The sequence below is a fragment of the Bubalus kerabau genome, chromosome 3 (assembly GCF_029407905.1).
Source record: "Bubalus kerabau isolate K-KA32 ecotype Philippines breed swamp buffalo chromosome 3, PCC_UOA_SB_1v2, whole genome shotgun sequence".
In the NCBI taxonomy this organism is placed as follows: domain Eukaryota; kingdom Metazoa; phylum Chordata; class Mammalia; order Artiodactyla; family Bovidae; genus Bubalus; species Bubalus kerabau.
In genome coordinates this window covers 23,990,695-24,113,154 of record NC_073626.1, presented here as the reverse complement: position 1 = coordinate 24,113,154, position 122,460 = coordinate 23,990,695, and the positions used below count along the sequence as shown (strand labels likewise).

The 122,460-nt window shown below is 45.5% G+C and overlaps 4 pseudogenes; all 4 read right to left on the bottom strand.

Moving 5' to 3' along the window:
- Positions 1 to 8,887: 8,887 nt before the first annotated feature.
- LOC129645685 (BOLA class I histocompatibility antigen, alpha chain BL3-7-like) lies at positions 8,888 to 13,250 on the bottom strand (annotated as a pseudogene).
- Positions 13,251 to 32,406: 19,156 nt separating this feature from the next.
- On the bottom strand, positions 32,407 to 37,326 carry LOC129645684 (BOLA class I histocompatibility antigen, alpha chain BL3-7-like; annotated as a pseudogene).
- A 19,734-nt stretch (positions 37,327 to 57,060) lies between these two features.
- Positions 57,061 to 104,537, bottom strand: LOC129647194 (BOLA class I histocompatibility antigen, alpha chain BL3-7-like; annotated as a pseudogene).
- LOC129647193 (BOLA class I histocompatibility antigen, alpha chain BL3-7-like) lies at positions 98,132 to 109,599 on the bottom strand (annotated as a pseudogene).
- Positions 109,600 to 122,460: the final 12,861 nt, after the last annotated feature.

Sequence of the window (122,460 nt, the reverse complement as noted above, 5' to 3'; positions counted from 1 at the left end):
TTTTTTCTCCTCTTCTTACCAACTCTATTAATTTATGTTTACTCTTAGAATATTATAGGGTTGCAAAGTAAGGAATAAAGGCAACATTTAATTGAGTAATTGAATATTAGATTCTCTAGATATAGTCTAAGTATAAATGATACGAAAAGAGTGAGTGAGTGAAAGTCACTCAGTCGTGTCCAACTCTTTGAGACCCCATGGACTATATAGTCCATGGAATTCTCCAGGCCAGAATACTGGAGTGGGTAGCTGTTCCCTTCTCCAAGGGATCTTCCCAACCCAGGGATCAAACCCAGGTCTCCCACATTGCAGGCAGATTCTTTACCAGCTGAGCCACAAAGGAAGCCCACCAAAACATTCTATAATATAAAATTAAGTGTGGTAAGTACAAAGCCCACTTTCTCAACCACTCACAGAAAGCTATCTAAAATACAGACTCCTTTGCTCATCTCTATCCTGAAGTATAGAATTTGGAGGGGGGAGTAAAAGAATTGAGTATATTCAATTTTAATAAGCAGTTAGGCTTTTTTCAACTTTGAAATAAAGTAGTATTAAAAAATTTTTTTAATGGAGGATAATTGCTTTACAATGTTGTGTTGGTTTCTGCTGTACAACAAGGTGAATCAGCCATAAGTATATAGATATATCCCTCCCTCTTGAGCCTCCCTCCCACCCAAAGTAGTGTAAAATTCCTAAAGGGCACTTTTGCAAATCATCTCTACAGTTTAAGTGTGCTTGTATTTTGATGCAGAAATAACTAAGTTCCTGGGACTCTTCTGGCTTCCCAATGGTTAAGACCCTGTTTCCAATGCAGGGGACATGGGTTCAACCCCTGGCTGAGGAACTAAGATCCTACATACCAAATGATGCGGCCAGAAAAAAAGCAAAAAGGAGAAGTAACTAAATTCCTGAAAAGGATTTATCCTAAGAAGATAATCATACATGTTGCAAAAACATTAATATGTGTTTAACGATGTTTCCTGAATTGTGGTTTATACAAGCAAAAGAGTGGAACTTATCTAAATGCTGTAGTCAATATAATGATGGTGTGCTCAGTCGTGTTCGACTCTTTGTGACCCCATGGACTGTAGCCTGCCGGTCTTCTTTGCCCATGGGATTTCTTACGCAAGAACACTGGAGTGGGTTGCCACTTCCTCCTCCAGGGAAGATCTTCTTTACCCAGGGATCAAACCCAGGTCTCCCACATTGCAGGTGGATTCTTTACTGTCTGAGCTGCCAGGGCAGCCCGTTATAACAGTGGTAACTGTGGATAAAGGAACACTTACTATGTCTCAGGCAATAAGGCCATGTGATTTACATGGTCAAATTTTATCCTCAAAGCAAACCCATGAAGCACCCAATTTGTGATCATTTTGTACTGAGAGAGTTTAAGGAGGTGGTGGAGTTGGGGTTGGGATTGAACCCAGGATATCTTCCCTCAGAGACCTTTGTGACCTATTTTCCATTAGTTCCCTGTCCATCAGGTAGCAGGCATGACTCTGCACCCCGTGCTAGTGAACTGTTGCAGTGTTCCAGAATGTTCTATGATAAGAGGCTGCTAGGTTCAGAAGTCAGGAGGACATCAAGTGGCAGTGTGGCCTAACTGCCTGAGCCACACTAAAGTCCATCATCCAGGATATGTTTTGAGGCCTCCAGTGGGTCAGGATCTGCTAGTTCCTGGAAACAGAAGGAAGAGCAAGGGTAAGACCCTGGTGATATGGTGCTTTAACTGTCATAAGGGAAATGAACATTCAGCAGAAATCATAAAAGAAGATAATCAAGAGACCTAATGGATTCCATATGACTATAATCAATAATATATAAAAGATGCAAAAAAGATATGGCATATGAAAAAAGACCAGAATTACATACTATTGTATACAGAGAAGAAAGCACTCTTAGAAATTAGAAATATGATCACAGAAATAAATAATTCAATAGAAGAATTAGAAAATTAAGGTGTACTTCCATTTAGTGCTACAAAATGGAGAAGAAATGGCAAGAAGGAAAGAAGAACCATAAGAGTTCTGGGTTATCAGCAAGGGATTCCAACACATCAAGAACATAAGTTTCAAAATGAATGGAAAGTAGCAAATGTTTTTAAAATTTCAAGAAAGTTTCTCAGAGTTTGACAGACAAAAGTTTATACTTTGAATGGTCCCAACCAAGTTCTCGGCACAGAAGATGAAACCAGATCCACACAAAGATATATCACAGGTGAAATTTTGGTGAAAAGGGTGCAAAAGAAGAGACCTTGAGCACTTCCCTGGTGGCACAATGGATAAGAATCCACCTGCCAATGCAGGGGACGCAGGTGTGAGCCCTAGTCTGGGAAGATTTCATATGGCCAGAGCAACTAAGCCCAGGCACCACAACTACTGAGCCTGTGTGTCGCAACTACACAGCCCACTCGCCCTTATGCTCACCCCGACTACTGAGCCCTCAAGCCTAGAACCTGTGCTCCACAACAAGAGGAGCCGCCTCCCGCTCGGTGCAACTAGAGAAAGCCCTTGGACAGCGACGACGATCCAGTGCAACCAAAGATAGTAAATAAAATTTTTTTAAAAAGAAGAGACTTTGAAAACTTCAAGAGGCAAAAAAAAATCTGCTCTGGAGAAGCTAGAAAATGCTGAAGCAATGCTTTTTAAATTCTGAGGGAAATTATTTCCAACACAGAATTCTATATCAAGTCACTATGTAAGTGCTAGTGGCCTGAAGACATTTTTAGATATTTGTGTGTGTGTGTGTGTGCTAGTCACTCAGTTGTGTCCAACTCTTTGAGACCCCACGGACTGTAGCCCACCAGATCCTCTGACCATGGAATTCTCCAGGCAAGAATACTGGAGTGAGTTGGCATGCTCTTCTCCAGGGGATTTTTTTTTTAGATATTTAGTTTCAGTATTTTACTTTACATGTTCCCTTTCTCAGGATACTAACTAGATGGAGTAAAGGGAAAGTGTTTGAGAAAACCAAAGACAGGAACATGTGAGATCCAGGCAACAGGGCAAGCCAGTAGGAAAGAGAGGCAGAGGTCAGTCTGGGATGAGGTGAAGGAGATTCCGAATGTCAGCCATGCCCAGGTGAGCAGGGAACCTGTCCCCGTGTGGCAGCACCGAGGGCCGTGGGAAAGTCTGTGCAAAGAGACGAAGTTGGTAGAATATCTGATGTGCTTGAATATATTCATAAGGACTTAGGCTGTGGAGGAAATTTGGGATCTCATAATCAACACAACAGAAACTAAGCAAATGAAGGAATAAGACATTTATTAACTCCAGAACAATGTTTTTAAAAATTCAAGGAAGAAAAATTATCACAGTCTACTAAATGCTTAGCTGTGAGTAGCATTTGTTTATACGGTCATAATAATGTAGACACTGAACACTGAGCTAATAAAAATTATAAAACAACTATTTGAAGGATTGTGGTATGTTAAAGAGAGCTAACTCACTAAAAGGATACACATACAAAAACAAAGAAGGAGTATTATGAATGTGCTATTGGTATTGCTTATACCAATGTGCTTATTGTTATAAGCACAATAAGAGGAACGGACACAAAGTTAAAGAGGTTGGCTCTGGGATCAGATATGGGACATATGGAAGATTGGGAGGCTTCCCTGGTGGCTTAGATGGCAAAGAATCTGCATTAAATGCGGGAAACCTGGGTTCATTCTCTGGGTCAGGAAGATCCTCTGAGAAGGGAATGGCTACCCACTCCAGTATTCTTGCCTGGAGAGTTCCATGGACAGAAGCTGCAATCCATGGGGTTGCAAAGAGTTGAATACGACTGAGTGACTTTCACTCACTCAATTATTTCCATTAACAGGCCTTGTAGTGGTATTTATTTTTCAAGATATGTGCATATATGTATCTGATAAAAATAAAAGACAGCACAGTAGGTGAGAGCATGGACTCAAGTATTGTTCTATAAGGAAAGTCATAGAAATGGGGCACTGGTTGGAGGGGGATATGGCATCAAGTGGTGGATTTTAATGGGACCATTTTGTTTTCATTTATTTGGTTTCATTTTGTTTGTTCTAATGAGAGGTATTAATATTACAGCACATTTGTATGCAAGAATGAGTGATACAGTAGAGACCAGGAAATTGATTATTGGGGGAAGCAGGGGCCCAATCTTATGCTCAAGCTGAGAGGTGACCTTAGGTATGTGCAGGACCATCCGTCATCACTGGTTGGAAGGCAGAGATACAGACACAGAGCTTGGGGGCACTGAGATCTGTGCCCATCAACTTAGAGCTTTGGCACCTGGGCAGCATCAGTTTATATAATAAACTAGAAGAAAATACAACAGAATATTTCCAAGTGTGAAGGCTACAGCTATTTTTATTATCATTTATTTTCATCATTTTATAAATTTTCTATAGTGAACATACTTTATCATATATTAATGGCACCCCACTCCAGTACTCTTGCCTGGAAAATCCCATGGGTGGAGGAGCCTGGTAGGCTGCAGTCCACAGGGTGGCTCAGAGTCAGACACGACTGAGCAACTTGACTTTCACTTTTCACTTTCATGCATTGGAGAAGGAAATGACAACCCACTCCAGTGTTCTTGCCCGGAGAATCCCAGGGACGGGGAAGCCTGGTTGGCTGACGTCTATGGGGTCGCATTGAGTCGGACACGACTGAAGTGACTTAGCAGCAGCAGCAGCATAGAATATCTGTATACATTATAATCAGAATTTTAAAAACTTGGTTTAAAGTTTGAAGGAAGACAGATGGGTAGAAAATGTCAGGAACTTGGGGCGAAGAGCTGGAAGTGTAGGACTGCCATGTTTGGACTCTGGTGCAATAAACTTACAGAGCTGTTTCTCCATTTCCAGGACACTGTTCTCTATGAAGGGCAAGCAGGATCCTTCCCTTCTTTGGGAGGCTAAGTCATTTATTACTATCTTGTCAACTCGTTGATGCTTTTAAGATGGTTTTTGAGTTTAACATGGTATTTTTGCCTCTTTTCAGTGGAAGGATTTGTCCGTATACTATAGCCCATCTTTTCTAGAAACGGAAAATGGAAGTTCCGTGAAAAGATCTTTGGGGAGTTTCTGGTTTCAGTTCTACACATAAGCAGCTTGGAAATCACCTTTCTGTCCTTAAGACAAGTAAAAACCTGAATGAGCTGAAAAATTACCAGTTCTTCTAGAATTCATAAAAGAGAGGAAACAGGGCAAACCACTGCCCCCAACATGAAAAAAAAAATTCTCAGAAGTTCCTCAAAGCAAAATTTGAGTTTACTACACACTGGAAACTATTCACATAGCATTTACATTGTATTTACAAACATTTCCATAGCAGTTACAGGTACTGTATTACAGGGATTAGAAGTAACCTAGAGATGATTTAAAGTACACAGGAAGAAGTGTGTCGGTTGACATCATTTAAAAGGGACTTGAGCATCCACAGACTTTGGTATCTTTGAGGGGCCCTGAAATTAATCCCCTGTGGGTGCTAAGGGACAATGTAGATCAACTGAATAGAATAAGGGGCCTAGAAATAGACCCACATAAATATTGTCAACTGACCTTTGACAAAAGGCAATGCAATGGAGGAAAGATAACCTCTTTAATAAATGGTGCTGGAACAACTGGACATCTATATGAAAAAACATCAGTCTCACACAGACTTTACACCCTTCACAGAAATTAACTCAAAATGGAGTATAGACCTAAATGTAAAATGTTAAACTATACAACACCCAGAAGGTGATATAGGAGAGAACCTTGATGAATTCTGGGTATGGTAATGACTTTTTAGATACAACACCAAAGGCACAATCCATGAAAGAAATAATTGATAAGCTGGACTTTAATTAAAGTGAAAGTGAAGTCGCTCAGTTGTGTCTGACTCTTTGCAACCCCATGGACTGTAGCCTATCAGACTCCTCCCTCCATGGGATTTTCCAGGCAAGAGTGCTGGAGTGGATTGCCATTTCCTTCTCCAGGGGATCTTCCCGACCCAGCAATCCAACCCGGGTCTCCCGCATTGCAGGCAGATGCTTTACCGTCTGAGCCACCAGATACCCTGGATAATTATACACCAGATAATTAAAGTCTTCTACAAATGTGAGCGAGGATGTGGAGAGAAAGGAACTCCTATGCACTGTTGGTGGGAATATAAAATTAGAGCAGCCATTATGGAAAGCAGTATGGAGATCTCTCAAAAAATTAAAAATGGAACTACCACATGATCTAGCAATTCTACTTCTGGATGTTTATCTGAAGAAAATGAAAACACTAACTCAAAAAGAGACGTGGCAGCCATGGCGATGGAGAACACGGGATGTCCGTAACCCCGGGTGGGGCGACTGGGTGAAGGAACCCCTGAGTATGAGGCTGGACCACAAGTTTTGCCAGCTGAGCAAGACCAAGGCTAGAGCACAGAGGAGCGAGCAGCTGCAGGAGGAGGCCGCCGTCTGCCACCAGCTAGGGGAACTCCTGGTGGGATGGCTGTGGCCAGGCTCTGGCCTCCATCCTGCGGGCCTGTCCCTCGCTCAGCACTGTGTACCTCCAAGCCTGTGACTTTGGCCGCAGCTTTTCCCTGAACCACCAGGCGGCCCAGAGCAGCACCTTCCAAGATGCCCAGTGCCTAAAGACACTGGCTCTGTCCAACAATGGCCTGGGCGCCACTGCCCTAGCCCAGGCCCTGAGCAGTCTGCCGGCCCACAGCCTCCTGCATCTGAAGCTAAGCACTGTGGCTGCTAGTGAGAGTGACCCAGGCCTCATGGACCCTGGTCAGCTACTTGATCCAGAAAGGCTGCGCCTGGGGTACCTGAACCTGTCGGCAAACCACCTGGGCAACGTGGCCTGAAGAGCTCTGAACAGATGTCTCCGTCTCTGCTCCTCACTGGTCTCACTCACCTGTCTGCCCACCCTGAGATCAGTTGAACTGGCCTGGAGAAGCTCCTGGCTGCCCTCCGGGATTGGTCCCGAGGCCTCAGCTTCCTCCACCCGTCAGGCTGTGTTGTCCAGGCCCTTGAGCCTGGGCATCTGGAACAAGATTATGGTGCAGCAGCTGTCTCTGCTGAAGACTGTGATGCCCTCCTGCCAGCTGGGCCCCAAAGGGTACACCCTGGACTGAGCCCCAAGTTCTTCTTCAGGTGCCTCTGACTGGCCAGCACCATGCCCTGCCCGCCCCACCCAGTCAAGCCTCTACTAAAGGAAACCCTTCTGCCTGCACCTCCCTCCGCTGCTGCTATCTGGAAGGCAAGTGGGAGGCAGAACGCAAGGTTGTAAAGCCTAGAGCCCTCCTGGAAGTGAGGATGTTACTGAGACAGGTTCATCTGCCCAGTTAGCAGCGAGCCAAAACTGCAACATGCCAAGGTTGGCAGCAGAGAAAGGATTTAGTCACAATGCAGCCAAGTGAGGTGACAGGAGGACAGATTGAATGTTTTCTTCCCCAAAGGCCAGGGGCTTGCGATATTTCCAGGACAAAGAAGCAGGCCAGGGGAATTCCCTGGGGTCCAGTGAGTAGGATTCAGCACTTTCACTGCTAAGGGCCCCGAGTTCAATCCCTGGTGGGGGAAATAACATCCTACAAGCCAAATGCCTGTCTCCTCCTCCCCCACCCCATCCCCCAAGCAGGGTGGTCTTAGGCGTGGGAAAAGGACATTGGAGGCAAGAAAAAGGTGAGGTAATCTGCTCTTCAGAGCTGCATCTGAATTACTTGCTTCTTCAGGGGACCCATGTTAAAACATGGTGGCGCATGACGCGGGAAGGGGGCTCTGTTGTCAAAAGGTCAATCATCAGACACCTGTGCAGGGCCAGTTTTAGTATGAAACATGGAAATTTTTGTGTCAACAATTAAAGGCAGCTTGATAAGTGGAGAGAAAAGAGATGTCCACCCCCATGTGCACGGAAGTATTGCTTACCACAATAGTCAAGATATAGAAACAGCCTAAGTGCCCATCAATGATTGAACGGATATGAAAATGTAAGAGGAATATTAGTCTGCCATATAAAATAATGGAATCTTGCCCTTTGTATCATGTCTAATGTACAATGGTGGGACGGGCATAACCTTCATACACTTTAAAAAAAAATTATCTATTTATTTTTGGTAGTGCCGGGTCTTCGTTGCTGTGCAAAGGCTTTCTCTAGTAGTGGAGCGGGGGCTTCTCCCTGTGGTGGCTTCTCTTGTTGCAGAGCACAGGCTCTAGAGCATGTGGGCTCCAGTAGTTGTGGCCAGTGGGCTCGGTTGCTCCGCGGCACGTGGGATCTTCTGCTAACAGGGATTGAACCATGTTCCCTGCATTGGCAGGCAGATTTTTAACCAGTGGACCACCAGGGAAGCCCCAAACACATTTAAAAGAGGAGAAATGGGAGGCACAAAGAGTCACTGGTCCATAGCAATGTTCGAATACAGCAAAAACCAAAATGAAGTTTGTCATTCTTTTTCCATCTCTCATTCCCAACCTCCACCCCTACTAACTGTACCCTCTTTCCATGTTAGGGGAATCCCAGACTTTAAGTGCCCTGGTAGAAGGCAGAGACTACCTCCCTCCATATAAGAGGAAAACTTGCTTCCCCAACATTCTTGCAGGTGGACACAGCATAAGTCCACAGTTAGGTGACCACATACTGACTCTGGTTCAGGGTGTGGTGACATAAGGTGAAACAGTGAAGAATGCATTTGGCAAAGGTGGCATGAATGCCAGTAATGACACCCATTTGCCAAGAGAAGTAATGAAAGCAGTCCCAGCCTGGTACGGGGTCAGTGGTGTGAGTTGTGACATCTGTGCTCAGCTGGGGCCAGTGTGTCCGATGTGGGACCCCACCTAGGAGGATTGTGGATTCTGTTCCTGGCTGTGTAGCTTCAAGCTTATTCTGTGGCTTTTCCTGAAATGAAATGAGTACACATACACACAATTCTCATTTATGTAACAGAAAAATTTGTATTCCATTGTTTACACTAAGGAATGAGTGAGAAATCCATTTAGGTATTAGTTTCAAACAGCAGGATTCATTGATTTTCATTATTTTGAGCTGATAACACTTCTTCAGTCTTCCACCTGGCTATGTACCTCAGGGTAGAGAAACCAATATGCATCTCTAGCCCTTTTCTTCCCAGGAAAATACAACTGTTGGTGTGGATTTAAGACTCCTCCCCAATCCGAGTGCTCTCTGATCACTGACCTCAGTTGTTCCCAATCTGGCTGAGCTCCGGGATTGCCTGTGAGTCCCTGTGATCACAGGTTCCGTTAGGACAAGTTTCTACTGAGGGGAAAAGGACAAAGAAACAGAGAAGATGACCCATCCAACCAGTGACCACTCTGAAGCCCACAAAGGACTCAGAACTCACTGGAGAGGGCTCATACCTCCTCGTATCCTTCTCTGGTCCCACTGACATCAGACTCAGCACAGCAAACATGTAGATGCTGGAAGATTCTCAGTGCTTCCGTTTGTTTTCCTGTCTCAAACCTTAAGAATTTTTTTCTTTATTAACCCATCAACCCTCATGACATGAATTAGAAAAAACAAATTCACATCCAGATTCTTATTTTCAGTATTTCTTAGAATAACATTAAGTTAAGACAAAGGTAGAAAGGGCCCAGCCCCGCCTCTGCTGAAACAGAGGAGTCCAACAGGGAGGAGAACACAGGTCAGGGTGGGGAGGGGGCGCAGTGGGCAGGGGTCACCCATCTCCCCATCTGCTCACGTTATGCTAATAGGAGCACAGATGCATTCAGATGCAGCTGCAGAAAGAGGGGTCAGGGGATCTGATGTCACAAAGCAGGACCGAGCATCACTCAGTCCCCACAAGGCAGCTGTCTCACATTGTTAGAGAAAAGAATCAGGAACCAGTTCAGGTCAGTCATGTAAGGGCTGACATTCTCCACAGCCCCCCACATGCCCACGTGTCCCACTCAAAGATCCCTGCCGCCCAATGTGTCCCCTCTGCCCCAATCCCCCTTCCAATCTAGATTCTCCATGGTCTCACCTTTAGGAACTGTGAGAGACACATCAGAGCCCTGGTCACTGTCACTGCCTGGGGGAGAACAAGACCAGGACGTGGTCAGAACCCACAGGAGAGAAACTAGAGAAGGCACTTTGAGGAGGGTGAGTCCCCATGGCCTCCTGTCTGCACCCTCACAAGAGTCTCAGGAATCATCCCCTCCATACTTACTTGCAGCCTGGGTGTAGGTCCGTCCTTTTTCACCTGTGAGAAGAAAGTATCACGTGAGAGACCAGGGAGAAGGCTGAGTCATGAGACCCTACAGGAACCCCTAGTCCTGGACCCCAGAGAACTTTCTGCAACTGTGGTCAAAACTCATGCTAGGATCAGAAACACAGAGAAGGGAGATGTGTAAGGACAGGGCCACCTGCCCTCCTGGAGGTCTGTCCTCAGCAAGGACCTCCCTCTGACCTTCAAGTGCTGGAAACCTGGTCCCCAACTGGAATTAGGAAGGTGAAAATTTTCTCTTTCATTTTCATACATGCTTTAGAAAAGCAAAATGTTAGAATCAGCTCCAGACGCCACATGTGTGTGGAGGGTACTTTCCAGTAACCAGGCAGGTAAACTTCTACCTGGGCTTGAAACCCCCAGTGAGATAAGAAAACTCAGGTCCCTCCCTCCTTTCCCTACCTGAGCGCTTCTTTCTCCAGATCACAGCTCCAGCCAGCACAGCCACCACGAGGAGAACCAGGACAAGAATGATGCCCATGATGGGGACGGAGGGCTGAGGAGGTTCTGTGGAGGCAAGGGAAGAGGCCCTGACCTCAGGCTTGAGCCCTGACCTTGCTGAACTGAGTCCCAAAGGGCTCCTGCTTTATCTGAGAGGAAGCTCCATTCCGACCCCCTCCTTACCCCATCTCAGGGTGAGGGGCTCCTGAAGCCCCTCGTGCTGCACACGGCACGTGTATCTCTGCTCCTCTCCAGAAGGCACCACCAGGGCCGCCCACTTCTGGAAGGTTCCATCTCCTGAAGGCCTGGTCTCCACAAGCTCCATGTCCTGGGTCTGGTTCTCCCCATTGCACTGCCAGGTCAGTGAGATCTCCTCAGGGTAGAAGCCCAGGCCCTAGCACCTCAGGATGACCTCACGGTGAGAGATGGGGTGATGGGTCACATGTGCCTTTGGAGGATCTGAGGAAGAATCAGAAAAGTCAGTTTGTGTTACCTCCATGGGTCACTGAAACAGCATCATGTGACCATCCTGAGAAAGGACAGAACAGTGATTTTTTCCCCCAGCTTTACTGAGGTATACTTAACAAAAATTGTACACATTTAGAGTGTACTACATGTTGCTTTGATATATATGTACACTGTGAAGGTAATTAATATATTCATCAACTTGCCTTATGTGTGTGTCTGTTTGACAGGGGTGATGAGAATGATTAAGATCAATTTTAAAGTATACAATACAGAATTATTATTAACTATAGTCACCAGGCTGTACATCAGATCCCCAGACTTATTATGAAATTTTTTACTCTCTGAGCTATGGAACGTTTAGGAGCATGGTTTTGAAAAAAGCAGCACAAGAGCTAGATAACAGCCTCATCTCAGAGATCAGGGATGATCTACATTAGTCCTTGGAAATTTCTCGAATGAGAGACTAGGATAGGAGCTCTAAAAATGTGAGGGGGAGAATACAGACTAAAGGTCCTGATTCTGGTGGAGGCTGAATGACTCAGAAAAGCTGGAGTCAGGGGGTTCTCAGGGTGAGAACAGGCCTTGAGAGAGAAAGTCATGGATCACAAGATGGTGGCCAGGGTCACAGGGCACCGCTGACCAGCTATTTCAGGGATGGTTTGTTTCCTGCTTCTTCGTCAAAGACTGGATTCCTTGATTGTCCTTCAGAGGAGTGGGGCCACTGGTGATGTCTTGTACAGAATATGAAAACCCGGGCGGATTTCCTCGCTCTCGGGACAAGAACCTGGGGCGCTGTTTCCACAGGGACACCACTTTCTACTCGTGGGAAGTCAGCTCCGGCCCGAGGGGAGATCAGAGAGGTCCCGCGCCTGTCGTACCTGCGCGCAGCAGCGTGTCCTTCCCGGTCTCCAGGTATCTGCGGAGCCCCTCCACGCACCAGCTCTCTAGGTAGTTCCTACTGTGATACGCATCACCGGCCGCCTCCATCTTGCGCTTGGAGATCTGAGCCGCCGTGTCCGCCGCGGTCCAGGAGCGCAGGTCCTAGTTCATGGCGATGTAATCTAAGCCTTCGTAGCCGTACTGCTCATACCCGCGGAGGAGGCGCCGGTCCGGCCCCACGTCGCAGCCGTAAGTCAGCTGGAGGGTGTGAGACCTTGACCCGCCCCGACCACTCGCGGTGATTAAACCCAAACTGAAAATGAAACCGGGTCAAGCCCCGCCGGCTCCTCCCGGGCGGGGGTCGGGTGTGTTCCGCAATGTCGGGATGACCCTTGGACCCGCAGACTCGGGCGACCCCGCCGGTCCCTGGGAATGGGGGTCGTGACCCGAACCCGGGCCCGCGTCGCTCACCGGCCTCGCTCTGGTTGTAGTAGCCGCTCAGGGTGTTCAGGTTCACTCGGAATATCAGTGCGGCGTGCTTGGCCTTTCGCGTCTCCTGATCCCAATACTCGGGCCCCTCCTGCTCCACCCACCGCGCCCGCGGCTCCATCCTCGGATCCGAGGCGTCGCTGTCGAACCGCACGAACTGCGTGTCGTCCTCGTAGCCGGCGATGATGAAGCGGGGCTTCCCGAGGCCGGGCCGGGACACGGCGGTGTAGAAATATCTCAGGGAGTGGGAGCCTGGGGGCGGGGAGGGGTGAGACCCGGCCCGACCTCCTCCCGGCGCGGGGCCCAGGTCCGAGGTGACGGACCCGGGAGGGAGGAAGGGGCGTAGAGCCAGCGAGATGGAAGCGGTCGAAAACCTGTCCGAACTTCGAAAGGGGTAGAAAAAAGGGGTCGGGATGCAAGGGAGGGACAGGCCGGGACCCGGGGAGGGGGCGGGTCCGGGCAGGGGCCTCGGGGTCGCTCGTTCCCTGGAGTCCTGCCCCCCAGACTCCCGGGCGGTCCTCTCGCCCCTCCCCGCAGACGCCGTTCCCTCCCGACCCCGCACTCACCCTCCCGGGTCTCGATCAGGACCAGGATCCCCGAGAGCAGCTGGAGGAGGGTTCGCGGCCCCATGACTCGCATCCTCTGGGTCTGGGAAGAAGCAGCGTCTGGGCGGGTCGGTGGAGACTTTATAACCGGGATCCGCTGATTGATTTTTCTAGAAACCGGGCACCTAGTGGCAGTGAGAACTGGAGCCGCATCATGAAGGTCCAGGCAGCAGGGCTAAACACAGGTTGTGAGAGATTCAGTGAAACTCGAGGAGAAGGGGAATCCCCAACATGGAGCGTTCCAGCCCCAGACACCACCCTTGATCTTGAGATCCTGAGCGGCTTGCCCTCCAGGCACCTGGGACTTTGCCCTGATCCCTCCCCTCCTGCTAAGTAGAATGTTGAAACTACCCAATAATTGCACCCATCTCACACACTAGCAAAGTAATGCTTAAAATTCTCCAAACCAGGCTTCAACAGAACCCAAACCCTGAACTTTCAGATGTTCAAGGTGGATGTATAAAAGCCAGAGGAGCCAGAGATCAAAGTGCCAACATCCCCTGGATCATCGAAAAAGCAAGAGAGAAAACATGTACTTCTTCTTTATGGACTATGCCAAAGCCTTTGACTGTGTGGATCAAAAGAAACAGTGGAAAATTCTTCAGGAGATGGGAATACCAGACGATCTGACCTGCCTACTTCAGAAATCTGTATGCAGGTCAATAAGCTACAGTTAGAACTGGACATGGAACAACAGACTGGTTCCAAATTGGGAAAGGAATACGTCAAGCCTGTATATTGTCACCCTGCTCATTTAACTTACATGCAGAGTACATCATGTGACATGCTGGGCTGGATGAAGCACAAGCTGGAATCAGATGGCCAAGAGAAATATCAATAACCTTAGATAAGCAGATGACAACCACCCTTATGGCTGAAAGCAAAGAGGAACTAAAGAGCCTCTTGGTGAAAGTCAAAGAGCAGAGTGAAAAAGTTGGCTTAAAGCTCAACACTCAGAAAACTAAGATCATGGCATCTGGTCCCATCACTTCATGGCAAATAAATGGAGAAACAATGGAAATAGTGGCAGACTTTATTTTGGGGGGCTCCAAAATCATGCAGATGGTGACTGCAGCCATGGAATGAAAAGACACTTGGTCCTTGGAAGAAAAGCTACTAGCAACCTAGACAACATATTAAAAAGCAGAGACATTACTTTGTCAACAAAGGTCCATCTAGTCAAAGCTATCGTGCTATGGTTTTTCCAGTAGTCATGTGTGGATGTGAGAGTTGGACTGTAAAGAAAGCTGGGTACTGAAGAATTGATGCTTTTGAACTGTGGTGTTGGAGAAGACTCTTGAGAGTCCCTTGGACTGCAACGAGATCAAACCAGTCAATCTGAAGGGAAGTCAGTCCTGAATATTCATTGGAAGGACTGATACTGAAGCTGAAGCTCCAATACTTTGGCCGCCTGATGGGACGAACTGACTCATTGGAGAAGACCCCTGTGCTGGGCAAGATTGAAGGCAGGAGGAGAAGGGGATGACAGAGGATAAGACGGTTGGATGACATCACTGACTCGATGGACATGAGTCTGAGCAAGCTTCAGGAGATTTTGATGGACAGGGAGGCCTGGCATGTTGCAGTCCATGGGGTCACAAAGAGTTGGACATGACTGAGCGACTGAACTGAACTGAACTCCCCTCCAAGAGCTCTTTGTCCCACTGTCTCCCTGAGTCCTAGCTCTGGGGCTGTTTGTGATTTTGATTAAAATACCTACACAATCTTACAAATTAGTGACGACCCTAAGGATAGTATTATGTGACCACTTCTATGCATATTTTCCATACTATGAATGTTGCTGCTGCTGCTGCTAAGCTGCTTCAGTTGTGTCCGACTCTTAGTGACCCCATGGACTGCAGCCTGCCAGGCTCCTCCGTCCATGGGATTTTCCAGGCAAGAGTACTGGAGTGGGGTGCCATTGCCTTCTCCGATACTACAAATAAAACACTTTAAAGATTTTTGTTTGTTTATTTAGAATAATATTAATAACCCATGTGTTTAATGTGAATAACTATTTCCCAGAATAAACAGGGTGGTGAGAAGCATAGAGCTTTTTACATTTTTTCCAAGTATCTTTCCTGTCTCTTTCACTAGAAGACCACTGGATTTTCAGATTTGCGTCTGCATTGAATCTGTTATTTTGACGGTAGTCTGTGAAAGTGAAAAAGCTTGCACATAGGTAGGAATAGTATTTTTTAATAATCTTTTCAGATAATTGTGGATGTTCATCTTGGATACAAAACTAAAACTGTACAAATTGTAGTTTTTCCAAGGTTTTTCCACAGTGGACCTGAAACAATATCATTGACTATTTTCTCTTCTGTTACATTGAAATCCATAAGCCTATTTTGCTCATTGAACATCTCTTGTAGTAATACAAGATTTTTACAAAGTAATACATTGTTTCACTTAATTATACAGATCTTTCTGCTCATTCATTCTTTCAATAACACTTGTTTTCCATGAAAAAGAGGGTAGTTCAGAGCACATAGAATTTTTTCTTGGGCCAGAGGACTTTGAAATGTAGTAGAAGTGCTCGATGTGTACTTTCCATGTCATCACAGAAGATACTTTTAAAATGAGTATTTAAGACTGATGATTAGGAAACATAAGCATTTTTTAGTTTATTTTTAAAAATTTATTTTACTGAAGGATATTTGATTTATAATGTTAATTTGTGCTGTACAGCAGAGTGATTCACTTATACATGTGTATATATATATTCTTTTTTGTATTTTTTTCCATTTTGGTTATTAAGGACAGATAAGAATTTTTAATGTGTCTTTCTGGATGTTTTAAAGCAAATCTGATTATTAGTTTTCTTATTTTTCTACAAGAAAGTTTTGAGGAAATAATTACTAGTTAAATTTGCTACCATAGTCTCCATTACTGCTGTTATACATCAAAGCAAATGTCAACATAGTGAGAAGTCAAATAATATCCGAATGATGCTATGAAAGTAGCTTTCACCTCAGGGATCTCATGAAAGGGTCTCAGTGACATCAAGGGTTCCACAGACCACACTCTGAGAACTGCTGTTCTGAATGAGCCAGGGTGTCTCTCAACTGATCCCTGCCTTTGGCTCCTCTTTATTTTGGAAAATGCTTTTACCTGAGCTGGACTCCGTGCCTCCCCAAACTTAACTGAGGACCCTGCCCCTGGGCTCCTCTAGGAGAGAACTCACCCCCTAGAAAGTGATGCCAGAGAGTGTCCTCAATCTGGGAAGGAAGGTGGGGGGACAGGTGTTTCCCCTTAGGAACTGGGAACAGTTTGTACCTGAAGGCGCCAGACCCACTCATAACCTACTTTGATTTTGTTACACACCAGCTTAATATGTATTCATATCCCAGACAGAAATCTGACATAGTGTCTAAGAAAAATAATATTGGCCCTTTCAACTCACATGGTCTAGTGGACCTGACTCGAGGCCCACAAATCATGAAGAGCCGTCCATTCCAACAGAACATCCTGTGCTGAAAGAATTGTTCTATGTCTGTACTGTCAGGTCAGGTAGCCAGTAGCTACATGAGGCTATTTAGCACCTTAAAGTGACTGTTGTGCTGAGCACTTTTATTTAATTTAAACAGCAATATGTGGCTACTAGCTAGCATATTGGTCAATGAATATGTAGAATGTTGTTAATTAATCTCCTGTCTCTTTCCCCTCAAAGATACTGTGTTACTCATAGGTTGATGCACGTTAAAATAATCTTAATATTGAAGTCATGGATTTGTCTGTGCAGGTCTTAGATATATCTTTAAATACAGCATGCTCTGAAAGTTTCTTTAATGTGTATTTTAACAGATAAGAGTGTTCAGACATTAGCCAAACCATGGTTTATCACCTTAAGATTGTAAGTGTTCAAAACTGCTCATCACTATATATAATCCTTGATCTCTTGGTGTTGTCCTCAACCGGGGTAAACATAAGGAGACACAGAAGTCTTCCTTTAGCCCAAAAGAAAGTGCTTATTGAACACAACAGATATCAATACTTTGTAAGACTTGTACATACTTACAAAGTTGTAAAGCAGAACATTAGAATTCACCACCTTATTACTTTTTACTTACTGCTTCTGCTATAGTTTCTTCCCAAATTCAATCAGTTCTGCTTCTCTTCACCCTTGGACCCCTCTCTCCTAGACAAAAATATACATGAATTTTTTACACTTGTGGAATGAAGAGTTTTATGACCCAAAGATTAAAAGCCATTAAAATAGAAAAATGTTTCCTATGTCAATCAGACACACACAGGCTACAAACATATGCCCCTATTCCAATGGAGATACATAAAAGTTTTTGGTGAACAGGTAACATGTCTGAATGTTCTTCAGCCAAAGACCATCAGATGCAAATCTGTGGGCAATCAAGTTGGATTTATACTGGATACAGCGAGGGAGATTACACAGTATCAGGGACGATACTGTCCTTGTAAGGTGTTAGAACATATACAGCCAGGAGTCCCCAAACTCTGAGCTTGGCCCGGTACCTCCTGTCAGATCAGTGCCAACATTAGGTTAGAAATGAAGTGTACAATAAAAATACTGTGCTTGAATCATCCTGAAACCATTCCTCCCACCCCTGGTCCATAGAAAAATTGTCTTCCATGAAATCAGTTGCTGGTGCCAAAAAGTTGAGGACCGCTGTGGGCTTTGATTTTGAGAAGCATCTATGTGAGACTGGCTCACTCTAGATTGGGTGTGGTCGGGAAGTGGGGGCAATTCTTTGCCTGGTCATCTCAGTGAGCCTCTGCTATAGGGAGGGCAGACTAGAGCGAGGATACAGCTGTGACTGGGAGGAAGCAGTGGTCTCTGGATCAGCACAGGGAGAGGTTTGGTCCACGGTGAGGGGCACCGTGCTGCCTGGTTGGTCTGAGCTTGTACAGAATGCTGTCGTGTTCTTGTTTTGTCTCTCTGTGTCATGCACTCAGATGTCCTTGTCTGATGCTGATCTTCTGTGAGATGACTTATGTCCAACAGGAGAACAACACAGACGCATGGTGAGCTCCAGCCCAGCTAGAGGATCAGAATGTACCTCCTAGTGTATGAGCTGAGGGTGATCTGTCAAGTGTTTACAAATGTAAGGGATTTTCATGTAATTATTGAAAGCATTATTTACCAGCACACAAGAGAATTGAAGAGATACTCAAGCATATACAAAAATAAATAATCCATGTTCTTCCCCTCATCCCCATTCACTCAAGTCCTCTACTCAGAAGCAAGTGCAGTTATAAATTTCTCATTTTTCTTTCCAGAAAAGTATACTGTTCATTAATGAATACTGTTAGATCAGTAAAAGAGCTCAGGCCACAGCCTGGGAGAAATTATTGTCAATTCACATATCTGATAAAGGACGTGTTTTAGAATATACATAGAAGTCTTCAACTCAACAAAATGAAAATAACTCTTTAAAAATAAAGTCTGAACAGACACCTCTTGTAGAAGATATAACAATGGAAATGTATATGAAAAGATGCTAAACATCTTATGTTGTTAGGAAATGTAAATTCCAAAGACAGTAATGTGCATCACACCTGCTGGCACATCTACAGGCCAAGAACTGGTGACGCCAAGGTTGGAGCAGCAGAAGGACGCAGAGCGGCAGAAACCCTCACTCACTGGGGCAGGAATAGGAAGCAGCGCAGCCACCAGAAATGAGAGTCAGCAGTTTCTAAGGAAGCTACCCAGAAACTCTCCATCCCGTCCACTGATGAATCTAGTATTTCTCCAACTCATTTGAAAACTTATATTTGCACGCACCTGACCCTGATGCTGGGAGGGATTGGGGGCAGGAGGAGAAGGGGACGACAGAGGATGAGATGGCTGGATGGCATCACTGACTCGATGGACGTGAGTCTGAGTGAACTCCGGGAGTTGGTGATGGACAGGAAGGCCTGGCGTGCTGCGATTCCTGGGGTCCCAAAGAGTTGGACACGACTGAGCGACTGAACTGAACTGAACTGCACATCAGTGTGTATATCAGAGCGCCCATAAGTGTGGGCTGCACATAGTGACTTTCTTCTAAAGATCACACGGTGAGGAGTGCGAAAGTAAAAATAGAAGTTCACACAGAAACCTGGGAAATGTACCCTAGCCAGGTGATGAAGTAAACTTATTAGTCATATCCCAGTGGACAGTGTGTACCCTTGGTGACTGGAGAATGTCACTCATCTCTGTGGTCCTCTTCCCAAAACTCTTTGCCCCAATCAAATCGAAAGATGTTCTACTATGTCTCTGAGCAGAACTCCCCAAAACATCAAAGTCATCAAGAACAAGAGAAGTTTGTGTGACTGTCTCAGGCAGAGGAGCCTGAAGGAGACACACTTCAAACTTAATATGTGTCTTTGATAGGATCCTGGATCAGGTTAAAGGAAAACTAATGAAGTCCAAGTAAATTCTGGAGTTTAGTAACACTGTATCAATATTGGTCATCATCAGCTGTGAGGAATGTATGATGGTGGTATAATGTCCTCACAGAGTGTGGGATATATAGAAACTCTCTACTAACTAGGCTACTTGTTTGTAAATCTCAAACTATACTAAAATGAAAGCACATTTTAATATCAACTAGAAGCGAACATGAAATGGAAGAAGTGATTATCAACTTCCCAGGATGTTTTCATCAATGAGCTTCAGAGAAGAGACATGGAGAGAAAAGATGGAAACCTGAGATACAGGCAGGGTTCCAGCACTCTCCTCTCCTCTAATACTTGCTGTACCCTCGAGTCTGACCCCAGAGCTGCTCAGAAAGCACCTTCACCCCCTCACTGGACCAGGGCAGCCACCTCTGTCTGACTCAGACCACAATGCATCCTCTGCCTTCCCTGTGCAGAACTGGAGAGGGAACAGTGGTCATGCCCCCGTGTGGCCACAGGGCTGATGACAGGACACCTGAGCTCCCCTTTGGCCTCCTTACCAGAGACCTGCCAGGCTCTGCTTAGAATCTCAGCAGTGGGTGAGTGCTGTGCACACAAGCTGGTGTCCATTCGGTGTCAAAATCAAAGTCGGAATTGTCACCCAAAATACACGCTGTCATGGACATTTCTCTCCCCATTAAATAACCAAGGACTTTGGCCTCAGAGAGAATCAGATATCAAGGCCGTAATGCCAGGTCCAGGGTGGAGCCCATAAACATACAGGGTGTCCTCATGATCAAGGGATGGGACCTTGCTACTGGCTACTGCCACACTTACAGACTCTTCCTCCGGGGAATCAGCTCTGGAAGCTCCATTCCTAGGATGCAGTAGGAGAGGGGAGAAAGAGGAGGGAGAGGAGATCCCAAAGTGCCTGTAAAGGTGGGGAGGCTCCTGGAGAAGTGCAGAGAGGCAGGAAACACTGACATTATGGGATGGAGGCCACGGGTGTGGAGGGGGAGGAACCAGAGAGGAGAGGGTGGGGGAGGGTCACTGAGTGGACTCCAGCAAAGGGAGGTGGGGTCTGTGTGGGGAGAGGCACAGGGACTTCGGGCCTGGGCGCTGGTAGAAGCTCTGTTTTCCACCTGGATGATAAACACACAGGTGTCAGCTCTGTATTTTGGTGGTAAACTATATTTATGTTTTCGGTATTTTTCTGAAATTACATGTATCAGTTCAGTTCAGTTCAGTCAGTCAGTCGTGTCCAACTCTTTGCAACCCCATGGACTGCAGCAAGCCAGGCCTCCCTGTCCATCACCAACTCCCGGAGTTTACTCAAACTCATGTCCATTGAGTAGGTGATGCCATCCAACCATCTCATCCTCTGTCGTCCCCTTCTCCTCCCACCTTAAACTTTCTCAGCATCAGGGTCTTATCAACGAGTCAAATCTTTGCATCAGGTGGCCAATGTATTGGAGTTTCAGTTTCAGCATCAGTCCTTCCAATGAATATTCAGGACTGATTTCCTTTAGGATGGACTGGCTGGATCTCCTTGCTGTCCAGGGGACTCTCAGGAGTCTTTTCCAACACCACAGTTCAAAAGCATCAGTTCTTTAGCACATAGCTTTCTTTATAGTCCAGCTCTCACATCCTTCCAAGTATGCTGTGACTCAAGTACAGGTGGAAGAAGGGAAAAGAAAAAAGGAGAGAGCACAGGAGATTACAGGAATTCCTTTCTTCCAGAGAAATACCCCCACCTCAGTCCCCACTTCACACACCCCCATACACGATGCTGGGGGCGGTGGTGGGGCAGGGAGACTCAAAAAAGGGAGAGCTCATCCTCAGCTCACAGTCAGGGGTACTGGGACATTGTCCTTTTATTTGCTATAACAGTGGGACCACTGTGTCAGAAAGACTGGCCCAACAGATTGGGAAAAAGGTCTGCCCAGCTGGTGGCTATGAAGTTGGCTCCTGGAGATCAAAGGACAGGACCTGGAGTGGAGCCTGGAGGCCACAAGGGTGACAAGGAGATCAGTCATGAGTCTGTGCCAGGGGTCCCCCTAACATTTTCCAGAGGCTGGAAAATGACCTTCTCCCTCTCTAGCCCTATACTCAAGGACAGCAAGGAGGGTACCCCTTCTCTCCAGGCATCACACACCTCCCACCCTCTGAAGCCTTGAAGAGTACTCTTCTGCCCTGAGTCCTAAAAGCCCAGGACCCCAGCCTCCTGCCTCTTCATCTCCTTCGTGGACTTTACTCACTTCCCACACAAGGACAACAGAGATTAGCATGGGTCAGTGGCACCCCACTCCAGTACTCGTGCCTGGAAAATCCCATGGATGGAGGAGCCTGGTGCAGTCCATGGGGTCCCTAAGAGTCGAACACGACTGAGCAATTTTTCTTTCACTTTTCACTTTCCTGCATTGGAGAAGGAAATGGCAACCCACTCCAGTGTCTTGCCTGGAGAATCCCAGGGACGGGGGAGCCTGATGGGCGCCGTTTCTGGGGTCACACAGAGTCGGACACGACTGAAGCGACTTAGTAGGGAAGTCATGGGCTGGCACGGACCCTCATCAGGCGAGAAGTTTAGGTCACCAGAGAATGCTGCTAAGTCACTTCAGTCGTGTCCGACTCTGTATGTGTCCATAGACGGCAGCCCACCAGGCTCCCTTGTCCCTGGGATTCTCCAGGCAAGAATACTGGAGTGGGTTGCCATTTCCTTCTCCAATGCATGAAAGTGAAAAGTGAAAGTGAAGTCGCTCAGTCGTGTCTGACTCTTAGCGACCCCATGGACTGCAGCCTACCAGGCTCTTCTGTCCGTGGGGTTTTCCAGGCAAGAGTACTGGAGTGGGGTGCCATAGATCTCAGTTTTCTTCCTATCCCTAGCAGGGGGCGCCACTCCCGGGACACGGTAAGTTCTCCATCAGTTCCCTGCCTCCTGGAAGCTGTTTCCCAACAACTAATTATAGACTAGGTTGCATTTACATCTCATTCCACCCCTCTGTGAATCCCTTGGTGTGTCACTCACTGAGACCCAGTACAGAGCCTGACATCTAGTAACCACATAACAAATGATGAGCAAATCAGTGTGGGGTTTTCTTCAACCTACTCATACATGCATAAAGTCTAAAAGTCCATATAACATTAAGGGTTTCAGTGAAAAGTAAATTTCCTCCTCCATCCCATCCAAAATCTTTCCACATTCCCTCCCTGGACAAGGTAAGTGTTACAGTTTAGACAGTATTCTAGAGAGAGAGTCCATTTTGTAAGATGGTATTTTGCATGCATTCTGTCTACAACTTTGTTATCAATTAGCAATATATTCTGAGACTATTCTATTTTTAAAATACAAATCTAATTCAGTTTAAGATATTGATAATAATGATTTTCCATTGGTGATTTTAAACATTTATGTGTAGGAAAAATCCTTCATCTTCCATAATAATAGAATTTTTTCCTAGACAAAGTCACCCAGATTTAAAATATACTCATTCTCCAATCTCTCTGAGGCTGCTTGTCCTCATGGTTAAATTCTCACCAACATGATGAAGCAGATGTAAGTTTTTGAATTTTGATCTTCAAGGTAAGAAACTTTTCCTCCTTCCCTGCTTCCCTGGATGCTCTCAAACCATGAACGTGGTCTTAAGTTCCTCCATCCATGCCAAAAAGAGCAAGATCCCAGGGAGAGCAGAGAGGAAAGGTCCCGGGGACCTGGATGCCTGGACAACCTCGTGCTGCAGGGCTGCCCTAAGGTTGTTAGTCGCTCCGTCGTGTCTGACTCTTTGCAACCCCACAGACTGTAGCCCTCCAGTCTCCTCTGTCCATGGGATTCTCCAGGCAATACTGGAGTGGTTGCCGTGTCCTTCTCCAGGGGATCTTCCCAACTCAGGGATTGAACCCGAGTCTTCTGCACAGAGGGGCGGACTCTACCATGTGACACCAGGGAAGCCCAAGCAGCCCTGCAGCCGCCCTAGCAGCCCTGGAACTCCCTGCCTCACTGTCCTGGGAGACACACACCAGCTTCCTTCCTGTGAGACCAGTGTCACTTGGGTTCTGCTGCACAGAGTGAATTAATACATATCGGGAGAACAGGATTCCCAGAGTGTGTGTTCTTGATGGTCTGTTGTGAGATGAGCAGAGATGTATTTACAGTGTCACCCCTGGCTCCCAGGATATTACTGTGAGCTGGAGGAAGGGAGAGCTGGGCTGGGGGTGGGAGGCAGCACAGGGAGCCTGGAGATGTTACCTTCCTCATCTTCCCAGCCATGGGTTCTGACAGGGGAGGGTTTGGTCACCAGGTATCCATCTGGGGGCATTTCTCTCTTCACTTTCCTTCCTGTCCTCTTTACAGACAGTTTCCTTCACATTCCAGACAGGATGAGAATCTCTGCTGGTGGTCTCTTCCTCCTTATCCTCCTGTCTGAGTGCAGGGCCTGTGGAGGCTGAGACCCAGAGGAGGAACTTCTCAGGTAGGACAGGAATGCAGGTCCCTCATCCTCCTTGTGGAATCTCTGCTTCCCCAGCCTGGCCTGCACAGCCAGTCCTGAGACAGCTGACCATGGGTCCCTCATACCTTTTTTCCACATGATCCCAAAATGTTTGTTTATTAATTTCCTGAATGTTACCAGAGAGTCATGAGTCCAGCTTATGTTCCAAAAGTGAGTATTATACAGAGCTATTGCTTCCAGAGGAGGGAACACTGGGAGCACCTTAGATCTGCCAAGCACAGGATGACTTTGGGATCATCTGACAACATGGCTTCTCACAGAACTAAGGCTAGGAATGTAGACACCAAAATAATAGAGAGTTCAAGTCCAAGGTTTTGGGTCTCACTCCTTATATATCCAGATAAAAATTATGTTCCAAAAATACTAGGGCAAACTTCCAGGTTATTTGGAATTAAAAGAGAGAACTTTGTAGGTAGAAACATAAAGGTAGGAAATGAAAAGAAATTAGCCAGGTTGGGAGTTACAGTTGTCTCTCTGTCACTGGCAATTATCATGCCAGTTTCTGCTAGAACCACAGTGTTGAATTAACTGGATATGATGTGACCACCACACTTACATCCTGTAAGTCTTTGATGATGACATTAACTTCTTTCATTATCCCCAGGACACAATATTGCCATTAATACTCTGTCCTGGCTGAGTATTTTCCAACACCATTTTATATTCCCAGTAGCAGGTTCCATGCTTCAAAACTCTCCACATCCTCTCCGAGGATATGAATATTGGTTTCTGGACTTTCAATTAGGGGATGTCACCTATGCTCCCCACATGAACAAGCTCTGGGTTACATTTCCTATTACAACTCATAAGCTTGAGCAAACCAAAGGGAAGATTTTTCTGGATTTGGCTAATGCCCGAAGGGTAAAAACAACTCCCTCTGAAATATTGCCCACATTTATGTTTTGCCTAAACATTTATTCTCTTAGTACTGTACTTACGGAAGCTTTTTATACTTAATCTATTATTTTTATTTCCTTTCACTTGCCACGTAAACCTTAAAACCAGGCAAACCATGTTACTAAAAATGGGATCTCCAAGGCCTATTTTTTCAATCCTGCTATTTTTCTGGCACCAGGGTAGTTGTCAGAATACAAGTCCATCTGAACCAATGATACTTTATGTCTTCTGTGAGCCAGTGATGGTTTGGGAAATGCTTGTGATCAGCTCACATAGAGACATTGAAAGTGAGCATAAGCAAGTAAACTACCTTATCTTGACCCAGACTGGTAATTGCCAGGAAAAAGATGAGTGTTTTTATCATGTCATGGATCTGCTAAGACTGTTGGATTATTAGTCTTCATGGACTAGAGATTATAGCTTGGTGTCTAAACTAGTACTTAAAAGACTTTAGTGTGGGTCCCACATAATTGATCAGTTTCATAAATACTTTCCCCAGCAAATGCATGTACAAAGAAATACAAAAGTACAGTTTAGTTGCTCAGTCGTATCCAACTCTTTGCAACCCCATGGATTGCAGCAAAGCAGGCTTCCCTGTCCATCACCAACTCCTGGAGTTTGCTCAAACTCAGTCCCTCAAGTCAATGATGCCATCCAACCATCTAATCCTCTGACATCCCCTTACCCTCCTGCCCTCAGTCTTGCCCAGTATCAGGATCTTCTCCATTGAGTCAGTTCTTCGCATCAGGTGGCCATAGTATTGGAGCTTCAGCTTCAGCATCGCTCCTTCCAATGAATATTCAGGGTTGATTTCCTTTAGGATTGACTGGTTTGATCTCCTTGCATTCCAAGGGACTCTCAAGAGTCTTCTCCAACACCACAGTTCAAAAGCATCAGTTTTTTTGTACTCAGCCTTCTTTATGAAGTCCAACTCTCACATCCCTACATGACTACTGGAAAAGCCATAGCTTTGACTAGACATACCTTTGTTGGCAAAGTAATGTTTCTGCTTTTGAATATGCTGTCTAGGTTGGTCATAGCTTTTCTTCCAAGCAGCAAGCATCTTTCATTTCATGGCTGCAGTCACCATCTGCAGTGATTTTGGAGCCCCCCTAAATAAAGTCTGTCACTGTTTCCATTGTTTTCTCATTTATTTGCCATGAAATGATGGGACTGGATGCCATGATCTTAGTCTTCTGAATGTTGAGCTTTAAGCCAACTTTTTAATTCTCCTTTTTCATTTTAATCAAGAAGCTCCTCAGTTCCTCTTCGCTTTCTACCATAAGGGTGGTGTCATCCGCATATTTGTGGTTATTGATATTTCTCCCGGCAATCTTGATTCCAGCTTGTGCTTAATCCAGCCCAGCATTTTGCATGATGTCCTTTTCATTATAGGGGACTGGAATGCTAAATTGGGAAGTCAAGAAACACCTGAGGTAACAGGCATTTGGCCTTGGAATATGGAAGGAAGCAAGGCAAAGGCTAATAGAGTTTTGCCAAGAGAATGCACTGGTCATAGCAAACACCGTCTTCCAACAGCACAAGAGAAGACTCTACACATGGACATCACCAGATGGTCAACACCGAATTCAGACTGATTATATTGTTTGCATCCAAAGGTGGAGAAACTCTATACAGTCAGCAAAGACAAGACCGGGAGCTGACTGTGGCTCAGATCATGAACTCCTTATTGCCAAATTCGGACTTAAATGGAAGAAAGTAGGGAAAACCACAAGACCATTCAGGTATGACCCTTATGATTATACAGTGGAAGGAAGAAATAGATTTAAGGGACTAGATCTGATAGACAGAGTACATAATGAACTATGGATGAAGGTTTGTGACATTGTACAGGAGACCGGGATCAAGGCCATCCCCATAGAAAAGAAATGCAAAAAAGCAAAATGGCTGTCTGGGGAGGCCTTACAGATAGCTGTGAAAAGAAGAAAAGCAAAAAGCAAAGGAGAAAAGGAAAGATATAAGCTTCTGAATGCAGAGTTCCAAAGAATAGCAAGGAAAGATAAGAAGACTTCCTCAGCAATCAATGCAAAGAAATAGAGGAAAACAACAGAATGGGAAAGACTAGAGATCTCTTCAAGAAAATTAGAGCTACCAAGGGAACATTTCATGCAAAGATGGGCTCGATAAAGGACAGAAATGGTATGAACCTAACAGAAGCAGAAGATATGAAGAAGAAGTGGCAAGAATACACAGAAGAACTGTACAAAAAAGATCTTCACAACCAAGATAATCACAATGGTGTGCTCACTCACCTAGAGCCAGACATCCTGGAATGTGAAGCCAAGTGGGCCTTAGAAAGTATCACTACGGACCAAGCTAGTGGAGGTGATGGAATTCCAGTTGAGCTATTTCAAATGCTGAAAGATGATGCTGTGAAAGTGCTGCACTCAATATACCAGCAAATTTGGAAAACTCAGCAGTGGCCACAGGACTGGAAGAGGTCAGTTTTCATTCCAATCCCAAAGAAAGGCAATGCCAAAGGATGCTCAAACTACTGCACAATTGCACTCATCTCAGTAAAGTAATGCTCAAAGTTCTCCAAGCCAGGCTTCAGCAGTATGTGAACTGTGAACTTCCAGATGTTCAAGCTGGTTTTAGAAAAGGCAGAGGAACCAGAGATCAAATTGTCAACATCCGCTGGATTATGGAAAAAGCTAGAGAGTTCCAGAAACATATCTATTTCTGCTTTATTGACTATGCCAAAGCTTTTGACTCTGTGGATCACAATAAACTGCGGAAAATTCTTCCGAAGATGGGAATACCAGACCACCTGATCTGCCTCTTGAGAAACCTATATGCAGGTCAGGAAGAAACAGTTAGAACAGGACATGGAACAACAGACTGGTTCCAAACAGGAAAAGGAGTACGTCAAAGCTGTATATTGTCACCCTGCTTATTTAACTTATATGCAGAGTACATCATGAGAAACGCTGGGCTGGAAGAAGCACAAGCTAGAATCAAGATTGCCAGGAGAAATATCCATAAGCTCAGATATGCATATGATACCACCCTTATGGCAGTAATTGAAGAGGAACTAAAAAGCCTCTTGATGAAAGTGAAAGACGAGAGTGAAAAAGTTGGCTTAAAGCTCAACATTCAGAAAACGAAGATCATGGCATCTGGTCCCATCACTTCATGGGAAATAGATGGGGAAACAGTGGAAACAGTGTCAGACTTTATTTTTTGGGGCTCCAAAATCACTGCAGATGGTGACTGCAGCCATGAAATTAAAAGATGCTTACTCCTTGGAAGGAAAGTTAAGACCAACCTCGCTAGCATATTCAAAAGCAGAGACACTACTTTGCCAACAAAGGTTCATCTAGTCAAGGCTATGGTTTTTCCAGTGGTCATGTATGGATGTGAGAGTTGGACTCTGAAGAAAGCTGAGCACCAAAGAATTGATGCTTTTGAACTGTGGTGTTGGAGAAGACTCTTGAGGGTCCCTTAGAATGCAAGAGGATCCAAACAGTCCTTTCTAAAGGAGATCAGTCCTGGGTGTTCATTGGAAGGACTGATGCTAACGCTGAAACTTCAATACTTTGGCCACCTCATGCAAAGAGTTGACTCATTGGAAAAGACTCTGATGCTGGGAGGGATTAGGGGCAAGAGGAGAAGGGGACGACAGAGGATGAGATGGCTGGATGGCATCACCGACTCGATGGACATGAGTTTGAGTAAACTCTGAGAGTCAGTGATGGACAGGGAGGCCTGGTGTGCTGCGATTTATGGGGTCGCAAAGAGCCGGACACAACTGAGCAACTCAACTGAAATGAACTTTGCATATAGGCCTTCCCTGATAGCTCAGTTGGTAAAGAATCCACCTGCAATGCAGGAGACCCCCATTTGATTCTTGGATCAGGAAGATCCTCTGGAGAAGCAATATGCTACCCATGCCAGTATCTTGGGCTTCCCTTGTGGCTCAGCTGGTAAAGAATCTGCCTGCAATGTGGAAGACCTGGGTTCAATTCCTGGGTTAGGAAGATCCCCTGGAGAAGGGAAAGGCTACCTACTCCAGTATTCTGGCTAGAGAATTCCATGGACAATCCATGGGGTTGCAAAGAGTCAGCCATGACTGAGCCACTTTCATTCTGCATAGAAGTTAAAAAAGCAGGGTGACAATATATAGCCTTGATGTTCTCCTTTCCCATTTTTGGAACCAGTCTGTTGTTCAATGTCAGGTTCTGATTGTTGCCCTTTGACCTGCATACAGGTTCCTCAGGAGGCAGTTAAGGTGTTCTGGTATTCCCATCTCTTGAAGAATTTTCCACAGTTCATTGTGATCCATACCATCAACGGCTTTGGCGTAGTCAATAAAGCAGAAGTAGATATTTTTCTGAAACTTTCTTGCTTTTTCTGTGATCCAATGGATGTTGGCACTTTAGTATCTGGTTCCTCTGTCTTTTCTAAATCCAGCTTATACATCTGGAAGTTCTAGTTCGCATACTGTTGAAACCTAGCTTGGAGAGTTTTGAGTGTTACTTTGCTAGCATGTGAGATGAGGGTTACTGTGCAGTAGTTTGAACGTTCTTTGGAATTGCCTAAGTTACAAAACAGAGAAGGCAAAGGCACCCCACTCCAGTACTCTTGCCTGGAAATCCCATGGACAGAGGAGCCTGGTGGGCTGCGTCCATGGGGTCGCTGAGGGTCGGACACAGCTGAGCGACTCTACTTTCACTTTTCACTTTCATGCATTGGAGGAGGAAATGGCAACCCACCTCAGTGTTCTTGCCTGGAGAATCCCAGGGACAGGGGAGCCTGGCGGGCTGCCGTCTATGGGGTCACACAGAGTTGGACACGACTGAAGCGACTTAGCAGCAGCAGCAGCAAGTTACAAAAGTAAATATGCAATAAAATGTCAGTATATATGTATGGGTCCCATGAAGACTTATAGATCTTCTTTATTAAGCCTGGAAAGAGACAATGGCAGCTGGAGGACATTTTGAGTAATCAATTCATCATTCAGAAGTGCACTTCACTTATTTGAGAGTATAAACTAGAGTAGACAGAAACTGGCCCTCATTCGCAATGTCACAGAAGTTGAAAGATATGATTCATTCATCCAACCTGACTGGTTACGATGTAGCAGACCAAGTTCTGATCTAGATCACTGCTCAAAAAATATTGAAATTTGTCATTCTTTTCCCCTCCCTCACTCTCCTTCTCCAACCCCAGAATCTGTACCCTCTTCCCAAATGAGGGGAATTTCACACTTGATGATCTTGGTGGAAGGCAGACAGCTTCCTCCATTAGACAGAAAACCTTGCTTCCTAAATATTCCTGCAGGTAGAAAGAGGCTGAGGCTCCACCAGGCAGGTTACCACATGCTGGACTCTTCCTTAGGACATGGTGCCACAGAGAGACTGGAACTGCACTGAATGCTTTAGGCACACATAGCGCACAGAGCAGGGGTGGCGGTGTGTCGGCCAGGTGTCAGGAGCAGCAGAGAGCAGGTCTACCACAGGGTTCATTGTCCAGCATCAGGGCTGACAGTGCTGTGAACAGGGGTGTCTGTGCTCACCTGCAGAGGAAGGGGTTCCTGGGTTGGACCCGACCCCGGTGGGGTTGAGGATTCTGTTCTCGGCTAGGGCCTCAGGACTGTTCAGTGGTTTTCCCTGAAATAAACCCAAAACCACAAGTGGGCCTCTCTCTGTTCCATTTAGAACAATTTGAAATCTTTTTTTTCCACCCAGAACTACCTAAGAATACCATGCAGGGAAGAGTCAGAAAGCAAGGATTCAGAGACTTTTCCTTCTGCTTTATTATGATTGATATACAATATTGAGTCAGTTTATGGTGTACAATTGTTGATTTGACACACTTCTGTACTTCAAAATTATCACCACCATAGCTTTGTCTGACAACTGAATCATGTCACATAATTACCTCTTTTGCATGCGTGGAGAAAATTTAGATCTACTCTCTTAGCAACTCAGAGACTCTCTTTATGGTGAGCTAATAATCACTTCCTAAATTTTCAGCCTGGCGATAGCACAGGGCAGAAACAACATGTAACTCGCACCAAATGCTTTTCCTTTTTCCTCTCAGGAAAAAAAACATTTAAATGTGTGTTTAAGACCTCTCCCTACCTTAATCATTCTCTGATCTTTAACATCAGTGGATCCCAGTCTGCTCAGGACTGCTTGTAGAGCTTGTTACAAAATACTCAGGACTCTTCCCAGATCCACCATCTAGAGTGTAGGGCTCAGAGTCCGGGAATCTATTATGAATGAGCCGTACAGGGGGGCTGGGCATTGCCAGGTGGGAATCCAGATCTGTGTTCTTGCTATGAAATGTGTGATCTGAAGATGAGCCCCAACCATGTAATAAGTCTATTCCAGAAATTCTGTCTCTAAGAGGAGTGCAGGTGAAGGACATTCCTTCAGGTCCTTCAGGACCCCTTTCCATGTGCCATCTAGATGTCAGAATGGTGCCGTCTGCTCAGGTGTGTAGTCTGATCAGTTCCCATAGTGCAGGGGATTCAGGATTCAGTCCTCGTCCCTCTGCTTCTATAGCCAATTGTCCCCTCATCTGTGACCTCATCTGTTCTCAAGGCTTTGAACATCATTTATATGGTGTCACCACTTCCATCTATTTCTGCAGTCAAGTCATCTCACCTAAACCCTAGACTAGTAACCCCAACTCAGTTGCCACTTCCCTAAACCGAATGCTGATGGTGATGCCTCCTCAAATATGCTCCTTCCAGAGTCCCCTCATTTCCACTGTAGGCGTCCCATATGCTTAATTGCAAATCTCCAATTTTGCGGTCCTCCTTCACTCTTTCTCATAACTCAGGTTTAATCCACTAGGAAATGCTGTAAAATGCATTTTCAGAATAGATCAAGAATCCACTCACTCACTACTATCTTCCCTGCTCACACCCCAGACAAGCAGCAGCCTCCCCAGCCTGGACCCTGTGCTGTTTCCCTCAGGTTCCTCTGCGCCTCCCTCGCCCTTCACCTCCTGACTCTGCACAGCAGCCTGGCTGACGCTTCCAGAGAGCAGTCACAGCAGGTCCTCCCCTGTTCGTATCATCCTATGACCCCACTGCTTACTGAGATAAAATCAATCCCCTCTAACATCCTGGAGGCCCACAGGATCTGGCCGGTCATGGGATCTGAGCGCAATTCCTTTTCCTTCAGCCCCAGCTGCCTCCTGGCTCTTCCTTGAACACAGACACTCTCCTGCCTTCGTGCATTTGCACTGGAGGCTCCTCTGCCTGGAGAGAACCTCCCCTAGCCCTCCTTGTGGACATTCCTTCATGTTCTCCACATCTTTACTTAAAGGTCACCTTTATGAGGCCCACTGTCCAGCCTAGTAACACAGCCACCTGCCCTGTCTCCACACACTTGTACCCTGGGTCACCTTCCTCAGAGTACTTACCAACCTGTAAGGGAAACACTCTCTCACTTTCTAGGCTCATAGTCATGCTCTGCCCCTTCTCCCTAGAACACACTGCACATGGCGGACAAGGTTTGTCTGCTGTTCATTGAGTTCTCCTAGATGCAAAAAGAGTGTGTCGTGTCTGTCACACAACAAATATCAGTTCAATGAATGGTCAGTAAAGCGCTTCCCTATTCCAGAGATAGTGTCTTTATTGATGTGACCTGAGGCCACATGCTGTCTCGTGGCAGTTACAGCACAACCTCCATTCGCACTGACCTCAGTGCTGCCCGTATTTTACTCACAAAGGTTGATCTCCCTTTCCTCCCACACCGATCAGCCTGCACACCACACACAAGGCTCTTTATCTCTCAGAAAGGAAGATCCTTCACTTCCGGCTCCTATATTCAACCTGCTGTGATTTTATTAGACTCTGCTTTTTTAAATCCATGAGTTGAGATGGGAGCCAACAGTAGCCTCAGAAGATGTAAGGGCAGAAGAGGGGGCAGACTGCAGAGAAGAGAGAAACCCAAAAAGAATTAAGTCAAGACATGAAACTATTGGGTCCCTCCTTTTTGTAAGTTCTAGCATGTGGTTCCTTTAAAAAGATGGAGAAAAGTTGGAAAGAAGAAGCCAGCAAAATCTCTAGGAGGGCAAGAGCTGGATGGCTCTGAAATTTCTCTCTTGGAACCACTGAGAATCCTGTGTGCATGGACCCCTTGGACTTGTGGGGACAATGACAGGCAAAGTGACCCCTGCTGCTGTCAGAGATGGGGTCACCCAGAGAAGAATCAGACCAGGACTCTACGCATGAAAAAGAACAGTCATTACACCAGCAACAATAATAGCAATAACTACATAAGCAAAATATAAACACATTCAAAAATGACAGGAGCTAAGGATTGGACCAAGGCCTGAGCCTAGGCTAACCATTTAAGGAAAGGACCCTAGGGTGTCCATTGTCCTAGAGATACAACAAGGCCAGGTGACTTCTGAGTCCATGATCACAGGTCCTTGGTGGGACAAGGATTTACTGAGGGGACAAGCACAATGGAATGGAGATGAGGATCCAGCCCAGGAGTGACCATGGGCGGTGCATGGGCAGTGCATGTATGCCCACCAGGCACTGATCACTGACTGGGCACAGGCCCTGTCCACACTCGGCTCCTCACAGGCTCCTCCTGTTCTCCTGCAGCTGACTCAGCACAGCAAACCTGTGGATGGATCCGGAAGGTTCTCAGTGTTTCAGTTTATTTCCTCTTTCAAACTTTAGCAAGCCTCACCTTTATTATTCAGTCCCCCTTCATGGCACCAAATAGAAAAAACAGATTCATATATATACAGATTTTATTTTCAAAGAGGAAATAAGACATTATGATATCCTCTTTGTTAACTTTAACAAATTGTATGCCTGAAAATTAGACTCTATAAACTTATTTTGATAAAATGTTAAAAAAAAAAAAGACATCATTACTCAGTACATATGAAGCAAAGACAGCGATGGAGATGGCCCAGCCCCGTCTCTGCTGGAACAGGACAGTGGATCAGGGAGGAGAACACAGGTCAGGGTGCGGACAGTGCACGGTGGGCAGGGGTGACCAGTCTCCCCAACTCCCCATGTTATGCTAATAGGAGCACAGACACATTCAGATGCAGCTGCAGAAAGAGGGGTCCTGAGATCTGACTTCACAGAGTGGGACTGTGCATCACTCAGTCCCCCCAAGGCAGCTGTCTCAAACTGTGAGAGAAAAGAATCAGGAACCAGTTCAGGTCAGTTATGTAAGGGTTGACATTCTCCACAGCCCCCACATGCTCAGATGTCCCACTCAAAGATCCCTGCCAGGTCCAATGTGTCCCCTCTGCCCCAATCCCCCTTCCAATCTAGACCCTCCAGGGTCTCACCTTTAGGAACTGTGAGAGACACATCAGAGCCCTGGGCACTGTCACTGCCTGGGGGAGAACAAGACCAGGACATGGTCAGAACCCACAGGAGAGAAACTAGAGAAGGCACTTTGAGGAGGGTGAGCCCCCCATGGCCTCCTGTCTGCACCCTCACAAGGGTCTCAGGAATCACCCGCTCCATACTTACTTGCAGCCTGGGTGTAGGTCCGTCCTTTTTCACCTGTGAGAAGAAAATTTCACGTGAGAGGCCCGGGAGAAGGCTGAGTCATGAGATCCTAGAGCAACCCCTAGTCCTGGACCCCAGAGAACTTTCTGGAACTGTGGTCAAAACTCATGATAGGATCAGGAACATAGAGAAGGGAGACGTGTAAGGACTGGGCCACCTGCCCTCCTGGAGGTCCTCACAAGGACCTCCCTCTGACCTTCAAGTGCTGGAAGCCTGGTCCCTTACTGGAATTAGGAAGGCGAAAAATTTCTCTTTCATTTTCAGAAGTGCTTTTAGAAAAGAAAAATGTTAGCATCAGCTCCAGACTCCACATGTGTGTGGAGGGTACTTTCCAGTAACCAGGCAGGTAAACTTCTACCTGGCTTGAAACCCCAGTGAGACAAGAAAACTCAGGTCCCTCCCTCCCTTTCTTACCTGAGTGTTTCTTCATCCAGATCCCAGCTCCAGCCACTACAGCCACCACGAGGAAAACCAGGCCAACAATGATGCCCATGGTGAGGAAGGAGGTCTAGGAGGAGGTTCTGTGGAGGAAAGGGAAGAGGCCCTGCCCTCAGGCTTGAGCCCTGACCTTGCTGAACTGAGTCCTGAAGGGCTCCTGCTTTATCTGAGAGGAAGCTCCAGCCCCATCCCCCTCCTTACCCCATCTCAGGGTGAGGGGCTCCTGAAGCCCCTCATGCTGCACACGGCACGTGTATCTCTGCTCCTCTCCAGAAGGCACCACCAGGGCCGCCCACTTCTGGAAGGTCCCGTCCCCTGAAGGCCTGGTCTCCACAAGCTCCATGTCCTGGGTCTGGTCCTCCCCCTCGCGCTGCCAGGTCAGTGAGATCTCCTCAGGGTAGAAGCCCAGGGCCCAGCACCTCAGGGTGACCTCACGCTCAGAGATGGGGTGATGGGTCATATGTGCCTTTGGAGGGTCTGAGGAAGAATCAGAAAATTCACAGTTTGTGTTACCTCCATGGGTCTCTGAAGCAGCATCATGTGACCATCTTGAGAACGAACAGAATAGTGATTTTTTACCCAGCTTTACCGAAGTATACTTAACAAAAATTGTACACATTTAGAGTGTACTACATGTTGCTTTGATATATACGGACACTGTTAAGCTAATTAATATATCCATCAACTTACCTTATGTGTGCGTCTATTTGACAGGGATGATGAGAATGATTAAGATCAATTTTAAAGTATATAATACAGGACTAACTGTAGTCACCTGGCTGTACATCAGATCCCCAGATGTATTACCAACTTTATTACCCTCTGAGCTACAGAACATTCAGGAGCATGGTTTTGAAAAAAGCAGCACAATAGCTAGATAACAGCCTCATCTCGGTGATCAGGGATGATCTATATTAGTCCTTGGAAATTTCTAGAATGAGAGACTAAGACAGGAGCTCTAAAAACGTGAGGGGGAGAATACAGACTAAAGGTCCTGATTCTGGTGGAGGCTGAATGACTCAGAAAATCTGGAGTCAGGCCTCCTAAGATGGTCTCAGGGTGAGAACAGGCCTTGAGAGAGAAAGTCATGGATCACAAGATGGTGGCCAGGGTCACAGGGCACCGCTGACCAGTTATTTCAGGGATGGTTTGTTTCCTGCTTCTTCATCAAAGACACTGGATTCCTTAATTGTCCTTCAAAGAAGTGGGGCCACTGGTGACTGTCTTGTACAGAATATGAAAACCCGGGCAGATTTCCTCCCTCTCCTGACAAGAACCTGGGGCGCTGTTCCCACAGGGACCCCATTTTCCTCTCTTCGTGGGAAGCCAGCTCCAGCCGGAGGGGAGATCAGGGCGGCCCCGCGCCCCTCGTACCTGCGCGCAGCAGCGTGTCCTTCCCGTTCTCCAGGTATCTGCGGAGCCCCTCCACGCACCGGCCCTCCACGTAGTTCCTCAAAGACTCAGCATAATCTGCCGCCTCCCACTTGCGCTTGGTGATCTGAGCCGCCGTGTCCGCCGCGGTCCAGGTGCGCAGGTCCTCGTTCAGGGCGATGTAATCTCTGCCGTCGTAGCCGTACTGATCATACCCGCCGAGGAGGCGCCCGTCCGGCCCCACGTCGCAGCCGGACATCCACTGGAGGGTGTGAGACCCTGACCCGCCCCGACCACCCGCGGTGATTAAACCCAAACCGAAAATGACACCGGGTCAAGTCCCGCCGGCTCCTCCTGGATCAGGGGTCGGGTGTGTTCCGCAATGTCGGGGTGACCCTCGGACCCGCAGACTCGGGCGACCCCGCCGGTCCCTCGGGATGGGGCTCGTGACCTAGACCCTGGCCCGCGTCGCTCACCTGCCTCGCTCTGGTTGTAGTAGCCGCGCAGGTTGTTCAGGCTCACTCGGAAAATCAGTGCGGCGTGCTTGGCCTTTCGCGTGTTTCGATCCCAATACTCAGGCCCCTCCTGCTCCATCCACGGCGCCCGCGGTTCTTCCCTCGGATTCTCGGCGTCGTTGTCGAACCGCACGAACTGCGTGTCGTCCACGTAGCCGACAGAGATGAAGCGGGGCTCCCCGAGGCCGGGCCGGGACACGGCGGTGCTGAAATACCTCAGGGAGTGGGAGCCTGGGGGCGGGGAGGGGTGAGACCCGGCTGGACCTCCTCGCGGTTCGGGTCCGGGCCTGAGGTGACGGAACTGGGAGGAAGGGCCAGTGAGATGGAAGAGGTCGAAAACCGGCCCGAACTTCGAAAGGGGTAGAAAAGAGGGGTCGGGGTGCAAGGGAGGGACAGGCCGGGACCCGGGGATGGGGCGGGTCTGGGCAGGGGCGTCGGGGTCGCTCGTTCCCTGGGGTCCTGCCCCCAGACTCCCGGGAAATCTCCTCGCCCCTCCCCCCAGAGGTCGTTCCCTCCCGACCCCGCACTCACCCGCCCGGGTCTCGGTCAGGACCAGGACCCCCGAGAAGAGCACGAGGAGGATTCGCCGCCCCATGACTCGCATCCTCTGGGTCTGGGAAGAAGCGGAGTGCGGGTGGGTCAGTGGAGACTTTATAACCCGGAACCGAGGAGACGCTGATTGGTTTTTCTAGAAACCGGGCACCCAGTGGCAATGAGAACTGGGGCCGCATAACCAGTGTCCAGGCAGCGGGGCTAAACACAGGTTGTGAGAGAGAAAAGTGAAACTCGGGGAGAAGGGGAATGACCAACATGGAGCGTCCCAGCCCCAGACACCGCCCTTGACCCTGAGATCCTGAGCGGCTCGCCCTCCAGGGACCTGGGACTTTGCCCTAATCCCTCCCCTCCTGCTAGGTAGAATGTTCACCTACCAAATAATTGCACTCATCTCACACGTTAGCAAAGTAATGCTCAAAATTCTCCAAACCAGGTTTCAACAGAACCCAAACCCTGAACTTTCAGATGTTCAACCCGAATTTAGAAAAGCCAGAGGAGCCAGAGATCAAAGTGCCAACATCACCTGGATCATGGAAAAAGCCAGAGAGAAAACATATACTTCTGCTTTATTGAGTGCCAAAGCCTTTGACTGTGTGAAACACAACAAACTGTGGAAAATTCTTCAAGAGTTGGGAATTCCAGACCACCTGACCTGCCTTCTGAGAAATCTGTATGCAGGTCAAGAAGCTACAGTTAGAAGCGGACACGGAACAACAGACTGGTTCCAAATTGGGAAAGGAGTATGGCAAGGCTGTATATTGTTACCCTGCTTATTTAACTTACATGCAGAGTACATCATGCGAAATGCTGGGCTGGATGAAACACAAGCTGGAATCAAAATTGTGAGGAGAAATATCAATAACCTCAGATATGCAGATGATAACCATCCTTATGGCAGAAAGCAAAGAGGAAGTAAAGAGCCTCTTGATGAAAGTGAGAGAAGAGTGAAAAATTTGGCTTAAAACTCAACATTCAGAAAACTAAGATCATGGCATCTGGTTCCATATCTTCATGGCAAATAAATGGAGAAACAATGGAAATAGTGGCAGACTTTATTTTTTGGGGCTCCAAAATCACTGCAGATGGTGACTGCAGCCATGAAAGTAAAAGACACTTCGTCCTTGGAAGAAAAGCTATGACCAACCTAGACAGCATATTAAAAAACAGAGACATTATTTTGCCAACAGGCTATGGTTTTTCCAGTAGTCATGTATGGATGTGAGAGTTGGACTATAAAGAAAGCTGGGCGCCAAAGAATTGATGCTTTTGAAGTGTGGTGTTGGAGAAGACTCTTGAAAGTCCCTTGGACTGCAAGGAGATCCAACCAAGAAGTCTGAAAGGAAATCAGCCCTGAATATTCATTGGAAGGAATGATGCTGAAGCTCCAATACTTTGGACACCTGACGACGAACTGACTCATTGGAGAAGACCCTGATGCTGGGCAAGATTGAAGGCAGAAGGAGAAGGGGATGACAGAGGTTAAGATGGTTGGGTGACATCACCAACTTGATGGACATGAGTCTGAGCAAGGTCCAGGAGATAGTGATGGACTGGGAGGCCTGTTGTGCTGCAGTCCATAGGGTCACAAAGAGTCGGACACTTCTGAGTGATTGAACTGAACTCCCCTCCTACACCAAGAACTCTTTGTGCCACTGTCTTCCCGAGTCCTAGCTCTGGGGCTGTTTCTGATTTTGATTAAAATATCTACACACTATTACAAATTAGTGAGGACCCCAAGGATAGTATTATGTGACCACTTCTATGCATATTTTCCATACTACGAATAATACACTAAACATTTTTGTTTATTTATTTAGAATAATATTAATAACCCATGCATTTAATATGAATAACTATTTCCCCCCCAAAAAAAACAGGGTAGTGAGATGCATAGAGCCTTTTACATTTTTTCCAACTATCTTTCTTGTCTCTTTCATTAGAAGACCACTGGATTTTCAGGTTTGTGTCTGCATTGAATCTGTTATTTTGATGATAGTCTGTGAAAGTGAAAAAGTCCACACATAGGTAGGAATAGTATTTTTTAATAATATTTTCAGACAATTGTGGATGTTCATCTTGGATACAAAAGTTAAACTATACAAATTGTAGTTTCTCAAAGGTTTTTTCCACAGTGGACCTGAAACAATATCATTGACTATTTTCTCTTCTGTTACATTAAAATCCATAAGCCTATTTTGCTCATTGAACATCTCTAGTACTAATACAAGATTTTTACAAAGTAATACATTGTTTCACTAAATTATACAGATGTTTCTGCTCATTCATTCTTTCAATAACAGTTGTTTTCCGTGAAAAAGAGGGTAGTTCAGATCACACAGTTTTTTCTTGGGCCAGAGGACTTTGAAATGTAGTAGAAGTGCTCGATGTGTACTTTCCATGTCATCACAGAAGATACTTTTAAAATGTGTATTTAAGAATGACAATTAGGAAACATAACCATTTTTATTTATTTTACTTTAAAAAATATATTTTATTGAAGGATATTTGATTTATAATATTAATTTGTGCTGTACAGCAAAGTGATTCACTTATACATGTGTATATATATTCTTTTTCATATTTTTTCCATTTTGATTTATTAAGGACAGATAAGAATTTTTAATGTGTCATTCTGGATGTTTTAAAGCAAACCTGATTATTAGTTTTCTTTTTTTCTACAAGAAAGTTTTGGTGAAAATAATTACTATTGCAGTTTGCTACCACAGTGTCCATTACTGCTAAGTTATACATCAAAGAAAATGTCAACATAGTGAGAAGTCATATAATATCTGAGTGATGCTATGAAAGTAGCTTTCACCTCAGGGATCTCGTGAAAGGGTCTCAGTGACATCAAGGATTCCACAGACCACACTCTGAGAACTGCTGTTCTGAAGGAACCAGGGTGTCTCTCAACTGATCCCTGCCTTTGGCTCCTCTTCATTTTGGAAAATGCTTTTTCCTGAGTTGGACTCCCTGCCTCCCCAAACTTAACTGAGGGCCCTGCCCCTGGGGTGCTCTAGAAGAGAACTCACCCCCTAGAAAGTGATGCTAGAGAGTGTCGTCAATCTGGGAAGGAAGGTGGGGGGACAGGTGCTTCCCCTTTGGAACTGGGAACGGTTTGCACCTGAAGGTGCCAGACCCACTCATAACCTAGTTTGATTTTGTTACACACCAGCTTAATATGTATTCATATCCCAGACAGTAATCTGATGTAGTGTCTAAGAAAAATAATATTGGCCCTTTCATCTCATGTGGTCTAATGCACCTACCTGAATTAATGTCCTGTCTCTTTCCTCTAAAAGATCCTGTGTGACTCTGAGGTTGATGCATACTAAAATAATCTTAATTCTGAAGTCATGGATTTGTCTGTGCAGGTCTTAGATATAGCTTTAAAATACAACATGCTCTGAAAGTTTCTTTAATGTGTATTTTAACAGATAGAGTGTTCAGACATTAGCCAAACCATGGTTTATTACCATAAGGTTGTAACTGTTCAAAACTGCTCATCACTGGATATAATCCTTGAGCTCTTGGTGTTTTCCTTAACTTGGTAAACATAAGGACACACGGAAGTCCTCATTTAGCCCAAGAGAAAGTGCTTATTGAACACAACAGATATCAATACTTGTAGGACTTGTACATACTTGTAAAGTTGTGAAGCAGAAGATGCAACATTAGAATCCAACACATTATTACTTTTTACTTACTGCTCTTGCTATACTTTCTTCCCAAATTCCATCAGTTCTGTTTACCTTCACCCTTGGACCCCTCTCTCCTAGACAAAAATATACATGAATTTTTACACTTGTGGAATGAAGAGTTTTATGACCCAAAGATGAAAAGCCATCAAAACATATAAATCTTTCCTATGTCAATCAGACACTCACAATATAAACATATGCCCTTATTGCAATGGAGACAAATAAAAATTTTTGGCAAACAGGTAACATGTCTCAATGTTCTTCAGCCAAAGACCATCAGAAGCAAATCTGTGGGCAATCAAGTTGGATTTATACTGGATACAGCGAGGGAGATTACACAGTATCAGGGACGATAGTGTCCTTGTAAGGTGTTAGAACATATACAGCCAGGAGTCCCCAAACTCTGAGCTTGGCCCAGTACCTCCTATCAGATCAGTGCCAACATTAGATTAGAAATAAAGTGTACAATAAATGCAATGTTCATGAATCATCCTGAAACCATTCCTCCCATTCCTGGTCCATGAAAATATTGTCTCCATGAAATCAGTTCTTGCTGCCAAAAGTTGAGGACTGCTGATATACAGGATGTGGGCTTTGATTTTGAGAAGCGTCTATGCGAGACTGGCTCACTCTAGATTGGGTGTGGTCAGGAAGTGGGGGCAATTCTATGCCCGGGCATCTCAGTGAGCCTCTGCTATAGGGAGGCCAGACTAGAGCGAGGATACAGCTGTGACTGGGAGGAAGCAGTGGTCTCTGGATCGGCACAGGGAGAGGTTTGGTCCACGGTGAGGGGCACCGTGCTGCCTGGTTGGTCTGAGCTTGTACAGAATGCTGTCGTGTTCTTGTTTTGTCTCTCTGTGTCATGCACCCAGATGTCCTTGTCTGATGCTGATCTTCTGTGAGATGACTTATGTCCAACAGGAGAACAACACAGACACGTGATGAGCTCCAGCCCAGCTAGAGGATCAGAGTGTACCTCCTAGTGTATGAGCTGAGGGTGATCTGCCAAGTGTTTACAAATGTAAGGGATTTTCATGTAATTATTGAAAGCATTATTTACCAGCACACAAGAGAATTGAAGAGATACTCAAGCATATACAAAAATAAATAATCCATGTTCTTCCCCTCATCCCCATTCACTCAAGTCCTCTACTCAGAAGCAAGTGCAGTTATAAATTTCTCATTTTTCTTTCCAGAAAAGTATACTGTTCATTAATGAATACTGTTAGATCAGTAAAAGCTCAGGCCACAGCCTGGGAGAAATTATTGTCAATTCACATATCTGATAAAGGACGTGTTTTAGAATATACATAGAAGTCTTCAACTCAACAAAATGAAAATAACTCTTTAAAAATAAAGTCTGAACAGACACCTCTTGTAAAAGATATAACAATGGAAATGTATATGAAAAGATGCTAAACATCTTATGTTGTTAGGAAATGTAAATTCCAAAGACAGTAATGTGCATCACACCTGCTGGCACATCTACAGCCCAAGAACTGGTGATGCCAAGGTTGGAGCAGCAGAAGGACGCAGAGCAGCAGAAACCCTCACTCACTGGGGCAGGAATAGGAAGCAGCGCAGCCACCAGAAATGAGAGTCAGCAGTTTCTAAGGAAGCTACCCAGAAACTCTCCATCCTGTCCACTGATGAATCTAGTATTTCTCCAACTCATTTGAAAACTTATATTTGCACACACCTGACCCTGATGCTGGGAGGGATTGAGGGCAGGAGGAGAAGGGGACGACAGAGGATGAGATGGCTGGATAACATCACCGACTCGATGCACATGAGTTTGGGTGAACTCGGGGAGTTGGTGATGGACAGGGAGGCCTGGTGTGCTGCGATTCATGGAGTCGCAAAGAGTCAGACATGACTGAGCGACTGAACTGAGCTGAACTGCACACCAATGTGCATATCAGAGTGCCCCTTAAGTGTGGGCTGCACATAGTGACTTTCTTCTAAAGATTACAGGGTGAAAAGTAGGAAAGTAAAAATAGAAGTTCACACAGAAACCTGGGAAATGTACCTTAGCCAGGTGATGAAATGAACTTATCCGTGATACCCCAGTGGACAGTGTGTACCCTTGGTGACTGGAGAATGTCACTCATCTCTGTGGTCCTCTTCCAAAAACCCTTCACCCCAGTCAAATCGAAAGATGTTATACTATGTCTCTGAGCAGTGCTCCCCGAAACATCAAAGTCATCAAGAACAAGAGAAGTCTGTGTGACTGTCTCAGCCAGAGGAGCCTGAAGGAGACACAATTCAGACTTAATATGTTCTTTGATAGGATCCTGGATCAGGTTAAAGGAAAACTAATGAAGTCCAAATGAATTCTGGAGTTTAGAAACACTGTATCAATCAATATTGGTCATCAGCTGTGAGGAATGTATGATGGTGGTATAATGTCCTCACAGAGTGTGGGATATATGTAACTCTCTACTAACTTTGCTACTTTCTGGTAAATCTCAAACTATACTAAAATGAAAGCACATTTTAATATCAACTACAAACGAACAGGAAATGGAAGAAGCGATTATCAACTTTCCAGGATATTTTCTTGCCTAGAAAATCCCATGGATGGAGGAGCCTGGTAGGATGCAGTCCATGGGGTCGCAAAGAGTCAGACAGGACTGAGCGACTTCACTTTCAGTTTTCACTTTCCTGCATTGGAAAAGGAAATGGCAACCCACTCCAGTGTTCTTGCCTGGAGAATCCCAGGAACAGGGGAGCCTGGTGGGCTGCCGTCTATGGGGTCGCACAGAGTGGGACACGACTGAAGCAACTTAGCAGCAGCAGCAACAGGATGTTTTCATCAATGAGCTGTAGAGAGGAGACATGGAGAGAAAAGATGGAAAACTGAGATACAGGTGGGGTTCCAGCGCTCTCTTCTCCTCTAATCCTTGCTGCACCCTGGAGCCCAACCCCAGAGCGCTCAGAAAGCACCTTCACCCCCTCACTGGACCAGGGCAGCCACCTCTATCTGACTCAGACCACAATGCATCCTCTGCCTTCCCTGTGCAGAACTGGAGAGGAAACAGTGGTCATGCCCCCGTGTGGCCACCGGGCTGATGACTGGACACCTGAGCTCCCCTTTGGCCTCCTTACCAGAGACCTGCCCAGGCTCTCCTTAGGCTCCCAGCAGTGGGTGAGTGCTGTGCACACAAGCTGGTGTCCATTCGGTGTCAAAATCAAAGTTGGAATTTCACCCAAAATACACGCTGACATGGACATTTCTCTCCTTGTTAAATAACCAAGGACTTTGGCCTCAGAGAGGATCAGATATCAAGGCTGTAATGCCAGGTCTGGGGTGGCGCCCACAAACATACAGAGTGTCCTCATTATCAAGGGATGGGACCTTGCTACTGGCTACTGCCGCACTTATAGACTCTTCCTCCAGGGAATCAGCTCTGGAACCTCCATTCCTAGGATGCAGTAGGAGAGGGGAGAAAGAGGAGGCAGAGGAGATCCCAAAGTGCCTGTAAGGTGGGGAGGCTCCTGGAGAAGTGCAGAGAGGCAGGAAACACTGACATTATGGGATGGAGGCCACGGGTGTGGAGGGGGAGGAACCAGAGAGGAGAGGGTAGGGGAGGGTCACTGAGTAGATGTGAACACAGGGAGATGGGGTCTGTGTGGGGAGAGGCACAGGGACTTCGGGCCTGGGCGCTGGTAGAGGCTCTGTTTTCCAGCCGGATGATAAACACACAGGTGTCAGCTCTGTATTTTGGTGGTAAACTATACTTATGTTTTCGGTATTTTTCTGAAATTACATCTATCAGTTCAGTTCAGTTCAGTCACTCAGTCGTGTCCGACTCTTTGCAACCCCATGGACTGCAGCAAGCCAGGCCTCCCTGTCCATCACCAACTCCCGGAGTTTACTCAAACTCATGTCTATTGAGTAGGTGATGCCATCCAACCGTCTCATCCTGTCATCCCCTTCTCCTCCCACCTTAAACTTTCCCAGCATCAGGGTCTTTTCAAATGAGTCAAATCTTTGCATCAGGTGGTCAATGTATTGGAGTTTCAGCTTCAGCATCAGTCCTTCCAATGAATATTCAGGACTGATTTCCTTTAGGATGGACTGGTTGGATCTCCTTGCTGTCCAGGGGACTCTCAAGAGTCTTTTCCAACCACAGTTCAAAAGCATCAGTTCTTTAGCACACAGTTTTCTTTATAGTCCAGCTCTCACATCCTTCCAAGTATGCTGTGACTCAAGTACAGGTGGAAGAAGGGAAAAGAAAAAAGGAGAGAGCACAGGAGATTACAGGAATTCCTTTATTCCAGAGAAATACCCCCACCTCAGTCCCCACTTCACACACCCCCATACATGATGGTGGGGGCGGCGGTGGGGCAGGGAGACTCAAGGAAGGGAGATCTCATCCTGAGCTCACAGTCAGGGTTACTGGGACATTGTCTATTTATTTGCTAAAACAGTGGGACCACTGTGTCAGAAAGACTGGCCCAACAGATTGGGAAAAAGGTCTGCCCAGCTGGCGGCTATGAAGTTGGTTCCTGGAGATCAAAGGACAGGACCTGGAGTGGAGCCTGGAGGCCACAAGGGTGACAAGGAGATCAGGCATGAGTCTGGGCCAGGGGTCCCCCTAACATTTTCCAGAGGCTGGAAAATGACCTTCTCCCTCTCTAGACCTACACTCAAGGACAGCAAGGAGGGTACCCCTCCTCTCCAGGCATCACACACCTCCTACCCTTTGAAGCCTCAAAGAGTACTCTTCTGCCCCGAGACCTGAGAGCCCAGGACCCCAGCCCCCTGCCTCTTCATCTCCTTCGTGGACCTTACTCTCTTCCCACACAAGGACAACAGAGATTAGCAGGGGTCCAGGGAAGTCATGGGCTGGCATGGACCCTCATCAGGATGAGAGGTTTAGGTCACCAGAGCATAGCCCTCAGTTTTCTTCATGTCCCCAGCAGGGGGCGCCACTCCTGGCACACAGGAGGTTCTCCCTCAGTTCCCTGCCTCCTGGAAGCTGTTTCCCAACAACTAATTATAGACTAGGTTGCATTTACATCTCATTCCACCCCTCTGTGAATCCCTTGGTGTGTCACTCACTGAGACCCAGTACAGAGCCTGACATCTAGTAACCACATAACAAATGATGAGCAAATCAGTGTGGGGTTTTCTTCAACCGACTAATACATACATAAAGTCTAAAAAGTCCATATGACATAAAGGGTTACAGTGAAAAGTAAATTTCCTTCTCCATCCCATCCAAAATCTTTCCACATTCCTTCGCTGGACAAGGTAAGTGTTACAGTTTAGACAGTATTCTAGAGGGAGAGTCCATTTTGTAAGATGGTATTTTGCATGCATTCTATCTACAACTTTGTTATCAATTAGCAATATATTCTGAGACTATTCTATTTTTAAAATACAAATCTAATTCAGTTTAAGATATTGATAATAATGATTCTCCACTCCTGATTTTAAACATTTACGTATAGGAAAAATCCTCCATCTTCCATAATAATAGAATTTTTTCCTAGACAAAGTCACCCAGATTTAAAATATACTCATTCTCCAATCTCTCTGAGGCTGCTTCTCCTCATGGTTAAATTCTCGCCAATATGATGAAACAGGTGTAAATTTCTGAATTTTGATCTTCAAGGGAAGAAAGTTTTCCTCCTTCCCTGCTTTCCCTGGTTGCTCCCGAACCATGAACGTGGTCTTAGGTTCCTCGGTCCATGCCAACAAGCGCAAGGTCCCAGGGAGAGCAGAGAGGAAAGGTCACGGGGGCCTGGATGCCTGGACAACCTCGTGCTGCAGGGCCGCCCTAAGGTTAAGGTGTTAGTCACTCAGTTGTGTCTGACTCTTTGCAAGCCCATGGACTATAGCTCTCCAGTCTCCTCTGTCCATGGGATTCTCTAGGCAAGAATACTGGAGTTAGTTGCCATGTCCTTCTCCAGAGGATCTTCCCAACTTGGGGATTAAACCTGAGTCTTCTGCACAGTGGGGTGAACTCTACCATGTGACACCAGGGAAGCCCAAGCAGCCCTGCAGCCGCCCTAGCAGCCCTGGATCTCCCTGCCTCACTGTCCTGGGAGACACACACCAGCTTCCTTCCTGTGAGACCAGTGTTACTTGGGTTCGGCTGCACAGAGTGAATTAATACATATCGGGAGAACAGGATTCCCAGGAGTGTGTGTTCATGATGGTCTGTTGTGAGGTGAGCAGAGATGTATTTACAGTGTCACCCCTGGCTCCAGGGACATTACTGTGAGCTGGAGGAAGGGAGAGCTGGGTTGGGGGTGGAGGGCAGCACAGGGAGCCTGGAGATGTTATCCTCCTCATGTTCCCAGTTGTGGGGTCTGACAGGGGAGGCTTTGGTCACCAGGTATCCATTTGGGGGCGTTTGTCTCTTCACGTTCCTTCCTGTCCTCTTTACAGACAGTTTCCTTCACATTCCAGACAGCATGAGAATCTCTGCTGGTGGTCTCTTCCTCCTTGTCCTCCTGTCTGAGGACAGGCCTGCGGAGGCTGAGACCTAGAGGAGGAACTTCTCAGGTAGGACAGGAATGCAGGTCACTTATCCTCCTTGTGGAATCTCTGCTTCCCCAGCCTGGCCTGGACAGCCAGTCCTGAGACAGCTGACCACGGGTCCCTCATATCTTTTTTCCTCGTGATCCCAAAATGTATGTTTATTAATCTCCTTAATGTTACCAGAGAGTCACGAGTGCAGCTTATGTTGCAAAAGTGAGTATTATACAGAGGTATTGCTCCCAGAGGAGGGAACACTGGGAGCACCTTAGATCTGCCAAGCACAGGATGACTCTGGGATCATCTGACCACATGGCTTCTCACAGAACTAAGGTTAGGAATGCAGAGACCAAAATAATAGAGAGTTCAAGTCCAAAGTTTTGGGTCTCACTCCTCATATATCCAGATCAAAATTATGTTCCAAAAATACTAGGGCAAACTTCCAGGTTATTTGGAATTAAAAGAGAGAACTTTGTAAGTAGAAATATAAAGGTAGGAAATGAAAAGAAAGTAGCCAGGTTGAGAGTTACAGTTGTCTCTCTGTCACTGGCAATTATCATGCCAGTTTCTGCAAGAACCACAGTGTTGAATTAACTGGATATGATGTGACCACCACACTTACATCCTGTAAGTCTTTGAGGATGACATTAACTTCTTTCATTATCCCTAGGACACAATATTGCCTTTAATACTCTGTCCTGGCTGAGTATTTTCCAACACCATTTTATATTCCCAGTAGCAGGTTCCATGCTTCCAAACTCTCCACATCCTCTCCAAGGATATGAATATTGGTTTCTGGACTTTCAAGGAGGGGAAGTCACCTATGCTCCCCACATGAACAAGCTCTGGGCTACATTTCCTATTACAGCTCATAAGTTCGAGCAAACCAAAGGGAAGATTTTTCTGGATTTGGCTAATGCCCGAAGGGTAAAAACAACTCCCTCTGAAATATTGCCCACATTTATGTTTTGCCTAAACATTTATTCTCTTAGTACTGTACTTACAGAAGCTTTTTATACTTAATCTATTATTTTTATTTGCTTTCGATGGCCAAGTAAACCTTAAAACCAGGCCACCCTTGTTACTAAAAATGGACTCTCCAAGGCCTATTTTTTCAATTCTGCTATTTTTCTGGCACCAGGGTAGTTGTCAGAATACAAGTCCATCTAAACCAATGATACTTTATGTCTTCTGTGAGTCAGTGATGGTTTGGGAAATGCTTGTGATCAGCTCACAGTAAGAAACATACAGACATTGAAAGTGAGCATAAGCAATTAAACTACCTTATCTTGACCCAGACTGGTAATTGCCAGGAAAAAGATGAATGTTTTTATCATGTCATGGATCTGCTAAGACTCATGGACTAGAGATTATAGCTTGGTGTCTAAACTAGTACTTAAAAGACTTTTGTGTGGGTCACATGTAACTAATCAATTTCATAGATACTTTCCTCAGCAAATGCATGTACAAAGAAATACAAAAGTACAGTTCAGTCGCTCAGTAGTATCCAACTCTTTGCAACCCCATGGACTGCAGCACAGCAGGATTCCCTGTCCATCACCAACCCCTGGAGCTTGCTCAAACTCACGTCCCTCGAGTCGATGATGTCATCCAACCATCTAATCCTCTGTCATCCCCTTCCGCTCCTGCCCTCAATCTTGCCCAACATCAGGATCTTTTCCAGTGAGTCAGTTCTTTGCATCAGATGGCCAAAGTATTGTAGCTTCAGCTTCAGCATCACTCCTTCCAATGAATATTCAGGGTTGATTTCCTTTAGGATTGACTGGTTTGATCTCCTTGCATTCCAAGGGACTCTCAAGAGTCTTCTCCAACACCACAGTTCAAGAGCATCAGTTTTCTTGTACTCAGCCTTCTTTATGAAGTCCAACTCTCACATCCCTACATGACTACTGGAAAAACCATAGCTTTGACTAGACAGACGTTTGTCAGCAAAGTAATGTTTCTGCTTTTGAATATGCTGTCTAGGTTGGTCATAGCTTTTCTTCCAAGCAGCAAGCATCTTTCAATTTCATGGCTGCAGTTACCATCTGCAGTGATTTTGGAGCCCCCCTAAATAAAGTCTGTCACTGTTTCCATTGTTTCCTCATTTATTTGCCATGAAATGATGGGACTGGATGCCATGATCTTAGTTTTGTGAATGTTGAGCTTTAAGCCAACTTTTTCACTCTCCTTTTTCATTTTAATCAAGAAGCTCCTCAGTTCCTCTTCACTTTCTACCATAAGGGTGGTGTCCTCTGCATATTTGTGGTTATTGATATTTCTCCCGGAAATCTTGATTCCAGCTTGTGCTTAATCCAGCCCAGCATTTTGCATGATGTCCTTTTCATTGTAGGGGACTGGAATGCTAAAGTAGGAAGCCAAGAAACACCTGGGGTAACAGGCATTTGGCTTTGGAATACGGAATAAAGCAAGGCAAAGGCTACTTGAGTTTTGCCAAGAGAACACACTGGTCATAGCAAACACCCTCTTCCAACAACACAAGAGAAGATTCTACACATAGACATCACCAGATGGTCAACACTGAATTCAGATTGATTATATTGTTTGCATCCAAAGATGGAGAAACTCTATATAGTCAGCAAAAACAAGACCAGGAGCTGACTGTGGCTCAGACCATGAACTCCTTATTGCCAAATTCAGACTTAAATTGAAGAAAGTAGGGAAAACCACTAGATCATTCAGGTATGACCTAAATCAAACCCCTTATGATTATACAGTGGAAGTGAGAAATAGTTTTAAGGGACTACATCTGATAGACAGAGTACCTAATGAACTACGGACGGAGGTTTGTGACATTGTACATGAGACCAGGATCAAGGCCATCCCCATGGAAAAGAAATGCAAAAAAGCAAAATGGCTGTCTGGGGAGGCCTTACAAATAGCTGTGAAAAGAGGAAAAGCAAAGAGCAAAGGAGAAAAGGAAAGATATAAGCTTCTAAATGCAGAGTTCCAAAGAATAGCAAGAAGAGATAAGAAGCCTTCTCAGCAATCAATGCAAAGAATATAGGAAAACAACAGAATGGGAAAGACTAGATATCTCTTCAAGAAAATTAGAGCTACCAAGGGAACATTTCATGCAAAGATGGGCTCGATAAAGGACAGAAATGGCATGGACCTAACAGAAGCAGAAGATATGAAGAAGAGGTGGCAAGAATACACAGAAGAACTGTACAAAAAAGATCTTCATGACCAAGATAATCACGATGGTGTTATCACTCACCTAGAGCCAGACATCCTGGAATGTGTAGTCAAGTGGTCCTTAGAAAGCATCACTACGAACAAAGCTAGTGGAGGTGATGGAATTCCAGTTGAGCTATTTCAAATCCTGGAAGATGATGCTGTGATGCTGTGAAAGTGCTGCACTCAATATGCCAGTAAATTTGGAAAACTCAGCAGTGGCTACAGGACTGGAAGAGGTCAGTTCATTCCAATCCCAAAGAAAGACAATGCCAAATAATGCTCAAACTACTGCACAATTGCACTCATCTCACACGCTAGTAAAGTAATGCTCAAAATTCTCCAAGCCAGGCTTCAGCAATACGTGAACTGTGAACCTCCAGATGTTCCAGCTGGTTTTAGAAAAGGCAGAGGAACCAGAGATCAAAATGTCAACATCTTCTGGATCACGGAAAAAGCAAGAGAGTTTCAGAAAAACATCTATTTCTGCTTTATTGACTATGCCAAAGCCTTTGACTGTGTGGATCACAATAAACTGTGGAAAATTCTGAAAGAGATGGGAATACCAGACCACCTGACCTGCCTCTTGAGAAACCTGTATGCAGGTCAGGAAGGAACAGTTAGAACTGGACATGGAACAACAGACTGGTTCCAAATAGGAAAAGGAGTATGTCAAAGCTGTATATTGTCACCCTGCTTATTTATCTTATATGCAGAGTACATCATGAGAAACGCTGGGCTGGAAGAAGCACAAGCTGGAATCAAGATTGCCAGGAGAACTATCAATAAGCTCAGATATGCATATGATACCACCCTTATGGCAGAAAATGAAGAGGAACTACAAAGGCTCTTGATGAAAATGAAAGAGAAGAGTGAAAAAGTTGGCTTAAAGCTCAACATTCAGAAAACGAAGATCATGGCATCTGGTCCCATCACTTCATGGGAAATAGATGGGGAAACAGTGGAAACAGTGTCAGACTTTATATTTTGGGGCTCCAAAATCACTGCAGATGGAGATTGCGGCCATGAAATTAAAAGATGCTTACTCCTTGGAAGGAAAGTTATGACCAACCTAGATAGCATATTCAAAAGCAGAGGCATTTCTTCGCCAACACAGGTCCGTCTAGTCAAGGCTATGGTTTTTCCTGTGGTCATGTATGGATGTGAGCGTTGGACTGTGAAGAAAGCTGAGTGCCGAAGAATTGATGCTTTTGAACTGTGGTGTTGGAGAAGACTCTTGCAAATCCCTTGGACTGCAAGAGGATCCAACCAGCCCATTCTAAAGGAGATCAGTCCTGGGTGTTCATTGGAAGGACTGATGCTAATGCTGAAACTCCAATACTTTGGCCACCTCATGCGAAGAGTTGGCTCACGGGAAAAGACCCTGATGCTGGGAGGGATTGGGGGCAGGAGGAGAAGGGGATGACAGAGGATGAGATGGCTGGATGGTATCACTGACTCGATGGAACTGAGTTTGAATAAACTCTGAGAGTCAGTGATGGACAGGGAGGCCTGGAGTGCTGTGATTCATGGGGTTGCAAGTGTCGGACACGACTGAGTGACTCAAGTGAACTGAACTTTGCATATAGGCCTTCCCTGATAGCTCAGTTGGTAAAGAATCCACCTGCAATGCAGGAGAGCCCCATTTGATTCCTGGGTCAGGAAGATCTCCTGAGCAGGGATATGCTACCCATGCCAGTATTCTTGGGCTTCCCTTGTGGCTCAGCTGGTAAAGAATCTTCCTGCAATGTGGAAGACCTGGGTTTGATTCTTGGGTTGGGAAGATCCCCTGGAGAAGGGAAAGGCTACCCACTCCTGTATTCTGGCCTAGAGAATTCCATGGACAGTCCATGGGGTTGCAAAGAGTCAGCCACGACTGAGCCACTTTCACTATTCACTCTGCATAGAAGTTAAAAAAGCCAGGTGACAATATATAGCCTTCCCAATGTTCTCCTTTCCCAATTTGGAACCAGTCTGTTGTTCAATGTCGGGTTCTGATTGTTGCCCCTTGACCTGCATACAGGTTTCTCAGGAGGCCGGTAGGTGTTCTGGTATTCCCATCTCTTGAAGAATTTTCCACAGTTCATTGTGATCCACACAGTCAAAGGCTTTGGCATAGTCAATAAAGCCAAAGTAGATGTTTTTCTGGAACTTTCATGCTTTTTCTGTGATCCAACGGATGTTGGCACTTTAATCTCTGTTCCTCTGCCTTTTCTAAAGATCCAGCTTGTACATCTGGAAGTTCTAGTTCACATACTGTTGAAACTGAGCTTGGTGAGTTTTGAGTGTTACTTTGCTAGCATGTGAGATGAGGGTTACTGTGCAGTAGTTTGAACGTTCTTTGGAATTTGCCTATCTTAAAAAAGTTAATACGCAATAAAATGTCAGTATATATGTATGGGTCCTGTGAAGACTTATAGATCTTATTTTTTAAGCCTGGAAAGAGACAATGGCAGCTGGAGGACATTTTGAGTAATCAATTCATCATTCAGAAGTGCACTCCACTTATCTGAGAGTATAAACTAGAGTAGACAGAAACTGGCCCTCATAATGCAACGTCACAGAAGAAGTTGAAAGACATCATTGATTCATTTATCCAACCTGATTGGTTACAAAGTAGCAGACCAACTTCTGATGTAGATCACTGCTCAAAAAGATTGAAATTTGTCATTCTTTTCCCCTCCCTCACTCTCCTCCAACCCCAGAATCTGTACCCTCTTCCCAAATGAGGGGAATTTCACACTTGATGATCTTGGTGGAAGGCAGACAGCTTCCTCCATTAGACAGAAAACCTTGCTTCCTAAATATTCCTGCAGGTAGAAAGAGGCTGAGGCTCCACCAGGTGGGTTACCACATGCTGGATTCTTCCTTAGGACATGGTGCCACAGAGAGACTGGAACTGCACTGAATGCTTTAGGCACACAAGGCACACGGGGCAGGGATAGCAGGGTGACGGCCAGGTGTCAGGAGCAGCAGAGAGCAGGTCTAGCCCAGGGTCCATTGTCCAGCATCAGGGCTGACAGTGCTGTGAACAGGGGTATCTGTGCTCACCTGCAGGGGAAGGGGTTCGTGTGTAGGACCCGACCAGGGTGGGGTTGAGGATTCTGTTTCCGGCTGTGGCCTCAGGCTGTTCAGTGGTTTTCCCTGAAATAAACTCAAAACCACAAGTGTGCCTCTCTCTGTTCCATTTAGAACAATTTGAAATCTTTTTTTTTCCACCCAGAACTACCTAAGAATACCATGCAGGGAAGACTCAGAAAGCAAGGATTCAGAGACTTTTCTTTCTGCTCTATTATGCTTGATATAAAATATTGAATCAGTTTATGGTGTACAATTGTTGATTTGATACACTTCTGTACTGCAAAATAATAGCCACCATTGCTTTGTCTGACAACTGAATAATGTCCCATGATTACCTCTTCTGCATGTGTGGAAAAAATTTACTCTACTCTCTTAGAAACTCAGAGACTCTCTTTATGGTGAGCTGATAATCACTTCCTAAATTTTCAGCCTGGCAATAGCACAGGGCAGAAACAACATGTAACTCGCACCAAATGTTTTGTCTTTTTCCCCTCAGGAAAAAAAAAAAAACATTTTACCCCGCCTTAATATTTCCTGATCTTTAAAGTCAATGGATCCCAGTCTGCTCAGGACTGCTTGGAGAGCTTGTTACAAAATACTCAGGACTCTTCCCAGATCCACCATCTAGAGTGTAGGGCACAGAGTCTGGGAATCTATTATGAACGAGCCATACAGGGAGGCTGGTGCACAACCAGGTGGGAATCCAGATGTGTGTTCTTGCTATGAAATGTGTGATCTGAAGATCAGCCCCAACCATGTTATAAGTCTATTCCTTACCTTTTGTCTCTAAGAGGAATGCAGGTGAAGGACATTCCTTCATGTCTTTCAGGACCCCTTTCCATGTGCCATCTGGACGTCAGAATGGTGCCGTCTGCTCAGGTGTGTGGTCTGATAGGTTCCCATAGTGCGGGGGATTCAGGATTCAGTCCTCGTCCCTCTGCTTCTATAGCCAATTCTCCCCTCATCTGTGATCTCATCTGTTCTCAAGGGTCTAAACATCATTTATATGGTGTCACCAGTTCCATCTATTTCTGCAGTCAGGTCATCTCACCTAAACCCTAGACTAGTAACCCCAACTCAGTTGCCACTTCCCTAAACCAAATGCTGATGGCGATGCCTCCTCAAATATGCTCCTTCCAGAGTCCCCTCATTTCCACAGTAGGTGCCGCACATGCTTACTTGCAAATCTCAAATTTAGCAGTCCTCCTTTACTCTTTCTCATAACTGAGATGTAATCCACTATGATGTGCTGTAAAATACATTTTCAGAATAGATCAAGAATCCACTCACTCACCACTATCTTCCCTGCTCACACCCCAGACAAGCAGCAGCCTCCCCAGCCTGGACCCTGTGCTGTTTCCTTCAGGCTCCTCTGCGCCTCCCTCGCCCTTCACCTCCTGACTCTGCACAGCAGCCTGGCTGACCCTTCCAGAGAGCAGTCACAGCGGGTCCTCCTCTGTTGGTATTATCCTATGACTCCACAGCTTACTGAGATAAAATCAACCCCCTCTAACATCCTGCAGGCCCACAGGATCTGGCCAGACATGGGCTCTCATCACAATTCCTTTTCCTTCAGCCCCAGCTGCCTCCTGGCTCTCCCTTGAACACAGACACTCTCCTGCCTTCGTGCATTTGCACTGGAGGCTCCTCTGCCTGGAGAGAACCTCCCCTAGCCCTCCTTGTGGACATTCCTTCATGTTCTCAACATCTTTACTCAAAGGTCACCTTTTCAGTGAGGCCCCTGTCCACTCTAGTAACACAGCCACCTTCCCTGTCCCCACACACTCATACTCTGGATCACCTACCTCCGAGCACTTACCAACCTGTAAGGGAAACACTTCCCTCACTTACTAGGCTCATAGTCATGCTCTGCCCCTTCCCCCTAGAACACTGCACATGGCAGACAGGGTTTGTCAGTTATTAGTTCACTGAGTTCTCCTAGATTCAAAAAGAGTGTGTCATGTCTCCATCACACAACAAATATCAGTTGAATGAATGGCCAGTAAAGCGCTTCCCTATTCCAGAGATAGTGTCTTTATTGATGTGACCTCAGGCCACATGCTGTCTCGTGGCAGTTACAGCACAACCTCCATTCGCACTGACCTCAGTGCCGCCTGTATTTTGCTCACAAAGGCTGATCTCCCTTCCCTCCCACACCGATCAGCCTGCACACCACACACAAGGCTCTTTGTCTCTTCAGAAAGGAAGATCCTTTGCTTCCGGCTCCTATATTCAACCTGCTGTGATTTTATTAGACTCTGCTTTTTTAAATCCATGCATTGAGATGGGAGCCAACAGTGGCTTTAGAAGATGTAAGGGCAGAAGAGGGGGCAGACTGCAGAGAAGAGAGAAGTCCAGCAAAAATTAAGTCAAGATATGAAACTATTGGGTCCCTCCTCTTTGCAAGTTCCATCACGTGGTTCCTTTAAAAAGATGAAGAAAAGTTGGAAAGAAGAATCCAGCAAAATCTCTAGAAGGAGAGCAAGAGCTGGATGGCTCTGAAATTTCTCTCTTGACACAGCTGAGATCCTGTGTGCATGGATCCCTTGACTTGTGGGGACAATGACAGGCAAAGTGACCCCTGCTGCTCTCAGAGATGGGATCACCCAGAGAAGAATGAGACCAGGACTCTACACATGAAAAAGAACAGTCATTACACCAACAACAATAATACCAATAACTACATAAGCAAAATATAAACACATTCAAAAATGACAGGACCTAAGGATTGGACCAAGGCCTGATCCTAGGCTAATCATTTAAGAAACATACCAGGCCCATGGTGCTGGAGATACAACAAGGCCCAGGTGACTTCTCAGTCCATGATCACAGGTCCTAGGTGGGACAAGGATTTACTGAGGGGACGAGGACAATGGAATGGAGACTAAGACCCAGCCCAGGAGTGACCATGCCCGGCGCATGGGCAGTGCATGCATGGCTACCAGGCACAGATCACTGACTGGGCACAGCCCTGTCCACACTCAGCTCCTCACAGCCTCTTCCTGTTCTCCTGCAGCTGATTCAGCACAGCAAACATGTGGATGGATCTGGAAGGTTCTTGGTGTTTTAATTTATTTCCTCTTTCAAACTTAAGGAATCGTCACCTTTATTATCCAATCCCCTGTCATGGCACCAATTAGTAAAAACAAATTCATATACACAGATTTTACCTTCAAAAAGGAAATAAGACATCATTACTCAGTAAATATGAAGCAAAGACAGCGATGGAGATGGCCCAGCCCCATCTCTGCTGGAACAGGACAGTCTATCAGGGAAGAGAACATTAGGGTGGTGGGAGGAGGCGTGGTGGGCAGGGGTGACCAGTCTCCCCAACTCCTCATGTTACGCTAATAGGAGAACAGACACATTCAGATGCAGCTGCAGAAAGAGGGGTCAGGGGATCTGATGTCACAAAGTGGCTCTGAGCATCACTCAGTTCCCCCAAGGCAGCTGTCTCACATTGTGAGAGAAAAGAATCAGAACCAGTTCAGGTCAGTCATGGAAGGGCTGACATTCTCCACAGTCCCCCACAAGCTCACATGTCCCACTCAAAGATCCCCAGCACCCAATGTGTCCCTTCTGACCCAATCCCCCTTCCAATCTAGACCCTCCAGGGTCTCACCTTTAGGAACCTTGAGAGACACATCAGAGCCCTGGTCACTGTCACTGCCTGGGGGAGAACAAGACCAGGACGTGGTCAGAACCCACAGGAGAGAAACTAGAGAAGGCACTTTGAGGAGGGTGAGCCCCCCATGACCTCCTGTCTGTACCCTCACAAGGGTCTCAGGAATCACCCCCTCCATACTTACTTGCAGCCTGGGTATAGGTCTGTCCTTTTTCACCTGTGAGAAGAAAATATCATGTGAGAGGCCAGGGAGAAGGCTGAGTCATGAGACCCTACAGGAACCCCTAGTCCTGGACCCCAGAGAACTTTCTGGAACTGTGGTCAAAACTCATGCTAGAATCAGGAACACAGAGAAGTAAGATTGGGCCACCTGCCCTCCTGGAGGTCTGTCCTCAGCAAGGACCTCCCTCTGACCTTCAAGTGCTGGAAACCTGGTCCCCAACTGGACTTAGGAAGGTGAAAAATTTGTCTTTCATAACACACGTGTTTTAGAAAAGGAAAATGTTAGCATCAGATCCAGACTCCACATGTGTGTGGAGGGTACTTTCTAATAACCAGGCAGGTAAACTTCTACCTGGGCTGAAACCCCCAGTGAGAGAAGAAATCTCAGATCACTCCCTCCCTTCCCTACCTGAGTGCTTCTTCCTCCAGATCACAGCTCCAGCCACCACGGCCACCACGAGGAGAACCTGGACAAGAATGATGCCCATGATGGGGACAGAGGGCTGAGGAGGTTCTGTGGAGGCAAGGGAAGGGGCCCTGACCTCAGGCTTGAGTCCTGACCTTGCTGAACTGAGTCCTGAAGGGCTCCTGCTTTATCTGAGAGGAAGCTCCATTCCTACCCGCTCCTTACCCCATCTCAGGGTGAGGGGCTCCTGAAGCCCCTCGTGCTGCACACGGCACTTGTATCTCTGCTCCTCTCCAGAAGGCACCCCCAGGGCTGCCCACTTCTGGAAGTTTCCGTCCCCTGAAGGCCTGGTCTCCACAAGCTCCATGTCCTAGGTCTGGTCCTCCTCATTGCATTGCCAGGTCAGTAAGATCTCCTCAGGGTAGAAGCCCAGGGCCCAGCACCTCAGGGGGACCTCATGGTCAGAGATGGGGTGATGGGTCACATGTACTTTTGAAGGGTCTGAGGAAGAATCAGAAAAGTCAGTTTGTGTTACCTCCATGGGTCACTTAAACAGCATCATGTGATCATCCTGAGAAAGGACAGACAGTGATTTTTTTCCCCAGCTCTACTGAGGTATACTTAACAAATCAGTACACATTTAGTGTGTACTACATGTTGCTTTGATATATATGTACACTGTGAAGGTAATTAATGTATTCATGAACTTGCCTTATGTGTGTGTCTGTTTGACAGGGGTGATGACAATGATTAAGATCAATTTTAAAGTATACAATACAGGATTATTATTAACTATAGTCACCAGGCTGCACATCAGATACCCAGACTTATTATGAACTTTTTTTACCCTCTGAGCTATGGAACATTCAAGACCGTGGTTTTGAAAAAAGCAGCACAAGAGCTAGATAACAGCCTCATTTCAGAGATCAGGGATGATCTACATTAGTCCTTGGAAATTTCTCGAATGAGAGACTAGGATAGGAGCTCTAAAAATGTGAGGGGGAGAATACAGACTAAAGGTCCTGATTCTGGTGGAGGCTGAATGACTCAGAAAAGCTGGAGTCAGGCCTCCTAAGGTGTTCTCAGGGTGAGAACAGGCCTTAAGGGAGAAAGTCATGGATCACAAGATGATGGCCAGGGTCACAGGGCACCCGCACAATGCGAAGCCCACCTACCACAAATGGAGAGTAAGCCCCTCTTGGCCCAACTAAAGAAAAGCCTGTTCAGCAGTGCAGTCAAAAATAAATTAATTTTAAAAATCACATTCGGCACATCTGCTGCAATTAAGCTAATTCGAGTTAAGTTCTTAGCAGTCCACTGTCATCTACCACGATCCATCCAGTTTTTGCTAGAACCAGACTGGCAAATTCACTGCTAATATATTTGGACCAGGCTCCACCCCACATCCCTTGTGTATTCAAGGGCGGTATTAAGCACTTTCATTGCCCTTGAGATATAAAATTGGTTTAATTTTCTATCCTGGCTAAGGTTCAAAGGCTATTTAATGGGCTTCCACTTGGCCTATATTATCACCAAGCTTTTATTGCACAGGTCAAACAAATGTGAGGTTCCAGCAATTGTTAAACATGGCCATTCCAATGATGCATTTGGAAACTGGGGAAATAATCACAGGGGGGATGTGTGGACACAGAGAATCCACTGAGACATGGGTGGACCTGAGATAGGACACAAACTATTTCCTGGCCCTCATCTACATCTCTTCTAATTGGAGTCCATGACGGTGCTTTGGTTCCCTAAGAATTAGTGTCAAACTGGACTCTGTGTCTAATAAGCCTAGCAAAGATCTGGGCAGTTTCTTTCTTCAGTGTATTGTGGCCGTTGATTCCTTTAGTGAAGGACTTGGGGAATTACAAATGTACCACTCCTGCTATAGTGTTACAGAAACTATGGGGGCCTCTAATTAATGGATTCTGGGTCTGACATCTGGAAACTGGTCAAGGAATCATAATTTTCTATTGAGGCCATTTATCTTAGCCTTCAGCTTATTTGTCATTCTTCTACTGGCTCAAATATTAGACAACACTCTTGTAAGCTGCCCTTCTATCTTGCCCCAAGGAGTGTAATGGTCTGTTACCCATTTCCAAAATTCCTCACAGTCAGAATTTCTCTGGTTTCAATTCTGACAATGATGGCTATTTTGACGATTCTGCTCACTTGGTTTCTTACTTGCTGTCACCTGTCCTCTGGCTTTCTGGGATCTTATTATCCCCACTAATGCTAAGGAGACATTAATGCTAAGTTCTGTGATATTATCTCCTAGAGTCAGCCCCAGCTCGCCAAGGACAGACACAATGAGCTTGATACTCCCCTTACGTGTGCATTCCTTATTGCCTGATAAACAGTATCTTTTGGGTCTCTGCAAGGAAACAGTCACCTGTGTGTTTTCCAGTTTTATAGCATAGATTCAGATTAGCGTGCCCCCTTCTCTGAACCTTTTCATCTTTCTTTCTACAAACTCCCATGGCAGTTCTGGCATCTATATTTCATTTAATTGAGCCATCACTTTCATTAGAACAGTTTATTTTGAGATATAATTCACATATATTATTCAATCGTTTAAACTCAGTAGTTTTTACTATGTTCATAGAGCTAATGCAACAAATACCACACATCAATTTTAGAACATTCTCATCACTCCAAAAACATTTTCAAAAACATTTTCATCACCACACATCTATTATTTCTAAGCAGTCATCCCCATTTCCGTCCAGCATTCCGTGAGCCCTCGGCAACTACACATCTACTTTCTGTCTTTATAGATTCACTTATTAAGGCCCCTTGTCACCAAGTCGTGTCTGACTCTTCGAGGAAACGGACCCGTTAGATAAATGGAATAATACAATGTCAATCTTTGGTGACTGACTTCTTTCACAAAGCAAAATACTTTTGCTTTCAAAAGTTCATCCCCATTGTAGCATGAATCAGTACTTCATTCCTTTCCATGGTCAAATAATATTGCATTATGTGGACATATCACCTTTTATTTATTCATTCATTCATGTGTTCATAGACATTTAGGTTATTTCTGTGTTTTAGTTATTATGAATAATGTTGCTTGAATGTATGTCCAAACTTAATAATACACTTTAATAATTATTACTTCATGTAATTTTGGGAAGTTTCTATGTTTATGTCTTCAAGGTCACTGATCTTTTCTTCTGCAATGTCAAATCTACCATTACACATCTACCATAATCTACCAGTCTACCAATACACATCCAGTGTATTTTATCTCAGACATTTTCATCTAGAATTGTAATTGTGATCTTTTAAACATCTTTCATGTCTCTGGTATAACTTTTTGAACATAAGAAGTACGTTCATAGTAACTTTTTATTAAACTGACTGCACTGTGCAATGTATGGGATCTTAGTTCCCTGACGAGGGATCAAACCCGTGCCCCCCGCATTGGAAGGCAGAGTCTTAACCACTGGACCACCAGGGAAGTCCTATAATAATCTATAGTAACTTTTATTGTCACTGTCTGCTAATTCTAACATCCTGGTCTCTGCAATTCTCAACTCTGTCCCCTTAACTCACTGGGACTGCTGGGCTCTCTTAGGGCTCCTCCCTTCCCACACTGTGTTCTGGAAGCTCTCTCCAGGAAGGAAACTGGACAATTGTAGGCCTTGCCGCGTTCGTTTTCTTATTTGTAGAAGCCACAGTGCTTGTGCTGCCTGATGTCCAGGGTCTGAATACTGTTGTTTCATATGTTTATCTGAATTCGTCATTGGGTAAGACAAGAGAGTAAATCTGATTCTTAATGCTCCATGATGGCATTTTCAAGCTTGTCATTTTTCTCTTTACACAAAATATCTGGGTTGCTTTATTTTCTGTTTTACAATTTAAAATATTGAAGTTTTATGTACTATCTGTTGTTTCTTGCGGTTCTCAATCATATTGTCTTTTGCCCACTTGTACTTACACATCTGCTCCCAGCTGTTCCTTTATCTTGCACCATTATTTGTGTAAATTCTTTGACATGTAACATAGGTTAAATGTCAAACAAATATATTAGCAATAAATGTGAACAAAAATGAAAATGTGGACTAAGAAATGGAATATAACAAAATAGATCAGTTTGTCAGAGATGAAAGTGAATGAGGAGGATATTGTCAGTATAAGGAAAAATACTGGTCGTAGTATTGGGGGAAAAAATCTCTTTTTTTCTCCTCTTCTTACCAACTCTATTAATTTATGTTTACTCTTAGAATATTATAGGGTTGCAAAGTAAGGAGTAAAGGCAACATTTAATTGAGTAATTGAATATTAGATTCTATAAATATGGTCTAAATATAAATGATACCAAAACAGTGAGTGAGTGAAAGTCACCCAGTCGTGTCCAAGTCTTTGCAACCCCATGGACTATAAAGTCCATGGAATTCTCCAGGCCAGAATATTGGAGTGGGTAGCTGTTCTCTTCTCCAAGGGATTTTCCTTACCCAGGGATCAAACCCAGTTCTCCTGCATTGCAGGCAGATTCTTTACCAGCTGAGCCACAAGGGAAGGCAACCAAAACATTATACAATATAAAATTAAGTGTGGTAAGTACAAAGCCCACTTTCTCAACCACTCACAGAAAGCTATCTAAAATACAGACTCCTTTGCTCATCTCTATCCTGAAGTATAGAATTTGGAGGGGGGAATAAAAGAATTGAGTACATTAAATTTTAATAAGCAGTTAGGCTTTTTACAACTTTGAAATAAAGTAGTATAAAAAATTTTTTTAATGGAGGATAATTGCTTTACAATGTTGTGTTGGTTTCTGCTGTACAACAAGGTAAATCAGCCATAAGTATATATATATATCCCTCCCTCTTGAGCCTCCCTCCCACCCAAAGTAGTGTAAAATTCCTAAAGGGCACTTTTGCAAATCATCTCCACAGTTTAAGTGTGCTTGTATTTTGATGCAGAAATAACTAAATTCCTGGGACTTTTCTGGCTTCCCAATGGTTAAGACTCTGCGTTTCCAATGCAGGGGGCATGGGTTCAACCCCTGGCTGGGGAGCTAAGATCCCACATGCCGAATGATGCGGCCAGAAAAAAAGCAAAAAAGAGAAATCACTAAACTCCTAAAAAGGATTTATCCTAAGAAGATAATCACACCTGTCTCAAAAATATTAATATGTGTTTAACGATGTTTCCTGAGTTGTGGTTTACACAAGCAAAAGACTGGAACTTATCTAAATGCTGTAGTCAATATAGTGATGGTGTGCTCAGTCATGCTCGACTCTTTGTGAGCCCATGGACTGTATGTAGCCTGCCGGTCTTCTTTGTCCATGGGATTTCTCAGGCAAGAACACTGGAGTGGGTTGCCATTTCCTCCTCCAGGGAAGATCTTCCCCACTCTGGGATCAAACCCAAGTCTCCCGCATTGCAGGTGGATTCTTTACTGTCTGAGCCATCAGGGAAGCCCATTATAACAATGGAAACTGTGAATAAAGGAACACTTAATATGTCTCAGGCAATAAGACCATGTGATTTACATGGTCAAATTTTATCCTCAAAGCAAACCCATGAAGCACCCAATTTGTGATCATTTTGTACTGAGAGAGTTTAAGGAGGTGGTGGAGTTGGGGTTGGGATTGAACCCAGGATATCTTCCGTCAGAAACCTTTGTGACTTATTTTCCATTAGTTCCCTGTCCATCAGGTAGCAGGCATGACTCTGCACCCCGTGCTAGTGAACTGTTGCAGTGTTCCAGAATGTTCTATGATAAGAGGCTGCTAGGTTCAGAAGTCAGGAGGGCATCAAGTGACAGTGTGGCCTAACTGCCTGAGCCACACTAAATCATCCAGGATATGTTTTGAGGCCTCCAGTGGGTCAGGATCTGCTAGTTCCTGGAAACAGAAGGAAGAGCAAGGGTAAGAGCCTGGTGATATGGCGCTTTAACTGTCATAAGGGAAATGAACATTTAGCAGAAATCGTAAAAGAAGATAATCAAGAGACCTAATGGATTCCATATGACTATAATCAATAATATATAAAAGATGCAAAAAAGATATGGCATATGAAAAAAGACCAGAATTACATACTATTGTATACAGAGAAGAAGAAAGCACTCTTAGAAATTAGAAATATGATCACAGAAATAAATAATTTAATAGAAGAATTAGAAAATTAAATTGTACTTCCATTTAGTGCTACAAAATGGAGAAGAAATGGCAAGAAGGAAAGAAGAACCATAAGAGTTCTGGGTTATCAGCAAGGGATTCCAACACATCAAGAACATAAGTTTCAAAATGAATGGAAAGTAGCAAATGTTTTTAAAATTTCAAGGAAGTTTCTCAGAGTTTGACAGACAAAAGTTTATACTTTGAATGGTCCCAACCAAGTTCTCGGCACAGAAGATGAAACCAGATCCACACAAAGATATATCACAGGTGAAATTTTGGTGAAAAGGGTGCAAAAGAAGAGACCTTGAGCACTTCCCTGGTGGCACAATGGATAAGAATCCACCTGCCAATGCAGGGGACGCAGGTGTGAGCCCTAGTCTGGGAAGATTTCGTATGCCCAGAGCAACTAAGCCCAGGCACCACAACTACTGAGCCTGTGTGTCGCAACTACACAGCCCACTCGCCCTTATGCTCACCCCGACTACTGAGCCCTCAAGCCTAGAGCCTGTGCTCCACAACAAGAGGAGCCGCCTCCCGCTCAGTGCAACTAGAGAAACCCCTTGGACAGTGACAAAGACCCAGCGCAACCAAAAATAAAGTAAGTAACATTTTTTTGAAAAGAAGAGACTTTGAAAACTTCAAGAGGCAAAAAAATAATCTGCTCTGGAGAAGCTAGAAAATGCTGAAGCAATGCTTTTTAAATTCTGAGGGAAATTATTTCCAACACAGAATTCTATACCAAGTCACTATGTGAGTAAGTGGAGAAGGCAATGGCACCCCACTCCAGTACTCTTGCCTGGTAAATCCCATGGATGGAGGAGCCTGGTAGGCTGCAGTCCATGGGGTCGAGAAGAGTTGGGCATGACTAAGCGACTTCACTTTCATGTTTCACTTTCATGCATTGGAGAAGGAAATGGCAACCCACTCCAGTGTTCTTGCCTGGAGAATCCCAGGGACGGGGGAGCCCGGTGGGCTGCCGTCTATGGGGTCGCACAGAGTCAGACACGACTAAAGTGACTTAGCAGCAGCATGTGAGTAAGTGCTAGTAGTCTAGACATTTTTAGATATTTGTGTGTATGTGTGTGTGTGCGCGCGCTAGTCACTCAGTCATGTCCAACTCTTGGAGACCCCATGGACTGTAGCCCATCAGATCCTCTGTCCATAGAATTCTCCAGGCAAGAACACTGGAGTGGGTTGGCATGCTCTTCTCCAGGGGATTTTTTTTTAGATATTTAGAGTTTCAATATTTTACTTTACATGTTCCCTTTCTCAGGATACTAACAAGATGGAGTAAAGGGAAAGTGTTTGAAAACCAAAGAGAGGAACATGTGAGATCCAGGCAACAGGGCAAGCCAGTAGGAAAGAGAGGCAGAGGTCAGCCTGGGCTGAAGTGAAGGAGATTCCGAATGTCATCCACGCCCAGGCGAGCAAGGAACCTGTCTCCATGTGGCAGCACCAAGGGCCGTGGGAAAGTGTGCAAAGAGACGAAGTTAGTAGAATATCTGATGTGCTTGAATATATTCATAAGGACTTAGGCTGTGGAGGAAAGTTTGGGAGTGATCTCATAATCAATACAACAGAAACTAAGCAAATGAAGGAATAAGACATTTATTAACTCCAGAACAATGTTTTTAAAAATTCAAGGGAGAAAAATTATCACAGTCTACTAAATGCTTAGCTGTGAGTAGCATTTGTTTATACGGTCATAATAATGTAGACACTGAACACTGAGCTAATAAAAATTATAAAACAACTATTTGAAGGATTGTGGTATGTTAAAGAGAGCTAATTCACTAAAAGGATACACATACAAAAACAAAGATGGAGTATTTTGAATGTGCTATTTAGAGGAACAGAAATACCAATAAGAGGAACAGACACAAAGTTAAAGAGGTTGGCTCTGGGATCAGAAATGGGATGTATGGAAGATTGGGAGGCTTCCCTGGTGGCTTAGATGGCAAAGAATCTGCATTAAATGCGGGAAACCTGGGTTCATTCTCTGGGTCAGGAAGATCCTCTGGAGAAGGGAATGGCTACCCACTCCAGTATTCTTGCCTGGAGAGTTCCATGGACAGAAGCTGCAATCCATGGGGTTCCAAAGAGTTGAATATGACTGAGTGACTTTCACTTATTCAATTATTTCCATTAACAGGCCTTGTAGTAGTATTTATTTTTCAAGATATGTGCATATATGTATCTGATAAAAATAAAAGACAGCACAGTAGGTGAGAGCATGGACTCAAGTATTGTTCTATAAGGAAAGTCATAGAAATGGGGCACTGGTTGGAGGGGGATATGGCATCAAGTGGTGGATTTTAATGGGACCATTTTGTTTTCATTTATTTGGTTTCATTTTGTTTGTTCTAATGAGAGGTATTAATATTACAGCACATTTGTATGCAAGAATGAGTGATACAGTAGAGACTAGGAAGTTGATTATTGGGGGAAGCAGGGGCCCAATCTTATGCTCAAGCTGAGAGGTGACCTTGGCTAGGTGCAGGACCATCCATCATCACTAGTTGGAAGGCAGAGATACAGACACAGAGCTTGGGGGCACTGAGATCTGTGCCCATCAACTTAGAGCTTTGGCACCTGGGCAGCATCAGTTTATATAATAAACTAGAAGAAAATACAACAGAATATTTCCAAGTGTAAAGGCTACAGCTATTTTTATTATCATTTATTTTTATCATTTTATAAATTTTCTATAGTGAACATACTTTATCACATATTTTAGAATTTCCATATACATTATAATCAGAATTTTAAAAACTTCGTTTAAAGTTTGGAAGGGAAGACCAATGGGTAGAAAACGTAGGGAACTTGGGGCGAAGAGCTGGAAGTGTAGGACTGCCATGTTTGGACTCTGGTGCAATAAACTTACAGGGCTGTTTCTCCATTTCCAGGACACTGTTCTCTATGAAGGGCAAGCAGGATCCTTCCCTTCTTTGGGAGGCTAAGTCATTTATTACTATCTTGTCAACTCATTGATGCTTTTAAGAAGATGGTTTTTGAGTTTAACATGGTATTTTTGCCTCTTTTCAGTGGAAGGATTTGTCCACATACTATAGCCCATCTTTTCTAGAAATGGAAAATGGAAGTTCCGTGAAAAGATCTTTGGGGAGTTTCTGGTTTCAGTTCTACACATAAGCAGCTTGGAAATCACCTTTCTGTCCTTAAGACAAGTAAAAACCTGAATGAGCTGAAAAATTACCAGTTCTTCTAGAATTCACAAAAGAGAGGAAACAGGGCAAACCACTGCCCCCAAGATGAAAAAAAAAAAAATTCCCAGAAGTTCCCCAAAGCAAAATTTGAGTTTACTACACACTGGGAACTATTCATATGGCATTTACATTGTATTTACAACCATTTCCATAGCAATTACAGGTATTGTATTACAGGTATTAGAAGTAACCTAGAGATGGTTTGGAGAAGGCAATGGGACTCCACTCCAGTACTCTTGCCTGGAGAATCCCGTGGACGGAGGAGCCTGGTGGGCTGCGGTCCATGGGGTCGCTAAGAGTCAGACACGACTGAGTGACTTCACTTTCACGTTTCACTTTCATGCATTGGAGAAGGAAATGGCAACCCACTACAGTGTTCTTGCCAGGAGAATCCCAGGGACGGGGGAGCCTGGTGGGCTGCCCTCTACGGGGTCGCACAGAGTGGGACACGACTGAAGCAACTTGGAGGAGGAGGAGAGATGATTTAAAGTACACAGGAGAATGTGTGTAGGTTATGTACAAACACTATGACATCATTTAAAAGGGACTTGAGCATCCACAGACTTTGGTATCTTTGAGGGGCCCTGAAATTAATCCCCTGTGGGTGCTAAGGAACAATGTAGATCAACTGAATAGAATGAGGAGCCTAGAAATAGACCCACATAAATATTGTCAACTGACCTTTGACAAAAGAGCAAGGCAATACAATGGAGGAAAGATAACCTCTTTAATAAATGGTGCTGGAACAACTGGACATCTATATGAAAAAACATCAGTCTCACACAGACTTTACACCCTTCACAGAAATTAACTCAAAATGGAGTATAGACCTAAATGTAAAATGTTAAACTATACAACACCCAGAAGGTGATATAGGAGAGAACCTTGATGAATTCTGGGTACGGTAATGACTTTTTAGATACAACACCGAAGGCACAATCCATGAAAGAAATAATTGATAAGCTGGACTTTAATTAAAGTCTTCTACAAATGTGAGCGAGGATGTGGAGAGAAAGGAACTCCTATGCACTGTTGGTGGGAATATAAAATTAGAGCAGCCATTATGGAAAGCAGTATGGAGATCTCTCAAAAAATTAAAAATGGAACTAGCACGTGATCTAGCAATTCTACTTCTGGATGTTTATCTGAAGAAAATGAAAACACTAACTCAAAAAGAGATGTGGCAGCCATGACGATGGAGAACACCGGATGTCCGAAACCCCGGGTGGGGCGACTGGGTGAAGGAACCCCTGAGTATGAGGCTGGACCACAAGTTTTGCCAGCTGAGCAAGACCAAGGCTAGAGCACAGAGGAGCGAGCAGCTGCAGGAGGAGGCCGCCGTCTGCCACCAGCTAGGGGAACTCCTGGTGGGATGGCTGTGGCCAGGCTCTGGCCTCCATCCTGCGGGTCTGCCGCTCGCTCAGCACCGTCTACCTCCAAGCCTGTGACTTAGGCCCCAGCTTTTCCCTGAACCACCAGGAGGCCGTGAGCAGCACCTTCCAAGATGCCCAGTGCCTGAAGACACTGGCTCTGTCCTACAATGGCCTGGGCGCCACTGCCCTAGCCCAGGCCCTGAGCAGTCTGCCGGCTCACAGCCTCCTGCATCTGGAGCTAAGCACTGTGGCTGCTAGTGAGAGTGACCCAGGCCTCATGGACCCTGGTCAGCTACCTGATCCAGAAAGGCTGTGCCTGGGGTAACTGAACCTGTCAGCAAACCACCTGGGCAACGTGGCCTGAAGAGCTCTGAACTGATGTCTCCGTCTCTGCTTCTCACTGGTCTCACTCACCTGTCTGCCCACCCTGAGATCAGTTGAACTGGCCTGGAGGAGCTCCTGGCTGCCCTCCGGGATCGGTCCCGAGGCCTCGGCTTCCTCCACCTGTCAGGCTGTGCTGTCCAGGCCCTTGGGCCTGGGCCTCTGGCACAAGGTTATGGTGCAGCAGCCGTCTCTCTGCTGAGGACCGTGATGCCCTGCCTGCTAGCTGGGCCCCAAAGGGTGCGCCCTGGACCGAGGCCCCAAGCTCTTCTTCAGGTGCCTCTGACTGGCCAGCACCATGCCCCGCCCAGCCCACCCAGTCAAGCCTCTACTAAAGGAAGCCATTCTGCCTGCACCTCCCTCCACTGCTGCTGTCTGGAAGGCAAGTGGGAGGCAGAAGGCAAGGTTGTAAAGCCTAGAGCCCTCCTGGAAGTGAGGATGTTACTGAGACAGGTTCATCTGCCCAGTTAGCAGCAAGTCAAAACCGCAACATGCCAAGGTTGGCAGCAGAGAAAGGATTTAGTCACAATGCAGCCAAGTGAGGTGACGGGAGGACAGATCGAATGTTTTCTTCCCCAAAGACCAGGGGCTTGCGATATTTCCAGGACAAAGAAGCAGGCCAGGGGAATTCCCTGGCGGTCCAGTGAGTAGGACTCAGCACTTTCACTGCTAAGGGCCCCGAGTTCAATCCCTGGTGGGGGAAATAACATCCTACAAGCCAAATGCCTGTCTCCTCCTCCCCAACCCCATCTCCCAAGCAGGGTAGTCTTAGGCATAGGAAAAGGACATTGGAGGCAAGAAAAAGGTGAGGTAATCTGCTCTTCAGAGCCGCATCTGAATTACTTGCTTCTTCAGGGGACCCATGTTAAAACATGGCAGCGCATGATTGTCAAGGGGGTTCTGCTGTCAAAATGTCATTCATTAGACACCTGTGCAGGGCCAGTTTTTACCGGGGTCCAGCCCTGCAGGATCCAGGGATACCCTCAGGATGAACGGCATCGGCGAGACAGTAAAGAGGCTGATAGTCCTTGGTTTACACAGAAAGCCAATAAAGCCCCTGACACGGGACTTGCTCTGTTCATGGAGGTCACAGGTGCCCTCTCAAAGGAGCGAAGATGCAGAACGCCTTCTCTCTGGAGTGAAGATGCAGAGCGCCTTCTCGATTGGGTCTTAGAAGCCCGGGCAAAAAAGTGAACTCAGAGAGCCTCTGTGCTCCAGGGAATCAGCCTGAAAAGAGAGAGAGAGAGAGAGAGAGAGAGAAAGAGAAAGAATGAAAGACACAGGGAGACCAAGCTCTGATGAAGCTGAGTCTGCAGCTTTATTTTCAGAAGGAGCTTTTATATCTTGAGTTACACATTTCCAGAAGTAAAAGATACAAAGTCATGCAGAGTCAGCTCAACATTACATCAGTTTGACCTTCATAGGGACCAGGATGTTTTCTGCATACCTTTTCATTTACAAGGGTCTTTGTGTTATGTACATTATCTTCTGGCCCTGTGGCCTGCCAACATTTTATGACTCTTTTCTGATAAAGGTTGGTCAACCAGAAAACTTGTTTTCCCTTAAAGTGTTTCTCTTTATTCATCCAATCTACTAAATAATGTTACATTCTTATGGAGCAAAGGTGCAGTGGGTTACAACAAAGAAAGAACTTATTAACTCAAAGGTCTGATGTTGCTAATGCCAAGGCTACTGCTTGCGTTTCTTGCATACCAACTATACTAGCTAATGCACTCCCAGGTGCACACTGGGTAAAGGACAAGGAAACTCGGTAGCAAACATTGGCTCAACAATGTAGTATTATTCTAATAAAGCTTTTTTATCACTCGAAGGTTATGCTTGGGGTGTTGTGAACAATCATGTTCGTTAGTTGCAAGAGTGTGGATAAACCTGTCAAGCAAGCTAAAATGGTGACAGAGGGGTTAGAATGAAAATACTCCTTTCAAGCCCAGGAGACTTATTAACTAGAGCCCTAAGTTGATTTCTTCAGAGAAATCAACAAGAAAGTTGATTTTCTTCAGGGATAGCCCCCTGTTAATGTCAGAAGAGTTGGTGAAAGGCATAATATAGTAAACAATAGACAGAATTTGGTTTTGCGGTAGATGCTCGAGCAAGTCCAGGGAATCCCTCGAGTCCTGATCCACCTTCGCCTGTCAGATCTTCTCCTCATGACCTTTGTCATGGGTGGGATCTCCTGTGGTGGCTCCCGGCAAGTTTTAGTGTCAAACATGCAAATTTTTGTGTCAACAATTAAAACCAGCTTGATCAGTGGGGAGAAAAGAGATGTGCACCCCCATGTGCACTGAAGTATTATTACTACAATAGTCAAGATATAGGGACAGCCTAAGTGCCCATCGATGATTGAAAGGATATGAAAATGTAAGAGGAATATTAGTCTGCCATATAAAATAATGGAATCTTGCCATTTGTATCAAGATCTATTGTACAATGGTGGGACGGGCATAGGATAACTTCATACACTTTTTAAAAACATTTTATCTATTTATTTTTGGTAGTGCTGGGTCTTCATTGTTGTGCAAGGGCTTTCTCTAGTAGTGGAGAGCGGGGGCTTCTCCCTGTGGTGGCTTCTCTTGTTGCAGAGCACAGGCTCTAGAGCATGTGGTTTCCAGTAGTTGTGGCCAGTGGGCTCGGTTGCTCTGCGGCATGTGGGATCTTCCTGGAACAGGGATTGAACCATGTTCCCTGCGTTGGCAGGCAGATTTTTAACCAGTGGACCACCAGGGAAGCCCCAAACACATTTAAAAGGGGAGAAATGGGAGGCACAAAGAGTCATTGGTCTGTAGCAATGTTCAAACACAGCCAAAACCAAAATGAAATTTGTCATTCTTTTTCCACCTCTCATTCCCAACCTCCACCCCCAGTAACTGTGCCCTCTTCCCATGTTAAGGGAATCCCAGACTTTAAGTGCCCTGGTAGAAGGCAGAGACTACCTCCCTCCATATGAGAAGAAAACTTGCTTCCCCAACATTCTTGCAGGTGGACACAGTATAAGTCCACAGTTAGGTGACCACATACTGACTCTGGCTCAGGGTGTGGTGACATAAGCTGAAACAGTGAAGAATGCATTTGGCAAAGGTGGCATGAATGGCAGTAATGACACCCATTTGCCAAGAGAAGTAATGAAAGCAGTCCCAGCCCAGTTCGGGGTCAGTGGTGTGAGTTCTGACATCTGTGCTCAGCTGGGGCCAGTGGGTCCAATGTGGGACCCCACCTAGGAGGATTGTGGATTCTGTTCCTGGCTGTGTAGCTTCAAGCTTATTCTGTGGCTTTTCCTGAAATGAAATGAGTACACAGTTAAGTTCAGTTCAGTTCAGTCGCTCAGTCATGTCCGACTCTTTGCGACCCCATGAATTGCAGCATGCCAGGCCTCCCTGTCCATCACCAACTCCTGGAGTTCGCTCAGACTCACGTCCATCGAGTCAGTGACGCCATTCAGCCATCTCATCCTCTGTCATCCCCTTTTCCTCCTGCCCCTAATCCCTCCCAGCATGAGTCTTTTCCAATGAGTCAACTCTTCGCATGAGGTGGCCAAAGTAGCTTTAGCATCATTCGTCCCAAAGAAATCCCAGGGCTGATTTCCTTCAGAATGGACTTGTTGGATCTCCTTGCAGTCCAAGGAACTCTCAAGAGTACACATACACACAATTTTCATTTATGTAACAGAAAAATTTGTATTCCATTGTTTACATTAAGGAATGAGTGAGAAATCCATTTAGGTAATAGTTTCAAAGAAATCCGTTGGTTTTCATTATTTTGAGCTGATAACACTTTTTCTTCAGTCTTCCACCTGGTTATGTACCTATGTAGGGTAGAGAAACCAACATGCATCTCTAGCCCTTTTCTTCCTAGGAAAATACAAATGTTGAAGTGTGGATTTAAGACTCCTCCCCAACCCGAGTGCTCTCTGATCACTGACCTCAGTCATTCCCAATCTGGCTGAGCTCCCAGATTGCCTGTGTGTCCCTGTGATCACAGGTTCTGGTGGGACAAGTTTCTACTGAAGGGACAACAACAAAGAAACAGAGAAGATGACCCATCCAACCAGTGACCACTTTGAAGCTCACAAAGGACTCAGAACTCACTGGAGAGGGCTCATACCTCCTTGTATCCTCCTCTGGCCCCACTGAGATCAGATGTAGATGCTGGAAGATTCTCAGTGCTTTGGTTTGTTTCCTATCTCAAACTTTAAGAATCTTTTTCTTTATTAACCCATCGACCCTCATGACATGAATTAGAAAAAACAAATTCACATCCAGATTCTTATTTTCAGTATTTCTCAGCATAACATGATGTTAAGACAAAGGTAGAAAGGGCCCAGCCCCGCCTCTGCCAAAACAGGGGAGTCAAACAGGGAAGAGAACACAGGTCAGGGTGGGTAGGGGGAGTGGTGGGCAGGGGTGGGCCAGTCTCCCCACCTCCTCAGGTTATGCTAATAAGAGCACGAATGCATTCAGATGCAGCTGCAGAAAGAGGGGTCAGGGGATCTGACGTCACAATGGTGGGGGGTGGGGAGACTAATTTTGTGTTACTCGGTCCCACACAGGCAGCTGTCCCACACCTAGAAGAAAATGGTCATGAACAAATTTAAGTCAGTCACAAACGCCTTGACATTCTAAACAGTCTGTTGTATGTTCCAAATGCCCACTCAGAGAATCCCCATTACCCAGTCATGCCACCTCTGACCTACTCCTCTCCTGCTTCAGGCCCTCCAAGGTCTCACCTTTAGGACTGGTGAAAGGTAACATCACAGCCCTGGGCACTGTCGCTGCTTGGGATAAAACAGAACAAGGCCTGGTCAGAACCCACAGGAGATAAGCCCAAAGGAGGGATTATGGGATGGGTGAGATCCCCCATGGGATCTCATCTGTACTATTCCAGGGGTCTCAGGGATAACCCTCCAACCCACCCAAACTTACTAGCAGCCTGAACATAGCTCCCTCCTCTGCCTGTGGGGAGAAAGCATCACATAATAGGCCAGGGAGGAGGCAGGGCCATGACATCCTAGAGGAGCCCCCTAGTCCTGGGCCCATTGAAGACCCAGGGTAAGGTCAGGAAATATGAAAAAAGGAGATGTGCAGGCATTGGACCGACTGCCCTCCTGGAGGTCTGTCCTCAGCCAGGACCCTCCCCCCCTGACCTTCAACTGCTAGGAATCGGGTCCCCATCATCAGAATGATTAAGGTGAAAAATTTGTTTTCATGTTCACATATACTTTACAGAAAGGTACATGTTAGCACTCAGCTCCAACTGGCAAGCACATATGTGTGGATGGTTTTTCCAAGGAATGAGGCAGGCAAGATTCTACCTGGGCTTGACACCCGCAGTGAGACAAGAAAACTCAGATCCCTCCCTCCCCTACCTGAGCACTTCTTCCAGATCACAGCTCCACTCACCACAGCCACCACGAGGAGAACCAGGCCAACAATGATGCCATGATGGGGATGGAGGGCTGAGGAGGTTCTGTGGAAGAAAGGAAAGGGGCCCTGACTTCAGGCATGAATTCTAACCTTGCTGAAGTTCTCCTGAAGGCTCCTGATTTCCTGATAATAAGGTTGACCATCCATCCCACTCCTTACGCCATCTCAGGGTGAGGGGCTCCTGAAGCCCCTCATGTTGCACACGGCAGGTGTATCTCTGCTCCTCTCCAGAAGGCACCACCAGGGCCACCCATTTCTGGAAGGTTCCATCCCCTGAAGGCCTGGTCTCCACAAGCTCCATGTCCTGGGTTAGGTCCTCCCCATCATGCTGCCAGGTCAGTGAAATCTCAGGGTAGAAGCCCAGGGCCCAGAACCTCAGGATGACCTCAAGGTCAGAGATGGGGTGATGAGTCACATGGATCTTTAGAGGGTCTGAGGAGGAAGAATCGGAAAATTCACACTTTGTGTTATCTCCATGGGCCATTGAAGAGGCATCATGTGACCATCTTGAGAATGGATAGGACAATGGGTTTGAAAAGAAATACAAACAGCAGACACCAGCCTGGACCCTGGGGTCTGGGAAAATCCCCTATTCCAAGGAAAGTTCTAGAATGAGACACTAATGTAGAAGGCTCCAGGTCTCAAAGGGATAAAACAGATTTCTGGACCCAGTCTGAGTGAAGAATGAATGACTCAGAAAATCTGGAGTCAGACCTCCAAAGATGTTTTCAGGCCAAGAACAAGGCCTTGACAGAAAAAGTCGTGGTTCACCAATATTGCTGTCAAGGTCATAGGGAATTATTGATCAGTTACTTCAGGGATAGTCTTCTTTTCCATCCCCATGAAACTGGATTCCTCAATTGTCCCTTAGAGAAACTCTAGCCCTCTGGATGCATCACTCTCTAGTACAGAATACAAGAACTTAGAAGGATTCCTCCCTCTCCTGCTTAGAAGGAAGAGTGGTATTCTGATACTGATTCCACTTTCCTCTCCTCGTGGGAAGCCAGCTCCAGTCCAAGGGGAGATCAGGGAGATCCCACGCCCCTCCTACCTGTGCGCAGCAGTGTGTCCTCCTGTTCTCCTGGAATCTGTGGAGCCGCTCCATGCACGTGCCCTCCAGGTAGTTTCTGTAGTGCTGTGCATCACCAGAGGCCTCTCACTTGCACTTGGTGATCTGAGCTGTCGTGTCTGCCGCCGTCCTTTTCCGTGATCTGGTGGATGTTGGTAATTTGATCTCTGGCTCCTCTGACTTTTCTAAATCCAGCTTGAACATCTGGAAGTTCACAGTTCATGCACTGTTGAAGTTTGGCTTGGGGAATTTTGAGCATTACTTTGCTAGCTGGTTTTAGAAGAGGCAGAGGAAACAGAGATCAAATTGCCAACATCCATTGGATCATCGAAAAAGCAAGAGAGTTTCTGAAAAACATCTACTTCTGCTTTATTGACTATGCCAAAGCCTTTGACTGTGTGGATCACAACAAACTGTGGAAAATTCTCAAAGAGATGGAAATACCAGAGCACCTGACAGGCCTCCTGAGAAATCTGTATGCAGGTCAAGAAGCAACATTTAGAATTGGACATGAAACAACAGGCTGGTTCCAAATCAGGAAAGGAGTACTTTAAGGCTGTATATTGTCACCCTGCTTATTTAACTTACATGCAGGGTACATCATGAGAAACACTGGGCTGGATGAAGCACAAGCTGGAGTCAACATTGCTGGGAGAAATATCAATAACCTCAGATACGCAGATGGTATCACCCTTATGGCAGAAAGAACTAAAGAACTTCTTGATGAAAGTGAAAGAGGAGAGTGAAAAAGTTGGCTTAAAACTCAACATTCAGAAAACTAAGATCATGGCATCTGGTCCCATCACTTCATGGGAAACTGATGGGGAAACAGTGGAAACAGTGAGAGACTTTATTTTGGGGGGCTCCAAAATCACTGCAGATGGTGACTGCAGCCATGAAATTAAAAGACGCTTACTCCTTGGAAGAAAAGTTATGACCAACCTAGACAGCATATTAAAAAGCAGAGACATTACTTTGCCAACAAAGGTCTGTCTAGTCAAGGCTATGGTTTTTCCAGTAGTCATGTATGAATGTGAGAGTTGGACTAGAAAGAAAGCTGAGCGCCAAAGAATTGATGCTTTTGAAGTGTGTTGTTGGAGAAGACTCTTGAGAGTCCCTTGGACTGCAAGGAGATCCAATCAGTCCATCCTAAAGGAGACCAGTCCTGAATATTCTTTGGAAGGACTGATGTTGAAGCTGAAACTCCAATACTTTGGCTACCTGATGCAAAGAACTGACTCATTTGAAAAGACCTTGATGCTGGAAAAGAATGAAGGCAGGATGAGAAAGGGATGACAGAGGATGAGATGGTTGGATGGCAACACCGACTCAATGGACATGAGTTTGAGTAAACTCCAGGAGTTGGTGATGGACAGGGAAGCCTGGCGTGTTGCAGTCCATGGGGTCACAAAGAGTCGGACAGGACTGAGTGACTGAACTGAACTGAAAATTAAATTGGCTGAAAGACCTGCCGACTCTGGCTGGGTGAAGGTCCCCAGCAGGTCCATCTGTGTTGAGGCAACCTGGCTGGTACCTGGGGGTGGGAGTAGTGACCTGGATCCGGGCCTGTGTTGCTCACCCACTTTGCTCTGGTTGTAGTAGCCCCTCAGGGAGTTCAGGTTCACTCCGAAAGTCTGGGCAGTGTCCTTGATGCCCTGCATGTTCCAATCCCAATACTCCGGCCCCTCCTGCTCCATCCATAGAGCCCACACCTCCATCCTCGGATTCGGGTCATCGCTGTCAAACCACAGGAACTGCATATAGTCTACCACAGTGAGATTGATTCGTTTCTGTAGAACCAAACAGGCAATGGGAGTGAGAATTGGAACAGCATCAGGAGAATCCATGTGGGAAGGCCCAACATATTACAACACAGGCAGGGTTATAACACTGATAACTCTTTACATGTTAACAGAAATAATGTTTTTTTAAATGAGAAAGAACCATTTCCCCAAATAAGCAAGGTAGTGAGAAGAATAAATCTTTTATTTTTACATTTTTGCAAGTCTCTTGTCTCAGAAAAAACTGGCCTAAAACTCAACATTCAAAAAATGAGGATTATGGCATCCGGTCCCATCACTTCATGGCAAATAGATGGGAAACAGTGGAAACAGTGGCTGACTTTATTTTCTTGGGCTCCAAAATCACTGTGGATGGTGACTGCAGCCATGAAATTGAAAGACGCTTGCTCCTTGCAAGAGCTATGACAAATCTAGACTGCATATTAAAAAGCAGAGACATTACTCTGCCAACAAAAGTCCATATAGTCAAAGCTACGGTTTTTCCAGTGGTCAGGTATGGATGTGAGACTTGGACCATAAATAAGGCTGAGTGCTGAAGCATTGATGCTTTTGAACTGTAGTGTTGGAGAAGACTCTTGAGAGTCCCTTGGACTGCAAGGAGAGCCAACCAGTCCACCCTAAAGAAAATCAGTCCTGAATATTCATCGGAAGGACTGATCCTGAAGCTGAAACTCCAATACTTTGGCCACCTGATGCGAAGAACTGACTCATTTGAAAAGACCCTGATGCTGGGAAAGATTGAAGGTAGGAGGAGAAGGGGATGACAGAGGATGAGATGGTTGGATGGCATCACCAACTCAATGAACATGAGTTTGAGCAAGCTCCGGGAAGCCTGGCATGCTGCAGTCCATGGGGTTGCAAAGAGTCAGACATGACTTAGTGACTGAACTGTCTGTCTCATTAGAACATCATTGGATTTTTGTATTTGCTTCTGCATTTAAATTGTTATTTTGATTAAAATAAAAGTAAAGTAGTATTTTTACTAACCTTAGTAGATAATTGTCTCTGATTATCTGAATGTCTCTGATTATTTCAGCTATTCAACTCTGATACTGAAAATTACACAATTGGTAGTTTCTCAGGGTTTGAGGGTTTTTGTTTCTTTCTTTTATCAAGTGAACCTGAAACAACACCATTGAATATTTTCTGTTTTGTTACATTAAAATCCACAGGCCTATCTTGGACATTGAATGGATCTTTTACTAATGCATGAGTTTTTAAAGTAATGTAGTGTTTCACTAAGTTATGTACAACCTAAGTTATGTACATCTTTCAGTGTTGATTCCTGTAAATCAACACTGGAATCAGACTATTTAAAAACTCATTATTTGTTTTAATATTACCATAGATCCCAAGAGAAAAGTTTGTCAGTACTAGAAACTCTCAGTCTTACAGTGATTGGACACACATTTTCCAGAAATCTGATTTTCTCTGGAGAGCTTACCTTTTATCAAGGGAAGTACTGTGAATTGTCATCTGTCAGTTATTTTCTTGAATGGAGATGCTCATGTTCATTTTCAAGAAAATGTCCGCCAAATGTCCAAGTCTAAACAGCCATAATTCTGGGTCATTATTTCCTTCAAGTAAAAATGGCATTCCATTAAAAAAAAAAGGCTAGTTCAGCTCATAAAAATTATTTTCCTTGGGACATAGTACTTTGGAATGTTGCAGAAATGCTTGTATATATCTTGTGTGTGTATATATATATATATATATATATCTCCATGTCATTGTGTAAGATATTTTTAAAAAGCAGATTGTGGATAATAATTTAGTACAGATAATAATTTTTAACGCTTTAACCAGGATGTTTAAAGTGATACTGCTTTGATTTTTTTTTTCAGTGTGAAAGTAGGTGGTGGTGAAGAATAAATAACTATTGCAGTTTGGTACCATAGCTTCCATTCTTGTTGAGTTTTACCTCAGTGCAAATGTCAATATAGTGCAAAGGCAAATACTGTCTAAGAAATGTTGTGAAACTAGTTTTGACCTTATGATTCAAGATATGATCGTGAAAGGGTCTCATTGAATTCAAGGGTTCCACAGACCAAACTGTGAGAACTGCTATTGTGAGTAATTGCTATTCTGATCTTCCCAGGTGATACCGTGGTAGAGAATCCACTTGCCAGTGAAGGAGATGCAAGAGACGTGGGTTCCATCCCTGGGTCAGGAAGATCCACTGAAGTGGGAAATGGCAACCTGCTCCAGTATTCTTGCCTGGGAACTCCGATGGACAGAGGAGCCTAGTGTGCTACAGTCCATGGGGTCTCAGAGTTGAACAGGACTCAGTGAATAAACAACAACACACCACCTGACCTTTCAAGCCTGGAAGGCAGCCTCCTTTTCTCAGCCCAGAGAGCTATGACCCCAGCATCCTGCCTCTTCTTCCCATTTGTGAACCTGATAGACAGGCCACCTCTAAATCCTGAAATCAAATGTCCTAGACCCAAATCTAATTTCTAGCCCCATTGATGACCCAGGAGTTCGGGGTCTTCTCCAGTCAGGGGAGGCTCCTCAGAGTCCCACAGGCTGCAGCTAAGCCATGCCACCAGCTCATTCTGGATCTAAGACTGGGAGTTGGAGGACTTCACCACCTAAGAACTCCTCCACCAGATCAAGGCGTCCCTCAGGAGTACGAGTCTGTGGAGGCAGCTGGTGGTCTGGCTGTCTGTTCTCGGAGCTTGTGGCCACAAGTGAGGGCGCTGTGGAGCTGTCTGTCTGCTTGGCTGCCAGGCTGGGGTAAACTAGTGAGTAGCTCCTCCTCCTTCTAACACAGTCTCCTCCTCATCCCTTACCAGGAACTGCCTGCGTTTCCTGCCCCAGTCTCAGCTTTAAGGATGTGTTCAATCATCAACAAATATTTTGGGGGCATCTACTATGTGCCAGGCACAATTCTAGTCAGGGTATTTAAACCAACTCAAATTCCTGCCTTGATCCACTTACACTCTGATGGAAGACCTGGTAATAAACAGCAAGGCCCTTGAAGTAATGATCAGGGTACCATAAAGCGGTGAGTGATTTAGAGAAAGAGAACAACCAGCAGGAGCTGGCTGTAATTTTAAATACAAGGGAGGCTTTCCTCAGAGATGACATTTAAGCTAAGCCCTAAAGGAGGTGAGGAGTGTCCTTGAATTATTGGGAGGAAGAATGTTCCAGGATCACCGTCTGCCCACACTTGGGGCTCTACTAGGCAAACACTGAGGCTGCAGCAGGAACTGGAGTGGGCAGACTTCAAGAAGGACTTTCTGTAGAGGAATGTGGGGATCTAAGTTTGTATACCTCATGCCCTCCTCCTGTTTGTGCTTGGAGATTCATGAAACCCTCAAGGTTAGAGGAGGAAGAAGGGCCTGTGAGTGGAGCAAAGTGGGGATAGGCAGGAGAAAACTAAGGTGGGGTCCTGCCCCAACTCCGTGCTCATCCTCTCCTGAGTCCAGTGTAAGGTGGACCCGGGGACACTGATTGGCCTCTAAAAACTGGCCACCCAATGGGAGTGAGAACTAGGGCCGCGTCACCAGTGTCCAGGCAGGAGGGCTCGACACAAGTTGTGAGAGAGAAAGTGAAACTCGGGAGACGGGGAATCCCCAGCACGAGCGTCCCCACCCCAGACACCATCTTTGACTCAGACCCTGAGAGCCTCGCGCCCTGGGGCACCTGGGACTTTGTCCTGATTGCTCCCCTCCTGCACCGAGAGCTCTTTGTCATGCTTACTCTTATAGTCCTGACCCAGTCTCAGTCCTTAGTGAGGACCTCAAGGATAATTTTATGTGGCCAATTTATCGTTATTTTCCATACAAGAATACTACAGTTAAAATTTTTTGTTAGCTTATTTATAATAATGTTAATAACCCATGAGTTTAATGTGAACAAGGACTATTTCCCAGAATAGATAAGGTAGTGAGAAGAGTGGAGCTTTTTACATTTTTATGTTTTTGCAAGTCTCTTTCTTGTCTGTCTCATCAGACCACCACTGGATTTTCAGATTTCCTTCTGCACTGAATCCACTATTTTGATTGAAGTCTCTGAGGATCAAAAGGCCTATACAAATGTAGGAGTAGTATTTTTAATAATCTTTTCAGATAATTGTGGATGTTCATCTTTCTTACAAAACTAAAACTATACAAGTGGTAGTTTCTAAAATGTTATTTTCAAAGTGGACCTGAGAGAATATCATTGACTATTTCTTATTCTGTTACATTAAAATCCATAAGCAACTAAAGATCCCACATGCCACAGTGAAGCCCTAGTGCAGCCAAATAAATAATAAATAGCTAAAATAAATATTAATAAAATAAAATGAGTACAACAAAAGTAAGATATATATTCCAGGGAAAATGGAAATATCCACTTATCCACATATCCACTTTAGAAAAGCAAAGTCGATATGTGTATGTGTATAACAGATTCATTTTGCTGTATACCTGAAACTAACACAACACTGTAAATTAACTAAATTCTAATAAAAATTATAAAATAAAAAACAAAAAATAGAAAATGAAAAAGTTTTAGTAACTATATAATCCAATCTTCTTCTTTTCTATTTACTTTCTCACAATGTATTTATTGATTTATTTTTGGCTCCAGCGGGTCTTCCTTGCTGCATCTGAGCTTTCTCTAGTTGCAGTGAGCAGGGGCTACTCTCTAGCTGCAGTGCTTGGGCTTCTCCTTGCGGTGGCTTCTCTTATGGAGTACTGGCTCTAGGGCGTGTGGGCTTAGTAGTTGTGGTGCACGGGTTTAATTGCCCCTTGGCATGTGGAATCTTTCCTGACCAAGGATCGAACCCCTGCACTGGCAGGTGGATTCTTAACCACTGGACCACCAGAGAAACCTTTAACAATTTCATTGAGGTATAATTGCTATACAAAAAATTGCACATATTTAATATGTATAATTTGATGAGTTTGTACATGTGCAAACACCTATGAAAATATCACCAGAATCAAGGTAATAAAGATATCTGTCACCTCCAAAAAAAAAAAAGAAAGAACAAAAAGAAATTGTAGTCTACTAAATGCTCAGTCGTGACTAGCTTTTCCATCATTATAATAATACAAATATTGGACATTGAGCTAATCAAAATTACAAAAATGATAGATTTATAATTATAAATTGGGAAGATGGGATATGTGAAAGAAAAACCAATTAACTACAAATGGTACATAAAACTGAAAACCAGAAAGGAGTGTTATAGGTATGCTTTTAAGAGACATAGAAGAAATAGAGAATCAGCTGAAGGCGCTAAAACAATTGGTCTCTGATATTCAAGAGATGGGGGACATCCATCTTGATTTCAAGTCTTGTAGAAGTATTTTATTTCTTAAAATTTTGTGCATAGATCCACTAACTAAAAATAAAAAGACAAGCCAGTAGGTGAGAGAGTGGACTTTGGACTCAGGAACTGTTCCGTAAGAAGAGTCCTAGACATTGAGCAGTAGTTGGAAGGAAACTGGACATAGAGTGGTGGATGTTTATGGCAGGATTTTGTTTGAATTTATTTATTTATGTTTGATTAATTTTAATGAGAGGAATTGCAGCATGTTTGTGTGCAGGACTGAGGGAGCCAGTAGAGAGTGGGAAACTGATGACACAGGGAAGGATGGAATCAGGTCCTGTGCCCACGCTGAGGGGAGGCCTTAGATGTGGGGGGGGGCGTCCATCATCACTGTGGAAGGTAAGGGTACAGGTGCAAGTGTGGGAATGCGGGGGGAGGAGGATGGACTGAGTATTATTTTCTGAGTGGAAAGCTCACCATTAAGAACAGGGAGTAGGGAGGCAGTGGAGGGTTTGAGGAGGGAGGGAGGGATGAGAACTAGCCTTCTCAGGAGATGTGAGAGTGAGCTGATGGGAAAATGGCATCAGGGGAGTGCAGGCTGGAGGCCACTGAGGTCTGGGCTCATCAGCTTAGAGAATGAATGTTTCAGCAGGAAGATGTGTAATAAACTAAAAGAAAATGCAACCAAATTTCACTGGGTGTAAGGATTACAGGGTTTTTTTACTTTGTCATTCATCACTCTCAACACTTTATTAGTTGTTTCACAGTGAATTATACATTAGATCATATATCATACATTGCACGTATACTGTACATTGCACATATATCGTGTGTGTGGGGGTGTGTGTATGTGTGTTCAGTCACCTCAGTCGTGCTCAATGCTTTACAACCTTATGGACCATAGCCTGTCAGGCTCCTCTGTCCATGGGATTCTCCAGGCAAGAATACTGGAGTGGGTTGTCATGCCCTCCTCCAGACGGGGAGGCTCCTGGAGAAGTGAGGAGAGGGAGGAAACAGTGATATCATGGGATGGAGGCCATGGGAGTGGAGGGCGAGGAACCGGGGGGGGGGGTAGGGTCACTTAGTGGACTCGTGTGCAAGGGGCATCCCAACTCAGGGATAGATCCTGCATCTCTTACATCTCCTGCACTGGCAGGCAGATTCTTTGCCATTAGGACCACCTGGGAAGCTAAGAGATATGCAAAAATACTCAAGAATATACAAAATAAATAATTCATATTCTCCCCTGCATCCTCCAGTCACTCAAGTCCTCTAGTCAGATATCAAGACAGTTAGCAATTTCTAAATTTTCTCACTAGAAAAATATAACTATGCATTAATATATATTGCTATGTCAGTAATAGACCTCAGGCCACTGGAGAAATTATTGACAAATTTACATATCTAGTAAAGGACTTATATTAGAATATCATAGAACACTTAAACTCAACAATATGAAAACAAATAACTCAATTAAAATTGAGGAAAAAATAAAAATGAGGAAAAGTCTGAACAGACATCTCATCAAAGATGGTATCTCAATGAAAATATATAGGGAAAGATGCTCACTGTCACATGTTATTTGGACATGCAAAGAAAACCAGCAATGATACATCCTCACACCCCTATTAGAGTAGCTATAATCCAAGAACCTGTGATGCCGAGTATTGATCAGGACGTGGAGCAGCAGAAACCCACGCTCACTGGGGCAGGAATAGGAAGCAGCACAGCCGCTAGAAATGAGAGTCAGCAGTTTCTTATGAAGCTTATGGATGGAAGCTGTCCATCCAGGCTACTAATCAATCTAGTATTTCTCTAACTCATTTGAAAACTTAGTTTTGCACATAACCCTGCACACCAATGTTTATAGCAGAAAGCCCTTTAAAAATTACGTATTTATTTATTGGCTGCACTAGATCTTCGCTGCTGCGCTCAGGCTTTCTCTAGTTGCGGAGAGCAGGAGCCACTCTTCACTGCAGTGCTCGGACTTATCGCAGTGACTTCTCTTGTCGTGGAACACAGGCTGTAGGTTCACGAGTTTCAGTAGGTGCATCACTTGGACTCAGTAGTTGTGGCGCATGGATGCCTGGGCTTTAGTTGCAAGTGGAATATTCCCAGACCAGGGATCAAACTCGTGTCCCCTGCCTTGGCAGGGGCATTCGTATCCACTATACCACCAGGGAAGTACTAGCAGAGCACTCTTTAAGTGTGCGCTGCACATTGCGACTTCCTTCTACAGACTGCAGTATGGAAAGTGGGGAAGTAAAAACGAAAGGTCCCAAGGAGATAGCTGGGGAATGCTACCCTGGCCAGACGATGAGCTGAACTTAATAGTGATAATAGAGATGCCTCTGAAGGCATCTCCATCCCCCATTGCTGCTGTCCAGCCTGCAAGGCAGCCATTTCCCCAGGCTGTGCTGAACAGGAGAGAGTAGAGTGGCGGCGCTCCCATGTGGCCACAGAGCTGGCGAGAAGAGACCGGAGCTCCCCTTTGACCTCCTTAGCAGGGACCTGCCCAGGATCTCCCTTCCAGTGGGTCAGGGCCCCATCCAGCATCAAGTTCAGAGTCCGAGTTGTTTTCCCAACATACACTCTGACACAGACATTTTTATCCCCATTAAATGACCAAGGACTTTGGCTTCAGGGAGCAGCCAATCTTCAGGCTATAACAGCTGGTTTCCAGGTCCAGGAGGGACCCCACAAACATACTGGGTGCCCTCAATGTCCTGGAATCAGTCCTTGAACCCCAAGTTCCTGTCACTTGTTCCTGTTGCTTCCTTCAGGGAATCAACTCGGGATTCTTCATCCTAGGATGAGATGAAAGAGAGGGAGGAAGAGGAGGAGATCCCCAAGGTAATGGCCTGTGGAGACGGGGAGGCTCCTGGAGAAGTGAGGAGAGGGAGGAAACAGTGATATCATGGGATGGAGGCCATGGGAGTGGAGGGCGAGGAACCAGAGAGGGGGGTAGGGTCACTTAGTGGACTCGTGTGCAAGGAGGTGGGGTCTGTGCAGGGAGAGGCACAGGGGCTTCTGGCCTGGGTGCTGGTAAAAGCCCTATTTTCCACCAGGATGATAATTGCATAGGTGTCAGTTCGATATTATTGCTTGGAAATTATACTTACAGTTTAGGTATTTTCCTGTCCTTACAGGTATGGTATAACGCAAATACGCATGGAAGAGGGGAAAAGAGAAAAGCAAAGAGGGGAGGTGATTAAAGGAATTCCTCTCTTCCAGAGCAAGACCTCCCCCAACTCCTTCACCAGCCCCCCTTAGGCTGGGGTGCAGGGAGAACCATGGCAGGGAGAGGAAGGAGAGCAAGGTCCGTGCAGCCCTAGGGGAGTCCCCCTGGCCCTGACTCCCAGGTTGCCAGAGTCCCACTAAGACATCACAGCCGCATCCAAGTCTGTCCTCATGTCACAGTGCTGGGCTACTTGGATACTGTCTCTTTATTTTCTAAGACAGTGGGAATCACTGCGTCAAAAACAGTGGCCCCAGGGCAGCAGAAAAGGAGCTGCCCAGCTGATGGTCAGATAGGTCACTCTTGGAGCACAGAGAGGGGGACATGGGGTGGAGCCTGGAGTCTGTAGTGAGCCCTGGAGATGGGCCGTGAGTCTCAGCCCATGGGTCTGTCCAGCATTTTCCCTGTTCTCAATTAGTCAGGAGAGGTAACCCAAGAGAAGGAGGACAGCCACCTCTAGAGTGATCATTTCCTTGTGCCCAGTTGCTCAGTCGTGTCCTACTCTTTGCCACACTGTGGACTGTAGCCCTCCAGGCTCTTCTGTCCATGGGATTTCCAAGGCAAGGATACTGGAGTGGGTTGCCATTTCCTCCTCCAGGGGATTTTCCCGACCCAGAGATTGAACCCATATCTCCTGCATCTCCTGCATTGGCAGGTGGATTTTTCATCACTGAACCATCAGGGAAGCACTGGATGATCACGTGTTGCTTTTAAAATAATGTTTCTTGCCACAAGTTTGTGAATAAAGATACCTCAGTGGAGGTGAGTGGCTCTAAAGGAAAGAACCATCTGCCGCAGGAGAATGGACAGCTGGTGTCCATCAGTCTGAGTTTCATCATCCTCTCCACCCCTCCGCCCCCAGGGCAGCTGGCCCAGTCTGGGATCTCATTGCTATCTGGGACTTATGTTCCAATATTGAAGATGATGTAACCACCTCTGCTTCATGCCAACCTTTAGAATATCTCTTATAAATAGTACTAGAAAACAAATGATCACTTTGAGACATCAGTTTGGTTGTTAAAACCATTATCAAAACACAGATCAGATCAGATCAGTTGCTCGGTCGTGTCCGACTCTTTGCGACCCCATGAATTGCAGCACGCCAGGCCTCCCTGTCCATCACCAACTCCTGGAGTTCACTCAGACGCATGTCCATCAAGTCAGTGATGCCATCCAGCCATCTCATCCTCTGTCGTCCCCTTCTCCTCCTGCCCCCAATCCCTCCCAGCATCAGAGTCTTTTCCAATGAATCAACTCTTCGCATGAGGTGGCCAAAGTACTGGAGTTTCAGCTTCAGCATCATTCCTTCCAAGGAAATCCCAGGGCTGATCTCCTTCAGAATGGACTGGTTGGATCTCCTTGCAGTCCAAGGGACTCTCAAGAGTCTTCTCCAACACCACAGTTCAAAAGCAGCAATTCTTCGGCGCTCAGCCTTCTTCACAGTCCAACTCTCACATCCATACATGACCACAGGAAAAACCATAGCCTTGACTAAACGGACCTTTGTTGGCAAAGTAATGTCTCTGCTTTTGAATATGCTATCTAGGTTGGTCATAACTTTCCTTCCAAGGAGTGAGCGTCTTTTAATTTCATGGCTGCAGGCAGGGAAGAAATCATCGAATTGTGCCGAAGAGACTGAGAACCACTGCTTTAGTGTTAGACCATATGAGATGAAAGGAGGGTATCAGTCTAAGTGGGAAATTCCAGACCCTGACTAGGGAGGGCATGCGTGGTGACTGGCCCTTTGAAGAGAGAGATGCTGCATAAGCCCATTGTCTGAGTGCCCAGAAGAGATGGGCCTACCAGGCTAGACTGAGAGGAGGTAACAGCAGGAGGAACCCCCCGGTCAGCTCATCTGTGCAGGACACTGGAGTCACCCAGCTCCATGTTCTGAACATTCCAGAGGCTCCAAATGATTGTGCTGCTCATACCCAGCACAGACTCTGCTCTAACCCACCTCCGGCAACGTGATCCCTGCAGGACTGTTGTAAATGACCCCCGGTTGTCCTTCCTATGGGGAACAAGTATCCTATGGACACTGTAGCCTGAAGAACACTGTACAGTGTTTCCTCACTGTGCCGTGTCCACTGCAAAGCCTAAGCTGTTCACTGGGGTTGGCTTAACCAGCACTGGGTTCTTTCATTCACTGGACATTTCTGCCGCCCTGTGAACTTGAATGAAAAAGGCGAAATACTCACTCTCAAGTAGCTCTGAGGATTTGATCATGGAGGTAAGGACATAGGCAAGTAGTTAAGAGCTTGTAGGAGCTGGGGGTTGTCAGAGACCAAGGTCAGTGGAGCAAGAGACGGACAACACTGTACTTCAAAGGAGCAGCAGGAGCTCTGGGTTATGTCTTAGGGTTTGATTCATTGATTTCAGAAGAGTCTTCTTTTTTCACCGCAAGAGAGTAATTTTTAAAATATACAAAGAGGGACTTCCCTGGTGGTACAGTGGATAAGAATCTGCCTGCTAATGCAATAGGCATGGGTTCGATCTCTGGTCCAGGAAGATTTCACATGTGGCAGAGCAACTAAGCCCCTGATCCACAACTACTGAGCCCTCGCTCTAAAGCCTGTGCTCCGAAACCAGAGAAGCCACTACAAGAAGCCCCCGCTCAACTAGAGAAAGCCCATGCACAGCAACGAACACTCAGGACAGCCATAAGTAAATAAATAAAAAAAAAAGAGAGAGAGGGATTGCTATTCTTTCAGGAGAAAACTTAAATGCATCTTATTCTCTGTGTTACAAGAGGAAGAGTAATGGGACTATAGATTATATCTGAAAGAATTTGAGAATCCCAAATTTTTGAGAAGAGCTCTGAGTGGGGATGACATTTTGAGAAAGATGGTTTTAGAGCAGTGCTTCTGAAATGTTAAGATGTAAGCAATTGCCTCAAGGGCTTGTTAAAACATAGATCCTGATTTTCTAAACTGTGCAGTAGTCCTGAGAACTTTGGAAATGATCTGTCTAGCCCCCCAAGAAAGTCTAAGAGTCCAATATCCTTCACTTGAAGTGTCCAAGTTTGGAAACTCCGTGATTTTCCTTCCTGACATTTAATCGCCCTTATGTGTTATGCTGCCTTTTTCCTTATTTACTAATTCACAGACCCAGGAATATTCATACTTCTAATAGGAGGGCTGGTAGAGCTAGATGTCAGGACAGAGCTCCACAGGGGGAAGGTGTGGAGCTGAGGATGAATTGACAGGGCAGGAATCTTCCCTGGGGGCACCTACCTGACGGGAGGAGGGAGAATGGATTCTACTCCACAGACAGTGAGAGAGAGAGTTAGGACTGTGTTTGGTTGTGGTGCTTTTGCTTTTAGGCCCAGATAGCTGAGAAATCTTTGGGTTCTGGCTACTCAAAGTGTGGTCCAGGGAGCAGCAGCAAGAGCTCCCTGTGGGAGTTTCATAGCAATGCAGGGTCTCGGGACCAGTGCACAATTTAGAGAATGAGGATCTGAATTGTAACAAGCCCTTGAGATAATTGCTTCCATCTTAACATTCCAGAAGCCCTGCTCTACAGCTGTCTTTCTCAAAATGCCATCCCTAAACACTCAGAACTCTTCTCAAAAAGAAAATTCTCAAGCTCTGCCCGACTTGATGCAGTACTGCGTTGGGTTCTCTGTGGGTAGACAGAGAATCTGCATTTTCAATAAGTACCCTAGGTTCTTGTGCACATTGATGTCTGAAGACCACTGGAGGCAATTACATGGAGGCAATCTGGGCGGGGTGGGAGATGTGGGCTGGAAATGGTATGACGACATGTAGCAACCACAACATGTAGCATCCTGCTGTGTTGGGAGCAGTGGGGGTGGGATGGGGAATCCCGTAGATACAGTGAAGGAAACAGAGCTTTGTCTGTCCTCCAGAATCCCAGGGGTGTGGTGGCAGGGAGGCTGCCACATCTGCCCCCTCACTGCTGACCAATAAATCATGGAAACCCTTGACCATTGTGATTAGAATCTCATTTCTCTTCAGGGTCTCATAAAAGGCCGTGTCTGTCTCAGGGATACAGCAGTACCCCTGTTTCCTCGAGGCCAAAGAATGGGACTAATTTCCCTGTAAAAGATCCCGAAGAGTAAAAATGGTACCCTCTTTATCTGCAATAGTGAAGGTCACCTGCCCCTTCCTGATATTGAAAGTCACCTCTATCATTGGGGAATTTTCATCAGAGTCGGTTTGGTTTTGAGGGTGTGAGAGTTCACTCAGTACTGTCCCCCGGTGACCCTACAGCCCAGATCCCCTCCTTCTGGCAGTGGGAGATCCTTCCCTTTCTTCCATTTGACTCTAGAGCCACCCCCAGGATGCAGTCTACCCAACGTGAAGATGCCACCCTCCAGGGGTGGTCCCAGAGGAGAAGCCGTACTGAACCAGCACATAGGGGTCGGTGGTAAATCCCTTAGGAGGAGCAGATGGTCCTAGCACAGAGCCCCTCATAGCCACATGTTCCCCATTCTCGGACACAGTAGTTTTAAGTGAGCAATGTCCTGGTTCAGGACCACTTGCACAGCTAGAGAAAGCATCTAATGGTCAGAGCTCCACTGGGTTGGAATAGGAGACCCAGATCCTACCACTCACTAGACTCAAGAGCCAATCCCTTCAGCCATCTGTTCCTCAGTTTCCTCTTGCACAGGATGGGAGAAGTCATTATTATTATTAATGATATTATGAAAAGAACTTAAATGTCCATGTCATCCTACAGTTTACAAAACACACATTTAAGGCTCTTGACAACTTAAATGTGATGTGGCAAAGAGAGAAAGTGTTACTTCTCTTTTAAGGGCAGGAGGGTGCATCTCAGGAAGGTGAGGTGTTTGTGTCCAGTCACTTGGTACCTGAGACAGAAGAGCAGCTCCAATGTGATCACTGGAGGATGACCTATTTTTTCCTATTTCCTGCATTCTCCTCACAAGGAAAGGGAACTTCCAGATATCTTTATGCTTTAATTTTCTTTATTCACTTTCAGTGGTTGCTGCTGTAGAAGCCATTTCTAAGTGAGGAGGTTGCCCTAGCCTGTAGTTCACGAAGACTCTACTATGCTTTGGCCTCTCTCTGGATTGATGGCCATGGCCCCTCAGAGAAATAGAAAATCATCATTTGCTTTCAAAAGCTTAAGTCTCAATTATTATTTCCTCCAGCAGAGAATCTCAAACTTTCTTCACTCTGCTATTTTAAGCACAATTGCTCCCCCAACACAGACTGTTGAGACTTTTTCATATTTCATTCACAAATACACATTGAACTTGTATAGAAGGAAATAGGGCTGTTTGCATGGACTGTGATCCCTCAATAGGGCCTTAGCTTTGTGCACATAGGCCTTACCCTGGGTCACTTTTTCTAGCAGATCTGCTCGTGTTCCCAAGGTGAACTGTCCTGAAACTCATGCCAATTGTTGTAAGAACAGATTATATGACTTACAACATGCAGAACTCCTGAAGACTGGGGTATCCTTTTGATATCTAATCTTGATTCCTCATATTCTCTCTAAATTAATAACCTTTTGTGAAGAGGATTGAACTGGGACAATATGAAATAAAACCTGCTACTAGACTGCCACCTCTTAGTGTTATTCTCACCCATCACTTAAAACTCTATGATCAAATATCTTACACTCAACAGCGACCAGGAATAGACTCTTCTCAGACAAACCTGTATCTTCTGGTGGCCTGACTCTGGCTCCATTGGGTCTCACCTTTTTCTGTGAGGAAATGAAACAGAAAGAAGAGAGTCTTCCGCTTTTTTCCTAGGACCCTCAGGCTTTGTCCTTCCTTGAGGAGCAATGAAAAGTGCAGTGGACTGGGAGTCAGCAGTCCTGGGTTTCCATCCACATTCTGCCACAGACCAACCTTCATGGCCGTTAAGAATCTATTTACTTCATCTGTACACGTGAGTTTAGAATGATTTTTAAGCACAAGCTCTAGACCCTAACATTTCCTGGCAGTCATGACTTTCTGTAGCTCCACCCTCCTTATTTGGTGTGATTTTCTCAAGACTGAACAGACCAGGAAGCTGTCAGGTGTGTCAGGCACACATGCTTCAGTGCGGCCATCACCAGTCCCAACAGCAACATGTGGCTGCAGTAACATGAGCACTGCCCGCGGTCGGCCCCTGAGGAGAGAGCTGATCAGCAGTGTTTGAAGTCAGGCCTGGCCTCTCTGCCATTCCACTGCTCACACTCATGCCAGAAGCTCAAGTTGGGGTGAGAGTGTGTGACTCATGTTCCCTTCTTAGTCAGCCTCATGGGCCCCACTGTCTTACAAATATCCTTCTATTATTTATTTATGGTTGTGCTAGGTCTTCTTTGCTGGGCACAGGCTTTCTCTAGTTTGGGTGAGTGGGGGCTACTGTTAATATGGTGCATGGGCTTCTTATTACAGTGCCTTCTCTTGTTGCAGAGCACAGGTTCTAGGCATGCAGACTTCAGTAGTTGCGGTGTGTGGCCTCAGTAGCTGTGGCCCACAGGCTCAGTTTTTCTGAGGCATGTGGAATCTTCCTAGAGCAGGGATTGAACCCATTTCCCTGTATTGACACTTGGGTTCTTAACCATTGACCTACCAGGAAGTCTGCAAACATCCTTCTATAAATCTCTCTCTTCCAGCTCCTCATTTTAGCCAAGATAATTGAAGCAGCACCCTGTCCATCCTCATTCCATAACCCTGAGAGTGAGTGGACACAGGGCCCGTCATCAGAAATGATACCCTGGGCTTCCCGGGCTGTGGTTATTAGGCTCAGGCTGGTCCGTGCTTAGTGCTCAGAGGGAGATGGCTCTCGGCCCCTGCCCTGTACCTCTTCTATATAACTTCTATCGCTCCCAGGCCTTGGACATGAAGGCCCTTCTGGGAGGGAGAGAACAGTGTTTGAACACAGGCTGCCTCCACGTGCTGCCCTGTGGTTCTCTCCCAGGCTTGCTGGTGACACTGCCTGCCCTGCTTCTGACTGACCCACGTGTCCTCTGGATGCTGGACCCTAGGGTTGGAGAAGCAGCGTGTGGGGCACAGAGAGCACAGACCCCCAATCAAAACAGAAACAAGACCGAGGCTAGGACTGTTGTCTGGCTAACAGTCTATATGAGCTGTGTGACCTCAATGCATGTGTTGTTCTTCCTGAGTATCAATTTCCTGTGCATAAATACATGTTAGAGAATCTACCCTGGGTGCATTACTGTTAAGGGGATGTGAAATTATGAATGAAAAGACCTGCCCCACAACAGTTACAGAGTAATTTTTAAGTCACATACACTGGACACATGAAGGCGTCATTAATTCAGTACTGTCATGATGACCCCAAACTTCCTCATAGTCTTCTTGTAAGTTCTTTTCCTGGTTAGCCTTCTAGGCAGATCTTAGTCACATTTATTATACTTAGAAATATACTGGACATGATTGTCTTATCCTTCTATCGGGTTGGATTCCCTCATCTTTTGGCTGGAAAATATCAGAGAAGAAATCATATACTGACTGAGTTTCAGCAATATGACAATTCTTCAGTTTTCTAATCTCACAGAAGTTTAAAAAAAATGATCTAGTTTTAAATAATGGAATCAAAATCCACGGAAGTAAAGAGGACAGTTTTTCGCTCAACAGCTACAAGCTCTTTTCCGTTACTCTCTGCAAATGGCTCTCAGGGATCCTTAGGACCTCAGGAAAGCCCTTCTCTGCTGGGCCTGTGGAGAGTTAAGGAGAATGCCATAAAGTGGGGTTGAGGGGAAAGGGGCTAGAGAAGTTTCCCTGCTCCTTTACTTAGAGTGGGAAGGAGAAGGCGCCTCATCATTCTATATCAGGGGTAAATTCACTCTCTTTAGCTATAGTGGGCTTCACCTTGGTGTCCTGGATGTTTTTCCTGGGGCTAAAACCATTCCCCGGGTTGCCTGGTATTGCTCCAACATGTGACATGGCCTGTGGAAGAAGAAATGGAGGCCTGATCACCATGGAGTAAGAATTTAGCCAAAAAAGGCAGAAGGAGCAGACATCTGGCCTGGAGCTGGCCTTGCCACTAGGTGACCCATTACAGGCAACTTCCTGATCAGTCGGCTCATAAGGTGGACTGGTTTTTGTCGTCCTTACTGGATCATTTTGAAAAATTGTAAAGTGCAATCCTGCCTCCAATTGTACTTTTTCCGATCCTAAAATATGATGCTGTGAAAGTGCTACACTCAATATGCCAGCAAATTTGGAAAACAGCAGTGACCACAGGACTGGAAAAGGTCAGTTTTTATTCTAATCCCAAAGAAAGGCAATGCCAAAGAATGTTCAAACTACTGCACAATTGCACTCATCTCACACATTAGTGAAGTAATGCTCAAAATTCTCCAAGCTAGGTTTCAACAGTACATGAACTGAGAACTTCCAGATGTTCAAGTTAGATTTTAAAAAGGCAGAGGAACCAGAGATCAAATTGCCAATATCTGTTGGGTCATAGAAAAAGCAAGAGAATTCCAGAGAAACATCTTCTTCTGTATCATTGACTACACCAAAGCCTTTGATTGTGTGGATAACAACAAACTGGAAAATTCTGAAAGAGATGAGAGTACCAGACCACCTTACCTGTCTCCTGAGAAACCTGTATGCAGGCGAAGAAGCAACAGTTAGAGCCAGATATGGAACAATGGATGGGTTTCAAATTGGGAAAGGAATACATTAAGGCTGTACATTGTCACCTGCTTATTTAACTTATATGCAGAGTACATCATGTGAAATGCCGGGCTGGATGCAGCACAAGCTGGAATCAAGACTGTGAGGAGAAATATCAATAACCTCAGATATGCAGATGACACTAACCTTATGACAGAAAGTGAAGAGGAAGTAAAGAGCCTCTTGATGAAGGTGAAAGAGGAGAGTGAAAAAGTTGACTTAAAACTCAACATTCAGAAGACTAAGATCATGGCATCTGGTCCTATCACTTGATGGCAAATAGACGGGGAGACAATGGAAACAATGACAGAATTTATTTTCTTGAGCTCCAAAATCATTGCAGATGGTGACTGCAGCCATGAAATTAAAAGGTACTTGCTCCTTGGAAGAAAAGCTATGACCAACTTGGACAGCATATTAAAAAGCTGAGACATTACTTTGCTGACAAAGGTCTGTATAGTCAAAACTGTGATTTTTCCAGTAGTCATGTATGGATGTGAGAATTGGACCATAAAGAAAGCTGAGGGCTAAAGAATTGATGCTTTTGAACTGTGATGTTGAAGAAGATTCTTGAGAGTCCCTTGGACTTCACGGAGATCAAACCAGTCAATCTTAAAGGAAATCAACCCTGAATATTCATTGGAAGGACTGATGCTGAAGCTGAATCTCCAATACTTTGGCCACCTGATGCATAGAGTCAACTTATTGGAAAAGACCTTGATGCTGGGCAAGATTGAAGGCAGGAGTAGAAGGGGTCGACAGAGGATGAGATGGTTGAATGGCATCACCAACTCGATGGACATGAGTTTGAGCAAGCTCTGGGAGCTGGTGATGGTCAGGGAAGCCTGACATGCTGCAGTCCATGGGGTTGCAAAGAGTCAGACACGACTGAGTACATGAACAACAACCGATGCTAGTAAGGTCATGCTTAAAATCCTGCATGCTGGGCCTCAGAATAATGTGAATCAAGAACTTCAGATGTCCAAGCTGGGTTTAGAAAAGGCAGAGGAGCCAGAGATCAAATTGCCAACATTTGCTGGATCGTAGAGAAAGCAAGGGAATTCCAGAAAAAAATCTACCTCTGTTTCATTGACTACACTAAAGCCTTTGACTGCATGGGTCATGACATGCTGTTGAAAGCTCTGTTGTCACTGTGTTGTACTCTTTTCTCAATCCTGAACCACTCTGTTGTTATACAAGGGTTCTAACTGTTGCTTCTTGACCCACATACAGGTTTTTCAGGAGATAGATAAAGTGGTCTTGTACTCCCATCTCTTTAAGAGCTTTCCACAGAAAGATTTTCTCTTCTTGGGCTCTAAAATCACTGCACATGGTGACTGCAGCCATAAAATCAGAAGATGATTACTTCTTGGCAGGAAAGCTATGACCAACCTAGCCAGTGTGTTGAAAAGCAGAGACATCACTCTGCCGACAAACGTCCCTATAGTCAAGGCTATGATATTCCCAGTGGTCACATACATTTGTGAGAGCTGAATCATAAAGAAGGCAGAAAGCCAAAGGATTGATGCCTTCAGACTGTGGTGCTGCAGAAGACTCCTGAGAGTCCCTTGGACAGCAAGGAGATCAAATCAGTCAGGAAATCAACCCTGAATACTCACTGGAAGGGCGGATGCTGAAGATGAAACACCGGTATTTTGGTCACCTTATGTGAACAGCCAACTCATTGGAAAAGTCCCTGATGTTGGGAAAGATTGAGAGCAGAAGGAAAAGAGAGTGTCAGAGGATGAGATGGGTGGATGGCATTACCAATGCATCGAACATGAACTTGGGCAAACTCCAAGAGATGGTGAGGGACAAGGAGGCCTGGAGTGCTACAGTCCATGGGATCACAAAGAGTCAGACATGACTGGGCGACTGAACAATGTAGCACTTGTTAGAAGAACTTTATTGAAATATAATTCACCCACTGAAAAGAATCAATTTTAGCATATTCCCAGAGAGATGTGACCATATCCACAACCAATTTTGGAAGGTTTTCTTCACCCAGAAGCATTTTTAGAATGTTGTTATCCAGGTACCAACTTCCCAGGTGGCTCAGTGGTAAAGAATCTGCCTGCAATGCAGGAGAATCAGGAGACATGGGTTCAATCCCTGGGTTGGGAAATCCCCTGGTAAAGAAAATGGCAACTCACTCAAGTGTTCTTGGAAAATTGCATGAACAGAGGAGTCTTGCAGGCTACAGACTGAAGGGTCACAAAGAGTCAGACATGAATGAGAGACTGAGCATGCAAGCAAGCATTGAGGTACCAATTTATTCCTGGGAAGTCAGCCCCTATTTCCCTTCAACATTCCCCTCATCTCTAGACAAACACTAATCTACTTTTGGTCTAAATGGATTTTCTTATAAATCCTATATAAAATCCAACAATTAATATGATCTTTTATTCTTGTTTTCTTTTGCAGAGCATAATGTATTCAAGGCTCACCCATGCTGGGCATCCATGTACTAGACATCTGTACTTCCTTCTTTTCATTTTCAAATAATTTTCCAATGCAGGTTTATACAGCTTTTATTTATTCATTCATGAAGGGATGGAGATTTGAGTTATTTCTGCTGTTTGGCTATCATGATTAATGCTGCTGCGAGTGTCACATATAAACTTTTGTGTGGACAGATGTTTTAATTTTTCCCAGGTAAATATCTAGGAATGGAATTTATTTATGAGTCATAGAGTAACACTAGGTTCAAACTTAGAAGAACTTCCAGATTGTTTTCCAAAGTGGCAGCACCTTTTTATATTCCCACCAGCAGGTTCCATGGTTCCAAATTCTTCACATCCTTTCTAAGGATATGAATCTTGGTTTCTGGATTTTCACAGAGAGGATGTCCTTTATGCTCTCCAGGCAAATAAACTCTGGGTTACATTTCCTATTACAGCTCCTAAGCTTGAACAAACCAAAGGTAAGATTTTTCCAGATTTGGCTAATGCCCTAAGCATGAAAACAAATTTTCCCTCTGAAATATGGCCCACATTTATAGTTTGGCCTACACATTTATTCTCTTGATACTGTACTTTATGGAAGCTTTTTATACCTAATCTATTATTTTTATTTGTTTTCACTGAACAAGGAAGACTTTAAACCAGGCCAACCATGTTACTGAAAATGGACTCACTAGGCCTATTTTTTCAATCCTGCGATTTTTCTGGCACCAGGGTAGTCACCAGAATACAAGTCCGCCTTAATCAATGATACTTCATCTCCTCTGTGAGCCAGTGCTGGTTTGTGAAATGTTTGCTATCAGCTCACAATAAGAAACAAACAGACATTTAAAGTGAGTGTAAGCAAGTAAACTTCTACTTTATCCTGACCCAGACTGGAATTGCCAAGAAAAAGATGAGCATTTTTATCGTATCACTGGATCTGCTAAGACTGATGGATTATTAGTTCTCCATGGGCCAGAAATTATAGCTTGGTTTCTAAACTAGTATTTTTAAAAGATGTTTGTGTGGTTCACATGTAAAATAATCAATATTATAGATACTTTCTCCAGAAAAATGCATATACAGAGAAATTAACATGTAATAAAGTAAAAGTCACTCAGTCGTGTCTGACTCTTTGCAACCCCATGGACCCCATGGAAGTCCATGGACTTCTCCAGGCCAGAATACTGGGGTGGGTAGCCTTTTCTTTCTCCAGGGGATCTTCCCAACCCAGGGATCAAACATGTAGTAAGATGTCAGAATATATGTATGCATCCCATGAGGACTTATAGGTCTTCTTGTTTTAAGACTGGAAAGAGACAACAGCAGGGAGAAGACATTTTGAATAATCATTTCATCATTCAGAAGTGAACTCTGCTTATCTGAGAGTATAAACTAGAGTGGACAGAGCTGGACCTCATAACAGAGCATCACAGAAGCTGAAAGATGTCATTTATTAGTCACTTACTCATTCATCCAATCAGACTGGCTACAAGGTAGTAGATTAAGTTCTGATCTAGATCACAGCTCCAAAAATTGAAATTTGTCTTTCTTTCTCCTCCTTCACCCTTCTTCTCCAACCCCAGATTCTGTATCTTCTCCCAAGTTAGGGCTTCCCTCATCGTTCAGTCAGCAGTCTACCTGCAATGCAGGAGACCCAGGTTCAATTCCTGGGTCGGGAACATTCCCTGGAGAAGGAAATGGCAACCCACTCCAGTATTCTTGCCTGGAGAATCCCATGGACTGAAGAGCCTGGGAGGCTATTGTCAGTGGGGTCGCAAGAGTCGGACATGACTTAGTGCACTAAACCACCACCACACTTGACAATCTTGGTAGTAGACAGAGCCCACCTTCCTCCATAAGACAGAAAATCTTGCTTCAAAATTCCTGCAGGTTGAAAGAGCCTGAGGCTCCACCAGGCAGGTGACCACATGCTGGACTCTGACTCAAGACACGGCGACACAGAGAGGCTGGAACTGGGCTGAATGCTTTGGCACACATGGCGGAGGTGGCATTGTGTTGTCCAGGTGTCAGGAGCAGCGGAGACAACAGGTCTAGCCGCAGGGCCCATTGTTCAGAATCAGGGCTGACAGTGCTGTGAACAGTGGTGTCTGTGCCCACCTGCAGGGCAGGCGTTCTTATGTGGGACCCGACCCAGGCGGAATCGTTATTCTGTTCCCGGCTGTGTAGCCTCAGGGCTGTTCTGAGGCTTTCTCTGAAATAAAACGAAACCATAAGTCTGTCTCTCTCTGTTCCATTTAGAACAAGTTGAAATCCTTTTTCCCACACACAGAACTAAGTAAGAATACCATGTAGGGAAAATCTCAGACAGCAAGGATTCAGTGACTTTTCCTTCTGCTTCATTATGATTGATATACAATACTGAGTCAGTTTATGGAGTACAGTTATTGATTTGATACACTTCTGTACTGTAAAATAATTACCACCATGGATTTATCTGACAATTGCACCATGTCACGTAATTACCTCTTCTGTGTGTGTGGAGAAAATTTAGAAGCTGACAACTCAGAGACTTTATGCTGAGCTGATAATCACTCCACCTAGTGATAGCACATGGTAGAAACAACATGTAATGCCCACCAAATGTTTTGTCTCTTTCCTCTCAGGAAAAACATTTAACTGTGTGTTTAAGACTCCTCCCCACCTTGATCATTCTCTGATCACTAACGTCAGTGGATCCCAGTCTGCCTGAACCTCAGCACTGCTTGTAGAGATTGTTACACAATACTCAGGACTCTTCCCAGACCCACATCTCAGAACGTTGGGCACAGAATCCAGAAATTCCTTATGAATGAGCCCTACTGATAAGGCTGGGGCACAGCCATGTAGCATCCTTGACATCCTACTACATGTGAGATCTGAAGATCAGTACCAACCATGTTATAAGTCTGTTCCAGATAGTCTGTCTCTAAAAGGAGTGCAGGTGACTCCTGCGCACATGGAGGATCAGGACCCCATTCCATGTGCCGTCTAGACGTGGTGTCAGAACTGTGCTGTCTGCTCAGGTGTGTGGTCTCATCAGTTCCCATAGCACTGGGGGTCCAAGGTTCAGTCCTTGTCCTTCCCCTTCTGTAGCCAATTCTCCCCTCATCTGTGACATCTTCTCAAGGCTCTAAACATCATTTATATGGTGTTACCTATTTTATCAACAATCTCAGATATGCAGATGATACCATTCTAATGGCAGAAGTGAAGAGGAACTAAAGAGCCTCATGATGAGGGTGAAGGAGGAGAGTGAAGGAGCTGGCTGAAAACTAAATATTGAAAAAACTAAGATCATGGCATCCGACACCATTACTTCATGGCAAATAAAAGGGGAAAATGAGGAAACAGAGACGTATTTCCTCTTCTTGGGCTCCAAAATCACTGCAGATGGTGAGTGCAGCCATGAACTCAGAAGATGATTGCTTCTGGGAAGGAAAGCAATGACAAACGTAGACAGTGTGTTGAAGAGTAGAGACATGACTCTGCCAACGAAGGTCCCTAGAGTCAAGGCTATGGTCTTCCCAGTGGTCATGTATGGTTGTGAGAGCTGGACCATAAAAGAAGGCAGAACACCAAAGAATTGATGCCTTCAAACTGTGGTGATGGAGAAGACATCTGAGAGTCCCTCGGACAGCAAGAGGATCAAATTGATCAGTCTTAAATGTAAACAACCCTGAATACTCATTGTGGAAGGACTGATGCTGAAGCTGAAGCTCCAGTATTTCAGTCATCTGATGTGAACAGCTGACTCATTGGAAAACTCCCTGATGCTGGAACAGATTGAGGGCAGAAGGTGAAGATGGTGTTATAGGATGACATGGCAAGATGGCATCACTGATGCAATTGACATGAACTTGGGTGGACTTTTGGAGATGGTGAGGGACAGGGAACCCTGGAGTGATGCAGTCCATGAGATCACAAAAAGTTGGACACGACCAGGTGACTGAACAACAACAACAACCTCTTCCATCTAATTTCTCCAGTCAAGTCATCTCACGTAAACCCAACTCAGTTGCCACTTTCCTAAACTGAATGTTGATGGTGATGCCTCCTCAAATGTGCTCCTTTGAGAGTCCCCTCATTTCCACAATAGGTGCCCCACTTGCCTAGTTGCAAATCTCAAATTTTGCAATCCTCTTTCATTCTTTCTCATAACTCAGATTGAATCCACTAGGAAATGCTGTAAAACGCATTTTTGGAATAGATCAAGAATCCACTCACTCATCTTCCCTGCTCACACCCCAGACAAGCAGCAGCATCCCCACCCTGGACCCTGCACTGTTTCCCTCAGGGTCCTCTGCGCCTCCCTCACCCTTTACCTCCTGACTCTGCACAGCAGCCTGACAGATGCTTCTAGAAAGCAGTCACAGCAGGTCCTCCTCTGTTCAAATTATCCTGTAACTTCATATCCTACTGAGATAAAATCAACCCCTTCTAACATCCTGGAGGCCCACAGGATCTGGCCCATCTTTGGATCTCATCTCAGCTTCTTGCTCCTTCAGTCACACCTGCCTCCTGACTCTTCCTTGAACACAGACACTCTCCTGCCCTTGCACATTTGGAGGCTCCACTGCCTGGAGAGACCCCCCCCAAACATCCTTGTGGACATTCCTTCATGTCCTTCACATCTTTACTCAAAGGTCACTTTTCCAATGAGGCCCACTGTCCACCCTAGTAACACAGCCACCTTTAGTGTCCCCACACACTTATATGCTGGGTCACCGTCCTCAGAGCACTAACCAACCTCTAAGGGAAACACTTCCCTTCTTACTTCTTACTAGGCTCCTACTACATACTCTGACGCTTCCTCCTAGAACACACTGCACATGGCTGACAAGGTTTGTCTGTTGTTCATTGAACTCTCCTAGATGCAAAAATAGTGTGTCATGTCTCTGGCACACAACAAATATCAGTTCAATGAATGGTCAATGTAAAGCGCTTCACTATTCTAGATAGAGTGTCTTTATTAACGTGATCTCAGGCCACATGCTGTCTTGCGGGAGCTACAACAGAACATCCATTTGCATTGACCTCAATGTTGCCTGCATTTTGCTCACAAAGGCTGATCTCCCTTCCCTCCCACACCAATCAGCCTGCACACCACACACAAGGCTCTTTGTCTCTTCAGAAAGGAAGATCCTTCACTTCTGGCTCCTGTAGTCAATCTTCTGTGATTTTATTAGACTCTGCTTTCTAAATCCATGAGTTGAGATGGGAGCCAACAGTAGTAGCCTTAGAAGATGTAAGGGCAGAAAAGAGGGCAGACTGCAGAGAAGAGAGAAGTCCAGCAAGAATTAAGTCAAGATATGAAACTATTGGGTCCCTCCTCTTTGTAAGTTTCATCACGTGGTTCCTTTAAAAAGTTGGAGAAAAGTTGGAAAGAAGAATCCAGCAAAATCTCTAAAAGGAGTTTAAGAGCTGGATGACTCTGAAATTTCTCTCTTGACACCACTGAGAATCCTGTGTGCATGGACCCCTTAGACTTGTGGGGACAATGACAGGCAAAGTGACCCCTGCTACTGTCAGAGATGGGGTAACCCAGAGAAGAATGAGACCAGGACTCTAAACATGAAAAAGAACAGTCATTACACCATCAACAAGAAAAATCAATAACTAAATAAGCAAAATATAAACATGTTAAAAAAAAAACAAACACTGGAGCTAAGAATTGGACCAAGGCCTGAGCCTAGGCTGACCTTTTAAGAAACGCACCCTGCCCATGGTGCTGGAGATACAACAAGGCCCAGGTGACTTCTGAGTCCATGATCACAGGTCCTTGGTGGGACAAGGGTTTAATGAAGGGACAAGGACAAAGGAATGGAGAAGAGGACCCAGTCCAGGAGTGACCATGGGCAGTGCATGGGTAGTCCAATGCATACCCACCATGTACTGATCACTGACTGGGCACAGGCCCTGTCCACACTCAGCCCCTCATAGACTCTGCCTGTACCTCTTGCAGCTGACTCAGCATAGCAAATGTGGATGGATCTGGAAGGTTCTCAGTGTTTCTATTTATTTTCTCTTTCAAACTTTAGGAATCCTCACCTTTATTATCTGATCCCACTTCATGCCACTAATTAGAAAAAACAAATTCATATATACAGATTTTATTTCCAATAAGGAAATAAGACACCATTACTCAGTGCATATGAAGCAAAGACAGGGATAGACATGGCCCAACCCCGTCTCTGCTGGAACAGGACAGTGGATCAGGGAGGAGAACACAGGTCAGGGTGGGGAGGGGAGCACGATGGGCAGGGGTGACCAGTCTCCCCAGCTCCTCACGTTATGCTAATAGGAGTACAGACACATTCAGATGCAGCTGCAGAAAGAGCAGTCTGGGGATCTCACATCACAAAGCAGGATCAAGCATCACTCAATCCCCATGACAGAGTTATTTCCTAGGCAGGTTAATAAGAAGTCTAGGGGTCCCCAAAGAGAGAGGGGTCTGGAATTCTCAAGGAGGAGGAAAGGACAAACTTTTTTGTTTCTCTACATTCCTTCAGTTCAGTTCAGTCGCTCAGTCGTGTCTGACTCTTTGCGACCCCATGAATTGCAGCACGCCAGGCCTACCTGTCTGTCACCAACTCCTGAAGTCTACTCAAACTCACGTCCATCGAGTCGGTGATGCCATCCAGCCATCTCATCCTCTGTCATCCCCTTCTCCTACTGCCCCCAATCACTCCCAGCATCAGAGTCTTTTCCAATGAGTCAACTCTTCGCATGAGGTGGCCAAAACATTGGAGTTTCAGCTTCAGCATCATTCCTTTGAAAGAACACCCAGGACTGATCGCTTTTAGAATGGACTGGTTAGGCTTATATAATAATCATGTATCCTGCTTGAGGATAGTCTCTGGAAACAACCTTCTGGCTAATCCTGTTATCTTAAGGTGTAAATTATGGGAGTAGGTCTAGTGAGGTCTTTACAACCTCCAGACAGTCTTTTGATTCACTGTAATAACTAATTAGAGAGTATATAACTCCATGGCTAACACTAGCAAGGGGGTACTCTTTCTGCCCCCTTCTGATGCCTATGTCAGAAGCTTTCTCTATCTCCTTTATACTTTAATAAAACTTTATTACAGAAAAGCTCTGAGTGATCAAGCCTCATCTCTGACCCTGGATTGAATTCTTCTCCTCCGGAGGCCAAGAATCCTGGTGACTTTGCGTCATTCAGCAACAACCTTTCACCCACAAGGCAGGTGTCTCACAATGTGAGAGAAAAGAATCAGGAACCAGTTCAGGTCAGTCATGTAAGGGCAGACGTTCTCCACAGCCCCCCACAAGCTCACATGTCCCACTCAGAGACCCCCGCCACCCAGTGTGTCCCCTCTACCCCAGTCCCTCTCCCAATCTAAGCTGTCCATGGTCTCACCTTTAAGAACCGTGAGAGGCACATTAGAGCCCTGGGCACTGTCACTGCCTGGGGGAGAACAAGACCAGGACATGGTTAGAACCCACAGGAGAGAAACAAGAGAAGGCACTTTGAGGAGAGTGAGCCCCCCATGGCCTCCTGTCTGCACCCTCACAAGGGTCTCAGGAATCACCCCCTCCATACTTACTTGAAGCCTGGGTGTAGGTCATCCTTTTTCACCTGTGAGAAGAAAATATCATGTGAGAGGCCAGGGAGAAGACTGAGTCATAAGATGCTAGAGGAACCCCTAGTCCTGGACCCCAGAGAACTTTCTGGAACTGTGGTGAAAACTCATGCTAGGATAGGGAACAGAGAAAGGAGATGTGTAAGGAATGGACCAACTGCCCTTCTGGAGGTCTGTTCTCAGCAAGGACCTCCCTTTTGACCTTCAAGTGCTAGAAACCTGGTCCCCAGCTGGAATTAGGAATTTGTCTTTCATTTTCACATGTGTTTTAGAAAAGACAAGTGATAACATCAGTTCCAGACTCCACACGTGTGTGGAGGGTACTTTTCAGTAACCAGGCAGGTAAACTTCTACCTGGGCTTGAAACCCCCAGCGAGATAAGAAAACTCAGGGCCCTCTCTCCCTTCCCTACCCGAGCGTGTCTTCATCCAGATCACAGCTCCAGCCACCACAGCCACCACGAGGAGAACCAGGCCAACAATGATGCCCATGGTGAGGAAGGGGGTCTGAGGAGGTTCTGTGGAAGAAAGGGAAGGAGACCAGACTTCAGGCTTCAGTCCTGACCTTGCTGAACTGAGTCCTGAAGGGCTCCTGCTTTATCTGAGAGGAAGCTTCATTCTGACCCCCTCCTTACCCTATCTCAGGGTGAGGGGCTCCTGAAGCCCCTCGTGCTGCACACAGCACGTGTATCTCTGCTCCTCTCCAGAAGGCACCACCAGGGCTGCCCACTTCTGGAAGGTTCCATCCCCTGAAGGCCTGGTCTCCACAAGCTCCATGTCCTGGGTCTGGTTCTCCCCATTGTGCTGCCAGGTCAGTGAGATCTCCTCAGGGTAGAAGCCCAGGGCCCAGCACCTCAGGGTGACCTCATAGTCAGAGATGGGGTGATGGGTCACATGTGCCTTTGGAGGATCTGAGGAAGAATCAGAAAAGTCAGTTTGTGTTACCTCCATGGGTCACTGAAGCAGCATCATGTGACCATCCTGAGAAAGGACAGACAGTGATTTTTTGCCCAGCTTTACTGACATATACTTAACAAATCAGTACACATTTAGAGTGTACTACATGTTGCTTATAGTGTACATATATATACATGTACACTCTGAAGCTAATTAATGTAATCATCAACTTACCTTATGTGTGTGTCTGTTTGACAGGGATGATAAGAGTGATTAAGATCAATTTTAAAGTATATAATACAGGATTATTAGCAACTATAGTCACCAGGCTGCATATCAGATATCCAGACTTAGTACAAACTTTTTTACCCTCTGAGCTACAGAACATTCAAGACCACAGTTTTGAAAAAAGCAGCACAAGAACTAGATAACAGCCTCATCTCGGAGATCAAGGATGATCTATATTAGTCCTTGGAAAATTCTAGAACAAGAGACTAGGATGCTGCTGCTGCTAAGTCATTTCAGTCGTGTCCGACTCTGTGTGACCCCATAGACGGCAGCCCACCAGGCTCCCCTGTCCCTGGGATTCTCCAGGCAAGAACACTGGAGTGGGTTGCCACCTCCTTCTCCAATGCATGAAAGTGAAAAGTGAAAGTGAAGTCGCTCAGTCCTGTCCAACTCTTCACGACCCCATGGACTGCAGCCTACCAGGCTCCTCCATCTGTGGGATTTTCCAGGCAAGAGTACTGGAGTGGGGTGCCATTGCCTTCTCCAGCGACTAGGATCAGTTCAGTTCAGTTCAGTCCCTCAGTCGTGTCCGACTCTTTGCGACCCCATGAATCGCAGCACGCCAGGCCTCCCTTGGTCCATCCACCAACTCCTGGAGTTCACCCAGACTCACGTCCATCGAGTCAGTGATGCCATCCAGCCATCTCAGCCTCTGGCATCCCCTTCTCCTCCTGCCCCCAATCCCTCCCAGCATCAGAGTCTTTTCCAATGAGTCAACTCTTCCCATGAGGTGGCCAAAGTACTGGAGTTTCAGCTTCAGCATCATTCCCTACAAAGAAATCCCAGGGCTGATCTCCTTCAGAATGGACTGGTTGGATCTCCTTGCAGTCCAAGGGACTCTCAAGAGTCTTCTCCAACACCACACTTCAAAAGCATCAATTCTTCGGCGCTCAGCCTTCTTCACAGTCCAACTCTCACATCCATATATGACCAATGGAAAAACCATAGCCTTGACTAGACAGACCTTTGTTGGCAAAGTAATGTCTCTGCTTTTGAATATGCTACCTAGGTTGGTCATAAATTTCCTTCCAAGGAGTAAGCGTCTTTTAATTTCATGGCTGCAGTCACCATCTGTAGTGATTTTGGAGCCCCAAAAAATAAAGTCTGACACTGTTTCCACTGTTTCCCCATCTATTTCCCATGAAGTGATGGGACCGGATGCCATGATCTTCGTTTTCTGAATGTTTAACTTTAAGCCAACTTTTTCACTCTCCACTTTCACTTTCATCAAGAGGCTTTTGAGTTTCTCTTCACTTTCTGCCATAAGGGTGGTGTCATCTGCATATATGAGGTTATTGATATTTCTCCTGGCAATCTTGATTCCAGCTTGTGTTTCTTTCAGTCCAGCGTTTCTCATGATGTACTCTGCATAGAAGTTAAAAAAGCAGGGTGACAATACATAGCCTTGACGTACTCCTTTTCCTATTTGGAACCAGTCTGTTTTTCCATGTCCAGTTTTAACTGTTGCTTCCTGACCTGTATACAAATTTCTCAAGAGGCAGATCAGGTGGTCTGATATTCCCATCTCTTTCAGAATTTTCCACAGTTTATTGTGATCCACACAGTCAAAGGCTTTGGCATAGTCAATAAAGCAGAAATATATGCTTTTCTGGAACTCTCTTGCTTTTTCCATGATCCAGCAGATGTTGGCAATTTGGTCTCTGGTTCCTCTGCCTTTTCTAAAACCAGCTTGAACATCTGGAAGTTCATGATTCACATATTGCTGAAGTCTGGCTTGGAGAATTTTGAGCATTACTTTACTAGCGTGTGAGATGAGTGCAACTGTGCGGTAGTTTGAGCATTCTTTGGCATTGCCTTTCTTTGGGATTGGAATGAAAACTGACCTTTTCCAGTCCTGTGGCCACTGCTGAGTTTTCCAAATTTGCTGGCATATTGAGTGCAGCACTTTCACAGCATCATCTTCCAGGATTTGAAACAGCTCAACTGGAATTCCATCACCTCCACTAGCTTTGTTCATAGTGATGCTTTCTAAGGCCCACTTGACTTCACATTCCAGGATGTCTGGCTCTAGGTCAGTGGTCACACCATCGTGTGCTGCACTCAATATGCCAGCAAATTTGGAAAACTCAGCAGTGACCACAGGACTGGAAAAGGTCAGTTTTCATTCCAATTTCAAAGAAAGGCGAGACTAGGATAGGCGCTCTAAAATTTGAGGGGGCGAATACAGACTAAAGGTTCTGACTCTGGTGGAGGCTGAATGGCTCAGAAAAGCTGGAGTCAGGCCTCGTAAGATGTTCTCAGGGTGAGAACGTGCCTTGAGAGAGAAAGTCATGGATCACTGGATGGCGGCCAGGGTCAAAGGGCACCGCTGACCAGCTGTTTCAGGGATGGTTTGTTTCCTGTTTCTTCCTCAAAGGCACTGGATTCCTTAATTGTTCTTCAGAGAAGTGGGGCCACTGGTGACTGTCTTGTACAGAATATGAAAACCTGGGCAGATTTCCTCCCTCTCCTGACAAGAACCTGGGGCGCTGTTCCCACAGGGACCCCATTTTCCTCTCCTCGTGGGAAGCCAGTTCCAGCCGGAGGGGGGATCAGGGAGGCCCCGCGCCCCTCGTACCTGCGCGCAGCAGCGTGTCCTTCCCGTTCTCCAGGTATCTGCGGAGCCACTCCACGCACTCGCCCTCCAGGTAGTTCCTCTCGCTCTCCGCAGCACTTGCCTCCTCCCACTTGCGTTTGGAGATCTGAGCTGCCGTGTCCGCCGCGGTCCAGGAGCACAGCTCCTCGTTCAGGGCGATGTAATCTCTGCCGTCGTAGCCGTACTGTTCATAGCCGCCGAGGAGGCGCCCGTCCGGCCCCACGTAGCAGCAGTACATCTCCTGGAGGGTGTGAGACCCTGACCCGCCCCGACCACACGCGGTGATTAAGCCCAAACTGAACATGAGACGGCGTCAAGTCCCCGCGAGCTCCTCCCGGGTCGGGCCGGGCGTGTTCCACAATGTTGGGGTGACTTTCGGACCCGCAGACTCGGGGAGACCCCGGGCGGTCCCTGGGGATGGGGGTCGTGACCTGGACCCGGGCCCGCGTCGCTCACCGGCCTCGTTCTGGTTGTAGTAGCCGAGTGCGGCGTTCAGGTTCGCTCGGAAAGCCTCTGCGGCGTCCTTAGCTCCCTGCGTCTCTTCATCCCAATATTCCGGGCCCTCCTGCTCCACCCACCGCGCCAGCGGCTCCATCCTTGGATTCGGGGTGTTGCTGTCGAACCGCACGAACTGTGTGTCGTCCACGTAGCCGACGATGATGAAGCGGGGCTCCCCGAGGCCGGGCCGGGACACGGCGGTGAGGAAATACCTCAGGGAGTGGGAGCCTGGGGGCGGGGAGGCGTGAGACCTGGCCGGACCTCCTCGCGGTTCGGGTCCTGGGTCCGAGGTAAGGGAGCCTGGAGGGCGGAGGGGAGGTAGGGCCAGTGAGATGGAAGAGGTCGAAGACCGGTCCAAACTTCGGAGGGGGAAGAAAAGAGGGGTTGGGATCCAAGGGAGGGACAGGACGGGACCAGGGGTGAGGGGGAGGGTCTGGGCAGGGGCGTCAGGGTCGCTCGTTCCCTGGGGTCCTGCCCCCAGGCTCCCGGGGGATCCCCTCGCCCCTCTCCGCAGAGTTCGTTCCCTCCCGACCCCGCACTCACCCGCCCGGGTCTCGGTCAGGACCAGGACCCCAAGAGGAGCAGGAGGAGGGTTCGCGGCCCCATGACTCGCATCCTCTGGGTCTGGGAAGAAGCAGAATCCGGGCGGGTCGGTGGAGACTTTGTAATCGGGATCCGCCGAGACGCTGATTGGTTTTTCTAGAAACCGAACACCCAGTGGCAGTGAGAACTGGGGCGGCATCACGAGTGTCCAAGCAGGAGGAGCCAAGGAAGAGGGCTCGACACAGGTTGTGACAGAGAAAGTGAAACTCGGGGAGACGGGGAATCCCCAACATGGAGCGTCCCAGCCCCAGACACCGCCCTTGACCTTGAGATCCGGACCGGCTCGCCCTTCAAGGACCTGGGACTTTGCACTGATCCCTTCCCTCCTGCTAGATCAGTCAGTTCAGTCGCTCAGTCGTGTCCGACTCTGCGACCCCGTGCTGCCAATCGCAGAACGCCAGGCTTCCCTGTCTATCACAAACTCCGGGAGTTCACTCAAACTCAAGTCCATCGAGTCAGTGATGCCATCCAGCCATCTCAGCCTCTGGCATTCCCTTCTCCTCCTGCCCCCAATCCCTCCCAGCATCAGAGTCTTTTCCAATGAGTCAACTCTTCCCATGAGGTGGCCAAAGTACTGGAGTTTCAGCTTCAGCATCATTCCCTACAAAGAAATCCCAGGGCTGATCTCCTTCAGAATGGACTGGTTGGATCTCCTTGCAGTCCAAGGAACTCTCAAGAGTCTTCTCCAACACCACACTTCAGAAGCATCAATTCTTCGGCGCTCAGCCTTCTTCACAGTCCAACTCTGACATCCATACATGACCACAGGAAAAACCATAGCCTTGACTAGACGAATCTTTGTTGGCAAAGTAATGTCTCTGCTTTTGAATATGCTATCTAGGTTGGTCATAACACTCCTTCCAAGGAGTAAGCGTCTTTTAATTTCATGGCTGCAGTCACCATCTGCAGTGATTTTGGAGCCCCCAAAAATAAAGTCTGACACTGTTTCCACTGTTTCCCCATCTATTTCCCATGAAGTGATGGGACAGGATGCCATGATCTTTGTTTTCTGAATGTTGTATGACCTAAATCAAATCCCTTATGATTATACAGTGGAAGTGAGAAATAGATTTAAGGGCCTAGATCTGATAGATAGAGTGCCTTATGAACTATGGAATGAGGTTCGTGACATTGTACAGGAGACAGGGATCAAGACCATCCCCATGGAAAAGAAATGCAGAAAAGCAAAATGGCTGTCTGGGGAGGCCTTACAAATAGCTGTGAAAAGAAGAGGAGCGAAAAGCAAAGGTAAAAAGGAAAAATATAAGCATCTGAATGCAGAGTTCCAAAGAATAGCAAGAAGAGATAAGAAAGCCTTCCTCAGCGATCAATGCAAAGAAACAGAGGAAAACAACAGAATGGGAAAGACTAGAGATCTCTTCAAGAAAATTAGAGCTACTAAGATGGGCAAAGATGGGCTCGATAAAGGACAGAAATGGTATGGACCTAACAGAAGCAGAAGATATTAAGAAGAGGTGGCAAGAATACATAGAAGAACTGTACAAAAAAGATCTTCGCGACCCAGTAATCAAAATGGTAGAGCCAGACATCCTGGAATGTGAAGTCAAGTGGGCCTTAGAAAGCATCACTACGGACAAAGCTAGTGGAGGTGATGGAATTCCAGTTGAGCTATTTCAAATCCTGCTAGGTAGGATGTTCAAACTACCGTACATTTGCACTCATCTCACACGCTAGCAAAGTAATGCTCAAAATTCTCCAAACCAGGCTTCAACAGTGCGTGAACTGTGAACTTTCAGATGTTCAATCTGGATTTACTAAAGCCAGAGGAGCCAGAGATCAAATTACCATCATCCTCTGGATCATTGAAAAAGCAAGAGAGTTCCAGAAAAATATCTACTTCTGCTTTATTGACTACATCAAAGCCTTTGATCATGTGGATTACAAAACCTGTGGAAAATTCTTCAAAAGATGGGAATACCAGACAGCCTGACCCGCCTCCTGAGAAATCTGTATGCAGGTCAAGAAGCAACAGCTAGAGGATATGAAACAACAGACTGGTGCCAAATTGGGAAAGGAGTGGGTCAAGGGTGTTTATTGTCACCCTGCTTTTTAATTTATATGCAGAGTACATCATGCAAAATGGTGGGCTGGATGAAGCACAAGCTGGAATCAAGATTTCCAAGAGAAATTTCAATAACCTCAGATATGCAGATGACACCACCCTTATGGCAGAAGGTGAAGAAGAACTAAAGCGCCTCTTGATGAAAGTGGAAGAGGAGAGTGAAAAAGTTGACTTAAAGTCAACATTCAGAAAACGAAGATCATGGCATCTGGTCCCATCACTTCATGGAAAATAGATGGGGAAACAATGGAAACAGTGAAAGACTTTATTTTGGGGGGCTCCAAAATCACTGCAGATGATGACTGCAGCCATGAAATGAAAAGACACTTGCTTTTTGGAAGAAAATCTATGACCAATCCAGATAGCATACATTACTTTGCTAACAAAGGTCTGTCTAATCAAAGCTATGGTTTTTCCAGTAGTCATGTATGGATGTGAGAGTTGGACTACAAAGAAAGCTGAGCACTGAAGAATTGATGCTTTTGAAGTGTGGTGTTGGAGAAGACTCTTGAGAGTCCCTTGGACTGCAAAGAGAACAAACCAGTCAATCTTAAAGGAAATTAGTCCTGAATATTCATTGGAAGGACTGAAGCTGTAGCTCCAATACTTTGGCCACCTGATGTGAAGAACTGATTTATTAGAAAAGACCCTGGGCAAGATTGAAGCCAGGAGGAGAAGGGGATGACAGAGAATGAGATGGTTGGAGGGCATCACCAACTCAGTGGACATAAGTTTGAGCAAGATTCAGGAGATGGTGATGGACAGGGAAGCCTGGCGTGCTGCAGTCCATGGGGTCACAAAGAGTCAGACATGACTGAGCGACTGAACTGAATTCCCCTCCTGCACTGAGAACTCTTTGTCTCACTTTCTCCCTGAATCCTAGCTCTGGGGCTGTTTGTGATTTTGATTAAAATATCTACACAATCTACAAATTAGTGAGGACCCCAAGGATAGTATTATGCGGCCACTTCTATGCTTATTTTCCATACTATGAATAATACACTTTTGTTAGTTTATTTAGAATAATATTAACAACCCATGCATTTAATATGAATGACTATTTCCCAAAATAAACAGGGTAGTGAGAAGCATAGAGCTTTTTACATTTTTTCCAAGTATCTTTCTTGTCTCTTTCACTACAAGACCACTGGATTTTCAAATTAGCGTCTGCATTGAGTTTGTTATTTTGATTGAAGTCTGTGAAAGTGAAAAAGCCCACACATACGTAGGAGTAGTATTTTTTAATAATCTTTTCAGACAATTGTAGATGTTCATCTTGGATACAAAACTAAAACTGTACAAATTATAGTTTCTCAAAGGTTTTTTCCACAGTGGACCTGAAACAATATCACTGACTATTTTCTATTCTGTTACAGTAAAATCCATCAGCCTATTTTGCACATTGAGCATCTCTTGCACTAATATAAGAATTTTACAAAGTAATACATTGTTTCACTAAATCATACAGATCTTTCTTTGTCATTCATTCTTTAAAGTAACAGTCATATTCCATGAAAAAGAGGTTAGTTCAGCTCACACAGAGTTTTCCCTTGAGCCATAGAACTTTGAAATGTAGAAGTGCTTGATGTGTACTTTCCGTGTCATCACAGAAGATACTTTTAAAATGTGTACTTAAGAATGATGATTAGGAAACATAAACATTTTTATTTATTTTATTTTAAAATATATATTTTATTGAAGGATATTTGATTTATAATATTAAGTTCTGCTGTAGAGCAAAGTGATTGACTTATACATTGTATATGTATATTCTTTTTCACATTTTTTCCATTTTGGTTATTAAGGACAGATAAGAATTTTTAATGTGTCATTCTGGATGTTTTGAAGCAAACCTAATTATTAGTTTTCTTTTTTTCTACAAGAAAGTTTTGGTGAAAATAATTATTAGCGCAGGTTGCTACCATAGTCTCCATTACTGCTGTTATACATCAAAGCAAATGTCAACATAGTGAGAAGTCACATCTCTGAATGATGCTATGAAAGTAGTTTTCACCTCAGGGATCTCATGAAAGGGTCTCAGTGACCCTTTCCACAGTTGAACAGACCACAGATCAATGGGTTCCACAGACCACACTCTGAGAACTCCTGTTCTGAATGAACCAGGGCGTCTCCCATCTGATCCTCGCCTTTGCCTCCTCTTCATTTTGGAAAATGCTTTTTCTGAGCTGGACTCCGTGCGTCCCCAAACTTAACTGAGGGTCCTGCCCCTGGGCTCCTCTAGGAGAGAACGCACCCTCTAGAAAGTGATGCCAGAGAGTGTCATCAGTCTGGGAAGGGAGGTGGGGGGACAGGTATTTCCCCTTTGGAACTGGGAACAGTTTGTACCTAAAGGCGCCAGACACACTCATAACCTAGTTTGACTTTGTTACACACCAGCTTAATATGTATTCATATCCAAGACAGAAATCTGATAGTGTCTAAAAAAAATATTATTGGTGCTTTCATCTCACGTGGTCTAATGCACCTGAATTGAGGCCAACAAATAATGAAGAGCAGTCCATTCCAACAGAACATTCTGTGGTGAAAGAATTTTCTATGTCTGTGCTGTCCAGTTAAGTAGCCAGTAGCTACATGAGGCTATTTAGCACCTTAAAGTGTCTATTGTGCTGAGCACTTTTATTTAATTTAAATAGCAATATGTGGCTGCTGCTGCTGCTGCTAAGACAGCAGCCCACCAGGCTCCCCCGTCCCTGGGATTCTCCAGGCAAGAACACTGGAGTGGGATGCCATTTCCTTCTCCAATGCATGAAAGTGAAAAGTGAAAGTGAAGTCGCTCAGTCGTGTCCGGCTCTTTGCGACCCCATGGACTGCAGCCTACCAGGTTCCTCCGTCCATGGGATTTTCCAGGCAAGAGTACTGGAGTGGGGTGCCTACTAGCTAGCATATTGGTCAATGCATATCTAGAATGTTGTTAATTAACTCCACTTTCCCCTAAAAGATACTGTGTGACTCATAGGTTGATGCACATTAAAATAATCTTAACATTGAAGTCATGGATTTGTCTGTGCAGGTCTTAGATATAGGTTTAAAATACAGCATGCTGTGAAAGTTTCTCTAATGTGTATTTTAACAGAGTGTTCAGACATGGGCCAAACCATGGTTTATCACTTTAAGGTCTTAAGTGTTCAAAACTGCTCATCACTGGATATAATCCTTGAGCTCTTGGTGTTTTCCTTAACTTGGTAAATGTAAGGACACACAGAAGTCTTCATTTAGCCCAAGAGAAAGTGTTTGTTAAACACAACAGATATCAAAACTTTGTGGGACTTGTAAATACTTGTAAAGTTGTGAAGCAGAAGATGCAATGTTAGAATCCACCACCTTACTACTTTTTACTTACAGTTCCTGCTATACTTTCACCCCAAATTCCATCAGTTCTGTTTCCCTTCACCCTTGGACTCCTCTCCCCTAGACAAAAATATACATGAAATTTTTACACTTGTGGAATGAAGAGTTTTATGACCCAAAGATTAAAAGCCATCAAAACAGATAAATCTTTCCTATGTCAATCAGACACTCACAGGATACAAACATATGCCCCTATTCCAATGGAGATACATAAAAATTTTTGGCAAACAGGTAACATGTCTCAATGTTCTTCAGCTAAAGACCATCAGAAGCAAATCTGTGGGCAATCAAGTTGGATTTATACTGGATACAGTGAGGGAGATTACACAGCAGGAGGGACTATAGTGTCCTTGTAAGGTGTTTGAACACATACAGCCAGGAGTCCCCAAACTCTGAGCTTGGACCTGTACCTCCTGTCAGATGAGTGCCAACAGTATATTAGAAATAAAGTGTACAATGAAAATACTGTGCTTGAATCATCCTGAAACCATTCCTCCCATCCCTGGTCCATGGAAAAATTATCTTCCATGAAATCAGTTCCTGGTGCCAAAAAGTTGAGGACCGCTGATATACAGGATGTGGGCTTTGATTTCGAGAAGTGTCTATGTGAGACTGGCTCACTCTAGATTGGGTGTAGTCAGGAAGTGGGGGCAATTCTATGCCTGGTCATCTCAGTGAACCTCTGCTATAGGGAGGGCAGACTAGAGCGAGGATACAGCTGTGACTGGGAGGAAGCAGTGGTCTCTGGATCAGCACAGGGAGAGGTTTGGTCCACAGTGAAGGGCACCGTGCTGCCTGGTTGGTCTGAGCTTGTACAGAATGCTGTCGTGTTCTTGTTTTGTCTCTCTGTGTCATGCACTCAGATGACTGATGCTGATCTTCTGTGAGATGACTTATGTCCAACAGGAGAACAACACAGACGCGTGGTGAGCTCCAGCCCAGCTAGAGGATCAGAATGTACATCCTAGTGCATGAGCTGAGGGTGATCTGTCAAGTGTTTACAAATGTAAGGGATTTTCATGTAATTTTTGAAAGCATTATTTACCAGCACACAAGAGAATTGAAAAGATACTCAAGCATATACAAAAATAAATAATCCATGTTCTTCCCCTCATTACCCATTCACTCAAGTCCTCTACTCAGAAACAATTGCAGTTAAAATTTTCTCATTTTTCTTTCTAAAAAAGTATACTGTTCATTAATGAATACTGTTAGATCAGTAAAAGAGCTTAGGCCATAGCCTGAGAGAAATTATTGTAAATTCACATATCTGATAAAGGACGTGTTTTAGAATATACATAGAAGTCTTCAACTCAACAAAATGAAAATAACAATTTAAAGATAAAGTCTGAACAGACACCTCTTCTAGAAGATATAACAATGGAAATGTATATGAAAAGATGCTAAACATCTTATGTTGTTAGGAAATGTAAATTACAAAGACAGCAATGTGTATCACACCTAATGGAACATCTACAGTCCAAGAACTGGTGATGCCAAGGTTGGAGCAGCAGAAGGACGCAGAGCAGCAGAAACCCTCACTCACTGGGGCAGGAAGCAGCACAGCCTCGAGAAATGAGAGTCAGCTGTTTCTAATGAAGCTACACAGAAACTCTCCATCCTGTCTACTGATCAATCTAGTATTTCTCGAATTCATTTGAAAACATATTTGCACAAACCTCTGCACACCAGTGTGCATATCAGAGCGCCCCTTAAGTGTGAGCTGCACATAATGACTTTCTTCTAAAGATCACAGGGTGAGGAGTGGGAAAGTAAAAATAGAAGTTCACACAGAAACCTGGGAAATGTACCCTAGCCAGGTGATGAGGAGAACTTATCAGTAATATCCCAGTGGACAGTGTCTACCCTTGGTGACTGGAGAATGTCACTCATCTCTGTGGTCCTCTTCCCCAAAACCCTTTGCCCCAGTCAAATCGAAAGATGTTCTACTGTCTCTGAGCAGTACTCCCCAAAACATCGAAGTCATCAAGAACAAGAGAAGTTGGTGTGACTGTCACATCCAGAAGAGAATGAAGGAGACACAGTTCAGACTTAATATGTGTCTTTGATAGGATCCCGGGTCAGGTTAAAGGAAGACTAATGAAGTCCAAATAAATTCTGGAGTTTAGTAACACTATTAATATTGGTCATCAGCTGTGAGGAACGTATGATGGTGGTATAAAATGTCTTCACAGAGTGTGGGATATATAGTAACTGTATACTAACTTTGCTACTTGTTTGCAAATCTCAAACTATACTAAAATGAAAACACATTTTAATATCAGCTAGAAATGAACAGGAAGTGGAAGAAGCAATTATTAACTTTCCAGGATGTTTTCATGAATGAGCTTCAGACAGGAGACTGGAGAGAAAAGATGGAAACCCGAGATACTGGGCAGGGCTCCAGGGCTCTCCTCTCCTCTAATCCTTGCTGTACCCTCGAGCCTGACCCCAGAGCTGCTCAGAAAGCACCTTCACCCCCTCACTGGGCCAGGACAGCCATCTCTGTCTGACTCAGACCACAATGCATCCTCTGCCTTCCCTGAGCAGAACTCGAGAGGGAACAGTGGTCGTGACCCCGTGTGGCCACAGGGCTGATGACTGGACACCTGAGCTCCCCTTTGACCTCCTTACCAGAGACCTGCCCAGGTTCACCTTAGGCTCCCAGCAGTGGGTCAGTGCTGTGCACACAAGCTGGTGTCCATCCAGTGTCAAATTCAAAGCCTGAACTGTCACCCAAAATACACGCTGACATGGACATTTCTCTGCCCATTAAATAACCAAAGACTTTGGCCTCAGAGAGGATCAGATATCCAGGCTGTTATGCCAGGTCCAAAGTGGACCCCACAAACATACAGCGTGTCCTCAAATCAAGGGATGGGACCTCGAAGCCCAAGAACTGTCACTTCATCCGACTACTGCCAGACTTATAGACTCTCCCTCCGGGGAATCAGCTCTGGAACCTCCATTCCTAGGATGCGGTAGAAGAGGGGAGGAAGAGGAGGGAGAAGAGATCCCAAAGTGCCTGTAAAGGTGGGGAGGCTCCTGGAGAAGTGCAGAGAGGCAGGAAACAATGACATTATGGGATGGAGCCCACGGGTGTGGAGGGGGAGGAACCGGGGAGGAACCAGAGGGGAGTCGGTGGGGGAGGGTCACTGAGTGGACGTGAACACGGGGAGGTGGCGTCTGTGTGGGGAGAGGCACAGGGGCTTCTGGCCTGGGTGCTGGTAGAGGCTCTATTTTCCACCGGGGTGATAAACACACAGGTGTCAGCTCTATGTTTTGCTGGTAAGCTATACTTATGTTTTCGGTATTTTTCTGAAATTACATGTATCAGTTCAGTTCAATTCAGTTCAGTCGCTCAGCCCTGTCCGACTCTTTGCAACCCCATGGACTGCAGCAAGCCAGGCCTCCTTGTCCATCACCAACTCCCGGAGTTTACTCAAACTCATATCCATTGGGGATTCCCTGGTGGCTCAGACTGTAAAGCGTCTGCCCACAATGCAGGAGACCAGGGTTCGATCCCTGGGTCGGGAAGATCCCCTGGAGAAGGAAATGGCAACCCACTCCAGTACTCTTGCCTAGAAAATTCCATGGATGGAGGAGCCTGGTGGGCTACAGTCCATGGGGTCGCAAAGAGTCAGACACGACTGAGAGACTTCACTTTCACTGTCTTTCATATCCATTGAGTCGGTGATGCCATCCAACCACATCATCCTCTGTTGTCCCCTTCTCCTTCCACCTTTAATCTTTCCCAGCATCAGGGTCTTTTCAAATGAGTCAAATCTTTGCATCAGGTGGCCAAAATACTGGAGTTTCAGCTTCAGCATCAGTCCTTCCAATGAATATTCAGGACTGATTTCCTCTAGGATTCACTGGTTGGATCTCCTTGCTGTCCAAGGGACTCTCAAGATACTTCTCCAACACCACAGTTCAAAAGCATCAATTCTTCAGTGCTTAGCTTCTTTATAGTCCAACTCTCACATCCATGCAGGTATGCTGTGACTCAAGTACAGGTGGAAGAAGGGAAAAGAGAAAAGGAGAGAGCACAGGAGATTAAAAGAATTCTTCTCTTCGAGAGAAATACCCCCACCTCAGTCCCACTCCACACACCCCCATACACGATGCTGGGGGAGGGGGTTGGGCAGGGAGACTTAAGGAAGGGAGAGCCCATTCTCAGCTCACAGTTAGGGGCTACTGGGAAATTGTCCATTTATTTGCTAAAACAGCAGGGATGGCTGTGTCAGAAAGACTGCCCCAACAGCTTGGGAAAAAGATCTGCCCAGCTGGTGGCCATGAAGGTGGTTTCTGGAGATCAAAGGACAGGACCTGGAGTGGAGCCTGGAGGCCACAAGGGTGACAAGGAGATCAGGCATGAGTCTGGGCCAGGGGTCCCCCTAACATTTTCCAGAGGCAGGAAAAGGACCTTCCGCCTCCCTAGACCTACACTTAAGCACACCAAGGGGGGTTCCCCTCCTGTCCAGGCATCACACACCTCCCACCCTTTGAAGCCTTGAAGAGTAGTCTTGTGCCCTGAGTCCTAAGAGCCCAGGACCCCAGCCTCTTCATCTCCTTCGTGGAACATAACAGACAGAGACCTGATGTCTGAATCCCTGAGACCTGATTCCTCCACTTTCAAATCTAACTCTGGCTCCGATAATGACCCAGGGTTTAAAGTCAGGGGTCCCAGAGAGGGAGGCTGCCGAGGGCCCCACAGGCCGCAGCTGCGCAGAATCAGCCGATTCTGGAACAAAACCCGAAAAAAAAAAAAAAACCTAAAAACGAACAAAAGCACTGCAGGCTCTTCTTAGCCGGGGTATGTGTGGGGTCTGTCGGGGGGGAAAGGGTGAGGTGGGGGAAATCCGCCTTTCTTGGGGGTCCTGCGCCTCCGGGGGCAGTCCTCTGCTCCTCCCCCTTGCAGAGCACCCCTCCCCCAGATTTTGGTCAGAGGCAGGGACTCTGAGAGCAGCGGAATCCTTGATTTCCTAAAGCCTCTATCATCCAAATCCGAGGAGAAAATCAGCGCAGGCAGATCGGTAGACCCTAAAACCAAGGAGGGGCTCTGATTGGCTTCTAGAAACCGGATAGGCAATGGGAGTGAGAACTGGGAACTCGTCATGAGTATCCAGGCAGAAAGGCCCGACACAGTTTGAGAGAAGAGAAAGTGAAACTCCAGCGAGATGGGGAACCCGTCCCCGTACTCGACACTTAACCTCCCCATCCCCCAGACATCACCTTAGGCCAGAAGGTGGCCTAAGATCCCGATCGCCTTGCTCGGTGACCTGGGACTTTGCCCTGACCCTGCTACTCCTGCCTGGAGGACCCTGTTACACTGTCTCCCTGAGTCCTGGCCCAGGGGCTGGGTAAGTCAGCAGTTGACAAAACTTGCGGTTTCAGAATCTGTCTATGCACCTAGGACCTGGGACCTCAAAGACAATACCATTTATGTGGGTTACATCTGTGAACATTTACCGTGTTAGAAATATAAACAGAAATCTATTGATTCAACTATTATATTAATAACTCATTACATGAAAAGATTTTTTATGAAAAAATCACTATTTTCAAAATAAAACAGTATAGTGAGAAGTGATCTTTTCTAGATTTTACATTCTTTCAAAAGTTTACATTCTTTTCTTGTATGTCTCATTAAAAGACTGAAGACTGCATATCTGCTTCTGTTTTTAATCTTTTTGATTGAGTATATTAAAAAATCCAGCCTCACACAAATAGGTAACGGAAGTATCTTGAATAATGTTTTCAGATAACTGTGGTTCCCACTTTGATACAACACTAAACAAGTGGTAGCGGCTTAAAGGTAGCGTCTTATTTTCAGTGATAACCCGTAACTGTCACTGAGTATTTCCAAATATGTTGCATACGAATATAAGGTCTGTCCTGAATATTTAGTGAATATTGTACTAATGCGTGATTTTTTTTAAGTAGTGTATTGTTTCACCAAGTTGTATAGATTTTAAAGTATTAACATTTAAGATTATCAAACAATCACATTTGTTAATATCACCACAGGTGACACTAGAAAAGTTTGTCGGTATTGGGAAGCTGTCAAGATTAATTTTCTCATGAGAGCTTGCATTTTATCATCGGCAAAATATAGTATCAGTTGATATTCTAGAAGGGAGAAGCTCCCATTCATTATGCCAAAATAACTAAATGCAAACAATCATAGTTTTCCTGTTCTTCATTCTCAAAGTGAAAATGGCATTCCATAAAAAAAGAAGCTAAGTCAACTCAGAATAATTATTTTCCTTGGGCCATGGTACTTTAGAATATAGCAGAAGGACTTTATGTGTACTTCCCATTTCATCCTATCAAATATTCTAAAATGTGGACTTAAGATTGGTGACTGTAGCAACTTAATAATTTTTAATACTACAACCTGGATATTTTTCAGTGAAACTTGCTTTTCTATTCTGCAACTGAATGGTGGTGAAGAATACAATAACTGCTATTGCTGTTTAGTGAAATAGCCCTTATTTCTGCTAAGTTTTACCTCAGAGCAAATCTCAGCACAGTGAAAAAGGTAGGGGCTTCCCTGGTAGAGCGGTGGTTACTAATCTACTTTCCAATGATAGGGGACGTGAGTTCAGTCTCTGTTGGGGAACTAGGATCCCATGTGATGAGCCCATATACTCTAGAGCCCAGGCTCTGCAACTAGAGAAAGCCCCAATACCTCAATGAAGACCCTGTACAGCCAAAATAAAATAAATAAACTAAAAAAAAGGTGAATAAATTTTTGGTAATGTTATGAAAGTAGTTTTGACCCATAATTGGATCTCAGAGACTTCAAGGGTTCCATAGACCAGACTTTGAAAATTTCTGTTCTGAGTAAAGCAGGGAGACTATAAGCTGGCGGCTTCCCCTGTAGCTCAGTCGGTAAAGAATCTGCCTGCCATGCAGGAGACCCAGGTTCAATTCCTGTGTCGGGGAGATCCCCTGGAGAAGGAAATGGCAACCCACTTCAGTATTCTTGTTTGGAGAATCCCATGGACACAGGAACCTGGAAGGCTACAGTCCATGGGGTCTTAAGAGTCAGACACGACTTACCAACTAAACCGCCACCACCTCTTTGCCTCCTATTCACTTCTGAGAATACCTCTTCCGGAACTGGACTCCCTGCCTCCCAGGGCGTCCAAACCTTTACTTATTGGGGCTCTGCCTCTCGGCTCTTCTAAGAGAGAACTTACCCCTAGAAATTTGATGCCAGAGTGTCTTCATATAGACAGGGAGTTGGATGACAGGTGTTTCCCCTTTGGAATGGGAACAGTTTGTGCCTGAAGACAAGAGAGAGAAATTCATTCATGACCCATTTTGAATTTGTTCATTTCCGTTCAGTTCAATCACTCAGTCGTGTCTGACTCTTTGTGACCCCATGGACTGCAGCAGTACACCAGGCCTCCCTGTCCATCACCAACTCCCGGAGTTTACTCAAACTCATGTCCATTGAGTCAGTGATGCCATCCAACCACCTCATCCTCTGTCGTCCCCTTCTCCTCCCACCTTCAATCTTTCCCAGCATCAGGGTCT